Source organism: Scleropages formosus, chromosome 2 (genome assembly GCF_900964775.1).
Source record: "Scleropages formosus chromosome 2, fSclFor1.1, whole genome shotgun sequence".
In the NCBI taxonomy this organism is placed as follows: domain Eukaryota; kingdom Metazoa; phylum Chordata; class Actinopteri; order Osteoglossiformes; family Osteoglossidae; genus Scleropages; species Scleropages formosus.
Genome location: NC_041807.1, coordinates 1,634,220 through 1,755,106, shown reverse-complemented (window position 1 = coordinate 1,755,106; position 120,887 = coordinate 1,634,220). Strand labels below are relative to the sequence as shown.

The window sequence follows — 120,887 nt, the reverse complement described above, 5'->3', positions numbered from 1 at the left end:
ATGGCTGGTTACAGCCATATGGCTCAATACATGAGCGGGGCCCAGAAAGGAATTGGTAGAAACACCAGAGGAGCAAAACACCAGCTACTGGTAGACAGAACAGTCACTCGAGACTGCAAGACCAGACAGACCAACCTGTGCACCGCCTGGATTGACTACAAGAAAGCTTATGACTCGATGCCTCACTCATGGATCCTGGAATGCTTAGAACTATACAAGATCAACAGGACACTAAGAGCCTTCATCAGGAACTCAATGGGGCAGTGGAAAACAACCCTAGAGGCCAACTCCAAGCAAATTGCACAAGTCACCATCAAGTGCGGCATCTACCAAGGAGATACATTGTCCCCACTGCTGTTTTGCATAGGCCTGAACCCCCTCAGCGAGATCATCACCAAGACTGGCTACGGATACCGACTACGGAATGGAGTAAACATCAGTCACCTCCTCTACATGGATGACATCAAGCTGTATGCCAAGAGTGAACGAGACATTGATTCCCTGATCCACACCACCAGGATCTACAGCAGTGACATCGGAATGTCATTCGGATTGGATAAGTGTAGCCGGATGGTAACAAAGAGAGGGAAGGTAGTCAGAACTGAGGGGATTGTACTACCAGAAGGCAACATAGCAGATGTTGAGGACAGCTACAAGTACCTTGGAATCCCGCAGGCGCATGGGAATCGTGAAGAGGCCGCAAGGAAAGCAGCAACCGCCAAATACCTGCAGAGAGTAAGGCAAGTCCTGAGAAGTCAGCTGAATGGGAAGAACAAGGTCCGGGCTATCAACACCTACGACCTGCCGGTCATCAGATACCCCGCTGGCATAATAAGCTGGCCAAAAGAGGAGATAGAAGCCACTGACATCAAGACAAGGAAGCTCCTGACAATGCATGGAGGGTTTCACCCCAAATCCAGCACCCTGAGGCTGTACACTAAGCGGAAAGAAGGAGGCCGAGGACTAGTGAGCGTCAGAGCCACTATCCAGGATGAAACAACAAAGATCCTTGACTACATCAGGAAGACGGCCCCGACTGATGAGATACTTAGTGAATACCTCAGGCAGCAGAAACCCGAGAAGGAGGACGAGGAAGAACAGGAACCATCATGGAAGGACAAACCCCTACACGGTATGCACCACCGGCAGATTGAAGAAGTGGCTGATATTGAAAAATCATACCAGTGGCTGGACAAAGCTGGGCTGAAAGACAGCACAGAGGCACTAATCATAGCAGCACAGGAACAAACTCTAAGTACAAGATCAATAGAGGCCGGGGTCTACCACACCAGGCAGGACCCCAGGTGCAGGCTGTGCAAAGATGCCCCTGAGACAATCCAGCACATAACAGCAGGGTGTAAGATGCTAGCAGGTAAGGCATACATGGAACGCCATAACCAAGTGGCTGGCATAGTGTACAGGAACATCTGTGCCGAGTATGGGCTGGAAGTCCCAAGATCAAAGTGGGATACACCCTCAAGGGTGGTTGAGAATGACCAAACTAAGATCCTGTGGGACTTCCAGATCCAGACTGACAAACTGGTAATGGCTAACTAACCGGACATAGTAGTGGTGGACAAACAGAGGAAGAAAGCCGTAGTGATAGATGTCGCCATCCCAAGCGATGCCAACATCAGAAAGAAAGAACATGAGAAGCTTGAGAAATACCAAGGACTGAGAGAGGAGCTAGAAAAGATGTGGAAGATGAAGGCAACAGTGGTCCCCGTGGTAATCGGAACACTTGGGGCTGTGACCCATAAGCTGGGAGAGTGGCTCCAGCAGATCCCGGGAACAACATCCGAGATCTCTGTCCAGAAGAGCGCGGTCCTAGGAACAGCTAAGATACTGCGCAGAACCCTCAAGCTCCCAGGCCTCTGGTAGAGGACCCGAGCTTGAAGGAGTAAGACCGCCCGCAAAAGGGGGGCAAATGGGGAATATTTTTTTTTTTTTTTTTAGATTTTCTATATATATACACACACACACACACATTTTCAGAACCGCTTGTCCCATACAGGGTCACGGGGAACCAGAGCCTACCCGGTAACACAGGGCGTAAGGCCGGAGGGGGAGGGGACACACCCAGGACGGGACACCAGTCTGTCGCAAGGCACCCCAAGCAGGACTCGAACCGCAGACCCACTGAAGAGCAGGACCCAGTCCAACCCACTGCACCACCACACCTCCCTTTCCACACACACACACACACACACACACACACACACACACACACACACACACACACACACACACACACACACACACACACACACACACACACACACACACACACACACACACACACACACACACACACACACACACACACACACACACACACACACACTGATATTTTACATATATATCAGTAATTCTCGGATATTTATGCTCAGGTAACTCACCATTTTATTAAGTGTAAGAAGGAAAGAGAAAAATTGTGTGAGTCGTCCAATTCCTCAAGTAAAGGGAAATGAACAAGAAATGTCTGTGACAATGTTTTAAAATCTCATAAGTGAAATGATACCCTGTTGTGACAAATTGCACTGCAGGTTGCACCTTCTACACTGAGAGGCACATGCGGCCACTGTGCTTGCTGCCACAGTTCCAGAGGTGCGAAGCCACTCACACTGCCTTGTTGCCCACAGTTAGATTGAGTTGCTCACAGAGCTCCTGATCAGCTGTTATGTAATAAAGGTGGTATGAAAAATACACACCCCCCAGTACAACAGAGAGCAGTCTCTCTGTTGGCATTTGAGATGAGACGAGAGCATTGCACATGACAAATTCCTCAAACAGCAATCAATTTTAATTAAATTATACAAACGTTTGCCAAACCGCTCAGTTGCGTTTCACAAGACAAACTCAGAAAAACGCGAGGAGTAAATGCCCACATAATGTGTTACCGGTGAAGTGCATGTTATGCATACTCAAATGTGAGACGTGTTCTATATTTGTGTAAGTGCCACGTAACAGTAACTGAAGAAACGGTGTACAGTTACTGAATAACAATGCGCAGTTTGTGCGCACTGAGCTGAAGGCAAGGGAAAATATACTTCCCTGTGAATTCCCCATGTGCTCTTTCTAGATTGGGAAAGTTCCGTCTAAGCAGAGGTGCATTAATCTCCAAAACCCTCTGCATGTGACTTGTTTGTATCACATGCCCCACAGAGATGCTGTAAACACAGAGTATGAGCACAGACCGCAAGCACAGGCTATACAGGCATGGGCAGGGATCACACACAGGGACCACGGACTGTCTGCGTGGACTGTCAGCTTAGACACCATGCTGGGCCCATGATCACACTGAACACGAGGACACAGCAGGGAGGTCCTTATGTAATCCTCCAGACAGTTCCGTCGACAAGAGGGTTTTGAAGGTGCCATGAGTGTGGAGACACAGGAAACTCCATATGGCACACAGGGCTTTCCCTGTTACATAACAGATTAGAGAGGCGTGCAGGCTTTCCGTCTGTCCCTGAGGCTGCCGTTTCAATAGCTTCTGTTCTCTGTCCTCAGAGCAGAGGAGAGCCAAAGAAGGCCACAAGCCTGGGTGGTGTGGGTGGTACGAGAGGATGCGGGTTCGATCCCTGGTGAGACTTTGTGGAGTCTGTATGTCTTCCCGGTGTCTGTGTGGGGTTCTGGGTGCCCCCCCAAAGACATGCAGTTCACATAGATTGGTGAGTTTAAATTGCCCTTAGTGTGTGACTGGGGGTGTGTGCGTGTGGCTACTGTGCGATGGACTGGTGTCCTGTCCGGAGTGTACCCTCCACCCAGCCTTGCGCCTAATGATCCCAGGATAGGCTCTTGCTCACCGTGACCCTGCTCAGGATAAGCGGTTATTGAAATTGGATGGATGGATTGATTGGAATAATAATTTTTAAAAAAGACTCTACTCCTGACCAATTATGTACGCAGCTACTCGTGTGATGCATGCTGGTTAAACGGTGGTATTGTTCAAATTGACTGGACTGCAAGAATCGCATGTCTGCATCTAGACCTCTCTGTCTGTTGGTTTAGTACACTAGTATTGCCTTCTGAGATGTACATCACTTTACAGAAAAGCATCTGCTAAATGAATAAATGTAAATGTAAGTCTAAAATCTTTGAAAATCAGCTACAGGACTCAATTCCAGAGCCAGACATGAAATGTTACCCCAGTTCTTATTTTGATTACTGGGGTGTCATTGCATCTTGGGTTTACAGATTACCGTACCTGACTGTGTGACTAACTATGCAGCCTTTGCTAAACTTTGGACCTGCAGATGTCCCCTCACACTCCCAAATACAAAGTGAACTCAATCTCAATCACAATCTTGCATCAAGAAGCTTCACTTCAATGGATCATACAGCTGATGCACATGCAGGTGCAGGTGGCCCATGTAGTCTGTTAGATCACTGTCCTGAAGTGAAAATTGCTGCTTTAAACCAAGTGCAGGAAAGAGTCTTGGCTCCGGCTGCCACGCCTGTGTGTGGCACCATGTATATGCATTAACGATAAAGCGATTCACAGATTGATGACCCCCCAGGGCAAGCAGGAGAACAGAGAGCTGAGACACCATAGCAATGTAGGCGCACCATGTACATGCAAGACATTATGTCCCTCTTGGGGTTGTCTCACTATCCCAGTTGCGCATATACGCACACACACACACACACACACATACACCAGTGCTATTTTACACTTCCTACTGTATGCATACAGACAGATATCAATTCTTACTGTCCTTACTACACACACACAAAACATTACTATCTCGTCCTCCTTACTGTACAAAAGCCAACGCAATCTCACTCTCTTTACTGCACATACACACCAATGCCATCTCACACTACTGTATACACCAGCACAATCAACACTGCTGTCTCACTCTCGCTACTGCACTCGCATATTCTCCTTGCACGTAGACACACACCAGTACTACTGGATCTTCTTGCGGATCCATGAGCCATATTACGCAATGCCATTTGCAGCATTACCCCTGATAAATACACAAATCTGTATCAGCAAAGTAATTATTTAAGAAATGTGTATACCTGCATAGCTGTAGCCATGAACAGGTGTTGATGTGTCACTTTTGTCCCCAACTCCTGGCCTCGAGGATTCCCCAAGACTTCTATTTGAGTGGCCCAGTTTAACTCTAAAAAAATGGCAAATTCCATTCTAAATACTGCAACCAAAGTGGACTGCGTAGGGGAAAATGTTTTTCCATATCTGAGTCTTGATGGATAATTTAATAAATAGTGAATTATTTCAAGGGCCTCTAATTTGAGTGGAACTCCCACATGCAGTGAGCTGAAGTTGTACTGTAAGCTTTTTAATTATTCATATTTAACTTCTTGGCAGACACCTTTCATCAAAGCTTTACATCGCATTTTATTAAATTATGCAGCTTAATACTTTCTTAAGGAGTTTTAGCTGAGTCTTTGACTCAAAGGCACAACAAGGCACCTGCAAATTTCTCGTCTCAACGTGTTCAAATGAGCTCCCTTGAGGGTTGATTTAACACATATCCTGCTTGTCAGTGCAGAGCGGCCCCATGACTACATGAACTGCCCATTTGGAAGCCTCGTATTTTGCTTCTATTGAACATTACGGTAAAATGTGTTTTTATTGTTTTCTTAAACGTCAGCAAAACAAGGATTTTTAAAAGCCATTTCCAGAAATGTTTTCCCCAAGGGAAACATGCTCCCAGACATACCTGGCAAGATGTATCTCTCCATTCTGAACACACTCCCTGTACATTTGTCTCCCAGTTCTCTATCAAAGTGCCAGGTTCACCTGTGTGTCAGCTCTGGAATCCTCCTCCAAACCTTTGTGTGTCTGTGAAACCTCTCTGGCTGCCCACTGCACCCCCTCAATCCATATGGCAGCATTCTGCAAGCTCACCTGACCTACGTCAGGGACAAGACTTTGGCCAGCAAGGCACATCTGCTAGATCACTGTCACCTGGTTTGCTTCACATGAGGAGGGCTTCCTCTACAGGCAGACCAAAGAGGGAAACAAGCTGCAGCCAAAGCTTTTCTGTGCTTGACCTTGACCCTGAACCTGACCCAAGCTTCATTCCAGCCAAGCCCTGGATGTTTGAACTCCAACATAGCACCTTGATTCCTCTAACTTATCTGCTGGTGAGACTGCAGTCTGTTGCTTGAAATAGTCCCCTCTGCATATATAGAACATAAACCTCCAACTCCATCTCCCATACAATGATCAGGGTGCAAACTCAAGCCTTCGTACATCCACTGTAGAAAACAAAAGACATGGAATAAGAAGAGGCCCAACGGGACACTCTTCAGCAGCAATGTATGACTAATTAAAATAAAACATCACCTCACCACAACACGTAATAAAATGGGCAGGCACCATTTTCATGCAAATAATACTGTATGGGAAACGATAATAAAACTGGCTTAAAGCGTTACTCTTCAAACACCTGTCAGCATTTCATACTTACAGTGCAGGAATCCACACCCAGCACCTCAACAGGTATATTCACAGCCAAGGATTTATTTGGACATTAACTACGACAAACTGTCACTAATGGTCCCAATCCTGCAGCAGCTCTGAAGTGGTATTCTTGCCTGTCCTTGCACCTGGGTGTTGCTTTGACTGTAAGAATGAACTAGGATGTACTATATTTAAGGGGACACTGAATCTGGAGGTAATGCGTGACTCAATTTTGATTCAACTCTGGAAGGTTACACCGGTGTCCGAATAACACCCTAAAATACACGTCCAGCACTGAGGTCACAGGCCGAGTCTAGCAGACTGTGCTGCTTCTTCGATGAAAGAATGCAAGGAGGATATCACTCGCTGAAATTCTCCACTGAAGCTTATCAAGGTTCTGACTGTAAACCAAGCAGTCATTCTTAAGTGAGATCTACGACGTCGGGGTGTGGGAGGAATTGCCGGGAAAGTGCTGGCATCCAGTGAGACCAAGGAACCCGCAGGTCCCAGACGTCCAACAGCAGATCAGAAGTGGCGGTTTCCTTAGAAACTGCTTTATGTGATATTTAGCAGACAACCCTGACATGAACACACTTTGCTTGAGGAGGACAGAGTGGCAGGTCCACACACACAATACCCACAAAAATGTCAGAAGATTTGCATCCAAGTGCAGCCAAATTGCTTCTCCTGACCTGCATGCATACGTAAGCAGACTGCACACACAACCGTTTCCCCACCTCACAAACAATTACACACTTACACAGACCTTTACCACAAACACACACAATGAATGACTAACAGCCCCTCCCCCCATCACAGATAGAAAACAAAAGTTAAGGTCAGACAAAAACATTTTTGCATAACTACGTAAAAAAACTTGAAAAACATTTTAATTTATGGGGATTTCTCCACAAAATCTGTTTTCAGGGTTCACCATCACCATGGGGACCGACCTCAAGAAAGTCACCACACGGTCAGCAAAAACATTTACAAACCCATATTCTAAAAGGGGGAATGTTGGATCAGGAGACCCTTTGCACACCTGCCATGACAACCATGCTGGGAGACCCATCCATGTTATACTGACTGGTGACTCTCAGTGTGCTGTGATGTATTATAATTATTACATTCGTACATCTGTTGGCAGAGTTTTATCAGACTATAATTACAAGCAGAAATACATTAGAAATACAAATAAATGTACAAACTGAAATCAAAGCCAGCTGCGTGATGATTATTCGCATCTGTTAGGACTCTCATGGATCACTTCTGTGTCAGGAAAGCAAAGTCCCAGAAACAATTATTACCCAACTTCTCCACTGGTTGAGCTGAAACCAGTCTCTATAAAACACATTATAGAGGAAACTAGGCGATGCAAGTGATACAGGAAGCAAAGACATGGGTTATTCCCAAATTACAGAGGCTGAGACACAAGCAATACAATAATACACATGAAATCATTGGACACAATACACAGTGGGGAAAAACAGAAGGAAGCAGCCAGTCAGCCATTGGGCCATGCTGTGGAACCTATTTCCATTTTAAAAGCTCTTAAACAGAAGGTTCAGCCTTTATTTCACCTTGGCTTCTTGGAACACATACTTTCGATCAGTTACGTTTTGAAACATTTTGGTATCCATCCATTCTCAATAACTGCCTCTCCCAAGGGGGGTCATGGCAAACCGGAGCCTAACCCAGCAACACAGGGCACAAGACCGAGGGGAGAGGGGACGCACCCAAGGCGGGACACCATTCCGGCGCAAGGCACCCCAAGCAGGGCTCGAACCCCAGACCCACCCCCACAGGTGGCACCTGCAGACCCCGCTGTGCCGCCACACCCCCCATAACGGTATTTTTCCATTAAAAATATCAGTTTCCAGAATTACCTAATTGCAATAAAAACAACATATTTTCGGAGCAATTTCGATTAAAGTTTGTAACTGCACGGGGTTGCAGTCAACAGGTAGACTGTTTATGTGCAGTTTCGCTCTTTCAGGTCTGGCTGGGGGGAGGCACGGTGGCGTAGTGGGTTTGGTCTGTGCCTGCTCTCTGGTGGCTCTGGGGTTCGAGTCCTGCTTGGGGTGCCTTGCCATGAACTGGTGTCCCGTCCTGGGTGTGCCCCCTACTCCCTTGTCCCCTACGCCCTGTGTTGCCGGGTTGAGCTCCAGCTTGTCATGACACTGCTTAGGACAAGCGGTTGTAGACTATGTGTGTGTGTGTGTGTGTGTGTGTGTATGTATGTGAGACTTCTGGATGGAGGGTTGTGTGAGACATCAGTGCGCATTCACACAATGTCACCTGGAGATTAAAAAAGCAACAAAGTGACTGCTTATTGAAATATTGCAGTAACGCATCAAAGTATCTATTTAGCCAACTCCTTTGTTCGACATGATTTGCAAGGCTAGATGTACCATGCGGCATTAATCCACTTACCATTATTTATCCATCCACACAGCAGACCAATGTAACACACTTACTCTCACAGTCACCTGAAACACGTTTTTGGACTGAGGGAGGAAACCCATGTAAGACGAGAACATGCAAGCATGGCAGAGTTTCAAATTCACGTCCAAACCCAGAGCGTACGAGCAGGAGCTGTGAGGCATCGGTGCTACCTGCTGCACCGCTGTGCCCAGACTTTCATTCGGGCATGGAAAGTGACAGGCCGTGAACTTCCAGGTTAAACATTCCAATTAATAACATCTGGAATGACTTGGAATCACAGGGTTTGTGGAATCAGTTACAGTTATTATGAGTAACATAAGATCACAGGTTGTAGAAGATCCAAAGGGGATATTTTGGGCAGAAATACGTGCAGTCCAACTGGAGGACGTGATTCAGAAACTCCAGCTAAACTGACATTGTTCTTGGAGACACGATACTCTGGGACTTCACAAACAGATAACTTCAACGCGAGGCACACGAGGTCAGCTGACCATAGAGGCCCTTTTCTTAGCACTGGGACTGGCCAAGTCCTGAAAAACAAACCACAGGAAGCTTGTACTCCTACAGCAGGGCCATCGCTAGTGGGGTGAAAGATAATAACGGTGATGCTGAAGATGATTCTAGTGGCTCACATCTGGAGAGGGCATACAAAAATTCCAGTAGTAGGTAATTTTATTAGGAAGGAAAGCAAAAAAATATGTAATATGTACAGCAATAACTCCTAGCCACACCCCTGTCCTATAGGACAAATGAATTTGCAACATGCAAGTAACACAGAACATAGACCAAGCATTTCCAATCTTCTAGTCACCTAGTCTACCCGTGTCTTGTTACTATACTGATTATATTCCAATCTACATTTATATCACATTTATTTATTTAACAGATGCTTTTCTACAAAGCGACTTACAATAGATACTGTGTAGTGTTACCAGCCCACACACCTTATTCACCACAGTGACTTACACTGCTAGATACACTACATACAGTGAGTTACTCATCCATACATCAGTGGAACACACGCACACTCTCTCTGTTACTCACTGTCACTCACACACTAGGGGTGGACCTGAATAGCATGTCTTTGGACTGTGGGAGGAAACCAGAGCACCTGGAGGAAAGCCACGCAGACACGGGGAGAACATCCAAACTCCACACAGACTGAGTGGGGATTGAACCCATGTCTTCGCACCACCCAGGTGAGAGCCAATCTACCATGATTCCACCCAACCGACAGTATATTATACTGCTGAGGAAAAAAGAGACCAGTCACTGAGGAGGATTGACAGACAGTCATTCAAGCACTGAAAAGAGTCAAAGAGGTATGATTAGAAAGGTACCGTCACAAACGCTACAAGTGCAGGTGGGAGTCAGGGCACACAGGGAGGCAGACGTGGAGAAAGAACCAGGCTGGGGGTACAGAAGGAGGCCGTGTGGGAGAAAGATTGGCTGCGAACTGTTTTAAAACAACAAAGAAAATTCCCTTGAAGGAGATACTGACTGATAGACACACGTGCGCACAGTTACATACCGAGTCACCAGCGTTCACTCTTTGACACAACCCCAGCGAACTAGAAGAAACTCCAAACCCCTTGGAAACCTGCACCGGTTAAACGACACCGTTCTGCTGATAGGGCAGTTTCCAGACAGTGGTGAGAGAAGAGGGGGAGAGAGGAGTGAGACAGCGAGAGGGAGGGAGGGAGGGAGGGAGGGAGGGAGGGAAGGAGGGAGGGAGATGGAAGGACTGAAAAGGAAGGGGTGAACATGGCAGGCCTCGTGATGGTGGCTCAGGCTGCGCCGGCTGTTGCGTAACCACAGGCTGTTCGCGGCTCCCGAGTCACTCAGCAGACGCGGCCTGCTCCAATCCTGCCAGCCTGCCACTCACATGGCCTGTCACATGCTCCGCCTCCAGCCCCGCCCCTCAGGGGGAGCCTCACGCACTCGCCAGGGCAGTGAGTCAGCCTGGAGCTCCAAACTCAGGGCAACGAGGACACGCGCACACTGCAGACAGCAGCGAGCGCGCACACAGACACACACACACACGTGAAATACGCACAGATACACTGCTGCAGCACTACAATACAGACAGCGGTCTGGACGAAAATCAGTACCAACGCACGCGTGCTGTCGTCCAACAGTTTCTCTTATGAGAAACCCCTTATCACCCCTAAAGCTAAAGGTGGACGACGGAGACACACGTACATTACACAGACAGGCCCGCATATATATATATATATATATATATATATATATATATATATATATATATATATATATATATAAATACACACACACACACACACACACTTCTGACCTCTGTATAGGTATATTATAGTGATGTAGGTATATTCTCTACAGTCTATGTAGGTATATTCTCCTTGCAATGGTCTTGTCATAACCCGAGAAGGCTCTCCTCATGATGAACCCCGCTGTCCGTTTCTATTGACTGAGCACATAAGGTGGGCCGGTCTACTGATTGCTTCCTATACCCCCCGCGGCTGCAATGTGGACGAGGGTGATCGCAACGGTAGCAGAGGGAGGAGTACACGTGATTCCTAATGCAACACACCGAAGAGTGCGCAACAGCGCAAGCGCTCCTCCTCCACCGAACGCAAAACTGCGGGTCAGGGGTCCCGCGCAGACGTCCCCGTCATTCGAGCAGGAATGTCACCAGCGTCTTACTCACTACCATATGACCAGAAGAAAACAACATCGGTGAAAAGGCCTTTTCAGCTTTGAGCTGTAAGAGTCACGAGAAACCGAAATGAAGTAAGGTATTCACACAAAAACCATGGGACAGGGCGGTCGAGCCTGCGATTATTTAAGATCATGTGCAGTCACGCACTTCTGCTGGACAGAATAGGAGCCTCCAGCCACAGGGAGACACTCTGCAAAGTAGGGCTCAGAGGTCAGCATCTACCCTGTGTGAAGTGCTGGTAAAAAAGCTGGTAAACAGCAGTGATTATTAAAGAAAAATGTTGCGGCAGCATGAAGGATTTTACCAAGGTGGACAAAAATACGAAGCTCATGGAAAACAGACTTCAGTTTCCACGCAGTGTCCGCGAGTCAGACAAGCGTCGGTGCAGAAATTATGGTCTTTTGCTCATTTTTAGGCCCCTGGTTTGGTCTCCTTTCCTTCATGCCCTGCAACAGCTGGTCTGCCTTAATGGCCACCTTCACTTATATGACATTTACAACCCCACCCCTCTCACACCAACAGCATCCTTTGCACCATGCGCTTGACATTTTCTCTAATATTTCATGTGGAATCTCAAAGGCTATGGTTTTACCGGGTCGCCACTGGCGCGGAGGTATCGGTTAGACCCACTCAAGGTGACGGCGATTGGCCCTCGGCCCCAACCCTTCAGCTGCTCTAACACTGACAACTGGTGGCAGGAGGAATCATTACAAGGATTTCATTTACTGGAAAGGAGAAGGGAACTTCCCAATGAAAGTTCTTCTGCTTTGGTTTGTGCCCACAATCCTCACCCCCACAGTCTCCAATAGGGGATCTTCTCTGCCTGCTGACCTTGCTGCGTTTGACCTGCTTTGCGCAACACACCAAACATGTGATCGTGAGAGTGCTCCACCAGAAGTGGCTGCTCTGGGAGGATCTCCACGGTCCTAATGACAGAGACGATACAAATCACCATGACGGCTATTGCAGCTGCTTAAAAGCACTTGACTGTGATCGCTCTGGTTTCCATGTGGTTTTCCTGTCCATCACTGAAATGGCATCATGTGCCGAGAAGCACCATCTATATGTGCATCTCTGTGGAAATACAGACAGTAGATCTAAACTTGCTTCTCACCTTTAGAGAGAGTAGTGCACTCATACTGGCAGCTTTTGACTGCTGTTGTAAACTGCAGCATGAACCCCCCCCCGCCCCGGTAGTCATATCGCATCTACACACTCTGCACTCTCAAGCATTTGCAGAGAACCGGCACGTGTACATTTAGTCATTTGCATAATGCTGCAGGCAGTTCGCAGGGCCCTAAAAATGTGCAAAAAAAACAAGTGTGAGTTGGAAAGCCAACAGCAGCAAGACTAGTGTGGTGAACAAGCAGCATCAGTGTGAGTGGAGGTCAGGGTCTGGTGGGGACTGTGTGTCTGGAGTGCGATTTGCGGAGAGCGTTTCTCCAGGCTAGACTGCTCAGGAACTCATGTCAGTAATTACTTTGCTTTTAGTTTCACGGTGGTGTGGGGTGGTGTATGGTGTGGTGTACGGTGTGGTGGGTTCAGCTGGTGCCCACTGTTTGGCATGTCTGAGGTTCAAACCTTGCTTGGGGTCCCTTGCAACGGACTGGCATCCCGTCCTGGGTGCGTCCCCTTCGGTCTTGCGACCTAGGTTGCTGGATAAGACTCCGGCTTGCCGCACCCCAGCTCGGGACAAGCGGTTGTTGACAGTGCGTATGTTTTTTGTTTAATCAACATGCAGAAAACACATTTGCTCAAAAGCTATTTTTTTTAAATAAACACTTTTTATGCAATAATGTACAATTAATTGTCTAGGCCATCAACGCACATACTGACAGCAAGAGGCTGAGAGTGAATTATTAAAATGTAATTTTGAATTTCAGCTGGCAGATGGGTGTCTTTTACATCATCTCCCTGCTTCACTTTGTGTGTGCGTGTGTGTGTGTGTGTGTGCATTACAGGAAGCTCCAGAGACCGGCAATCTGGCCGGCTGTTAGCCAGTGGCTCATTGAGATGCTGCTGCCGAAGCTGCAGTGTGCCCCGCTCTGACTGCAGATGCGGATGCAGGCCTGCGCATGCGTCCGCATATGTGCCATTAGCTGGGGGATCTCTGCTGCCATCACTTCCTCCTGGCACTCTAACAGCTTGCCTACGTGGCAAGCGGTTGCCACGCTACAAAGCAACACATCAGAAGGTGAAATCTACACAAATCATAACACATATGGCACATCCAGGACTCTGCTGTGTGTCATCGTGCAGGACTCGGGCTCCCCGCGGTCTCAGTGAGACACGGAGAATGCTCAGTGTTAGCTGGCGAACGCAGCTGGAGCGTCTCAGATCACTCTGGATCCACTGGATCCGAGGAACCTGGACTGCACCTAGACGAAGAAACTCGGCGGACACCCGATGCACTTCAGCGAGGGCCAACGTGCAAAAGCGTTACTGAGCCAAGTTGCGAGCGCACCTGTTCACCTGGGACTGCGGCACTGCCCGACTGTTGCAGAGAGGAGGCCGCGGCACGTAAACGGTTAATTCCTGCAGCAAGTCACGATCCCCATCACATGCACATCTCTTCTCGCCCCCCCAACCCCCCCGTTCCCCCCCCCGTTCCCCCCGCCCCCCACGGTCAGTGACTCATCCCCATCGCAGTGCAGACAGCACGTTCCTCACCCACTCCCACTGCGGACGAGACACAGACATTATGTAAGCTCTGTCTGCTCCGGCTGCAGCCTCTCAGAAAGCCAACGCCACACAGAGGTCTGTGTGTTTCATGTGCACAGGTACACAGAGGTACACACCGGCAGGGATGCGAAAGGAGAATGTGTGCGCAAACACAGCCGGTCATGCACACATACACACAAAGACCCACCTGATAAGCCTTGGAAATTTCGCACTGTGCTGTCAGCGACTGCAGCTACTCTGAAGTTCAAGGGATACGAGAGTCACCTGTGGCGGATCCAACCATTCAATTATCCTTCACGGCTCGCAAAACTCTTCCTGATGCGAGACCCTAGAAACCTGCCAATCTTTCACACTTCAAAGAAGGAACAGTATTACATAATGAACCGCATGTGATTTCGGTAAACTGGCCATGGTAAAAAGAAGGAAACATAGCCTCATACAGATTTAAGGCTTGCTTTGGCAGCAAAACATCTTGTGACTTGCACTGAACGGTTTTGCTGACCTGCAGTGAACCCAAAACCACCTGGCAGAAGAACGAGCAGCATGGTCCTTTACCAAGGGCAGGGACTCGGGGATGTGAGTGAAAACACTGCCATCCACTGTTGGCTCCCTGTTGGTGCACAGAGAGTCGTGACCCCACTTCTGCTGAGCGGAAGACCGTAGAGCTCAGCACTGGGGCTTTGACCTCATCGCACACCGGGACCAGTACTCCAGTGCTGAAACCGGGTCTCGGAGGGTGAAGGGCAACAAGATCAGATTAGGAGGCTCCTATGTTTTAACACCATCCTCACTCAACCCACGACAGGCGTTTGAAAACTTTTACACTAAATCAAATCACTGGCTATTTGCTCCAGGCTATTTTACAAACAATGTTGCAAGCTATAGAATTCCAGTTGCTCTTGGGAACACCACAGAAAATGACACCTGCTGCCATTAAACTCTCAAACGAGAAGTTAACAGTAACCCCAGCAGGGTGTTTACATGGCCCTCACCACCTTTGGTGAAGAGCTCCATGGGGAGATACAGTGCATGTCGCACGGTATCCCAACCTGATCCTTGTATACAAGCCGTGACACTTCTTAACTTTTTTTTTGAAAAGCAGTAAAAGTTGTTGGAAACAAATTTCCCACAAGTTTGGAGTTGCACAGAAAGCCTCAGGAGACCCTAGCATTTCTGGTTTCCAAGCAACAGAAAAATGAAAGATGGTAGGATAACAAAGGAAATGCAACCAAAAAGTAGGGGACTTCTAAAGGAATAGATTTCACAAACAGAAGTTGTATACCTGCTTGTAACGTGATTTTTTTTTTCTTTGTAAGGAGTTAGACTGACAATGCAGAGGGAAATGTTGTGCTGAGTTTGTTAAATTGGAGCCCATGACAAATTCCAGACATGCTGGTCAGTGGTGGCCATCCGGGGATCAGTACAGTGTTACCATGTGAGATTTTTCTTCAGACATTTCCCCCAGATATCCTATTGCCTTGTAAATTATACAAAAAATTGCTATGGATGATAGTTTTGCTTGACCCCTTATTGAACCAAATGTCTGTCATGAGAAATCACATCAGAGGAAGACATTGTGCTATGGAAATAAAGAATATGTTGTTAAAAAGGATGAGAAATGTGTATGTTTATCACCTGTGGTTTTTCCCTACATCTAATTTTTTACTAATTTGAATGACGTGTCATGGGCATCCTTAGCCCAAAGGTCTATATTGTGGGACTTGAGATAATATTTACATCAGAGACAACACCTCCTAAGTGGTGTTACACACTAGGTCCTCAAGTTACACAAATGGGACCAGACATCTGTTTGTAACTTGATTTGTTCATAACTCACAAATCACTTTAACCCCTAAGTTTTAACCCCTAGTCAATAAAGGGCTGAATTCCTTTTGAGTGTGTTTTGCTCAAAACTAACAGTAGGATGCAGACATTCATGTACATTTTACTCCAGAAAAGAGAGAAACCTCAGAAAACACAGCAGTTAACAAAACACTATTAAGCATAAATAAATAAACTAGAAAATGCTGGTATTTTTGAAAATTCATAGCACAAATGTTCATGACACAAGGAACCAGAGGACATTTGTAGGTACAAGGACAGCATCTGCATCACAAATGAGGCCAGAAGCACATATATTTATAAGCACACAGAGAATACGTTCAACACAGACATTTAGGGACCCATACTATGTTCTACATAGTACACACACACACACACACACACACACTATCTGAACCGCTTGTCCCATACGCGGTCGCAGGGAACCGGAGCCTAACCCGGCAACACAGGGCGAAAGGCTGGATGGGGAGGGGCCATACCCAGGACAGGACGCCAGTCCGCCGCAAGGCACCCCAAGCGGGACTCGAACCCCAGACCCACCAGAGAGCACGACCCGGTCCAATCCACTGCACCACCACGCCTGTTCTACATAGTATTTACATGTAATTTACCCTCATATACTGCAGTTGTCAGCTGGATGGCAGGAACTAATATATCAATTCAGCGGGAACTCGCTCTTACCACTAGGGGGCAGTAACAGTAAACTATTACAAGGCTGCCCACAGAGGATTACTGTGCCACAAAGCCCCCCTACCCACCCACCTACCCACCTTCCCTCCCTCCCATCCGCCCACAACAGCTACCCAGAATTTATCACCACACCTGTGACAGATCTGTTCTTTATGGCCAGACATCTTGCATCCCACAGTCCCAATTGGCTGAATGCCACCCCTTGTAGTAATTTACCATGTTGAATTTACACCAAGGACTCAGAGAATAGAACACAAACATCCAGATTTCTCCACTTTCCTTCGAATAAAGATACACTTCCAAAGATATCATATTAAAGAAATAAAATTATGTCACATAGCACATGCTGTTAACAGGTAAGGTAACAGTTTTTGTCAGGGTAGCGCTGCTCCAGTAATTGGCAGTGCCCCACAGAGCACCTGGAAGACACACAAACACACTGTCTGAAACCACTTGTCCCATGGGGGGAGGGCAGGGAGCCGGAGCCTAACCCGGCAACACAGGGCATAAGGCTGGAGGGGGAGGGGACACACCCAGGATGGGACGCCACACAGGACTCGAACCCCAGACCCACCGGAGAGCAGGACCCAGTCCAACCCACTGTGCCACCGCGCCCCCTTGCACCTAGAGGATCTAAACAAAATTACATTAACTAAAAGCTGCCATTGACAGCTGCAAACAGTTTCTTTGTGAGGAGCAGCATCATCAAAACCTCTTACCTTATTATTATTCCTATTATTGGAACTGCTGATAAAGCTATTTGCATACAATGCAACATACATCGAAATAGAGAAATACTAAATTTTAACTATAACATCAGAACATTATAATAACATCAATCGGGTTCAGAGTTCTAGAACATGCTTGCAAACGAGTTAATAATGCCACTGTACACATTATTCTATATACACCTTTTATGCAGTATTTAGACGAAAACAACATGTACAAGCAAAGACAACTGTGCGAAAGTCAGGTTTTTCTCGTTGTGGCAATGACTACATGTATGGTTAAAGGAGAACACCCAGCATGTGAACCCTGCAGCAGGTGGCTTTTGTCCTCCGTCATAATGGATGAGTGTAAAATGATCGTGCGGCAGGAACGGGCTTGGCTCCGCAGATTAACTGTCAAAAATACCTCATAAGATCAATGGAGAGGAAGTGGCCTTACGCTGGAATACCGTGTTTCACACACTCCTACAGATACTGAACTGTGCAAAAACAGAATCGCCTGTTATTCCTTTAATGTGAATATAAAAGAAAAACAGAATGGCGTGTTCAGTATACACATTTATACACGCACCACACACAGGAACACAGTACGTGTCAACAGACTCTTTGAAGTGTACATTTCTTAATAGAATTCAGTGATCATAAGACATGGACCGCAGTCCTGCTCTCCGGTGGGTCTGGGGTTCGAGTCCCGCTTGGGGTGCCTTGTGACGGACTGGCGTCCCGTCCTGGGTGTGTCCCCTTCCCCCTCCGGCCTTACGCCCTGTGTTGCCGGGTAGGCTCCGGTTCCCCGTGACCCTGTACGGGACAAGCGGTTCTGAAAATGTGTGTGTGTGTGTGTGTGTGTGATCATAAGACAACCCTTGAGCTGAAATTTCGATTTTTGTTTTTTTTTTATAACTGCTGGGAGTCCAGAGAAAAAAGACCCTTCAAACTTTCAAACTCAGTTATGAGACAGTTGGATTACAGGAACAGAAGTTTTTACTTCTCTGCCAAAGCAAGTTTCATATCTATAACGTCAGAGTAACAATCCCTCGTCGCACAGGAACTTATTTTCGACTTGTAAATTGTTATGGTTCAGCTTTCTCTCTACATATAAGCTCTGCAAATGTGGGTATTTCACAAATCTCTACAGCCACACCCAGCAATGCGGATATCACTGAATGTCTGTTGTTGACTTATACTGAAAATGTCATACGTTTGCCCAATACTTATTGCCAGTCGTTTTGTTTTCGGCACTGCTAGATATTTATTTTAACAAGAGGGTTTCACCACCCAGTTCAAAACTGAACACAGCAACACTTAGATGTTACTAATGCTTTTCTCCAAGGCCACTTACAATGTTAAGGTTGCAATTATTTACCCATTTATATAGCTGCGTAATTTTACTAGAGCATTTTAGGGTAAGTATGTTGCTCAAAGATACTACAGCCAGAGGTAAAGATTGATCCTGTGACCTTGAGATCTAAAGGCAGCAACTCTAACCACTATGCCACCAGTTATACCAAATGGTACTTATCAGCACAGCTTAGTGCAGGACACCTAACACCTCTAAATGGACCCCAAGCAATTTGTCCTTTACATTAAGAGAAAAAGACATGGCTGCAGAAACATGATTCTTAAGTAAACCTAGTTTGTTACTTTCCACTTGATGTACCGATGTTCATCAATCGAGTAGATGCATAAAATGCAGGACAGGTGAATCTTGATAACCTCCTACCAAAATGTTTTTATTTTTTAAAGAATAAGGTACACAAACAAAGAATCACATACAATGCCAGAGTAGCAGCTGTGTAAAGGCCTATCTGGGGAAGATTGCAAAGTTATGGTGCATAAACTTTTAGACCACACGTGAGCTGGAGAGATCTTGGGCGAAATGGGTCCGGAAAAGGTGAGTTTTCAGACTCATCTTGAATGTAGACAGAGTTTCAGGAGTTCTGAGTGAGAGCGCAAGGTCATTCCACCACAGCGGAGCCAGAACCGAGAACCTCTGTGCTTTACTTTTCGTATATCTGTCATTTGCATTTACATTTATTTACTTAGCAGACACTTTTCTCCAAAGTGACTTCCAATGAACTCTATGTAGTGTTATCAGCCCACACACCTTATTCACCGCGGTGACTTACACTGTTAGATACACTACTTACACTGGGTCACTCATCCATACATCAGTGGAACACACACACTCTCTCTGTCACTCACTCACACACTATGGGTGAACCTGAACAACATGTCTTTGGACTGTGGGAGGAAACCAGAGCACCCGGAGGAAACCCACATAGACACGGGGAGAACATGCAAATTCCACATTTCTCCATTTTTTTTTTCAATGAGCAGGCAGCACACTGGCACAGCAGTGCAGCGAACAGCTCTGTTGTCTCCCACTGCTTGAATAGTGTGAGAGGATGTGGGTTCAATCCCTGCTCAGCCTGTATGGTATTTACTGTGTGGGTTTACTCTCCCAGTCCAAAGACCTGTGTTTCAGGTCACCTGGTGACTCTCAATTGCCCATAGAATATGAGACAATGTGTTACATGACCCTGTTGAGTAGATGAGTGAGTGAGTGAGTGATGACTGTAGGTAGTGTATCTATCACTGTAAGGTGCCTTGAAAAGGCATCTGTTAAACACCAACATGTTTTATTGTAAGTTGCTCTGGAGAAAAGTGTCTGCCAAATGAATAAATGTAGCTGCTGCTTTTCTGCAAAACAACACATAACGTTCAGCTACCTACAGTTAGTCACCCATTTACACAGCTCAGCTTTTTTTTTTTTACCAGAGCAATTAAGGTACGTGGGGGGCGCGGTGGTGCGGTGGGTTTGACGGGGTCCTGCTCTCCAGTGGGTCTGGAGTTCGAGCCCTGCTTGCGGTGCCTTGCAATGGACTGGCGTCCTGTCCTGGGTGTGTCCCCTCCCCCCTCCAGCCTTATCCCGTGTTGCCGGGTTAGGCTCCGGCTCCCCGCGACCCCGTACGGGATGAGCGGTTCAGACAATTGAGGTACCTTTCTCAAGGGTACAGCAGCAGGAAGTGGAACCCAGGAAGCCCCACTAACCAATATACTACCATATTCAGAAAAAAATCTTGCAATTTATTTAGTTCTCCATTCCCCTAGAGTTACATTTTCTTCCCATTGTGTACTGATACCATATCTCCAAGTGAAGATAACGTGTGTTCGCAGTACATTCCGCCACTGCCTTATCGCTGCTCTCAACGGGCCCCAATTAAACCGTTGGCCATATTGGCGGGAACGGTGAGGGTGAGGCGCGTCGCGCTGCGTCCACGGCGGCTCTTCGCTTCCGCCGCCAGTTCTCCCAGGCTCTTTGACAGGGTCGTGTACGAACTGGCCTGAGAAGGTGTAAGGTTCCAAAAAGGCCAAAAAAGACATGAGCAAATAGGACGCAAGGGAATTACGCGCAAAAATACTGGGGGCCCCGCTCTATTAGGCTTCAGCGAATACCGCTAAGCACGAATTTCCGCACGTTTCACGGCAAACGCAACCCGAACCTCAAAATTACTGAAAATTATTATCGCAGATTTCACCGTTTAGACAGTTGACTTCACCGCCTTCGATCCCTTTGACGTACAGTTGTGAAAAAGAATTGTAATATACGCGGTATCTATCATTTTTAGTAGAAATAACTGTTCACAAAAAGCAGAATAATAAACTCTGCTTCATAACACGTATGATACATGTCGACTGGGGCACATGATCATGTCGTGAAAAAATCTAGTATCACAACCTCCATATTATATTATACAACTTTTTTTTTTTTCCAAAATCGAGCGTGTGTCACGGTGAAGAAATGTCGCATCGGTTCGCTGTGCCGAAGGCGGAGTTCTGTGTCCCGCCGCTGCGTGTCACACGGTGTTTGTAGCAACGAACTCGGCGCTGAAACTTAGCTGTTAACGGCCGTTAAAGTTAAAGAGGTGCTCGCGTGGCATCGGCCGCCAGTATCTCGCGACCTTTGCCTCGAGACGGGAGCTGCAGCGGCGCGAGGAACGCGGACGCCGCCGGGAGCAGGCGCGCGCCCTCATTTCCGCGGGCGAGCGCACCTGGAGGTGACCGAGCGCGAAGGACGCGAAGCGCGCGCGGACCTTCCTCGAGCCGCTCGTCGCGTCTCGGCACGCGCAGCTCTCGCGATCGACAGACCGCGGCTCGACGTTCGCGGGGAAGCTGGAGACGGACGCTCTTACTGTAAGTTATTAAACATTTGGCAACTTTAGGATAAGAAGACAACGTATCTTTACACAGTAACTGTTTCTGAGTGTAAAGCGCCGCTATCACCGAACGAATTATTTACGAGTTACTTACTCAATGCCAGAGCCGCGTCGATAAAAAAAATATTCCTTGTTGTTGTAGCTACGCCTGCGTTAAGAACGGGAAATATTATATTATTAGCCATAGACTAATAGACAGGGCTGGGACTTGTCTTCTTGTCCCCCAGTATTTGCGTGTAACTTTATTCATTACTGTTGCCAACATCATGTTATGTTTGACTCCCCAGCCCCGTGACAAGTTGTTAGGCGACTAAAGACCTCAAACTGTATTCCTGACCGCAAATAGTGTGTAACAGTATCTTATGTGTTTTACGCCGAAATTGGCGAGTGAAGAAGGTGTGTGTGTGTGTGTGTGTGTGTGTGTGTGTGTGTGTGATGAGGAGCGCAGCCTCCGCCGCAGTGCCACGGGCTGCTCTGCTCCTCTTGTTTTCCCCATAAAATCCCTGTCAGATTATATGCATCTGTGCCAAAAGAATACACGGCAATGTTAGAAATCATGTGCTCTACACACTCGCTGTGCAACATTATTATTGCCCTTCTTCCTTTGGAAATTGTTTTCCATTTCACTTGTTTGCAGGAGAAGCTCTGGATTAATAGGACAAAGAAGGAGGAAATAAAATTTCACGAATCGCCATCTGCTGACTTCAAATACGATGCCCTCTTGCATAAAATGTCATCTGTGAAAGAGGCGGCAACACTTTGCGAAAATGGAGCGACCTTTGAGGGTGCCCCAAATGGGCAGTGTGCTGGATGGCGGAGGGATGGCCGCTTGGGCCGTGCGAGCATACACACGCAGACGGCCTTGCTACCCAAGGCGGACAAGGAAACGCAAACCAGCAGCCCCGTCATATTGCGGATGGATTTAGAAAGGACGCCGTCGAAACCGAAGCATGGATCTCTTGTGGAAACCGATGGAACGGTCGCTCCGTTTTTCCACTTCGACAGGCAGGCGCCCGCTCGGATTTCCACTTCTCCGACCCTGAGGAGGATGAGGACAAGCATTCGAATTCCTAGAACTGATGGACAAGAGCCCTCTAAAGTGAACAGTACAAGGGAGGACTCGGCCACGTGTGGGGTGACTTTGTCAGGGAGTTCATTTTCACCTGCTGAAAGGCAAAGATCTCCACTAGCTGAACCTCAGCATTTCCCTCCCCACAAACACGATCGTGATGCCCAGCCTGATCTGTCGCCAGTTGAAGTGAGAAATCGATCCAGTAGAGCCAACACTCTTGACAACAGTGAAATTCGCAGAAGACAGGAGTCCTTCAACATAAAAGAATCTAATAGTTCTGAAGGAACAGATGACTCTGATCAGGTACCTTTAAAATGTATTTCAAAATGTATTAAAAGGTCTGTCTAGTTTAAGGTACTATTACTCAAAAAATACATAATTTGTCTGTAATTTGTCATTCCTTCCAGTGTTAACGTACATAGTAAGGGCAGTATGTACAACTGGTGGATCTTTTGTTGCGTCTGAAAGGTGTAGTTACTTGCTCCCATTGCTTTCTTTCATAGACTTGCACTTATTATGCTTGACCTCCTAAAGTAGCCACCCAGAAGGAGATCTTTTGACAGCCAGTGGATCAGCAGTTACAAGCAGTGACAGCTCATCCAGGCAGCTGTTCACCGTAGTGCTCCACTTCACTGCAGTGTGAGACATGGGCCTGGGGGACAGGCATCGCGTTCAGAGAGCTCAAGTTCTGTGCCTGATCCAAAGCTTTACAAATTTTTTGGTTTAATTGTTCAATTTGACAGGTTAAAAAGTATACGTTCAAACAATTATCACTGCAATTTATAATTATGAAACATATTGAAAATATAAGTGGTCGTTCGGGTTTCTCACAAAGTCCCTTTCGCTTTGAGACAAGTACAGTGCGGCACTCTTTCTTTGATGAAATTTTTTTTTCCCCCCTAATGACATTTATGTTATCATTTATTTATTGTGTGATGTGATGCCACGGCTGCCAACAGACTTTGTGGTGTTGAAAATTGGCCAGGTCTGAAAGATTAATATTTTGTCTACAAAACAATGCTATTTTAGCATTTGAGATGGTTTGAATTTCCTGTAGAAGCAGCAGAAATTACATGTTACTGTGTTCATCATATCAGTGCCAAAGTAGTCTCTATGAGTCTGTCTACCAGCTGAACTACATCCACTAATGAATTCATGTCTTCTTACTTTTATAGGCAAAGGAATCATCCCACAAATGGTAGGTGAGCCCAGTATCTAAAAGAATAATTTGAATATTTTGTATATATAGAAAACAAAGGTCTGGTTAGATTGAGAGCAGTCTCCCTGGTTGCTCTAGTGACACTCCTTTGCATGTCAGAGCTGAGAGTAGACAAATATGAAGCCTTCAAGAAGATAAATATAATGTAAATGCTAGAATTAAGAAAATGATTGCCATTCTCCACTTGTATTGGTGATAGTGCCTCTCAGAGTGTGTTCTTATGCTTCCCAGATAAGCACTCAACTAATCGCATCGCTCTGTTGTGTGGATGGATAGTAATGCATGTACCATTTTGCATTACACCTCATTAGTGCACCTCCTACTCATGACTGTAGTTTGCCTAAGGGCCCCCCAGGAATATTTATTTGGCCACCCTGCCCATTAATGAGGTCTGGTCCTGCCCAGCCCTACTCCAGGATAAAGCATGCTTCAGGCGCTGCCTCACACAGCAGCGTGTCAGAGCCATCAAGAGGAGCTTGTGCTGGAGCCCAGTGAGGTAGAGGCGTCAGCGGTACACATCAGACAGAAGCCATGCTGGGGCCGATGTAAGGAGTGGCGTTTTCTGATCCCGTTAGCCTGAGGATGCCACTGTGAAAGGGTGTGTAGGAGATTGTTACTGTTGACCCAGTTACAGCACATTACGCAATTTTAGCTGTCTTCGCCGATGTGCCAGTAAACTATGTGTGTGTGTTTGTGTAGCAGTTCCCATCACATCAAGCCTAAATAAGTCCATAGCAGACCAACCACCGTATTGAGCCGAAAGGTCAATGGAAGATATAGTGGATGTGGTGGAAATGGTGACTAGGGTGGAAGTTGAGGATTGTGTGGGGAGGGAAGGCATTGCCTCTGTACATCTGCCAGATTTGAACTACGGGAACTGCTGCTGTGGAGGCAGCATAATCTGATGTCCTGCAGAAAACATCTAATACAGAAGTATGCTCAGATAATAGCTGATACAAATATACAACAAATAGCATAGATTCAGTATAAACATACTGCAGAGTATAGATCAGTATAACTGTACTGCACATATTATATAAATCCATATCAACTGCTTGACATTCATCAATACACTGTATATATACTACATGTGCTGATGATTTTCATGTGTACATTATTATATAAAGATGTGTAGTCAGTCCATAATTGCAACAGTGTGAGGTACAGGTACTTTTCCAGACGAAGCACTATGTTTACATGAGCGGTCCAGAGAGGAGCCCGAGCAAATTGAAGCGTTGGCACGAGAACTGTTATGACCCCTCCCACACACACACACACACACACACACACACACACACACGCAAGGCACCCCAAGCGGGACTCGAACCCCAGACCCACCCGAGAGCAGGACCCAGTCCAACCCACTGCGCCACCATGCCCCCCCTGACCCCTCCCATTGTAATGAAATTGATTTTAATTGCTTTTAATTTTAAATTTGACTTTACTCTGAGAGAATCAAAGTGCTCCACCTTCCTGTATTGTTTTAGACTCAGTGTGTTACTGTATGTCTTTCCCTGTACAGTACCCTATTCATCTGGTTTCCTCTCAAATTCCAGGATATAATGCCTGATGAATTAAATCTGTTATACAAGATGCAGGTCTGACAGCTGAAGAAAATCTGCAGTGCCACTCTTTCCAAGAAACTTGAGTTGTTTGCAGCCACAAAATGCATTTAATCAGATGAGATCAAACCGTCGTTATGCATGTGTAACCTGTGACAAGTTCATTTAGAAGAACAATCTTCTATCTTATTTAAACGACTATAATCCCACCATGAGTCAAGACTGATTCAGCTAAATGTCTGTCCTGCCCTTTGAAATTGAACTGTCTGTAAAAATTGAGTTTAAGGATATACAGTAAAGATTTTGCAATACGTACGGACAAGTTTACTCTAACGTTTTAGATGTGCAGGGTGGGACATGTGGCCTGAGATCATATAGGCCATTCCACAGCTCCCACAAATTAAGTCCTAAAAAAATAATAAGTAACTCGGAGCATCCCAAGTGGAAAAAAAACATTGGATATCAGACTCTCTGACAGCATAATATGCCATTTATAATGGTCATCAAACAGAAAAGCATTGAGCAAAGAACAAAGCGTTCCAAAATAGCTGATCTGAGAGTGTAACAAACATCCTTGCTGTTTCATTGTCTTGGGAGCTGGAGAAAGAGTTATTTTTAGAGCTAGGGTGTTTACGTATGTTTGTGTGATTCAGCAGTGTGTTTTTTGTAGCCCACAGGTCAGGATAAAGAAGAGTTTGTGCATTTTTAGGCCCTTGACTTTCCCATACCATTCAAAGATCTTCCGATGCTATAAAATATTAAGCTCCTGCTATCAAGCGCTTCGAACCCAGGCCTGAGAACGGTTAGTGGAGCCTCTGGTACTATGTGCTCAACCTCGAAACAACCATCCGGAGGGGAGTGGAATATGGGAGGAGGGCAGCTGTGGGGGTTACCAAGCATGTGTGCTGCTTCCCAGGAGAATCAGGTGCAGGGGCGGCGCTAACCTGTTCACCTGCCACAGGCGGGGTGATGTGGCTTTTGTTAGAAAGGGTTGCATTCCTTTGAACACACCTGCCTGTGCTATATGGCAGTTGAGCAGAGCCACACCAGAAAAGTCTCAGCTGTCATGTTTGTCCTCGCTGTTTCATGAAGAAAAAAAGTATAATACTGTAGAGGAAATGAAACAAGTAGACGGTAAGCAGGGGAATGAGTAAGAATGCTTGCGTATCTGTGTCTGCGAGAGCTGGGACCGTGATGAGCAGGTTCGACACAACAGAGAGATCTATCGCCACGCATTGCTGTCAGTACTTCTCAAAGGGCCGGATCAGCCTGACATCTCTCCCGCTGTTTACGTAAAGTACTTGTGTTGTTTTCTGAGACGTACATCACTTTGGAGAAAGGTGCTCACAGATTGAATAAATGTAAATCGCCCTGCCAGGGGTGTCTAATGCGTGCTGAGGCCAAAAGGCCGGAACATGTTTTTCCTCTCTTTGGACTTGTGTGGTTGATTTCCCCCCCCCCCCCCCGTTTGTGCCAGTGAAAGGCTAGGACAGAATAAACAAAAACAGCAGAAATCTCTAAATACATACTCGGTCAGATCTGGGACTGCAGGTCTACGCATGCCAGTGCTGCAGGTGAAATCAACATTGTTATATTTACGTCAGCACTCCAGGGAATGTCAAAAACGTTATGCAACTCCTAGCACCGCAAGTAGAGTTTGCCCGGTGCCCTTGGATTCTCATTTCTGCACGGCGCAGTGGTATTTTAAACATGTGCAAATGTTGGAAAGAATTTGGTGATTTCCTGCTGAAACAGTCTGTTGGCAGTAATGTCTCATATTGTAATATTTTGCTCTTCATGGGTGACCCGTTCAGACATACTGCTGTGTGAAATAGGATAGGTAGAAACCATACTAGACGTGACTCCTGGGACACTGCAGGTCACATTGTCATTTTGATGGAAGATCTACATCCGGTATTAATGAAAGAGAAGTTCGAACTGATTCTAACTCACAAACTGACTTGATAGAAGAAAACAAATCCGTCATGGCTGGAATACCCCCCAATTAAAAGGCAAATCAGAGCAGCCTTTACAGTGAGCATCTGTCTTTTGGTACTGCACTTGTACTGACTGACTGTGCGCTTTGGTTCTCACTTGCCTTAAATAGCCTGTGTTGATACCTGGCCATAATGCTTCTGATTATTAACACTAATCATCTGCTGATAAACTATCGCTGCTGAGAAGTATGGCAATTGGTAGATAAACCACACCCAGGACTTATGTCTCATCGCCTTTAGCCAGATAGAAAGGGCAGATCAGAAAGAGACCAAGTCATGCTGAGGAATAGCCACTGGATGAGTTCACAGCTTGATTCTAAATGGACATGGAATTACAATCAATATTTTGCTTTTCATCACAAAAAAGTATATGTAGATGCAAGTGAAGATTATGGAGCATTTTAAGCAGACCTTGATCAGTTTTTTCCACCCCATCCCTCAGATGGGAGCATGTAAGGCACAACAAACTTAAGTGGGATACCACAAGGGATATGGCAGTGACTGAACTCCAGTACTCCCCCCCACCCCGTGTCCTCTTCATTCTCCATCCTTTTCTTGTTCTTTTTTCCTCTTACTCTCTTCCCATTTCACTCTCTGCACCACTCGCTTTTCCCTTTCTCTGTCCAGGCTGCAGGAGAGAAGACGCAGCTCAGTGGTGATCAGCCTCCCGGGGTTGGATGTGTCACCTGGAGACCTGTTTGTGTCCAATGGGGCAGGTATCCTAAATTCCCCCAACATTTCAGGTAAAATATTCTTCTTTCTGTTCATGACTGCTACAGGAACAGATACAGCACCATACAAACAATCATCAGACAAAAGTATATTGGAGAATAAACAGAGAAAACCGTGTATGACATACCAAGTCAGACTTTTCCTTTCTGCAAAGCTACTGGTGCATAGTGTGTTCAGGATTTTGATTATGAAAAAACTCAGCCTCTATCCTCAGCCTTTACCTTTGCCTCTGTATCACTGACACAGCTGTAGTAAAAGCTGGCTTTCCCATACACTGCTTCCTTCACACTGTACACTCAGCACCTGCCGTTGTTTCTTTTACTGCAGATACCAAGAAATCAAAGTGGCCTTTCTCAAGACGTAGCACGGTAGGCCCTTGATTTCCTCGTAGTTGCAGACCTGTTTGCTGTTTATACAGGTGGTCCTTGGTTTTTAACTTGCTTTTTGTTCAAAATGGTTAGCAAGCAAAACAGTGAGTGCGCTAGTGGTGCTGGGGAAAAAAGCAGAAAATGGATGTAGAGATGAAAGTGAAAATAATAGTATGTGATGAAAATATTATTATATAATACTCTATATTATTATATATTGGTATTATTTTAACCTGAATAATGTGTTAACAGGTTAAATTAGTGAAGTGTGACACAAACCTTTGATAAAATATTGCATTAATGCATTTTAATATCTTATGTAACCTTATGATTTATATAATGAAGTAGAAGGGGATTGGCAATTTTACAAAGTTGACTGAATGGAACCCCTTTGTAAGTTGGGGACCACCTGTACTGTACCTTTATCATAAGGATATACAAACGATTAACATGCACAAATACGATGTTGTATAATAGGCCTTTGTTGCATTTTTTTTCCACTCATTTTCCACATTATTTGTGTTAAACTAATACCAATATAGAGTAATAATATTCTCAAGTCAATGACCACCTTTACTGGCAATTCACTGGACATCCTGGTCTTGTCAGGCAGGACACGCTAGGCAGTGTTGTCTCCATAAGTCTAAGTTGATTCAGTGTCCCACAACTAGCAGCTTAGTCTCACTGTCATTTACGGAGATAGATAAAACGATATTTGGTTAAAATATGTAATCATCCAGTTGCCCAAATCTGACCGAATTCCAAGAAATGCCAAAAATACTCTAAAAGTGCTTTTATTCCTTATATTCTAGTTCATTAAATGTGGCCTAACTCAAAGACATGTATTCTTCATATATAAAATCAAACTTTCCCTTTACAGCAGGCCAAAGGGAAGTCAAGCTCTCTGTCAGATATGGAGAAGCACCTGTCCAACATGCAGGTGCAGGACTGGAGGGAAACAGATTTTCAGAGGTACAAGGTGAGAGGCTGCTGAGCACAGCTACCACAGTGAATTTGGTACAACTGATTCTACAGGAGGTGAACCACAGTTTTGTAGGCAGTTTATGTGGGAGATGAAGCAGATAGGTTGTGTTTCTCCAACCCAGGACTGCCCACTGGAAATCTTCCTGAAGATCCATGGCTGTGAGGACAGAGGTGTGGACAGTACCAAGGATTACAGGAGAGAGGAGGCAGTGTGGGAGCTCTTCACAAGCGAGTGTGTGTACTTCTTGGACCAGCTGATGGTCCTGAAAGAGGTAACATATCCCAATTCTGTAGCTTCCTAGTTCTAACATTACTGAAGCTAGATAAAGGGATGGTGTATATTTACCGCTTTGTTAACTGAATTTAAAGCACACAGGAAGTGCTAATTTAGCCAGCTCCCCCCTCTATCCTTCACCAGGTGTTCCTCAACACATTGATCAGCCTACAGATGAGCGACTGCCTGCAGGACATCGACCCCTGGAGGCTGTTTGCAAACCTGAATGAGCTCTGCTTGGTGAGAACTTGTCGAGAGGTTCTGCACACAAACGGTCCGGCCGCATTAGAGGAAAACACCTAAAATGCCCAGATCAGCGTAGATGGAAAATCTTTAAAAATCTCAAACTCAGAGAAGCAATTAAATGAAGCCGTGCTACTTAGAAGTTGTGCCTCAGGTTACTGTTTCTTCTCACGTGCATTTCATCCTTTAACTAGAGGTTGAGAGGCCTGTTGATGACATGAGAGACAATTATCAAATTAAATCTCTGTAACTATCTACGCTGATAATCAGTTGGCAAGAATAAACCACAGAATAAGACTGATAGTTGTGCTTTCATACTGTCCAGTCTTGCATTCATCGTGGCTGTTAGAATCACAGAGATGAAAATAGCATATTTCTGCATTGGGGTGTCTGTACACTAAGCCAATAGCTGCTTAATGAAAGATTTCCCTTGATTTATTAACAGGTAAAATTCTGTTAAAAAAATCTTCAGTACAGTTATAGTAAATATAAATACCTTTTAAGTCTTTTAATTTTTTTAACATCAACATTTAAAAGAAAAATAATTTCAAATGACTTAAAAACGCATTCTTTCCCAAATGCTGCTCTTCAAGCAGCAGAAATGTAGAAAATAGAACAAATAGGAAAAAATGCAGTTGCAAACCAGACCAAAAAAAATGTTTGTATCTTTGAAAATTCCTAACTCGGATTTTCAAATTAAGTGATGAACTGTACGCCGCTCTTCCACAGGTAAGCTTTGACTTCCTCACCAGCCTTCTGCGAGTCATCAAGCAGTCATGGGCTATCCCTGTCGCAGGGACCCCCCTCCCACTGCCCAGCCTGCTCAGTAAGGCAAGCAAACACTGCAGGATGCTGCGCGTGTGTGCGTTTGTGTGTGCAGGGCATACGACCGCTCTCGTGTGAGCACTGGCCATGCCTGCTGGGTGTGTGTGGGCCACAACCTGATTTTGCTGTCAGAGTTAAGTGTTTGAGTTGAAATGGCACTGAAGTCCAAGGATATGATGTCAGCTAACTTAACGTGTAATGTCGTCGTTGAAGAGGAGTCACGTGCCACACATTTAAAAGGTGTACTGAACATTGATCTGTACTTTGTTTTTTCCTGTAATGGTGACAAACTGGCATTTGGTGACAAGGTGAAAGGTCACCGATTCTGCATGTCGTGGTTGCTGTACAGGGCTTCCGAGAGAGCATTTGCCACTGCCAGCAGAAATACTGCCTCAATTACTCCACGGCAACCTTTTACATTGAGAGCCTGAAGCAGAGGGACGACTTTGTGGCCTATATGAAGGTAACGTCCTGATAAACGCCATTGCTGTGACTCGATGTAGCATCAAAACGTCAACTGCGTTCTGCTCTGTACCCAGAAGCTCACTTTCTCCCTCCATGCTCAGTGGTGCGAAAGCCATCCGGAGTGTCGACGGCTGCAGCTCCGGGACCTGCTGGTGGCCCCGATGCAGCGTTTGACACGCTACCCCTTGCTGCTGCGGAACATCTGTAAGCGCAGCAGCAGCGAGCAGGAGCAGCAGGCCGTAGAGACGGTGGCAGAGATGGTGGACAGGAGCATACGTGAGCGAGCTCTCTGCGTTACCCTTCGATTCTAGCTATTTCCTTCCCACTGCACAGATTCTCTGAAGGAAATGGCTCTGTGGAGACTTGGAATGAAGGATAAAGACCATTCTGGGTCTTTCGCTGCAGAGTTATCATGGGCCTGTTAGTGCTGATTAGTGCAGGTTCACGTCCCATTGTTGTGACCTGCAACACATGAAATCCAGATCACAGCATAACTGCAATAACAAACACCTGGGCTTTCATCCAAGATCTTTAATGCTACAAACAATCCAGGTAATTGGCCTTTGAGCTGTCAGCTATCAGTGAACCGGAGTGATTCAAGACTTCTGAGCATGACCGTACTGGTTGGACTGGTTTGTGTGTTGAGCTGCTGAGATCTGGGTGTGGTCGACGAAATTCCGTTCTGTGGTAAAGTGCAGGGTGGGAAGTTGGTACCTTGGGTGACAGGCAACTGGGAGGCACTGAGAAATGGCCAAGGGGCATCTCTGCTCTGGGCATCACCACCATTTCCCACAGCGCAACTGTCTTGTCTGTCTCCATCCCAGCTCTCAGCTGTGCTCTCATTATCTCAGTGAAAATAATCCAGCAGATGAGATTCCCAGCAGCACATATGAGAAAAGTACTTTGAAATGTGTTGCACAACCCTATCTTGTTAAAAAGTTTTTTTCCCTCCCTTTTCCTTCCCTCCATCCTGTGCCATCTGAAGTAAGCAGAACCAGGACCGGAGCTGGCAACCGCAATATGAAACATAGTGAAATAAAACAAAGCACGAGTGCAGTTGTCACTGCTGTAAGGGATGATGATGATGATGATGATGATGATGTGGCCTTACTGTGTACAGAGGACCTCGAGGGGAAGGTGAAATGGCTGGAGAACTATCAGAACATCAGGCAGCTGAAAGAGTGCCTGATTTGGCCACAGGTGTGGGAGCAGAACAAGAGAGGCTTCATCCCTGAGGTACACCATCCACATCTACACCGGCACTGGAACCCCAAATAAAGGCCTGTATAACAATAAAAACACAAACACTGCAGCTCTAGCAAATTTCCTCTTTCCTTGCTTTGACTTCTTACAGAATCTGAAACATCTTCTGAAGGCTGTAAGCCTCGACAACCTGGTGACGCAGCGGAGCCTGCTGTACGAAGGGAAGCTGTCTCTCGTAGGTAGGAGCAAAGGTCATCTCCGTAGCAACCTGGCAGACTTTCCGTGCAGGCCAGAGCGTCCCTGCGCTGCGCATGAGAGCAACGCCGTGTCTCTTTTGGCAGAGAACTCAAAGTTGCGTGAGGTCTGCCTGTTCCTCTTCGAGGAGTTCCTTCTCATCACCAAGGTCAAGAGGGGTAAAAAGGTAAGGACCAACTCAGTTTATTAAATGGTACACCGCATGACATCGACATGCTAACCACCAATAAGCAGTCAAAGCCAATTTTCTTTTACAGCAGCAGAAAGTTCTGCAGCAGGCCGTATCAAGAAAGCATTTCAAGTAACATCATGAGGTAGAAAAATGAAAACCATATGGTGAATGATACAGAATAATCAAATTAGTAAATCATAACATAAAAAGTTAATATAGAAAGTGAGTACACTCCAACAATCTTCTCACAGGGTTAGCTTCCCTGTCCCCTGGTGAAACCGAGTCCTGACGCTTGTCCCCTCGTAAAATTGACTGGAACGGCAGAAGCCTTTGAACAGCCCAGCAACTCAGCACTGAGCCATGAACTGGGGCAGTAGGTGGCGCAGGGGTTAGAGCTGCCACCTTTGGAGTTAGAGGTCACAGGCCTGAATCGCAGCTCCTGCGCTAGCACCCCTCGAGAAAGATATTTACCCCAAATTGCTCCAGTAAAAACTATCTGGATTTACAAGTTGGGTAAATGAGTAAGTAGCTTTGGAGAAAAGCAGCAGCTAAATGAATAAATGTAAACGTAGAGCAATACTTCTGCTCACGCCTGTGAGAGAGCCCCCCTACTTCCGGAATGTGGCTTTAGTCTTCGTGGACACGGGTGGCAGTTGTTGCTGTACCGATACTTGACGGTTCGTGTGCAGCAGATCATTTTCATAAGATTTGCATTGGTGAGTTTTTCAGTCCCATTGTTTCCAGGTGAAGACACTGCATTTAAACAGAACGTCCGGCGTTTTTCAACCTTTAACATGTCTTGCTAAGATCTCCAAGATGGAAACGCAGATGGAGATCATGTGCTGACGCAGCCATATGTAGGGTGTGTGTGAGAGACACACAGGTATACAAGTACATGTGAAAGTGATTAATTGCAAAATCACTGAAAAGAGGCTTGACGTATCTCCGCCAGCGGACTCTAGGATCAGAGCAAAGTGGCATGCGACCACCGCATGTGCAGGAGCTACACACACTGCTGCAGGAGGGCTGCACTTTCACGGTGCTGGACCAGCCCATCTCCTTGGACCGGCTACAGCTGAGGAATGTGGACCAGCTCAATGCCGCAGGTGGATACCCCCTGTACTGATGCATGAACCATCAGGGTCACATACGATAAAGAACCTAGCTACTACTTAATCATCACCTTTACCTGAATATGACCGGTGTAACAGCTGCAATATATGTTCCCAAGATAATGTTAAAAGGCAGACATCCATTATGTACAAAAATATTTAATTCCATGGTAACAGACAGCAGATCAGACCCACAGAATATAAGAATTTACTCTCCTGTACTGTTGGTGCTGTTGTATAGATTGTGGAAATACAATTTAAGATACAGTATATCGTTGGGTTCAACAGCCACTGAATATGTACGCGTCGGTCACGCGCAATCAAGGGGGAGACTTGACGTGAGGCTTGTACTGGGACAGAATGGAAGAACAAACGTATATGCATGTCCTACTGGTGCCTCCGCAGCCAGATCCAATTGTCCCACTAACCAGCCGTTACCGTTCCAGCATCCGGGATTCCCAACTCCTTTGTGATTATGCACCAGAACCGGTATCAGCAGGTCATTGCGGTCTTCATCCTGCAAGCGCCATCTGAGGCCATTAAGGTAATTTGTCTCCCGCCTTCTGAAGGAGCCTGCAGCGCTCCACGGCCGCAAAGAATTATTGTAAAACACAGTCCCAACCCATTCTGAACGTCATGAGTATTTTCCTTTCCTTTCTCTGTCACACACAAACCCCTTTAAGAAGCTGGTCAAAGGACTAAAATGTAAAAATGTCCATAGGTAGAGAAAATACTGCTCAATTTATTGCTCTCATAATGGATTACTGTAGAATTTTCAGACCACAATAGAATGGTAAGATATTTTAGTTATGAGATTGTCAAAAAAATGTTTACTAAAGATACTCCCCCCCCCCCCCCCCTCACTTAAGTAACCACAGTGCTCCAGCTGCCGGAAATTTAAGATTCGCCCCACACCCCCCCCCTTTCACTTGTATGTGGGTAAAGTGCCAGCATTACAAGGTTTGGGTGTTTCTTTTAGAAATCCTGGATGTCAGCCATAGAACGTGCCATCGTGGCTCTGCAGGCGCAAGATTCTCAGAAGCCCAGGGTTAAGAGTACCAAGTTCTGGCTGGAGTCCTCTCAGATCTAGTCAGCACCATGTCCCTAAGAATCCTTTGCAAGAGGAAGTGGGTTCGATTCCCACTCAGTCCGTGTGGGGTTTGTATGTTCTCCCCCATCTGTGTGGCTTTCCTAAAGGTGCTCTGGTTTCCTCCCACAGTCCAAATACATGCTGTTCAGTTTCACCCATAGTGTGTAAATGACAGAGTGTGTGTTACACTGCTTACAAGGGGTCACTCATCCATACATCAGTGGATCTAGCAGTGTAAAGCACCTTCGTGAATAAGGTGTGGGGGCTGATAACACTACATAGAGTTCACTGGAAGTTGCTTTCAAGAGAAGTGTCTGCTAAATAAATGTAAGAACTACTCATAACACTGCACCTATGTAGTATATACATTCAGCATATTACGTGTTTGATGGTTTGTGCCCTTGTTTATGGTTAAAAAATAAAATTAGTCCTTGTAGACTCCCTGCAAATGCACTGTGGGTGGGCAGAGAGTGGGGTTCAAAGTGTAAAGTCCCTCATCCCCTCTTACACTATTTGGAATCCTTCAGTGTTGTACGCACCATGCGAGCTCACCTGCAACCTGCACACATTGCTGTGTACGACACACTTTGGGCCTGGGAGCCGAACGCAAGAGGCCAGAGCTGCTGCAAGACACTAGAAGAAAGTACTGATGTCCAGGGAGATAGAAACACATACATTTTATTCAGTATTAAACCACAATGGCAAATTAGAAAACAAATGGTGTCCCAGGACATTAATTAAATTTCCCGATGTAACACTAGTGGATCCATTCAGAACAAAAAGAGGAAATGAAAGAGACGTAAGGCACACCTACATAATCACAAACGGCTAACGTGGCCAAAGAGCACTTCCTCACCAAGGCCCACATCAAGATGAAACCATCCACAGTTGAGTGTAGTGTCATTTTAAATAAACACAACTGTCTTACCTCTGCAGTTTTTTTTTTTTTTTTTTTAAATTAATGTACATGAGTTGCTGTCCTCCTTTTGTACAGAAATTTCAATCTGACATTTTTTCCACAATATTAACATCATCTGCAAGTGACAAAAGTCAGAAAAGGCAAGACTACGTGTCGAGTATGGAAATGTGACGCTGTCTTCCTGAAATTACCTCTAGCGCTAAGTAAAGAAAAATAAGTGAGAAACAGATCTTGGCACTGAGGAGTCTATTGGACTGTCCTGTGTTCCAGAAGGTTGCAAGGACAAAAGTGTTTAAGAAGCAGAACCCAGAGCATGCAACTTCCCCTTGTTACAATGAGGAAGTGAAACAGGGTTCGACAAACACAGACACTACTTCCCTGGAGATTCCCCAGCCAAACAACTATCTCACATGGGCGTTGAACCAGGCCTAAAGCACGGGAACCTTTGTGAGCACAACCAGTGCCAGACTGCAACTGACCTGGAAGCAGAAGCAACAAACTGCTGAACTTCCTGGAGCCTCAGTGACTTGTCACTGCCAGCTGGACTGCAGATGTCCTATAAAAGAATACAACACAAACACAACCCAAAGTCCAATTCTGCATATTTACAGTGCTCTGTTTAAAGGGTTTAGCAGGAATGACAGGAAAGCAAAGGCTGAAGTTAGCGGGATGCCAGCTTTGGGGTTCTGCGAGAGCCAATTACGTGCGTGCAAAGAGAAACGGCATCAATCGCGCCTGTTCCAGCAGCCTCGGGAATCTCCATCATTATTGCCTTAACGCAGAAACTAAAGCAAGTGGGGGCTGGGGTCTCGTACGAATGCAAGCATCTTGCTTTAAATGAGTGAGAGTTTCTCCGTGAGACACCATAGACACACAAACATACTTTGTATGAGTCTTGAGCAGCTTTGCTGAATGAGCCACACCTACACATAATTGTAGACAACATTCTCGTACATTCCCAAAAATGTACATTCCAAGAAAATGCTGGTTATAAAACATCTGAGACTGAAAGTGCCACAGTTTTAGTGTAAATTGGCAAATACGACCAAACGCAGTTAAAATAAAAAGTGAGAAAACTTGTCACAGACCTCCTGGCAGATGGGAACCTAGAGTGTGCAACTGGAGAGAGACACCCATCTTTGGTCATCACACCGTCAGCAAATCTTTGCTATAGAACACCTGATCAAACTGTTTTAATTCAACCAAATTAACTTTTTCAGTATTGTACCCACCTTAAATTAAAAACTTACATAATACCTATTCTAACATCTTATTTTGTTTACACTGTTTGACATAACCCACATGTTGCTGCTAGTGCTGCAAGAAAAAATGACTATTAAAGGACAAATCGCTGTGGTGGGTGGCAAGTCCCGGCAGCGCACGCTGACTGGGCCGCTTCGGCAGTAAAGGCACGGTACAATTCCGATGAGCTACGCTCCGCTGCTCTCTTGCTGAACGTCCTGCCCCACCTGCTGCACAAAGACCTCCCAGTAAGACGCGCGCTAATGCTACCCTTCGTCCACCTTCCTAACCCGTGGGTTCACACAAACTCTGTGCCGATGACAATGCGAAAAACAGATGAGTAGGGACCTGTGAGAGTAAAAGTGAATTAACACAAAGTAATGTACAGCGCACTGTGCGATGGGGGGATGCAGCTGCGTGGGGTTTCGGCGTGACGTCAGCCCTGCAGCTCCTCATAGCAGGTGTTGCACACTCGAACCGCTTTTTTGGACGACGGCGTCAGGGCGTTCCTGGAGGAGCACTCGGCGCAGAAGATGTTCCCGCAGTGTCGGCAGTGATGCTGCAGGGGGGGAGACGGCACAGAATCAGGCAGCGTCTAGTCTGACCCACATGGTTGTTTTACAAATTCCGGTACGCTGCCGACAGACGCCAAAGGAATGGAAATGACACGCTGCGACGAGTACCATGTGTACAGAATAGAAAACAAAGTACTGACTGAGTGCTGCCCAATCAGCCCCACTGTCATCGCACCAGTCAAACGTGGTACTTCCCAGAGCGAAGGGATCCACCCGCCTACGAGGAGCATTTCCACAAGCAGCTCGTTTTGACTGCTAACCATAATGCGGGAGCTGCTTGGGGTGTCACCCACCTTCCTGATAGTGACAGAGAAGCCCTTTCCACACGCCATGCAGTTCTGCACCTCATGGTCTTCGGCCCATTTCCGAGTCAGAGACTGGGACTGTTTTATCTGTATTCAGGGAGAAGAATCAATCCATCGGACCTCCACATACGTTTTGGGGGCACACCATGCGCAGATGGACCTGCATTGGCCAGTTCTTCCTGTAATGACGCATATAGTCACCTGAAGTGACTGGTTCTCCCTGCCCAGCTCCTGCATTGCAGCCGTCGTGTCGTCCAGCTTGCGGCGCAATTCCACCAGTTTGGCCTGCAGCTTCTCTATCTCCCCCTCACCCTTCACACACCTGTGGCAGAATCAAGAGACATTTAGAGATCCATAACGAAATGCACACCGTAAACAAACATGCTGCTTTCACACAGATCACTTCTGAACGGTTCACAGATTAACCGACGTGCAGCGACCTCCAGTTCTGCAGAGTTTGTGTTTTTGAGTCCCAGATCTCCAGTTTGACGGGGGAAAGTTTGCAGAATTAGCCAAAAAAAATATGCGACATGTCTCATTTTGTCTTAATACTAAGGCATTAAGCTGCAGCTGCCCAGGAGAACACATCTCATTATATTCTACCGTCAGTGATCAGCCGTGGAGTTTCTGAAGTGTCAGGAATACTCCACAGGGGCAGAAAGCAACTTTCACAGCTAATTCACAATTCTCTACTGCCCACCGGGACCCCGGTCTGAACAGAAGGCACATCATTATTGCCCAGGCTCACACACAACATAAAGGAACTCATTTGCAGTTGCACAGACACATGGCCAACTATACTATTTTGTCTTTTGAAAGCAATCATTTTCAACACAACTTCCCCCACCCAAAAAAAAAAAAAGGTATGGTTTTGTGTGCTGATCAAAACACTCCACCGCTGTCACCCCGATTTCCCGTGTTTCACAGTGACGTGGTCACGGAACTTCACCTCTCCAGCAGGGCACGCCGCTCGTCCTGGTTGTTCTGCACCGTTGCTTCCAGTACAGCGATCTCACCCCGCAGCTCGTCTGTCTGCTTCTCCAGCTCTCCCACGCGGCGCTGGCTGCTCTGCCACTCGCGCTTCAGCGTCGACATGTTCTCGTTCAGCGCCGTGATCTGCATGGCCTGCTTGGACTCTGCCTCCTCGTGGCCCTTTATAAGCTCCGCCTTTGCCTTCTGTTCCACTGCCTGGACAGGAAGTCGTCATTAACCCACGTACACATGCCTTCCAACACACAGCCGAAGAGCTGCCTCCCAACATCCACTGGATGGAGGATGAGAACCGGTACCAGCTGAGCCTCCATCTTGGCCTTCTCTGCCTTCAGCGTCTCGTCCCGCTGCCGGATGCTCTCCCGCGTAACCTGGTGCTCCTGCTTCTCTTGCTCCAGGGCAGCTTGAACGTTCTCCACCCGCCCCTGCATCTCCAGCTTCTGCTGGATCAGTAATTGCTTGGCCTCCCGCAGCTCCTTCACCTCCTGGTCAGCAGAACAACACGATGACCTTACTTCCGTTTGGCTCGGGACCCTTTATTTATGCAATCAGAGCCTCAATCGATCGGCAACAATCTGCACGTCAGTAATCCGCGATACACATTGCGCAACATTTCCTTTAGTCAATCAAAATGCATGTTAGTGGGATGAGGCCAGCAGTTTGGAAACACTGACCTTCTCCCAGCGCTCTGCACTGCTTTTCATGTCTGCAGTGAGCTGGTTCACCTCCTTCTCCAGCCTGCTCTTGGTGTCCATCAGCTCCTCAGCCCTGGCCCTCTCCCTGTTCAGCTCCTGCCTTGTGAGCCCCTACACATGCACTCAGACGTTAGAGAGTGAGTGAGTGAGTGTCTCTCACTCACTCACACACACACACACACACACACACACACACACACACACACACACACAGAGAAGGCGACATAGAATGTCAACGGCTCGCTGACCTCCTGCCGCTGTAGCTCCTTCAGGGCCTCCTGCTGCTGGTCAAGCCGCTCCTGCTTCCTCGCTCCCTCCTGCTCCAGCGCTGCTCGGGCGGAAGTCAGCTCGTGAATGTGCGTCTCATGGCGGCTCAGCTGGTTCCGACCGGCCACCAGTTCCTCCTGAGCCAGAGCCAGCTTTTCCTGAGAGGCCTGCACGATGAACAGGGTCAGTGTTAACAGTGACAATTACAGGATCCTACTGGTATAGCTGCCTAGAGTGTGGTCAACAGTACAACCTCTTCTATACGGTCACTGGTGTGGCATCACACACACTCTGATCCTGCAGCTGCCTCGCCACCGTAACAGTTAAGAGCTTGGGAGTACTGATAATGTGATTTCCTCTCAAGGACTGTAGTCTCAGACCTCCACACATCACGATGGTGCAGAACTGGCCCGCTCTCCTGAGCCCACCTTAAGGTCCTGTTGCACAGCCAGAAGCTCGGACTCCTTGCCGTAGTAGTCAGATTGCAGCTGAGCCTGGCTCTCTTTAATTCGGTCACAATTCTTCTGCAGCTCGGCATACTGAGTCTTTCCGGCACTAAGTTCCTGGGACAGAGCTGCCAGCTGCTGCTTCAGTTTCGCATCCTGCCCCACCTGCCCGATAGAGAGAAATTCTGATTTATGAGAGTACGTGCACGTGCTACAGTGGGCATCTGTCTATGGAACAGCACGTGCGTACTGTGCATGTACCTGCTTACGTGCACTCGTGTGTAGATGTATACAAGAGGGTGAGAAAGAATTCGTTCACGGGTGAAATGACCTGCTCCGCGTGGCTTGTTTGCAGCTCGGCCAGACTTTTCTCCAGCTTCTGCACTGCCTGCTGGGAGGAGGACCGAGTGCTCTTCAGCTCCTCCCCAAGTTTCTGCGCAGCCGTTTCCTTTTCCTTCACTGTTGCCTGCATCTGCACCAACTTTTCATTGAGGGCAGACAGCTGCGACTTCAGCCCCTTTTCTGTCTAAAAACAAAACCGTGCAAAGCTAGAGTGTTAATTCAACCCACAAGACGCTGAGGTTTGCATCTGAAAATAACTTTGACATGGTACAGTATACACTGGTTTGTCGTGTTACCAGTGGGTGAATTAGTTTGACAGTACATACATTTTTGCCCTCTCTACTCAAATTACAAATTTCCACAGTTTCCCTTATCCATATTCTGAAATGTCAGAGTCCCGGGGGGGACCTGCGTTTACCTGCTCAGCCAACAGATGGCAGTATAGGACAATGGAACAGAAAAAGTGCTGTTGCCATGACGACCAAAACTGAGTTAAACAAAATTGGAAGTGACGAAAAGATGAAGAACGTTGCACATGGATCACATGCACGTGAGTCAGCCAAGACTGAACAGGAGTTTCCAGAAAATATGCATTATCATCTTCCGTATTTTTCAACTAGTTTTAGTTTAGCTCATTTTAAAAGATGATACCAAAATAAAAGCTGAGTGCTGTAGCTCAACTTAGAAGCACGACTGGAACTGGAGGGCAGTTAACACGTTTTATTCGTAACTCCAAAGTTACTTTTACACCTATATCAAAATAAAAGAAACGTTAATATTCCATACCTCTCAGTTTTTTCACTGGTTAGGCTCTGTGAAAACGTTGGATGGAGTGTTAATGTGATGAATCAGTTGAATTTATACCCCATGTCAGGTGTTCCTGAGCGTTGCTGATCAGTAACATGATGAAGAACATTTTTCGTGATAAATTTAAACTCTCCTCCCCAGAGTTAAGGTCCTATAGTCCTACTATCTTTGTGCAAACTTTACTGTCATCTGTTGGCTTAGCAAGTAAACGCAGTCCAAGTTTACATCTCGGGCTCCGTCTCCACCTCCATCCTCCCTGTGGCCACGAGCTTTGATTAGTGAAAGAACACGACAGTAGATGTGAGCTCCAGAAATGAGATTCCTCTGCAGGGTGATGGATCGCACACTCCGTGGAGTGTGATCAGGACAGTTGAGTTGCTACTCCTTGAGAGGCGCCAGTTAAGGTGGATGCCTCACACAGCAGGTCTCCCAGGCATGTTCAGCTGGGAGGAGATCCCAGAGGAGAGCCAAGCTACACTGGAAAGATTACCTCTGGGCTGACATCATTCAGCAGGAGCTGGAGACTTGCTACAGAAAAGGAAGTGTGGTCTGTTGTGCTCAGCCTGTTCCCACTGCCACCTTTACCATATAAATGGTTGTGTGCTTGTGTCTTCAGCACCTGGAATGACTCCGTAACTACAATGGCAAGGTACTAACCTCTTCCCTCTGTTGCAGTTGCCCTTTGACCTCAGTTACTTCTTTTGCCGCAGCCTCTACTTTCTTCTGTAGCTCCATTCTGGACTGCTGGAAGGACTTCTCCTGCAGACAGACAGACAGACAGACAGACAGACAGACAGACAGACAATGGGCCCAGTCAGACGGATCACTGTGATCACCGAGAAGGCAGTAGATTGACAAGTGATGGGTATGCGGCCCAACACCTAGACCCACAAACACAAGTTGTGGCCTTACAACCATCACAAAACAGCTCAGCCAATATTGCAAGCCCACCTGCTTCTCCAAAGACACCGTGGCCTTCTTCCGTTCCGTGTCCAGCTCTGCCTGGGCCTTGCTCAAGTTCTCCTTGGCAGCCGAGAGCTCCTTGTCCAGGGCTTCCTTCTCCTGCTGGGCCTTCTGCTGACTTCTTGCCAGGTTCTGAAGCTTCTGGTCCAGTTCAGCTTGTCTCGTTTGTGCCTCTCGGGAAAGCTGGTCAAGGCTCTGCTGCAGGCCACTCTTCTCCTTCTTGCGCTGCTCCAGCTCCTGCCGTGTGGTCTCCAGGGCAGCATTCTTCTTCTTTAGGTCATCCTGGAGTGCAACCACACTGTGGAGCAGTGACAAGGCGTAAAGAAACGATAAGCTACACAGGACCACAAGGGCACACCAGGGTAAGGGATGGTGTGCACAACATCAGAGTGACTAGGCAGCGTTTACTCTGTACCTCTCTTTTTCCGTGGCCAACTGGCAGCTGAGGTCTTTTATCTTGTTACCGGCCTCGGTGCTTTGCTGGCGGAGCTGCTGCAAGTCTGAATGGGCCTGGTCCCGACTCGTCTTGAGCTTCTGTGCCTCTGCATCCAGTTTCTGTGACAAGTCACACGGCGCACAATGGTTTGGGTTTCACTGTCAGCTTCTAGAGCTCTTTGGTGCAGAGCCCAGACCTGCTGGGAAGCTGACCTTGAGCTGGGTTTCCAGTCGCTCAGTCTCCTGCTCCGATGTCAGCAGCTTGTCTCGACACTCCTTCAGGCTGGCTTCCAGCTGGCCGTATAGCTCCTGCTTCTCCTGCAACTTGCGGCTCAGCTCCTCCATTTGGCTATGGGTCTTCACCAGCTCCTGCAGACAGGCAGTGCCTTAACCACCCAAAAACACCACATGCCACAGTGATTTGCCCACAAAAGCACCGCTAAATGTTCTCGTCAGTCGAGCTAATCAGGAAGTTTAAAGGAGAACAGAAAACGCACCTGTTGCTTATCCTGCAGCGCATGCTGGGCTGTCTCCAAGTGATTCTGCAGGTCTGCTCTCTGAGCAGTCTTTGCAGCCTCTGCAGACAGAAGCATCTCCGTTTTGGCCTTGAGCTGGAAACCAGAAGCCCAGAGCCTTGTTTAGCACAACCTTTGCGTGCAGCAACAGCCATGTTGAGCACCGAGAAATGAGCAGTCAGCCACATTTCTTTACACTGTCGCAGACCTGAACAGAAACCCAGACTTGAGCTGCTGAGGAACCTGTGCAGGAACCTGCATCTGACCACTGAAAGACCTGAAAAGGAACACATACCTGGGCATCCAGCTGTGCCAGTCGCTCTTTACTTTCACTGAGTTGGTTAGAAAGCTCTGCATTAGAACTCTCAAGTGCCAGACAGCGATCCTGCGCTGTCCGAAGGTGTGTCTTCTGCTCCTGAACCTGCTCGTGGAGGTTCTCCTGGGCCTGCTTGTGACTCTCAGACTGGTTCTTCAGCTGCTCTGTCAGTTTTGTGACCTGAATCATTCAGACAAATGACGGTTTACAATCCGCCACTTTGACAATGACAGAAGAATTAACAGACGCATGCCGTACCTGCTCCTGTAGGAGGTGGTTCTTCTCCTGCAGCTGGCTCAGCACCGCTGCCTCGCCCTCACCAGCCTGGATCTTAGCACAAAGGTCCTCGCGCTCTGCCTCCAGCTGGCCCACACTGTCCTTGCTCTTCTGCAGCAGCGCTTCCAGGTTCTGGATCTTTTGGTCCTTGTCTCCAATCTGACGCAGAACCTGCTCCAAGTCATTCTGGAAGGCAGTCAACAGCAGGGCTGAATCTGAGTGAGCAAAGACCATAGCCGCAATGAGCTCGACTCTACAGGCAGTTATGAGGCAGGGGAAGCCTTATGATGTAACTGATGAGGTCAGAGGAGGACTGGAAGCTGCATTCAGCATTTGACAGTAAACTGGTAAATGTTCTGACGGAAATTCTGTCCCATGGAGCGCTTGTGTTATCCAGGATAGCAGTGTGGGGATCATGCCTGTACCTGCGCTTCTCTCAGCTTGCCCGTCGTGGTCTGTTGCAGCGACTGGATCTCCTGGTGTTGCTGCCGAGCCTTCTCCAGCTGGTGCTGCAGGTCCGTAGCCTTGCTCTCTCGTTCTTTCACCTGAGAGAAGGCAGACCCAAGTACACCCCCACAATCATCAAGACAGAGTTGCAAGACTTCTGTGCCCTTCACATCTTCTTCTTCATCGTGACGTTGTCTGGCCTTACCTGTTCCTCAGCTCGAGAAAGTTTGAGCTGCAGTTCAGCAACCTGCTGCTCACGATCCTTCAGCTTGTCCGCAGACAGCTGCCTCTGCTCCTTCAAACGGCCCTGCACCTCCCCTAACTGCCGCTCTGCCTCTAGTAGTTTGCAGTGTAACTGTAGGCGAAAGCAAATGTCAGGCATCGCCGATACGCAAACAGCACTCATACAGCTGAGCACAGTAACCGGACGCACGGCTCGTTCCCACACAAAAGAAGAAATAGATAGATGATGGAAGTGAGATTTACCTGCTTGATCTCACTCTGCTGCTGGAGGCTTTGCTGTTCCCGTTCCTCCTTCTGCTGCTGCAGCTGTTTGAACTCAGCCTTCAGCTGCTGGTGCTGCAGCTCCAGCTCGGCCAGCTCCTGCCTCAGCCGACCGCCTGCCTCTCCCCGCTCCTCCAGCTCAGTCTGGGCCCTTTGCAGAGACGCTTGCGTGGCAGAAGACTGGACCTGAAGTTGCTGTAGCTCCAGTTCTCGCTGCTGCAAGCTGGTCTGTGCAGCCTTCCTGCTGGCCTGCTCACTGTGCAGGTGCTCCTCCAGCTCCTGGTACTCCTTCTCCTTGCGACCCAGCTTCTCAGACAGGCTCTGTAGACAAGTGCCACACAACAGCAGCGGTGAAGCAAGGATGTAAAACCACTTTCAAACTACAGTCCATCCAACAAACTACCACCTATATGAGAAGAGGCAGTGGTCATTGTTCCAAAGATCTGTTATTCCCAACATTTCATATACTATATGTACATATACAAATACAGTGCTATGCAAAAGACAGACAAGTGATGGGTAAATGTTTTGCAAAAATATTTGTTTTAGACAGTTATTTAATACCTTCTGCATTAGTGTCAGTGGGAAAGAGCATATTTTAGATTTCCAAGCATTCCTTTTGTAAAAAGTTACTATTACAGTAAGGGTTTTGTATGTCCTTAAAGAGATAAAGTACGTACACACACACACACGTGTACACACACACACACACGTGTACACACACACACACACGTGTACACACACACACACACACACACACACAGAAGCCCCTTGTCCCGAGTGGGGTTGCGGCAAACCGGAGCCTAACCCAGCAACACAGGGCGCAAGGCTGGAGGGGGAGGGGACACACCCAGGACGGGACACCACTCCATTGCAAGGCACCCCAAGCGGGACTCAAACCCCAGACCTGCGAGAGAGCAGGACCCAGCCAAACCCGCTGTGCCAAGCAGTTGTTGACGATGGATGGTTAGTAAGGAAGTTTGTAGGAAGTTTATTAATAAAGAGCATCATTTTTGGAAGCATTCTCACTTTACAGCCCCCCCACTGCCTAAAACTTTTGCACAGTACTGTACACATATACTATATATTACACACACACACTGCTGCTTGAAGCTATGTGAACTCCTTGTGCAATTACAGGTTCCTACACCTTTACCATTACATGGTTATTTAATGAGAATGAGTGTTTCTCATGTGACAAAACAGGTGTGTAATGACCAATTCCATATGTTGCTTTAGAATAAATCATGTGTGTAGTAGAAACATATAAGTAGTGGAGGTGCAAAAATAAGTCAGTCCCAAGCTGCACTGGTTAAACCAAGCAGGTAAGTCAAATCAGGTTGTGTAAATCAATCATTTATTCTTTTTAAGTTTATTTGAATATTCTAAACAAGAATGACCATCCCATTGCGGTTCACATACTTTGAAGCAGCCCTGTATATATTTTAATCAAATGGAAATGTAAATCTGCATATATGCACATTCCTGAAAAAAATGATAATTTAAAAAAATTAAACATGAAAAAAGATTTCCTTATCCATCAAAATGTCTGCTGACAGTTTGCAGATGTTCTGCTTGGCTGGTATACAATGTAAGCTGTGATGGGTCTACATGCCGGGGGCACTTCCGAAGGCATGTTTTACGCACAGGTATGTGCATGAGCATGTATATGTTATACGTATTTAAATCATTTTTCATCATTATCTGTGCGTGAGGAGAGCGTGGTGGTGCAATGGGTTTGGCCGGGTCCCGCTCTCTGGTGGGTCTGGGGTTCGACTCCTGCTTGGGGTGCCATCCTTTTATCACAGAAATCTGAAGGTTAAAATTTAGCGTGCATCTGCGCAGTTTCTTCAATACCTGACTTTGCTGCTGGAGCTGGTGGATCTGCTGGGTGTACACCGCTGCTTCCTGGGGACCCCTCTGCAACTCGGCACGTAACTGGGAGATAGTCGCCTGTACAGACACAAAGACACAAAAAAGACTCAGTCCGAATCCTATCCCTACACAGCGACCAGGTGCTGTGTCCACATGCAAACATTTACCCACTACATGCCCTCTCGCATGACTAGTCCACAGACGCCACCATGACACGACACACACACACCTCACAGAGCCATACATATACACAAACAATGGAGGGATGCCATAGGTACAACATATGTACACATTCAGGAGTTTTAAGACATGCAATATTTCACAATTGCTTCTAGCTGTACTGTAATGTAAACAGAGAATTACTCATTAAAGTCTGCTTAAAGTCCAAGAATGGAGAATAAAATAACATATTTTGGCCTTTACTAAAACATCTGGAGAATAATGTAGTACTAAAGAGGTGACTGCCCATAACCCCAATTCCAAAAAAGTTGGGACAGTATAGAAAATGCTAATAAAAACAAAAAGGAGTGATTTGTATATTTACTTCGCCTTGTATTCAAACAAAAACAGTATAAAGACTAGGTATCTCACGTTTTACCTAATCACCCGCATTGTTTTTTTTGAAGATGTACGTTTATTCTCAAACCGATGCCTGGAATACGTTCCAAAAAAGTTGAGACAGGTAGTTCAGGACTCAAAACGAAGTGACAAGTGGAAATAACAAGGTGACGTGAAACAGGTGAGAGAGCCGTGTTACAGTATATAAGGAGCCTCCAAAAATGCCAAGTCCTTCAAGAACAAGGATGGGTCAAGGGTTGCCAATATGTGCCAACAGATGTTCCCCAAAGACAAATGGGTAGTATTCTGGGCATTTCACCTTCTACAGTGCACAATGTAATGAAGCAATTCAAGGAATCCGGTCAAATCTACAAGAGAAAGGAAATTTAGAAATCACTTTTTGTTTTTAATCACCATTTTCCATACCGTACCAACTTTTTTGGAATTGGGGTTGTACATCCTCTATCCTAAAACGGGCTGTTAACCCATACCCAGTGTGTCCTCTGTGCTCTTACACCAGGAGGAGCGCAGGGGTGAGACAAGAACAGGGATTAAAACATTTACCTCTAGTTCACGGATCTCCGAGAGAAAGCAGAGTTGGAGAGGAGTGGTGAGTAATGGGACAAAGAGACAGACACATGAGTGACAGCAGCTAACCACCTGTTAGTTAAGCAAAGCACAGGAAACGGAGGAAAGGCCACTTCTTGTTTGGAAATCCTCCCTACGCTCTTACACATTTCCACAGAAAAGCAGCAATGCAGTTGCACCGAAAACTGTTGGTCACGAACACCTAATGACACAAAATGTTACCTACCAAATCTCCATCACCAGTGTGGAAATGGGAAGAGCACCTTTGAAATTTCACCACAGTTGTGTGTTAACGGGCACACGGTAATACCCAGACAGAACCAGAGAGTAAGGTGACCAGGAATGTACCTCAGCGGCATTGTGGTCAGCCTTCAACCGCTCAAACTGTCCCTTGAGCCGCTCCGATTCCTCCTCTCTCTCCCGTGTCATATTATCCATCAGCGTCTGCACCTGGATCAGCTCCTTCTTCAGCACTGCCACATCCTCCACACCTGGACGCTGCATCTGAGTATGAAACCAAAGGTCGTCCTGGAGATGCACCACCCCACTTCATCCAACACGCTCCTGACACCGTGGCAGACATGTCATTTCCCCCCGGTTTTCTACCAACATCTCAACCCAGGATCACCAGCTGAATCCAGACACTGTCCAACGTGCCGCCAAGGAGGTGTTCCTCACCAGCTCTGTGTGGAGGTCCTCCTTGTGCTTCCGCTCCTTCTGCACTTCTTGGGTCAGCCTGGACACCTGCTGCTCCGCGGCTTCCCGCAGGCTCCGCTCCTCATCGTAGCGGGACTTTATGTCTGTGGGGTCCACAGCAAGTTCACATTCCTCACCGTGTCAGTACCACTTTGCCAAAGCAGTCCACAAGTACACAGTTGTAATCACAGAAGTGCATGCACACACAGACCCCCCACTGTGGGATCAACACTTGCCTACAATCTCAGTGGCCAACTGGGCAGCCTTCTGCTCAAACAGGTCCTTCATCTGCTTGATATTGAACTTCTCCGTCTCAGCCTCATGGAGTTTCAACTCCAGCTCTGAATACAGCAGAGGGATGTTACTGTCCCAGCCCACATCCTTAGGCTACACACTCAGTCTCTTTAGTGCCACGTGCGTACTGTACCACACCCTACGTTAGCAGGATGTGCACGAGAGTCAAGCGCACAGACCTACGGTTGGAAATGGAGATGTACCTGATTCGTTGGTGCTCACTTGGCCGTCATTCTGGGTGCTCTAGGGGAAGAGAAATACTGCGATAGAATAAAAGAATTCCAGACCGCCCTCTGAACTGACACATCCAAGGAAGCTAGAACTGAATACCAAAAATATACCCTCTGTGCTGCACCTCAATCGTATTTCTTTGCGGCCTCTGTGCTCTCTATTCATTGTGTACACAAAGTATGACTAGACCATCAGCTGCATTTAAGTGTCAGGGGGAACAAACACCAAAATACACTTTATTAACTTTAGTGATTAAATTTCCACTATGAAAAAACCCCAAACATTACAAGTTTGTAGCCCCAACATTAACCCCCCGCCCCCCGAAAAAAACCCAAGTGATTATTTACACCAAGCAGAATCAGAGTAATTAAAAGGAATTACTTGCTTCAGTTGTCCTTGAACTTTGTCCAGTTCCTTCTTCAGCTCTCCAGAAAACCATCTTTCCTCCTGGGGCAACAAAAAAAGCATAACTAATGAACTCGTACAAAAAGACTGTGATTTCACTCAACTTCAAGCCAAGGACCACTAGTTTAGCCAAAGTGTGTAGAGCTGAGCATCCAGGAGGAACCCTGGTGTGTCAGGAGCCAAACTGTTTCTCTCTTTAAACACAGAGCTTTTGGATGCTACTACATGAGCACAAGAAGGCAGGGGGTCCAACTGCACCTTGAGCGAGGTATGCAGGTCCTGCACTTCCTGCCGCAACAGAACCAGATCCTCCCTGTTAGAAGATGTCAGAGGTCAGAAGACCATAGATACAAGAACAAATAATTTTATGGTCTACTTTACCCGCAACAGTATAATAAACGTTTTCTTAGTGTGGGAGTTTCGTTTTTGACGGACAGAAACCCACACCGTCTGCTCCGCAGAGGATCAGTGTATGAAGCCGTGTGGAGCACAGTTGACGTGTGCTGCATGAAGAAAGGGCTTCCTGCACTTCCCATTCACTGCCGGTACACGGTTTGCACGGAGAGCCCCATCTCCGCCTCCGCCTGCGGCTCACCTGGATGGCGCATGGTCCCCTGCCTCGTGAAACACTTCGTAGTGCTTGAAGAGCTCCTCGGCCGAGTTGTGGGACTTCATGCACTGGGGACAGATGAAGCCCTGCGGACACAAAAAACACAGCTTGGCCAACGAGAAAAATCAAGCCCTGTTGGGAAGGCGCTGCTTTTACAAGTCAAGCAAGGCTTGTGAATTTCTACTACATTTAACTGACACTTTTCTCCAAAACGACTTATGTTACCCTACTTACAATTATTTACTCGTTTACACAGCTCAGTGATTTTACTGGAGCAATTTTGGGTAAAGTACCTTGGTCAACAGTAATACAGCCAGAGGTGAGATTCGAACCGGCAACCACTGAGTTCAAAGGCGGCGGCAGCAGCTCTAACCGCTATGCTACCGTATGCTGTCCTCACTACCTTAACACAACTGCCATACAGTGCAGTTGCTCCAGTAAAACAAGGATTAATTTGATCATTTCTGAAAATTAAAGGAAAACTAAATTAGTACTGAAGCTCATCTGGACTAACCTTCAAAGTATGAATGAGTACGGTATTAGTTACTTTAAGAAGATCACGAACAACTTCTGCTCATCTTTTCACAGTTCCTTGACCATCAAAGACTGGACTTAGTAAAATGAGTTGCGGTCCTGAGCTAATAACAAGCCGAGAGGCAGCCGGTGAGGGTGGAAAAGGAAGCTGGGGGTTTCAACAGGGAAAGAGGAATCCAAACCACGGGGCCTCTTTGGAAGTGTAATGTACACCGATGACAGAGTGGCATTTCATTACAGCAAGTAATACACACACGACACTACCTCGGAAGTCTCGTTGTTGATGTCGGCAGCCTGCTGGTCAGAGTCCGAACCCTGCGAACCACCTTTTCCAGGAGTCTGCAAGAAGAAGACAACAAGGGGTCACATGCGAAAGGAGCTTTCCACCACGACAAGTCTGCAATGCCCCGGCGCCGCGACAGCCTGTGGACGTAGCCTTCGAGGAACTACTTTACCTGATGATCGCGGGCACAAATGAGTAAAGTACCGAGCCGAGAGAAACGCACATTATGGTTACATGCTATGATGCATGTTCTCTCTGATAGATCCACACCTCGGGGGAATGTACCGCGGTCTTCCCTAATACGCAGCATGCTACTTTCAGGTACGGCAAAACCGGAGGAATAATTCTAAAGACTCTGGAGTAACCCTCACAAGACGTGGCATCAAAAACAAAAAAATATACGCGACTTGGCTGCTCGCTAGGTGGTATGTAGGCTGCTGATGCTACAGCTCTTCCCAGGGACACATCTTCCAGGCACGCTGTAGCATGCTGACTCGAAACAGGAAACCCCTCCTCCTGTTCATTTAGGGCTGGGGTTTTTTTTTTTTTTTTTTTTTTTTTTAATTAAAAAAAAAAAAATCAGGCCTTGGGCTAATTATTCACCACAGTGGCCCAAATGGAGCAATCAGCCCACTTACCGCAGCTGATAAGTCACAGTTTCAAACAGTGGTCTGAAGACAGACAACGGAAAGCTCCAGCACAACATCACTTGCTACCGCAACGGCGATGTGTCCTAATGCCGGCTGTTACCCTATTAAAGATAACCCCCAGAAACAACGGTGATGTATCCACAAGAGCAAATCCCAGAGTGTCCAGTTACATTTATTTAGCAGACACTTTTCTCCAAAGCAACTTTCAATGAACACTCTGTAGTGTTATCAGCCCATACACCTTGGTGACTTACACACTAGATACACTACTGACACTGGGTCACTCATCCATAGACCAGTGGAACACACTCTCTCTGTCACTCACACACTATGGGGGGAACCTGAACAGCACGTCTTTGGACCGTGGGAGGAAACCAACACGGACACAGGGAGAACATGCAAACTCCACGCAGACCGAGCGGGGATCGAACCCACATTCTCTCACACCACCCAGGCGCTGAGACAGCAGCGCTACTCGCTGTGCCACCCACTTGAAACAAGTTCATGAAAGACTACCTAATGCAGCATCTTTTCCCCACCCATGACCCTAGGTACTAAGATATGGATGTGCACTGTACAATAGCAGGGTGCTGGTAGCGTGGTGGTTACAGCTGCTGTCCTTGAACCCAAAGGTCGCAGGTTCGAGTCTCTCCTCCAGCTGTAATACCTTAGGAAGTTACCCTAAAAAAATTGCTCCAATAAAAATTATCCAGCTGTAAAAATGGGTAAATAATTAATTGTAAGTATCTTAACACTAAGCAGCTTTGGAGAAAAGCTGCAGCTAAATTAAGTAATGTAAAATATAAATGAGTGTGGCTCTGCAACAACAGGGTGGAGCTACCCTTTGCATGACAGAAGGAACCCCGGGGGTAACCTCAAAACACGTGGAAATGGAAAGAGCGCGACACCGGTCCCTACAGAGTTCATTACTTTACCGTATTTATTACTATGTTAAAAACTTGCTATATACTGCTGAAGTAAGAACAACAGATTACGATTAAGCACAAAATGCTTTAATCTGCATGCAACAGGATGCAGCACTGGGAGAAAATGCAAGATGCATCCGACAAGCATCATTTCACCAATATAGCCGGTAAACGGGTATCCGGAGGCTATTTGCTTCCCGGTTCCACAACCCAGGGTCGTTCGCTCCACCGCAATCCCAAAACACGGCATGCTGAGTCACTGCGCACAACGTGGCCTCATTTACAAGTATCTTTCTGTGTGTTTAATAGGACACAGGAGCCATCCTGGATGGACTGGGGAGAACATGACGGAACCAGCGATGCCAAGCCAGCCGCGCAAGTCACTGCGATACACCTTGTTTAACGATGCTCAACCTTTCAAAGGCGCTAAATTAACCAGACGCGGCCCATCAGGAAACCGCTTCAGTTCACACAGAAGACAGAGTTTCAGGTGCAAACGCAGACACGCTACCTGCCCCCCTCGCCCAGTTATGCCCGGACAGTTGGGTAGACAGCGAGACATATGCCTCTACTGCAGTGCGCTTGTCCCGCAAACTGAATTTCATAGCAAATTATTCCATGCGGCTCTTGTCCTGAATGTACACGAGTTCCAGGATTTACATTTAGTTATTTAACTGACGCTTTCTTCCGAAGCACCTTAGATCGTTAGTCTTCGGGCAATAACTTAACCATTTATATAGCTGGGAACTTTTACTAGGCCAGTTCAGGCCAAGTACCTCGCTCAAGGGCACTACGGAAGTAGGCGGAATTCGAACCTGTAACCTCTGAAGACGGCAGCTCCAACTACAACTCTGGGGGGAAAAAAATAAGTAAAATACTTTAACGACCCCGCGTTACTGTTTTAGGAGGGAGTGTGTGTTTAAATGTAAATAGTTGCATTATGGGAGATAATGTTAAATGTGTGTGTAACCACTGGGGGTACTTAAGGGGAAAATGGTAGGGTGACCGTGTCTCCCAGTGTGAGGGAAGAGCCTAGGGGCGCTAAGGCAGGCAGGCTGGCTGTAAGCGCAGGTCCTGGAGGAAAAGGGGTCCTCGGACCGAGAGCATTATTTCCCTTGTGCTGGTGTTCGAATAAATCGTTCGTTATGAACGCTGCCTCCGCGTCCTTCTTCACCCCATCCAAACCCACGGTGCTGCACGCCACAATACCTCTGAAAACGGGAAGTGAGCAAGTTTAGGGGACAGCCGGTAGCATAGTGGTTAGAGCTACTGCTTCTTTAGAGCTACTGCTTCTGGAACCAAAAGTTGCAAATTTTAGTCTCACCTCTGGGTGTAGAACCCTTGAGCACGGTTCTTACCCTAAATTGCTCCGGTAACATTCCCCAGCTGTATAAATGGGAAAATAATTGTAAAGTAGTTCAACACTGTAGTCACTTTGGAGAAAAGTATCAGCTAAATTAATAAATAAAGGCATACAGTTCAAAATTTTGGGACAGCCAGTAGCATAGTGGTTACAGCTACTGCCTTTTTACCTAAAAGGTTGTAGGTTCGAATCCCACCTCCGGCTGTAGTCGCTTTGGAGGAAAGCGTCAGCAAAATTAATAAATGTAAATGCAAGTATAGCTGGCAACGCACACCCACGGTACGCTGTTAAGGATGCTCCCGCTCCCAAGTCCTAAGGCCACCGCAGACCCCCCACAAAGACCCTGGTCCAGTGTGTGTGCAGGTCTCGGCGTAATCCCTTGACTTGGTCTATACCGTGCGTTCGCTTGGGTTCAGGGCGAGAAGCCCATCCATCCGAGGTGCCCGCCATCACAGCACCTACTGGCCCGGTCGCTGCTCTTGAAGTTGAACCTACAACGCCGTGGCCCCCATTCAGGGGAACTTCCGGTTGCAGCGTTTGACCAAGCACCTCCATGGCTGCTGCTGCTCCTCCTTGCACTACCCAGCCGCACATTCCACACAAGATGAGCAGCAAAAATCACCAGTTCGTGCACCGGACCGGCGGTTATCAAGAGCTGCCGGTTAATAAACATCATGGAAACCTGCTGTGTGTGTGTCTGTCTGTCTGTCGCCACTAGTAACTTACACACTGACTGACTAGACGTGGTGCCAAGCAATCCGCGCAGGAGCCTGAGGAGGACTAGTTGCACGATACGAAACTAAATAGTAAGAGCTAGTAGCTCCTTCCGACGCCGACCTAATTAATAATTACGTGCTGCACAACTGGAACTAAGCCGCGTCTGGCCCGACGACACTCACTGCGTGCGCGGTAACGAGAGAAACGCCCACATCACGCTAGCCGAGCGAGTTAGCTAACACAGACACAGAGAGCGTGTTTCCAGCCAGGCGCCGTCCGCCGGCGTCCCGACCCGACCAGCAGCTCGCCGCGCCGCGCCGTGCCGTGCCGCGCAGCCCGAATCGCGGCCGCGAGGGCAGCGCGTGCGCACAGAACACACTGACTGTTTTCCAAGCGTTCGGGGAGTAATATCGGGCGCTACAAGGCACACAGCTCGCGGCCCTCAGGAGGCGCACGCAGGCCCACGCGCCCAACACAGCACAGCACAGCACCGTACGGCGCGGCGCGGCGGCAAGCGCTAGGCTAGTCACGCGCGCACACAGCAGTGTGTCATCGCGAGCCAAGGCTGCCGCTCCGGAACACTAGCCTTACCCGCTGCAGTATCCGTCTGAGCATGGCGTCGCGTTGCGTTGCGTTGCCTCTGTGTGTTACCAAAACACAAGCTAAAAGCTTACGCCGCTACACCTCACCAAGCCCGCTTGGTTCTGTTCTGACAGTCTCTACCACGGCGAACAAAATCTAGGGCGGGGCTACCGTGACGGTGGGCGGGGTTTCACGGGAAATACCCTGGCACATGCTGCCGATGAACAGACGGTCAAAGGACGCCACAGGGCTGAACGACAGCGCGTTCAGCTCTCTGATTGGATTGAGTTGGATGACGGGCAGCTTGTTTTGTGCGCTGATTGGGTATAACTTGATGACTGGCAGCGTGTTCTGTGCTCTGATTGGGTTGAATTGCATGAAGAGCAGCTTGGTTTCTGCCGCGATTGGATTCAGTTTGGACGAATACCAATTTGTTCTAGGCTCCGATTGGATGCAAGTGGAAAAATAGCAGCTCGTGCTGGGCTCTCAATGCCGAATGGTGTGACGGCATTGCCGGGGGCGGATGTGAGCAGCCTGCTCATTGGTTGAAAAAACGAGAAGACGGAAGTAGCTTTCTGATTTCAGAGAGAGCTCCCGTCCAGCAAGATGTGTTAGCTATTAATACAGTACAGTGACACAGTACTCACAGCAAATAGTTGCCCATCATGATCACACCTAAAACTGCCGAAATGCTGTGGAGTTACTCAAATAATCACGATTAACCCGGATAAAATACTGTAAATACATTTATTTGATTAGGCCCGGTCTACAGCGTTTTATGTTTCTCCGAGCCTCATTCATTTGTAGATTATAGAAAGGCTTTTCACGACCAACATGAAAGCTGGTAAAAAACAACATATGACAATAATAATAATAAAATGAAATAAAGCCATTTCGGTTTCGACTACTTTGCTTATAAAAACAGAATGTTAGACAAGTTTGCGTACTTCAAATAATTATTTTTAAATTATTATTAGAACTTATAGTAGTTACAGTAATAACGGACGTGGTGCACTTCTCGGCGCGAGACACGTAAAACAGTGTGCGGTACCTTTCCCTCGTTGACATTGACTGGCGACGCCACTAGGAGGGGCGAATTCCTCACAGTCGAAAGTCCGTCTTGAGAAAGCTACGTACCAAAAATCAAGGGTGTGGTAGTATTAAAAAAAAAAAAAAAAAAATCTTAGAAAAAAGCTTTTGGAAATCTCTTTTGGACAAGATGAGGTGTAAATTTATACAAACCTAGAGCAGCACACCTCAGGGGTGTTTTGGTTACATAAAACAAATCTTTTCCCGTGTGGGGCCCATCATATTTTCAGGCATTAAGGTAACCATATATGAAATTAAAACATCATCACAATGATTGCCATGTATAACATAATCATGTGTATTATCAACAGGATAAAAACAATTACTATGCATCAGCTTTAGTACCTGAAGCTACTGCATTTACATTTACGCATTGGGAAGAATTTATTCTAAAGCGACGTACAACCTGGAGTAAATAAAAGTATTTCCCAGCAGGCTAGGCTTAAAAACATTGCTGAAGCACAGCTTTGTTTGATACCTCTATTGTCGCAGCGCACAATATTTCAGTAGCTACTAGTAGAGGTGACACACACACACACACACACACACATATAGGAAAACAGGTAGCTAGAAAGCAGCAGGTGCTGAAGGTTTCTTTTATGAAATTGCCACAAGCTCCAGAAAGAAATGGGTCTAAAAGATGCGTTTGGAGGCTCTTATTGAATGCTGGAAGGAACTGAGCAGTTCCAAGGGACAGCAGGAGCTCATTCGAACACGTTAGGCCAAGGATGAGAACTGACAGGCTTTACGCGTTGGGCTCCTCATAAGGAGGATGAGCAGATGGCCCAAGGTAGAGGAATGTCGCATTTTTGCTGTAGGCACCAGGGCGGTATTCCTTTGGCTCCGTTGTTGACCACAACTAGAGGTTTGAACTCGAATCGGGCAGCTACAGGAAGACGACGGAGAGAGACGAGGAGGGGACACATTTTTCCAAAGCAGCGATTTCCCCATGGGCAATACAGTAGTAGGAGTGATTTGAACCTGGGATTCAAGTCCAGATGCGGCAGCTCTAGCTATATCTCTACATACTTCTCTCAGGAAACACAGGAGAACCTTTCTGCAGGTTGAGAAGAACTTGTGCTACAAAATTCAGGATCAACAGGCTTGATGGCAGAGGGTGGCACATCAGACAGAAGGGAATTGCAGTAATCCAGGTGCGATATCACCGCGTCATGGAACAGGAGCCCTGTAGGATGTGCTGTGAGGTACTGAAGTATGCAGCAGACATTGAAGAGGCTCATATGTCTTTGCTACAGTCATCAACTTTTTTGTTTAGTGTTTAACCAATATATTATGGAAATTATGCAATTGATATAGGACTTTTAGATCAGTGACCAACATGGGCTTGTTGCCTTAGGTTTGCCAGTTCGACTTGTTCCTTTAATCAAGGTTCTTAACCCTGAACAGAAACAGTAAAAATATACTGTTGTAAATGAATTCATAAGTTCAGTATTACAAACCGTTTATTTTAAAGTATGTAATACAGGCTCTGATGCAAGGGCCACCTTAATACACAACAGCAAGTAGAGCAATGATTTCCCTCTGGAGAACACTTTGACCTAACATACAAAAAGGACAATAATTAACTACATATGGTAGGACAGAAATGGTAATGTCTTGGACAAACGCACTGAAGCCAGAGCAAAAGTACAAACCCACATGAAAGAGTTAAGCTTTATTTTTGTCACAAGTAGTAATGCTTCTCCTGTATTTCATATACATACCTCAGACTTGAACCCAACATTAAATTCAATTGGTTTAGCTTTGCTATATATAAAGCATGAGGCAAATATGTCAGTAATAGTAAACAGCAAAAACAATACCTTAAAAAAAAAAAAAATTGCATTAAAAAAAAAAAAAAAAAAATGTTCAAAATATTTCTGGGCATCATGTACTCAAAGATGTACGTCTGCATGACACAATGTCCCAGACTGGTGCCCAAATCTGCCCGTGGAGGAGCTCCTTCAATTCCCCAGCACAAACTGCAGTGAGAATTAGCCAGAGGCAGAGCAGCTCTACACTTCAGGGAAGAGGGATGAGCTACCTTCAGACTTAAAAAGTTTAACACCAGACTCATTTAAACCCCATGTGGACTTGACCAGTTTGCCTTTTCACCTGAAAAACTCCAACTGGGAGGCAGGAAACATCCCTTCCTTTCTCAAAGGAGTACCATTCCACTCTTTACGTGGGCCCGGTGCCCTGTAGTCCATAACACAAACCATCTAAACATTCTCCCGCAACACCCAATTCACACATACAGCGGGCGGATGTTTGTTTTATCCCCAGTGTTCAACGCTCCGTTGCAGCCTGTGTTCCCCCAGCAATCCTTTGGCATCAGGCACTTTGTCCACAGCACATAATGAAGCCCACTGTAGATGTAAAACACTTTTACAGCAGTTTTCCTTTTTTATTTTTACATCATTAGAGAAAAGGAAATATTACATTTGCATTTTGGTAAAAACTACAAAGTCTCCCCCCCTCAAAATATGTACAGACCATTCTGTTCTTGTATAATGCAGCCAGTGACACAGGGTATCAGAACCACAAGACTTCTGTCCCAGCTTACATCACTGAGTGCTCCCCAGTAGGAAGCACTACCGTTGCCTACATTCTCTCATCCACAGGGCCAGGGCAGATGCATACTGATGCAATACATAGCTCTAGGTTGGAAGCAGGTAGGTAGTATCAGTCATCAAGGGAGATTTAGCCACCAAATAGAACAGTCATCTTTTCAGAGGAGCAAGAACACTGTGATCCATGATCTAGTAAGTTCCGATCTACAGTGGTGACTCTTGGATTGAGTCAAACCCTTCTTTACATAATCAGGAAAGGGACTAGATAATGAAATGGTACCATATGGTCTGGGTATGAGTCTGAGTTGGTGGATGCTTTGCAAAGAACCTTAAACAGGAGGCAAGAGTAAGGAGAGCCGAGAAGACAGACATTGAAAAACCATTTGCTTGGCTGTAGAACCAAAAGGTAATTGTACAGTGAGTTTCAAGTGGTTGTCAAACTGAGGTAGTGTTTTTTTTTTTTCCCCTCTTCTTCAGCACAGGTCAACTGGGAGCTGCAACTCCAGTGAGAACCAGGCCCCATGTGCAGGATTCCTCTCTACAGCCACGTGACCATGCAATCCAGAGGTCTCTCGGCCACAGCTTGTCACACAACTCTGCCAATCAGTGTCCCCTTTACAGATGTAAAGTTTGGCATGGCAGATTGTTCTCAAAAGCCTCAGTCTGACCACTTTTAAAGGCTGGTCAACTGCACACACACGCCATTTTCATTAGTGTGAGCTATAGGACTGACCTATTTTAAGGAGTGAAAATATGTAGCAGCATTCAAAGAAATTCCAAAGGACATCATTCCACGGTGGCAACTAATTATCCAGTTCTTGTTTGTGCAGTGACACTAAAGAGTCCAAAACAGACAGTTCTGTCCACAAACATGGCACATCAAGTAGGCATTCTCAGTTCTCATTTAAACTACACATCCTGCACTTATCCAGTGAGTTGTTCAAAGTACTTCCAAGTACAATAAATAAAACCACATAATCCCAAAGCACTCCAGCAAAAAAGGCCATTTAAGGCATTCTTTAACCGAATATCAAGTTGAAACTATGGCTTTGGTTTCTTACAAAGTTGTAGAATATAAAATTTCATATTTGTGTCAACACTGCAAGAACTCAGTGAGTTTGTTCATTTGATTCTTTAAAGATGCATTGTACATGACTCCTTGCAGCTGTGTTGGTGGCAGGGGTGTGAGCGTGTGTCCTATCTGCGAGTGGGAGGCATTCCAGATGCTGCGGTGGAAGTGACGTAGTGAGGACAGTTATCTTGCAGCGAGGGCACAACAGAGTTGCCATTGGAGGGGGAACAGCTGAGCTGCAGTTTGCGCAGGTACTCGGCATGGACAGGCTTGTGGCACTGCAGTACCTCGATGGCCTCTTCGATTTTAAACCACTCCCGCTTCCGGCCTATAAGGGGAGAGACAGGTGAAGATCAGTCATTCAGCCCCTGCCAACTGTGCAAACTAAGGGGACACTTCTCTCTCTCTCACTCACCCACCAACCAACCAACCATCATTAACTGCTTGTCAAAGACAGCACTGCAGCACTGCACGGAATCTATCCCAGTTATATGGAACCAATAAAACAGAGGAGCTAAGATGTGCGACTCAGGACTTGGACCACCAGAGCTATATTTTTCTGCCAGTTCCTTGGCCTGGAGTTCTTTTGTTTTCCTTTACTCAGTTGCCACATGGCTTATCTCTGTGCAATTCATTAGCAACTACCATCACGGTTTTCTTGACCTTTCTTTTCTTTATTTCTTGTATTAACTGTATATGCTGTGTTTCTTTGATGAGAACAACAAGTAGAATATTCTCAATTGTTAAATGATGAGGCTGATTTGCTGATAGCAACACTATGTTATCGTAGAATATCATCTAATTATTATCTTTGAACTTTGTCATCACTGTTTTGTCTTATATTAACCATCTTGCTAAGGTGCCTTGAACAAAGGAATCAACTAAAGAGCAATAATACAATCTTCCCCATGATACACACATTCAAGTTATGAAAATGTAACTTGGCATTTCATTTAATACACCTGCTTTGGCCTGCAACGCATAAGGACCAAATTTAGATTTCACTTGCCTCCTAACAGCTGAGCAGCACATTTATATATTTTTTCATTATTAAGCTCCTACAAAAACAAGTGCAGTCAGACAGCCATACAGTACTACAGAGTAATAAATGAAGGGAAACTGTCTTGGAATACAACATAACAACAACTAACACTGACTATTGAAGTAGGGAACTCCATTTCAATGGGATTTGGCAATTGTGTTCATTTTGGAGCCCAGGAATGCATACAAATTGTAATTGTAAAGGTTTTTCCCCCTCCCCCCAGGAACACATTACCTTAGTAAGCCAGAGGAAGGCTAATGTGAAACATGAAATATCCTTCACAGACCAGGGGAAACTACCTCACAGGTAACTAGAGGACTGTTAACCAACCACAATACAAACTGAGCGAACGATCCAGTTAGCCAGACAAAACACTAACAGGTCTCGATAATAAATTGTTTATGTGAAGTTTAGGGGATCACTATGGGCTAATGACTCACCAATGTTGATGGAGTCCTCCCAGTCCTCTAGCGTTTCCGTCACCGTGAGCACATACACATACGTCCGGTGCTTCCGGTCCTGATTCTGCTACAGGGCATAAAACCCAAAGAGGAGGTCCAAACGTCATGCAAGCAAAATACTAAATATACCTGCAGTGCTCTGGACTGCCGTCTCAAAGGCGAATGAACAGACCTACCTCAAATACTCCCAGCAGCCTTCCCAGTTTGCCCCTGACACCAGCCTGGTGTTGAAAGAAATCATGGTCAGGGTACAGCTAACCCCGATGCAGCCCAGCAACTGACGGGAGACACTGAAAGGCATACCTATCCATGTGGCAGTGCTCTGATACATAAGGCAGCAGAGTGCTGTCCCAGCCTTTAGTTGCCAATGTGAGAAAATTTCTGGTTGTTTTTGTAAACATATAAACAAATGGGCCTGGAAGCAGATGTGCTTTGTTCTGCTGATCAGTAATATTGATAATCCAACCCTTTCATGGTATACAACATCCTACCTAATGGGCAGAAGACTACCATCTACAATCTCTCTCTCTCTCTCACACACACACACACACACACACACACACACACACACACACACACACACACACACACAATAATATAATATATATGGTAATCAGAAAATCATTTTTCATGCCTGCTAAAGCTATGGATGTTAAGACAATTGATTTTTTTGTAGTTTAACAACCTTGAAATGAATTACACATCAGAGATCAAATTTCACTTTCTCCTCAGTAACTAGGCAACAATTGTTATAAAAGCTGAATGAGCTGCAATACATGACGAGAGTTACAGATGACTAATACTGATGGGGGAAATAGTGAAAATGACATTTACCTCCTCATAAACCTCTCGCACTGCTGCGCCACATGGCTCTTCCTCTGGTTCCATCCCTCCTCCTGGTACAATCCACTGGTCCGGATGCCGACTACTACTCACCAGCAATACCTGTTGGGGCACACCAATAGGTTATTCCCACTACTAGAAATACACAGGATCAAGCAAAGCTTCAATAGGGAGCCCAAACACATTGTCAGCCTAAACCGAACTGTGCCGCACCTGCGCCATAAACACCTCTCCATTTGGGCACCCAAACATCTCAATTACACCCCAGCTGATCTAATCTCCTCCACACCAGGGGTTTCAAAGCCACTTTCAACATGAATCCCAACACTTGTGGTCTCAGTTGGGTGCTGTGTTCAATACTGTCCCTGCAGCACCTCACTACCCCAAAATTTCATTTATACATAGTAGTTCAGAAGCAAATGTTCTTACTCAAAAGCACCTCTTAACAGTGTGGCCATGCTATGTAATGAACTTTTAGACATCTTGTAGTGTTCACCAGCACACCGAGGACAGATGATGGGAAAAGGAGCAGCATCTGAGCTCGTGTCAATCTTTTTAAAGTGATTAATCCCCCGCTGGCTAGTCCACTCTTAACACAGATGTTCTGTTAAACCTCTATGAAAACACCACAGACCTTTACATTTTAATCCAAATGTGACACTTTGCAAGGCATGCCTCTGCATCTGTGTGGAATGTCAACTGCTGCCCTGGAACACGTCACATTCGCTGAGCTCCTGGATGGAAAGACAGATGGCAGATGGCCTTCAGGCCACAGGCCACCTTTTCATACCCTTAGAGAAATCTCCATCTGGTCATACATCGCCTTGACAGTTATCTGCGATCAACCAAATCCTACCTCAACAGGTACTACGGACGTACCCAACAGTGAAGGTACTACAAGAAGCTGAACGATAAGGCCAAAACACAATACCACGAATCCAATTTAAAAGTAATCCCATCAACGGATTCACTGTGTCCAGATCAAAGAGCTGTGGCCACAGCGCAGTGGAGGCATTTCACTGTCTCAGAGTCTTCAGAAGAAGTCTGGTGTTCCATCCAGGAAAGCCTACTGGATCAACGGTCATGCAGTACAAGTCCAAAGTTTGAGTACATGTGCTGGATACTAGACCCCCCCCCCCACCACAAAGTATCTGGTTAATGTTTAAATCAGAAAAAAAAACCAAAACTTGTCTTCACAGCTTCTCTGCATCACTTCTCAGAGATGTAGGACACTTGTGGGTTATTTTGCCTCACTCTGTCCATTTCGTCCCCAGAAACACAGCCCAAGTTGCCCAGGCGTACTCACACTTTTGACTGATACTGTATATATGTCCAGTAGCAGAACTATCCCCCATATCCCAGCCTATGCAAGGCAGAGGAACAAATTATGTGGATGAGATCAGAAGGAATGGCAAACGATGAGTGGCCAACAGCGTCGGCATGTAGTAACCCACACAATCTCCACCACGTCATGCCGGTGCTGTCCGTAAGTCCAACCCTTTGGAGACACTGCAGCCAAAGTAGTTGAGAGCTGATGAAAGACCTACATATGAGACATCCCAGGTGTTGCTCTGGCAAAGGAGACTGGGAGGGAGAGGATCTATAATCTGACGCGAAAAACCCAATGAGCTCCACCAGCCTGTCCAAAGCAGCACCCATCCAAGGCCCTGGAAGTCATACATGTTATTGTGAGTTTTTTTTTTTTTTTTTAAATTATCAGAAAAACATACAACACTGACCTTGTAACCCATGACAGCACAGTGCAGGATTCAAAATTCAATGTGCAACTGAGTAATGCTAGTTATCTTATCAGATCAAGTTCACGATGGCGCATTTCTAGGTTCCTTCTAGAGAAGACCTCTCCAGCCTGAGGACTGAAACTAGCTTTTAAGCACAACTCCTCGCAGTAATTAACTAAAGACCACTCAAGTCTCTTGGGGCAGGGGGGGTCCAGAGGCACAAGAAAATCAGCGAGAGAGGAGTACTGCTGTTGGGTAGTAAATGCTTCATGTGTTGAGAATGGGCTACTAGAGCATAATCTGACTCATGGGGTGAAACTGTGGCGAGTCCCAAAGGGTCACACTGGGCCTCCTACATGCAGAGAGCACATGGTGGGGCTCAGGGCCCTGAGCAGGCGCCTCCATACAAACACTCAGCTCCCGCAGTCTCCATAGCTGGAGGGGAATTTGCGTAAGGATGTGAACACCTGCTCCCTCCAACAGACGGCACAACAGGCTGTCAAATAAACCCATGAAAATACCAGTGCGTCAGCACGGAGACGCTGAGCCGCAAAGCCTGGCAGTTGGATTCTCCGCTCACTTGAACACCGGTTCCTGGATACGTCAGCCTGCTCCGGGATAGAGCTGCTGTCCCATCCGTGACCATGGTTACACCTGTGAACAGCTGTGCAACGAGGATGAGCCCAGCGTCAGCGCTGGCAGCGTTTTCAGTTCGAAACTTTGAAGTAACACAGCAAAAGACTGAAATAACACAGCCTCCAGTAGCGGTCCATCTTACAGTAACACCACAATGCAAAAAAAAAAAAAAAAAAGGCAAGACTTTTCTAATGCTGTTTGATGCTCCATGATGACACTATCATTTCTATAAACATTTCATAAACTAAAGACGACCAGCCAGCTGGGCTATTTCAGCTGGAGCCGGGAAGGAGCCGCTGAATCGAGGCGTTTCCGAGGGCAGGTGGAGGGAGCCGTTTACCGTCTGTCCCCACAGGTAAAGCAGGTGGCACACCACCTACGATGCAAGAGCAGTTAAGGACGCCACCTGAGGTACATCAAAGCCAGCCTGTTCCGCAAACAAACACGCAACCGTGTCCCGATTAGCAACGGGCCGCCTGCTCAAGTGCTCACATGCCCTCAAGCGACCCTATGGAGGCCCCAGAAGGTGCCTCTTTTCTGGCTTTTTTCCACTGCGTCAATGTGCACTTGTTGCCAAATTCCAGAGCTGCCCCGCTGCTGCACTTCCCATTCGGAGTGACCATGGTAACTATCCATCACGCGGTACCTCTGCCAGAGGAGGACACACAGTAGTCGGGGTAGAGAAGCGGGCGGACTGACGGACGGACGGACGGGAGGGCAACAAGCAGTTTTTCGGCTGATTATCGCCACAATAAAAACGTCAAACCACATTTACGTGATTAAACAAACAAATACAGCACCGATTCCATAAAGGATTCCAACGCCTAGAGGAACGCACCACACTCAGAGAGGAGCACGAGCGCTGTCCACCGGCCTAACTCACAGCTGCCTCCTTTTGCGTCGAAAGACAAGTGCCGAGAGCAATTTCATCACGGCAAAATACAGATGTACGTCAGGGCCGGAGAACAGCAGCAGAAACCGTGCTTATTACCTTCGAATTAAACTGCAATTACATCTGCGCAAAGCAGACGCTGCTACCCATCACTTCTCACACTGGAGCCACATGATATTTCTAGACGCTGCTGTCACTCTCATCCTTATAGCTCATGCAGGGTTTAGCCCCAACAACCAGTCATGACACTCGGACAAATGACTCAAAGGCAGGTGACACCAAACCCAAACTGGGCTCGGGTTCTACAGAGACATTTCAGCACAGGCTGAGGACAAAGGAGGTGGTTTCTGCATCCAGCCTGTGAGCTGGTCACATCCAAGGGAACAACTCCACCCTGGAATGGCTACACTATATTTATTTAACAGACACTTTTTCTCTAAAGCAACTTCCAATGGACTCTATGTAGTGTTACCAGCCCACACACCTTATTCACCAGGGTAATTTACACTTCTAGATACACTACCTACAATGGGTCACTCATCCATACATCAGTGGAACACTCTCTCTCTGTCTGTCTCTTACACACTATGGGGGAACCTGAATAGCATGTCTTTGGACTGTGGGAGGAAACCAGAGCACCAGCAGGAAACCCACACAGACTGAGCAGGGATCGAACCCGCGTCCTCTCGCACCACCCATGCGCTGAGAGACAGCAGCGCTACTTGCTGTGCCATCATTCTGCCCTACACTACAAGGTTTAGTTAGGTGCAGAGATGGTCTTAGATGGTTTAAGGTACATCTCATTCTTTATTAAGACTAATTTTGCTTCAATAAGCTACTAATTTCAGCAAGAGGGTAAAACTTACTGCTCCCACTTGATTGAAATGGTTAGCCAGCTAGATGACTAAATGAACCTAACGAATGACTTGTTGACCTGAACAAAGTATTCATTTCACCCAGCTGCAAATACATACTTTACTTACACACATCACATTAACATTCATTGTAATGCTACACAACGCTGAACCATCCTTCATGTACAGACATCACAAAAATTCATAACTGATTCTGATTTTATGCATTTCACGTGTTACTTTTGGTAGAAATGTTCTGTCACCGATCGAGGCGTGGACTCATGCAATATGGCATTATGTCACAGCCTATATAAACACACTCCTCTTTTCACTTTTGCCTCACTCACTCATTCACTCACTCACACAATGTTGCGACAGTGGGTAGTTAAATGCTTGCAAAAGAAGAGCCAAGCTAAGCATTCGCCTAATAATCAAAGGCTCACTTCGGTGGACATTTCGCTGTGATGAAAGTCCACTTAAAAACAGAGTTGATTAACCTAAAAATTAAAATTAAAAAACACAGCTGGACCTGGATCAGCCAGCATATAGTCATTTATGCACTGACAACTCCTCCAGAGCTTTCAAAAATGACCACCAACAATATTGAGCCACAATCAATGGCTGTACAGCAAATACCAAGAACTCACCATGTATTTTTTAAGTTACTTCTACCAAGTGATCAGTGCAGAAGGATGTAAAGCACGTTAAATCCTTCTGCAGTGATAACTTAGTGGAAGCAATATTAAAAACCACACACACACACACAGGTCCCAATGTGCTTCACTGGTGGTGCAGTCAATCTCAGAACATTACTACTGACTTCTCAGCCTCAATCCTCACAGCCTCAGCCCCATACCCTGAACTCACAAGCATATCAAAACCTTAATATAAAAAATTAAAGACAGGTAATCATCGACTACATCACAGGAGTCCACGGGTCATTTTGATGACACTGCCATCCTGCCAGCGCAGCATCCACTGAGGACTGAAGGGCCCACTGGAGATGGACAATGCAGTGTGGCTCCGTGAGCCTACTCTCTTCCAGCAGGCAAAAGAATTGACCAGTGTGACAATCCTAGAAATTCTTGTTACAATACCTGCCAAGTCCCATGCTGGCACTGTGACTAAAAATTAAAAACAAAAAACTCTTGCAAATACGAGTTTCCGCCGTTCAATGTGTAAGCCTACAGTCCGATATGAACACACGTCACCGGAAGACTATTATAAAAGCAACAGGCTCGAGGGCTGGGCCTCCCACGACAGAACCACGGTTCGAGCCGCAGCGGTGAGGGGGCACTCATCACCGAGCTCCAAAATAACATCTGCACACACGGAGTCCAGCGTCGGCCGGAAGGGGGACGTCAAGATCCCTCGTTATTTTCCGGACCTTACTAGGCCTTGTAGCCAACAGTGGAAACAGCAGTGGCCTTTTTGCAGCGTTTTGACAGTTCGAGTTTGCCAGGTATGCAACGGCACATAAACCGAGAGAGCAGCAGCTTCGAGGCAGCAATGCAACAGTTGCCAATGCAGCAGGCGAGCGACACGCTGCGTATTCACGATGTACAAGTCAAAAGATGCTTTCGATATGCATACGGAAGATCACGAGGAGCCAAACCACATGGTATGTACATAGAGCTAACCGGCTGATACCAGTGTCACCAACTTTCCTCAGACAACATCGTTTCAAAGACTTGAGCATGTTCTCACACGGCACGCCAAGCCCGGACCTTTTATTTACACCAGTAGAATTGCACGCATTCTTCTGCTACCAACTTATTCAAGTCAGAAGAAATCTTTAAAGCCGCCTGACATTTCAAAAGTCAGGCTAAATGTTGGTCAGTGCTGTACGAGTGGCAAGGCACAATGTTCACATGAAAGGTGCTGCATATGTGCATCCATAATTACAAGAAAATATTTACTCTACCTTGTTTGTCTATACACGAGACATTCATGTCGAAGTGTAAAATAAAATGAGAAAAGTTAAAATGAGTAGCGTTAAGTGAACCAGACCAGGAGCATGAGGTGTACACATAAGGAAAGCATCCTTTAAAAATTTGCATAGTTTGTGGGCTTCAAATGAGACTAAGTGGAGATTAACCTTTACATGGAGCACAAGCAGGAGACGTCTGGAGCATAAATATTGCACAAGAGGAGCCTGGAGGGGGAGGAAGCTGTATTCTGTGGGTTAGCACTGTCACAAATTTTCTCTCTCTCTGTCTCACACACACACACAGAACTGGAGCTTTTACAGTCATGTAAATCAGAGAAAAATCACTGTCAAACACATACACACAGCTCAGATGCGGGAGTCTTATCTGCAAGTTAAGATGACCCTACACAAACCAGCATCCTCTTACAGATTACATGATTTTGGGTTAAACCTCATTCACAAAGCCACTGGTAAATCTTTAACATGCAGTCATTTATACATAAACACATTTTCACAGTTTTGTTAATGTTTTACTGCTGCGTAGTACTTTGCGGACTACAGGAAGTGAACAAAATAAGAGATAACAGCTAACAAAGACCTAATGAGGAGTAGGGATACCTCTTGTCTTCAGATCAGCTTCAGTCCTTCTTGGAATGCTGCTATACAAGTTCCCAGGCTCTGTGTGCTGGGATATTGCACCATTGTTCAAGAAAAGCCTCCAGTTCATTGAGGGATGAAGGTGGTAGAAAAATACTTTGCACTCTGCTCCACAATTTCCCATAAAGGTTCAACAATATTTAGATCTGGTTATTGGGAACACCAGAGAAGGTGTTCATCCCGGTGTCCACGGGTGCATTATCATCCTAGAATGTGAGAACATCATAAGGTAGGGTGTTTGCACTACAGGTTGCTGTCGCCCTATAGAATGGTCTGAAGTTCCTTGGTCATTATATGACCATACAGAGCAATCACCAAAAAGAATGACACCCACAAGATGGGGACTCAAACCATTATAGACCTACCACCATATTTAACATTTGGCAACAGACACTCTGGGGTGAAGGCATGTTTTGGTTTTCTCCAAAGGTAAGCCCATCTGGATGTATAAACAAGACGAAAGATGACTCATCAGACCACATTGCCTTTTTTCAAATTGCTCCAGGTCTAGTGCTCCTTACGAAGGTTATACATCTTCGATAAAAGCAGTTTGCAAATGGCAGTCGTACTACAAATTCCAGTTTTGCAACCTTCATAATGGACAGTTTTTGTTAAGACTGGGTCATAGAGGCGCCAATTCAATTCGGTGGTCATTTCTGATACTAAACATGCTGTGTAGTCTGTCCATCCCTGTTGGCGAGCTTGACTTGCAACCAATGTTCCCCTTTGCTGATATGCTTTGTCCCCGTTTGACACATGCTGTCATTTGTAAGACTGTTGCCCTCAACATAATTCAGTAGTTTTGCAGTCTGGCCATTAATACACCTGAAATTCAGGCACTTGCCCTTTGAGTTCTTTAACTCTTTGGAAATAGTTCCTTCAAGTTGAATTAGTTCCCAAACTTTGGGTCAGAAGTGCTCAAAAGGGAAATGGCCATCATTTGGGGGGGGGAAATGAGAATTTAAGGTACAGATGCTGCATATAGGAAGAAAGAACATCCTACAGAGTCTCTCCAAACAAGTATCTCCCCGCCACCCAACCATAAATTCATCATACACAACCTATACATTTTAATCAGAGCCGAAAAGGAGCGGTACACTAAATTATCCTCCGAGACTCAACGCAAATCAACGGCAAAACAGCACAGAGGCGCACGCTGATTTCCTGTACTTTTTCCAGCACCCACATATTTTTCCGATGTCGGCGAGGGACGTTCATCGCCATCGCGGAGACTCCGAACGTGCAGCCAACAGCACTTTTGAGTAGGTGATGTTCCAGCACTAAACGTGACATCAGACCGAAGCTGGTCACACCTCCACTATTGTTACCCATCATCCACTGCCTGATTGGCGCTGGAGGCCGATCACATGGCACGGTCAACTGTACCCACTGTATAGCATAGTGAACTGGACGGTAAACCCTAACATCTGGCAGGAAGTAGAGCCCAGCAGGTACTGGGGATTAGGGGTGTTGTGACCAGAAGGTTCCAGGTTCAAACTGCAATCCAGCTGCAGTCTCCTTTGATCAAGCCCTGCTTACTCTGAACTGAAACAGTAAAAAAAAAAAAAAAAAAAAAAAAAGATTACCCTGCTGTGAAATAGTTCATTCATTGCAAAGCTGATTTTCTCTTGGTGTTGGTCACCTTGGACAAATCTGTCAGCTAAATGAAGGTTTACCTGAGAGAATATTTACATGTCAAACTGTGTCCAATTCTCACGTTTAATATTCACCAACTACACACACACACACACACACACACACACACACACAGTCTCTACACGACGACTACATACGCATCAGAGGACACGATGTAGTATTAATGTAAAATAGAAATACGAAAAGGGAACGCGCGGTTCGGCCACGGTGGGCCGGTTCGGTCCGGTCCTTCCCGGTCACAGTGCGGGAGAAGAGCGCGCCGATCGGTCGCGAGGACACGAGATCGCGCCATCTCAGCTGTCTGCATATCTGTGTGTGTCCCGTGTCTTTTTCTTTTTACTACTCAAAGACCAAGCCCTTCTTCAAATCATGATTTTCCTGGACGCCCCTCATCATAATTCCTATTCTTCTATCTAATACCTCCAATCTTCCCAAACGTGTAAAATAATAATTCTGCACACTCTGACTTAACAAAATCGCCCCACCATCACGCCAATAAAATAAAATTCCCCGATCTTCCTCCGTGGCGCTAAGATCATTAATCACGTAAAAGGGTCTTTGAACGGTCTGCGGGGCTGCGGCGCGCGGTTTACGATCCAGCCCAAACTGGATGGCCGCGAGCGCCCGACACGTACTCAGAGAGAGAGCGCGCGCCCGCGCAGCGCCGCTTCCATGGAGAAGAGAGAGCGGTCCGCGTAGGAATTTAAACACGAATTAACTGATTTTACAACCGGTCTTTTTTTTTTTTTTCTCATTTATTTAAGAACACGCACACGGCCGATGCAGAAGGTAAATGTTACGAGCGCGCACATGATTTCTCACGTTCAATTCTTCCACTGACTGACTCGATTATGCCACTCGCTCGCTGCCTATTTCACGCGTCGACGCACGCGCTTCGCCTCGCCTCGCCTCGCCTCACCTCGTCCTCGCGCTCGTTCCTGAAGCACAGGCATGCCGCGCGCTTCTTGAAGCCCTCGCAGTCGTACGTCCGCGTCTGGTTCGGCTTGAACTTCATCGTCGTGCGCGTTCTTGTCCCGCGACCGCCGAACCACGCAGAGAAGCGATGAGACGAAGAAGAGCCACACGTGACGTGACGAGCGCCCGGGCCGCTGCTGGACGGAGGGACACCGCCGGCATCAACGGTCGGATGGATGGCCGCGAGGGGCGGGTGTCACTCACAGCCGGGCTCGGTGCGCTGCGCGTCCGTCCACACGCCCCATTCACGCAGGAGGAGGCTTCGCCGCCGTGGTGTCGATGTCTCCAGCAAGACCGCTCGACTCAGAACAGAAGCGCTGCCTGTCACATGCTCGGCCGAACGAACACACACACATTCGCGCTGCCCTCCGTCTGCCACGACGCCTCCTCGGCGCTGTATTTAAAGTGAACTCGGAGCGCAGTCCGCCCACCGAGCTCCGGCGCTACTGCGCAGCCGCCGCAGATCCGCTGCGTTCGCACTCCGGGCTCAGAGCTCTAGCTCTAGATCTCGCTCTAGCTCCCATTCTGGATCTAGATCTCACTCTAGATCCCACTCTAGCTCTAGCTCTGGATCTCACTGTAGCTGCATGTGTGCGGGTGCCACTAAAGCCAAGGCAACAGAAAAGACCCTCTTCGGCTGCCATAGTCAGAAATTCTCAGCGTCCGTCCATTGGACACGAGCCACAACGCAGAGGTGACACGTGCAAAATAACTGACCTTCCTCAAAAGCTTCATATGGGAGAGGAAGGAAGGAAGGCACTGCAAAGCAAGGAGGATGCTGATCTAAGGCCTCTGGCAGTGCGGCAGGTAGCGCCAGTGCATCACAGCTCCTGGACTCTGGGTTCAAATCCAGCTCAGTCTCTGCGGAGTTTGCATGGTCTCCCCATGTTTGTGTGGATTCCTTCCAGGTGCTCTGGTTACTTCCCACAGTCCAAAAATGTGTTTCAGGTGAACTGCTAACTCTGAACTGCCCTTAGCAAGTTACTGAGTGTGATTTGCCTGCAACAGCCTGGTACGCTGTACAGGGTGTACCCAGTCTCACGCCCTGTGTATGCTTCTGAGATAAGCTCCAGACCACCAACGCCAGACAAGCCGCGAAGAAATACATGAATTAAAGCTCTTTTAGCCACCGGGGGAACTTCAACTTGGTTGCAGCAGCATACAGTATACATTACAGTAGAGTGAAATGGGGTGAGATACAACGCGAGCTTATTGATGATGCACGGAGAGAGGACTCGGCGTCTTCCGTCACAGATGACGCAACTTCCGCAGTACAGTAACTGCATTGTTTCAAGAAACCAAAAATATTTACGCTACGAGTTAATCTAATGCTGCTGCTTTAGCCAAAACAGTGTTTTGCCCTCACTTACTTGAATTGTTCAGGAACAACCTGTCGTTGTTCTTGCGGGTGAATACCTCACATGAGGTGTTCTGACAATCTCATCTGAAAGTAGTAAGATAATAGAAGGCTCTGCTAAAGACTTTGAGTCAGTAGACAACACTACAATGACCATTTATGCCCTAGTATGATCATTTCCTGCATAACTGTCAATGGTAACAAGCATTGACTCATCAATTATTGATAGATTCCATATAAGATGTTTTTTTACTCAGAAGAAGCATCTATATTGGGAATTTTAATGGGTTTTGGCAGCATAATCATCCGTGTTTTTCTGCGTCTGCAGCTAAGAATACACTGTAATCAAAACGTGATACATATAAAGAAATTTAATGTTGACTAGGATGTGAGGACAGACTGACTCGGGGTCAGTTATCACTGCTCAGTCGACGGTCCGCAAGGCCCTTTCAGATGGCTGCGGCTAAAGCTGCCGAGCCCCACACGTGTAACGTGTCACTAACAGAGCGGGGGTATTTCAAATATTCCATCGCTTTACATATAGAATTGTCTCTCTGTCACTAACCCTAACCCCTTCCAAGGTCGAGATCTGAATAGCCGTGAATGCTGTCAGACTCTGCACGGGTGGCCCACACAGTTAGCCCACATGTTTTCATCCCCTAATTATGGGCATTGGATGAAATCAGACAGACCACAAATAAAGCCCACCATTACTGGCGAGGTGATCCAAACAATGGTGATCACATCTCACCTGTCACAGTCCAACAATCCCTTCCCACTGCGCACTCAGACAGCCCTCCAATTAGAGCACAAAGCACTACTTCAGTCACTGACATTAAGTGCACATAGCGGAGAAGTAATACACCACACATTATGAGTAGTCGGCGGTGCAACAGGAGCAAATGTGTATCGAGGCTATTAAAATGTTAAAAATCAGAGGCAAGTACGCAAGACAGCATTTCATTTCCAATAACTCTTTCCCGGTGTGAAAAAACCTAGAGTACAAGAGTACAATGTACAAGCATATGTTCTAATAAGTGCGGCCTGCTGCAGCGCTGGGTGTCACCCCTTCTTTTCTCAAGGGCAACAGCTGGTGCAACTGATACTCATGGGGTCATGTGACTGCCACCATGCCCATCCTGGGGGGTTAGGTCTCAAGTTCCACAGGCATTTTTTTTTCTCGGACAGTCCTGGGTTGTGTAGTTGTATCCCGGAGATTCTCTTACAGATTCATAGTCCAAGTTCAGGCACCCAAGACTGGAGCAGACGGATGAGCCAAGAGTCTCCTGTGCAGGAATTATTCTGGAACTTAAAACTGTAGCGGCAAAAATATGAACTCGGAGACTGCGGGGCTTATTTGTAACTTGTGCTGATGATCCAGGTTTTCACCAAACTGGACACCAAAACAGCACTGATTCAAAAGTGGCATGGAAACAAAAAACAGTACGCCAGCAATATGTCAATGTATCTCAAATCCCAATTTTCGGACTTGTCAAATCCCAAAACGTTCACCTGCGAGGCTTTTTGGTTTCAAGAGTGATTCGAGATTAATACAGTGGATTAGAGAGTGTCACGCTTTTGGCCGGAGCAAGTAGTCCTTTCCTCCGGCACAGATACAGATAGTCTGCTTTTCTTCGTTCGGAGCTTAAGACTGTCATTCAACAATATACACTCAAGAGGAGCTCTCCCATTACAACTCTAATACACGGTAAAAGAACACCAGCACAGGCTCGCGTGGAATTAGGTTACTGAAAGAGGGAGGTGCACATCATCTTCGAGTCAGATGGAGTGAGGAGCCACAACATCTGCAACGCTGTGATGAGAAGCCGTGGTTTCGGCTCATTACTGTAAAGCACAGACAGGCCACATATGCTCAGAGTTCATGGTGTGGTCAGGGCAGAAAAAAGAGGCTGGAGCCTGAAACCCTGTCCATAGGGATCAGAGAGGGGATCTATATATATCCCGAGCTCCTCGTTGTTGATGAGGCGAAGAGACACATTCTGCTCAGAAGAACATGCAAAATATGTGACTCGAAGGAAATAAGACCCCTCCACAGCTCTCGAAATGAGACATACTACCTGAAGGAAGTGTTCTTCGGTGCATGAAATCCAAAACAAAATCTAACCTCATCAAATTAAATTCGAATCAATTTCTTTTTACGGAGCGTTCTTCTCATCGAGAAGACACAGCACTGATTTAAGTTCAGGATGTACAGAATGCAATACAAATATCGAATACGGAGCAGCAGCAGTTATAGCTGAAAACTAGGATACGTCAGCTGGCAACTGAGGAGAGGAAAACAAAAAAACTCCAAGCTTTGATGAAGGGGAGAAAAAGAAACCTCTAGGGGTCAAAGTACCAGTGGCTGGTCATCCCTCCTGGGCATTCCAAAGTGGAATGAGGAGATGGGGTGGAGTTGTCATTAAGATTTGGACTGAAACTTATTGGTAATTTAGGAGTTTTACCAATCAAAGGGAGAATTCAAGTCAAGATCAATTACAGTGATCCAATATTTCACCTCTGTTTGTTTTTACATATTCCTAACAGAAATTGTAATAGAAAGAATGCATAATGGAGAGGCTTTGGTCGAAGGCTCTTACATGGTTGCTGTCCATGGTCCATGTCATCAGGTTTATTGGAGAGGATTCAGTCTTAATAAACTGCAGGGTCCGTCATCGGGGCAGGTCATATTTTTTCTAGACATACATGACCACTCTACGCTATGAGCTCTGCTGGGGACAGTGACAGGGTGAGAAATGAATGGACTTTGCTTGTGCAGTTTATAGCCGCATGACAGATGGGTCCCACCGTTGTTACTGTTGAATATAGCAGCCCGTTTGGAGCTGCCACTAACTGTAATCTTCTCCGCAATGGCACCAAAATAGACACCCGGACTGCCGAATGAGAAATTACACCTTTTCGTTTCCATTGTCCATCTACCCCGGACTTACACGCACAGCGCCAAGGGGCAGAGAGAGCAATTAACTGGCCTATACAGCGGTGTTGGAGGGTGGGGGGAGGTGATCATATTGCCAAATGGCACCAAATTTCATTGTAAAGAATGCAGGGTACAGTGCAGCAATGTCTGTATAATCATACTTCTACTTCACTAATTTTCTGCAAAGCACCTTACAAATATTTTGCTGTTTCTACAGCTGCATCATTTTTACTGGAGCAATTTAGGGTCAGTACCTTGCTCAAGGCTACTACACCTGGGACCTTCAAGTCTACAGGCAGCAGCCCTACCCACTACGCTACCAGCAACCCCTCGGACGACGACATCAAAATGGTACGGTAAAAATTATTTTAGTATGGTATCAGCTGCAAAACCGGACACCCCGGTCTCGCTCTGTGGCAGACTATGCCGAAGAGATCACATGACACCTCGGGTTGCTCACTGGCAACTTTCTGTGTATAAAGTCATTAAAACAAAATGTGGAGGGGCCGCACGTGGCTCCGTCGGGAACTGATTTACAGGAGTCCTGTACAGTCATGCACGTATTTGTGTGGAAGTTCCGCACTGCTGAATGACTTCTTCTCCTTCTTCTTCTCTGGCAGCACTGCTCACTGGTTCGCTACGCTGTTAAGGAGGAACTAACAAGAAAATAACAGGAAGATTGTATGTTGGGGGGGGGCATGGTGGCACAGTGGCACAGCAGGTTTGGCCTGTCCCTGCTCTCCGGTGGGTCTGGGGTTTGAGTCCCGCTTGGGGTACCTTGTGATGGACCGATGTCCCATCCTGGCTGTGACCCTCCCCCTCCAACCCCATGCCCTGTGCTGCCAGGCTAGGCTCTGGCTTGCAGTGACCCTGCTCAGGACAAACTGTGTGTGTGTGTGTGTTGCTTTATTCTATATTCAATTTGTGCGTTAGAAGAGAGGGCACAGCAACCAACCTTTTTCCCCAAAAACAGCTACAACTAGACAGTATGCTGAGACTACCGCCACCGTCTTCATGCACAAAGTAGACTGCACACTGGACAGCTGCTAGCGTAGTGGTTTGAGTCTCTGCCTTTGGATCCAAAGGTTGCAGGTTTGATTGCCCACCTCTGGCTGTAGTACCCTTGAGCAAGGTACTTACCCTAAATTGCTCCAGTAACACTACCCAGCTGTGTAAATGGGTAAATAATTGTAAGCTGCATCAGCTAAATGAATAAATGTAATGTAAATGTACCAAATCTAGTTTAGCTCGCTCTATAAGACCGCAGGTCTTTGCATAGCTGTCATTCACGGGTACGTTGTGGTGGGGAGTGCAGTGCTCTCGACACATTCTTCAGCTGTACATTCTCTGTTTGGGGGGGCAGTGGGAAGGAGCACTTTGCCAGAGGTGGTACTGACGTCTCTCGGCCCGATGACTGATTAAAGCCAGGCTATTTGGCCATCTGTACCACTCTCACCCTGTTTCCCGGAACCTCTTCTGCTTCTGGATAGGAAAATCTGAATTTCTCCATGGAGCAGCGTGGTGAGATAGAGCAGCTTACGATGAGGATCACGCGTTCGACGGGCAGCTGTGCGGCTGCGGTGGTTATCGGTAGCGAGGTACCGCTGGAACTGAGTCGGCGCCACACGGATGACTTAAGCAGGATGAGCCCTTCTGTCTCGTGTCGACAGATCGCATCCAGAAGATGATTGGTTCGCATCCCTATTGTGCGTTATGCATTAATCTCTAAATGGTTGTTTTTACGGCGTAATTTATAGTAATTTCCTTAAGAGGCGTGACGTAATAGTGTGGGAACAGAAGACAGGTACGCGACAAGAATTTACGACGATTAAGTCTGCCCCGCGACTCTGGTTTCGTTACTCTGCCGCCGCGCCTAGGTACCGATTCGAGCAGTTCGCCGAGGACGTGGATCGCAAGATCCATCTCGAGCAAAAGGGACGTCCTGACGAGAGGTTTCGTCAACGAATGTATTGAGCAACGTTGGCGGCGCTCAGCAAACTGTCAACAGGCCTCTTTTTCGAGCGCCTGTGGGCTGTGATAAGAAAACCATCTCTTAGCCAACACTTGAGTCAAAGACATAATGTTCCAATAATTATCGTTGGCAAAGCGACATCGTAGTAGACACTGCAATTTCTTTATGCACAACAGCCCTGTTTTCCTACACAGGCTGCGTGAGATATAAACAACAAAGTATTATTTGTCCTACCTTTTTGTCTTCTGGTTCCACACAAATGAATGGAGGCGGTCACTTTGTACCCTTGGGACAGAAATAAGGGAAACATGTAATCTGGCCCATAATGCACCGAAAAGGCGTAAACAGAAGGGAGTCTATAATTTGCACGCTGTTGCAACGTGAAACAAAGTTCACGGTGCTGGTTAGAGCCGGAGACTCAGTTATCCCAGCGGACGATCGGGTGACCAGGTACGGTATGAATACGAAGAGCGAGCGCATTTTTACACTTTTCTGTTTCGGCTTTAAACTTCTCATTTCACGCAGTGAGACTCGTGGTCAGAGATAATTTATATTCAAAGTGTATTTTCAAAGTAGTTTTTTTCTTTAAACAATACACCGGAAATGGCTAAGGACTAATAAAAGACTGTTACTTGTATGTGGGGGGGGGTGCGGTGGCGCGGTAGGTCGGACTGGGTCCTGCTCTCAGGGGGGTCTGGGGTTTGAGTCCCACTTGGGGTGCCCTGTGATGGACTGGCATCCCGTCCTGGGTGTCTCCCCTCCCCCTCCAGCCCTACGCCCTGTGTTGCCGGGTTCGGCTCCGGCTCCCCGTGACCACGAATGGGACAAGTGGTTCCAGCTGGTGTGCGTGTGTGCGTACTTGCATGTGCTGACTTTGTTCAAGGCACCTAATTCACAGTTTTAGGTTCTGTGTGCTATCCTACTTAACTATTTATACACCTTGGTAGGTTTTACTATAGCAGCTTAGGGTAAGTATTGTGCTCAAGGGTGCTAGAACAGGAGTGGCGGTTAGGGTTAAGGTTAGGGTTCGATACTGTACTACAGTACCTGATGCATCCCGTGCATTAAACACAGCTGAGGAGGTTTCCACCTTCGCGTGGGATCGATGACATAAACTCTCCTGACCGTCACTGTTCAGTAGCATCCTGCCATTCTTGAGGTCTCCACCTGAGCTTCTGTAGCTGTTGAGGCCTCCAGCCTGAGTTCAAGGACAGCTGGGTGGTGACATTGTGTGTAAGTCCAGGCTGCATAAAACTGTCCATATTTAACTTTTTTTTTTTATAGAAATCATTGCCATCATCCTAAAACCAATGAGAGGTCAGCACACTGGAATGTAGCGGGATCCGCGGAAACTGTAGGGTCCTGCTAGACAGACACGCCTCTTTCGGGCGTAAAGATTTACTCGCTTTATTCACCCGAGCACACGCAGCGCGTGCATGTTCAGTACACTTAGCTGGAGATCCAGATCATAGACCTCATGATTTAATGATGAGTCAGTGGTGAGACAGGCCATCATATTTCTAGCCCTTATTTCATCACTGAAATCACCCTTCCCTTCTCCCGCCCATGACGGACACTTCATTCTGGCTACGTTTCATTCTATCCACGTACAGATACTCCACACTGTCCTGCTGATCCATACATTGGAGACCTCTGAAGACCCCTTAGGGTGAATACGTGACTCAATATGGAGAATTACTACATAATCACCACTTTTGTAGAAGTATTCCCCACCCCCTTAGTCCCCAGCTTTATCTTCATTTATTGACAGCTCAGCAGCCACCTGGTCTGGTAACCTTATCTCAGTTCTTATGGTGAAATGCCCTCTTTCTATCAGTCTTTGTTTTCACGTTGATTGGCGATCAGTTAGTGTGGAATGAATCACACCTTGAACACAACAGATCATCGGTGTGTCTCCCAGTCAATTTCACGAGGGCAAGGCTGAACGCTTTCCGCTGATACGGCAACACGAGATCTTGGCGAACATATTTTCTCGGGCAAAACTAATGCCGTGTCCGAGTACACAAAACAACGGGTGTAGAGGGATGATATTTCTACGGGTGGGTCTGGGGATCGCAATGGCCGGTTGCGAAATTTCTAAATACTCTCACACAAGATGTACATTGCACTGGAGAAAAGCCTGATTAAAATGGAAATGAAAATAAAGATGTGAGTTACACCAAATGGATACAGTGACAACATAAGAAGAATCTGACACTGGAAAACAGCTTTACTGAAAGCACAAGGCAAAAACGAATTCGGTTCCCAACGACGCTTGTCCATCGGGAAACGCTGACTTGCGTACGAATAAAAAAAATCTCTGCAAATGTCTCGAAACGTTGGTGAAAAAGCCCACCCGGAAACGGACGGACACTATTAGGTTGGTTTTACCGTTTTTCCCGGGTGAATGCAAAGGCAGCGTTACCGTCGTTGTCATTTATCCGTACATAGGAACTATAATTGTTCCTTAATACTTTCACTTGACTTTAAATGCTCTGTTTCTTCACACTGCCATATAAAGACATATTTCCACACACTGAAAGTGGGAGGGTGTTGCAACCCTGAGCTCCACAAACCTGCACTGGGCTCATTCACGGTACAAGTTCGACTAAACCCTGGTAAATAACCCCTGTAGCCAAAACCTTGTCCTTCTCACTGCGTTCAGTCCACACTGAATTTCTGAGATGTTTTCACTGTCTGAGGTTGCAGGTGAGAACCCTGGGTAGATCAGCTCCAAACCGCTTCCTACCAGATGGAGCTGCGGTTAACAAAGGTCAAGAATGCGGACAAACAGTTTATTTATAAAGTCGACTGAAACAAAAGGAGCAGAATTTTTGCCTTGAGCGCCACGGAATCCCGCAGAATGTCTTCTCGACTTTTCCGCGCCCTTCTGCACGTTCTTTGGTGGCACGAAGTGGAAAAAGCGTGGACGGAACAGTCTTCTTCGTAGAAAATTGTCTGAGATTATCTGGGTGACGACTGCACCGTAGGTCTGTAGCCGGAGGAAGAGCGACAGAGGAGCCGTCCGGTGCCAGAACACCCATAAAGCACGGCCGTTGCCGCGAAGCATTCTGCGACCGCGCCTCTTCCACACCCCACGGCCGATTACGGTTATTCATCCGGAACGAACCAGACCCGATCAGACCGAGTCCTTCAGGACATCTCGCCGAGGACCATAAATCTTTACGCGCCCCGTTTGCACAAGACGCCTAGATATCGGCTGCGAAGGTTTTAGTTTGCGGACAGCCCTGCAGCTATGACTCATTGTTGACACGCAAACATATTTATGCACAAAAAAAATATTGCAACATCACAGCTGGGAAATATGCTGGGGAATTCGCTTTTCGAGCAGAGAAGGGCCCCCGCACCTCTCCGAGTAAATACAGCGGTGGACCCGTCTTAATAACATCACCGTGCCCTGGTGCACGCGTGGGCAGACTTCCACACACGCACACACGCGATGAGCATATGAGACAGTTACTCTACGTTTGTTCGCTGCAAAATGGCTCTGCAAAACACAGGGTTGCTTATGCTGTCAGACATTTGCTCACAGGCCTTCCAGTCATGGAAGAGCAATAATTATTTTTCATTTTGCAGCTTACAGAGTGCAGTCGGCAACCGAACTATACTACGTGACAGGTTAGGAATCTGACAGATGGAGTGACGGAGGAAGGGGAAACCAGAGGTCGGAGGCTAAACGCTGCAGTGACGTAGTGCAGGTGTTGCCAACGGCTACGGGGCTGGAGGACGGACGGACACACACACGAGCAGCTCTCCGCCGGGGCTTTCTACTCGCAGCTCCTGGCGTGGTTCGGGGTCCGAGGAATCGAGGTACCAACGCAGACCCTACGCGCACGGCCTGCGGAAAGGTCTAGATCTAGAGGAAGCGCATCAAATGTTGGCTCGACACCCCGCACAGGAGCACGGAAAATGGTCTACCTTTCCGTCACTTTTCCAAAACAACAGGAGCATCAGGGTTCGGTCGTTCTTGGGGATGTACCAGTTGAGCAGCCGGGCTCCACTGCTCCATTCTACAGCTTGAGCGCCACCGTATGGCCGTGCAGGGTTCAGCAAATGGGATCCAAGGTCTCCGTGGTCCACCTACCATGTCCGCAAATGCCAAGAAAGCAGACATCCAAGATGAAAGGGGCTGTAAAAATGATCGCATCAAATCTGCATCTCAGATAAGCGTATTTCCGTACGTGTGGAGACGTGCTTCAAACAAACTGCGCAAGGGCCACTTGTACTAATCAACAGAGTAGTTTATTTACAGAAAGAACAAAGAATGCAGATGGACTTCTCATATTTTAACAGTAGGAAACCGTTTTGCTCCTCTTTTATATAAAGAATGAATTTACAATCAGTTTATTTTAATACAGCTTTTTAACCAAGAACCAATGATGAACTTGAGTGATAAAGCCACCTGTCGGATCACTGGAGCTCAGCAAAGGTAGCAACCTTCCGGCCAAGGAAACGAAAAGGTGGAAAGCCAGCAGTCAAACCCGAGGCAGAGCCCAGCAAAGCAACCAGAACCCACTTTGTGTGGGAAAAGGCAAGAAGGAAAACATAACATGAAAACCAAAACAGAACAAAATATCACTAAAACACAAAAGATTTACACATTTTTTTTTCCTTTTCCCAGACAAGCCATACAAAAAAGTCACAAGCCTATATTAGACTACATTGAGAGCAATCACAACTGTATAAATGGTGATGATGGTGGTGGAGGCCTCATTTTCATTTAGATGTTGTTACCTTCTCTCGGTCCAAGTTGGACAAACTCTTTACAAGCCTAGCGCCGCTGTTTCTACAGGACCTAAAAGAATAGGCTGAAGTGGCATGATCAGGTAGACCTAGTTAGCTGTGTTTCATTAAACCAGGAGCATCACAAACCAAAACAAACATTAAAAAAAGAAAAAAAAAAAAAAAAGAAAAAAAGTTAAAAGCACTCCGTGCTGACAGCACTCTGGCACCCCCACCACCCTGCGTCAGGCCAGAGTTGCCAATGAGATGCCGTGTGCAGCCAAAGTCACCAGGCCCCCCAAACAAAGTTAAAAAGCATGTGGCAAGTCACAGGCCTCTGCCCACGCTTACAGTGAACCAGGACATAGACAGCTGTTACTGTGCATTTAAATCAAACAAATGGTCTTTTGCTTTGTTTTTTCCCCCATTTAATATATTCTTTGTTTCATTTCTTCTAAGACTGTGTCCTTTAAATGCAAACAGAAAAGGATAGGGTCTTGGCGGAACAGAAGAGCGGTGTTCACACTTGGGACTTCTATTTTTAAACTTCAATGTTATTTCCTGCGTAAAGCCTGGTCCATGTGCGGGCTGAAAGACACAAAGCGGACAGAGGTCGTTACGGAAAGATGCTTCAATCCAACATACTTGAGCTCCAGGTTCAGAAATATGACGATAAATGACTTCTTAAAGTGCTAGGCACCGATTTCTCTTTTCTTACAGAACCTAAAATCATAGGAAATAAACACACACAAAAATGATTAAAATACCAAATACAGCATGTGCTTCGTCTCCCGCTTACCTGTCTCTATGGCTTGAGCTTCGTTGGTTTTCCATTGCTCTGCAACATCATTAGCTAGTGGATCATCTGGGTTGGGTGCACTTAATAATGCCTGGATGGATAAGAGCACCGTGCGGATCTGCAGAGCGGGAGACCACTTGTCTGCAAGGAAAAAGAGGAGATTTTACTGAAGTGGGTAAAATACGTGTCACCCTCTAGACACAAAGCTCGAGGACCTGAATTAATGTGTCCGAGACCCTAGAAATGTATGATTTTACTTAACGGGGTCCTGGCTAGCAAACTAATTCAATTTATGAACCAATCACAAAATCTAACAGCACTTAGTTATACAAACAAATGACTAGGTTGGCAGCACTCACTCTGTGTGGTTAATATGAGTCATGGCCTCTAACAAAAGTAGAGTTGGCACCATTAATGATAATTTACCTTTGAGAATGTCTAGGCATATTCTCCCCAACTTGTCTACGTTGGGGTGGTATATTTTGGTCATGAAGCGTACTTTAGGAGCTGCCATTGGATATTCTTCCGGTAGAAAAAGTTCAAGTTTAAAAGTCCCTCCTTCGAAGGGAGAATCCTGGGGTCCAGCGATGACCACGTGGAAATAGCGGGCATTTCCCTCGTCCGGTTCCGCCTTGATCCCAGGTACGGGCTCTGCGAGCAAACGCTGTGTCTCCTGGAAGGGAGGCAAGCACAAAAACATGCGCGTATATGGAAGGTGTCAAAATGGAGCAAAACATCAGGTTCTTGAAACATATTTTCACAAGAGGAGAGAGGAAAAAGAAAAACTAGACCTCACATTCTTCCTGCCACTAGTGTTCAACACGCTTGTTCAAAAACAGCGCAAGCGTGGAGATGTCTGCTGTAAAACCCACAGTAATACAATATATATATATATATACACTCAGTACAATGCATATTCAATCCATCAAAGTGAATTAAAATTTAAACCTAAATACACTTTGGCAAAGAGGAAATGCAACAAATTCATTTTTCACTCAGCTGATGCCTCTGCACAAGAGAACTTATAAAGGCAGGATTGTTAGTGTTTTTAAGAGTAGAGGGTAGCGGTCATATAAAAATATAAGCTATACTTCAGTTAATTCCGTTGTCTATGGTCAATTAAACTGTTAGGTTTGGACACTAAGCTACTTATTTGCCCATTTATACAAATGGATGCTTTTTACTGAAACAATTCAGGTAAAGTACATTAACAGAGGGTACTATAGCGGGAGTGCTGTAGATAACAGAAGATCCAATATCAATCAATAAATTATCAGTTTTACAAATAACCTGCTTTTTAACCATTAAAAACTAAAAGATCCAGACCAAAGACATGTTTGTTCCAGGCAACAATGATGGATTGGGCCATTGGCTAAAGGCACAGCTGGTAGTGTAGCGGTTAGAGCTGCCGCCTTTAGAGCCAAAGGTTTGCAGGTTCGAATCTCATGTCTGAGATCCAGCTCTAAGAACTATTTACCCGTTCCCCAGCTGTAAAAATCACGAACAAACGTAAAGACCACGGAACAGCACAGAGTCTAGAGATCGGTCACCGAATTCACCGTGAAATTTACACGACCGACCAAGTGATAAACGTTCATCATTCCGACTCGAAAGAGAAACTCGCCGCGAAAAGGGAAGTTCCAACAACTCGTCAGGAACATTGCAAAGAACAACCACTCATCTTCCCCAGAACATAAGCAAAAAGTGAGTATTTGGCCTCTCCTGAAAAAAATAGTTTCCATCAAACGAAATTCCTCCACGGAGCGAAGGAGAGACTGATTTCCGGCACCGTGGACAAGACAGGCCTTGCGTTCGCCGGTCACTCTGTCAAACACCTCTGGAAAGAAGCGAACATTTGTCTGGACCTTTCCATTAAATACTACTGGCCACATGATCACACACAATGAATGAAACATTGTAACCATGTGAGCCTTTGATCTCTGCACATGGGCCCCGGCTCCAAAAAAACCCATCAAAAACATTGATAAAGGGGTGGAAAGACACATACTGACAAACAGCTGTTGTAGGTGACGCAGCGGGCTGTAGCACATCGCACATCTCTCTCTCTCTCTCTCTCACACACACACACACACACATGCACACTACAGCTCGCGCTCCTTCTCCACCTCACTCGTGTTCTTCTCAACTACTTTACGAATCATCTCCTTGGCGTCGCGTCGGTCAGTCATTTTCCCGAGTGTGTACATGACCGCAAGTGTGCGATGCACTGAGTGTGTGTGTGTGTGTGTGTCATGTGCTGCTCACCGACCCTCCCGCGGCTTCTCGGCACCTCCAGGACACGAAGACAAAAAGAAGAGGCGCTTCGCTCCATCCCCTCACGCAGACAAAAGAGCAGCAGTGTGTGTTCCACACATTCTTCTCCACGTCCCGCCGACACACACACACACGGGGTGGATACAGATCCGTGCGGCTCGTGCCGAGACCCCTGTGCGACCGCAGAACTGCGTGAGGCCCGAGTTCCTCTATTCACTTCACCCAGATACATGACTTAAGTCATGAAGCCGCAAACACAAACGCTCATTTGAGCCACAGTTTTTTTTTTTTTTTTCCACGTCCGGCCGGTTCCGGACCCGTATTACTCCACCGCCGCCGGGTGGTGGTGCGAGCGGCGGGCGGCGGGTGGCGGGTGGCGGTCGAGGCCCCGGCGGCTCAACTGCGCGCCGCTCTTACGTTTCTTTTCACAATTTCAATTCATTTGAAGCTCCGGCGACGCGTCGCAGCACGAAACTCCTCCTCCCGCCGCTCTCCTGCCTGCCCTGCCTGCCCTGCCTGGTCCAGCGGCCCGAGCAGTAGCTGCTCCTCCTGCGAGAGGAACAGCATCTACCGGTCGCACGCGCGAGCCGCGAGCGGCCCGCCCGTCGCCATCTTTATTCGGCAGTGAGTCGTGTTTTGAAGGCCGCGGCGTGCGGGTTCGCGGTACAGAATAAACGGAAGTGAGAGGCTCCGGGGCACACGGACGACCGACGGGACGGGCAGGCAGGCAAGTCTCTGCAGCCTGCACTTGCACTCCCACCGCACGGATTTTTTTTTTTTTCCAGCTTTTGTGACATCCTGGAACACTGACTGCCCGTACTGCAAGCTTCATAAAATGAAATACAATTACCTTAATGATCCTGCGGGGCAGTCCTGCCATCTTGTCTTTAATGCGGTTTAAACCGTGACTTGATCAGTGCGTCTCCTCTCGCTGGCGCAGAACGCGCATGCGCCGCTGTCGATACGTCTCCTCTAGTGGGAGCGAACTGCGCATGCGGTAACGACCCTGCGTCACATTTCCTTTGCGCTGACGGAGCAGGGGCGGGTGTCTCCCGCTGATACCCGAGAGGACGATGGGAAATACCTTCGCTCAGCGAATTAGTATCAAATTAACTCCTGAATAATTCCTTGAAATACACACACACATTTTCCGAACCGCTTGTCCCATACGGGGTCGCGGGGAATCGGAGCCAACCCGGTAACACAGGGCGTAAGGCTGGAGGGGGAGGGGACACACCCAGGACGGGACGCCAGTCCATCGCAAGGCACCCCAAGCGGGACTCGAACCCCAGACCCACTGGAGAGCAGGACCCGGTCCAACCGACTGCAACACCACACCCCCTCCTTGAAATATTATTTCTAATATTTTTGGACCCCTTTACCCAACAGGTTTTTTCACCCCTGTATGTAGTGATTAAAAATATCCACCATAACCAGCAGCTAGAGAAGTCAGCAGGCTAGTAGAAAGGCATTTAAAGTGTTCTATTCAGCGTACACACACACACACAGAGGCTGAAACTGCCCATCCCGAGCAGGGTCACCACGAGCTGGAGCCTAACCCAGCAACGTAGGGCACAGGGCTGGAGGGGACACACCCAGGACAGGATGCCAGCCTGTCACAAGGCACCCCAAGCGGGACTCGAACTCCAGACCCGCCAGTGAGCAGGACCCGGCCAAACCCACTGCGCCACCGCACCCCCCCAAAAGCAAAAACTGAGACTTATTACTTGAATTGGCTGGGCTGAAAACATGTAGGGAGTGGGAACTTCTAGGCTTAGAACAGAAAGTTTCTGCCCTGCAACATGGTTACAATGAAATTCCAGTGCAGTATTATATTCTGTGTACAACATTCTGTTTCAAACTCATAAATGTGAAATATTTCCCCCAACTCTAAGAGTTCAGACAACCTTCAACACACCTGTAATTAGAAATATCTCCTAAATGATTATTTTGGATTACCCTTGTTTATTTTTAGTACATCTGCACAATCAACTGGATTTGGAAATAGTTCACATTACATACATAGTAACAAAGCTGAACTTATTACACCGGCCTTGGACTATCTGTCTTTCGGGGGATTCATCTTCTTGCGTCTTCTGTGGTACCTGAGAAACAACAGCACACTCAGTTTTAGCAGAACTATTATAGAAGGTTAAAGATCCACCCAGTTACTGAAAAAAAAAAAAACAAACTACTTTGAGTTTCTGTTCTCCAGTTGTTGGTAGGGTGGTTTGCCCTGCATCAGACTGCACTCTATCCCAATGATGAAGAACCAATGAGAAAGTAAACGAAAAACTTACTGGCCATAGGGATACCATCGGTGCTTCGTGGTGAAGAACATCTTACTGAGTTCTTCAATGGTGGGGCCTTCCCGGTTCTGCAGGACCTCTTTACTCAGGTGGGCCTTCAACACTTGGTCGTGCGTCTCTGCAGGGTTTGTCAGCGGGTCCGGTCGAGGAATGGGCTGCATTGAAACATATTCAAAAGAGCAATGAAAAGAACATTAAAAACTCAAAGATGGCCATTTTATGTCTACTAACTTATTAGTTGCTGCATTTACCATATTATGTATTTGATCCGACTGTTTACCAGAGAAAATATTCTGCAGAACATAAAAAAGGACATTTTCCTTTTTCGTGTCAGTATCCATCACGAAAGATTTGATGGAGGCTATATTTAGGAATAATTCTATTGCAACATTCATGCCAACAGGCTGACTCCTCAGCTTACAAACACAATTGGAACGAGAAGACTGTCTGCGAATTCAAAATCACTTTTACCACTAAGTCAAAATCAATAAATATTTGGTAATATGACATCCTTCAGTTTATCGAAGGGTCAGATCTGTAATAGTATTTATTTACTTTGAGACACCTTAAAAGTAAAGCCAATTTTTAAAAATAAAAAACACTAAAAGGACAACAAAATAAAAATGTTGTCTTCACAATACTCCTACTCAATGTCAACAGTGGACCAGTTAACCCTGTAAACACATGCAACATTTGCCATCTTATTGATCACCACCACATACAAACATCACATTACAGCCGTGAACACTCTGGAAACGAGTTCAAATAAGATGGTTCTAAACTCCTTTTGTTTCTGTGAGCATTTTACTGCCAGGTAAAGTTCTGATTACAGCTGTCCCTGTCTGCTCGAAGGTCCTGGGTTTGCTGCTGTAACAACCTTGAGCAAGACATTAACCCTAAACTTGCTCCAGTGAAAATTGCCCAGCTGTATAAATGGGTATATAATTAAAAGAAGCTTATCACTGTAAACTGCTCTGGAGAAGGGGTCAGGGCCCATTAAATGTTTATGAAAAATAAACTGACAACAAAATGAATAAAAAGCTAAATACACCATACAGTTCTATCACTATTACTTTTCCATTTTCAAGGTTTATGTCAAGGTTGCTGCTTTATGACAATGTTGCAGCAGTCCTGAAAAAAAGAACTTAAATAGTATTGTTCCAGTAAAATACCTACATCAGTAAATGCGAGAAAATGTGTTATCCAAATGTTGTATCGCGCCACAGTACTCATATCTTTGTTTTGAAATAAAAATTTCTCACATTACACAAAAACACACACAAAGTTACATATTTGTAACAGTAAGACAGGAAAAACACATACACACATTGTCTTACGCCCTGTGTTGCTGGGTTAGGCTCCAGCTCCCCGGCGACCTCATATGGGGGAAAAAAAACTTGGCCAAATTTTCCTCACTCACCTGAGAAAGGTCATATGGAAAATCCACAGAAGGGTGGTAACACACCACAGTTTTACCATCAGATGTCAACCCAATCTCTACTTTGCTGTGGAAAAAAAGGAGAAACCATTCTGAACAACAATGGATTGTCAAATCAGTAGGAGTTATCAAGCAAGTTACAAACAAGACTTTATCACTGAGAAGTCAAGGCTAAAACTGACTCAATGTCACTAAAAGCTGACCAAACAACCCTAAATAATATGTACAGTTTTGCTGTACTCCAATACAATATACCCTCTTTACCATAAAGTCACCACACTTTATACATTGTAAAGCTAATTGCCTAGCTGATGCTGGTATCCAAAGCCACTTCATGGCAAGTGCCTTTACCAAGGGTACTACAGCAGGAGCGGGATTTCAATGAGGAACGTTTATATTACAAGTCCATGACCTTAATCACTACGCTATTTGGCTCTGCAAAACAGTTTACTCTTACTATACAATCTACACAGTCATAAAAGACCCAAAGTGTGTCCCTCTTTTAACAGGGGTTTCTTCCTTTCAGAAAGGAACATCCTCAGCTTGTGCTTATTTACCAGCTCGGGCTGTCGGATGGCAGCCCATGGTCTGTGGACTGCTGGCGAACGCACACAAAGCTCCCACCTGTGGACAAAGCACACCCGGGGACATTTTAATCCGTACGGACAGTTTCCTTAAAACACTATTTGCAGTATTCAGTAGCACACAGTCAGAAAGATCTGCAAGCCAACAGAACATGCAGAATCACAGCGCTACACAGTGGCCAATCTTAGAACTTATTGATCGTGCCAGTATTTCCTTAGGGATGCCTAAGAAGTTCAGTACAATCTGAAGCACACTAACTCAACATTTCTGGTTCTCCAAGTTAGTGACAATAATCTGAATACGTCAGCCACTGGGGGGGGCATGGTGGCGCAGTGGGTTTAGCCACGTCCTGCTCTCTGGTGGGTCTGGGGTTCGACTCCTGCTTGGGGTGCCTCGCGACGGAGTGGCGTCCCATCCTGGGTGCGTCCAATCCCCCCTCCAGCCCTGTGTTGCCGGGTCAGGCGCTGGTTCGCCGTGACCCCGCTTGTGTGTGTGTAAGCCACTGTGTTGTTATGACCTAGAAATAAACCTCGTAGTTCTATTAAATAGCAAGCATTGCTCTGTAGATTAAGAAAAAGATGAGTGTAGAATAAAAGTGGGCTGTATGAAGGTTAAACAGGGCCACAACTGTTTGGCTGTGTTAAACAGGACTGATCTACACTCATTTAGGTGATGCTTTTCTCCAAAGAAACTTGCAATGTTAAGGTACTTACAATTATTTATCCATTTATATAGCTGGGCAATTTAACCAGAGCAATTTAGGGTAAGTATCAGGCCCTAGGGTACTACAGCTGGGGATGGGATTCGAACCTATGACCTTGGGTCCAAAATGTGTATATCTATAAGTTCTAGTTCTAGAAGCTGTAGCGTAAGCGTGGAAGGAACAAAAAAAAAAACTCCCAATCGAAAGGGGAGGAAAAAAAACTTCTGGGTCCAAGTGCCAATGGCTGTCCCCCCCTCCGACACATTCTACATTATTTATCAAGTCCATGATTTACAGTTGCTGTCAGTAACTGTGTGTGTGTTAAAGCTAGTAGCTAAGCTAACTTACTAAGTGCCAAACGTGATGTCCCAGTTCACGTAAACACTATTTTCACAGATATTAACCTTTCAAATGTTCTATTGAAACGTGTTTAAAATAGACACTTACTCGCTGAATGCCTCTGTCTGGCAAAATTTAAGAGCCTTAGGAAGACGCCGGTCAACCTGGTTGTTTGACCTGCGGCCATACTGCTAGCTACCGGAAGTGCTAGGGTGCGACGGTGAAAACAGTCCGTGGTGAAACATAGTCACAAAGAAGCGTTCCGGGCTCGGGGGTGAGAGGTGGACGTTATTCTATGGATTTCATTCGCTAATCTGGAGCAGTTCTAGTTCTAACCTTTCGGACAGCACTAGTCTCTATGAATTACTCAGATGCTTAAGGGATATAAAGATAAACACATTGTGAAATAGTTCATTTTCAAACAGTACAGTTTTAACTGACATCAGCAGCACATATGCTTCCAGCTCAATACAGTAACTGCTTAAGAGATTCATTTGTTTAATGTTTCAGATGAATTGAGCATACAGAAATGGCAGATGGACCAAATGAAGTTTCCTGACGTGTCTAAATGCCAGAATCTTTATTCTGGGGAACATAGAGAGCATCCATGACTGCAAGATATCCATAGATTAGGATGTTTGCATGCCTCTTCCTTGGTCAGAGCTTGCTAAAAGTATGCCTTTCGCAGGTTCTGTAAATCTCAGAATTTATGGGAGAGTTGAGGCAACGATGTCAAAACAATGTGTTCCAATCATCTGAATATATGAAAACTTGAAGCGCTGATGAGCTCTCAAAATTCAGTATGAGACCTGAGTTAACAGTGCACTGATCTCCCCAGTGTGTTAAATTAGAATCCCACTCCACACTGCCCACTAGGCTGATGTCTTAGGACAAACCAAGTTTTTCCATGTTCACTCTCAAGGTTCTCACTTGAGTGGGCAGGGCAGCTGGATGAGCCCACTGCAGGAAGCAGGAATGAAGCGCCCTTCGATTGGGTCAATGCCTCACCCCGGTTTGCTGCCCTTGCTGTTGAGGAGGGCCCTCAGGGGCACTTGACATGTGGAGATGAGAGGCTGAAATCCTGCAGCAGTAGCATGGTTTCAAAAAAGCCTTGGTACAAACAATCCCTCTGCAGCAGTTACCACCACCAATAACTGTCCAGTGTCAGTGTGGTGCATGTGCTGATCGTGGTATTCTGCACAGCGGCACCAGAGAGTGGGTCAAATCTGTCTTCGCCGCGTCACAAAGTAGAACACAGGGCGGTCTGAGCATCTCACAACCAAGCAGTTGTAGACATTGCCCATTACTCAAGTCCAGTGGAGAACAGATGTAGGTGCACAGCTGGCTGGTTTTACCTTTACAGATCCACTAGTGCAGCCTACTGCACCACCCGCCGCTTAACTGAGCTCTGCTGTTCATGCAACATTCAAGTAGACTGGCTCCTCTAACCTCTATCGTTAATTGAAAATATTCTAATACAAAACAGAAACCAGGACTTTAACCAGAATTGCCCAAGAGATGCTCTAAAAACCCTGTTTTTAATATTTTTCCAAGATATAAACATGACAAGGATATTGTGACAGAGTTTTCTAGAGTAGTGAATAACAGTTTGGTTGTGAGACCCTAAACAGTCAGGATCTGATCAATTTCAGCAAGGTAGCGGAAAGTAAGGCCAAATACGTAATTGTCCTTATTTACCGCATTAAGTTTTGCGGAAGAAAAAAGTAAAAACTTAAAATATTTTTTGTTTTAATTGATCTGATGTAGACATTTACAATCACAAGTATGTGACAAAACCAACACTGCAGTCTGTTTCCTCATTCTGAGAGGTGGCCCTCTTGGTGGAATTGTAGATCCTATAGACCTTTTAAGAGAAAAATCGCAACACAGTTGCTTTCTGAAGCTCCATCACGGTTCAGACAGGCGTCCCGTCTCCTGTGTCACGCCCCACATGGTGGGAGGGAGTGAACCCTGGATTCAAGGTTTGCTGGGAAGGGATGGGGTTCTATGACAGCTCCATGTCTGCCAAGCTGCTGGATCCTGCCGCATCGTCGCTCTGTGCTCTCGCCACAAGCCGCTCCCGACTGTTGAAGGTTGCAGACACTGCAGGCACAACACAGGTACACTCCAGTCAGGCTAATGAGGATATCCCACTACTGCCCGCCATTCTACGAGCTTACAGATCTGCACCCAGCCCACATTTGCAGATATAACCCACAATGTGTCCTACAAACCAGTGGATGTTTCTCCATCTCCTGACCAGACTTACCTACTGCTGTATCACTGATGTCCCAAACGCGAAGGCCACCTTTTTGTCCCCCGAAAGCATACACGAAGGGCAGGTCTGGGCAGCATGACGCACAGAACATCACCCCCTGCACAGATAATAAGTGGCTGGGTTCAGAGGATCTCTCACCAACCTCACTGTCACATCTTCACCATTGTTTTTAACATATGGATGAACTAAGAACAGAACTCTCAATCTCTTCTGTCTCAACAGCATATATACTGAGTGCAACTGGAGGACCACTGACCATCTTCATGTCTCGTGAGTGAACCAGGGTAGGCTTGTTACCCAGGATGTCCCAGATCTTCACATGTTTGTCAGCTGAAGATGTCACTAAGCAACCCTTCACCTGGCTACTCAGATCTAGACCTACGGGAGAAGGGGGCACTGTTTAGTGTTCAAAACCACGCCTTTCACCCTGCCTACCTAGGCAAAAGAACTGATCACTACCACAAAAAGTTTAATTTAAAACAAGAGTGCACAGTAAATCACACAGCAATGATACACAATGTGCCAAGATGCAAATATATGCCAATAAAAACGAAAAGTGTTATTTAAGATGTTCATCAGTAAGAAACATCAGCAGTGTTCTGGGTTGTAGTAGTGTAGTGAAGGTCCCATGGTGCCGCAGCAGGTAGTGCTCATGTCTCACAGCACATGAGCTGTGCAGATGGATATAGGTTCCATCTCTGTTCAGTTTGCGGTGCCATGTTGTCCTTGTGCTGGAGGAGGTTTTCATTCATGTTCCAAAGACACGTTTCAGGCCAAATGACTGGTGGCTGTGCGAATGGAGGTCTGAAATTGCCTGTAGTGTGTTAGTAAACTAGTGTATGTAGCGAGTTTAGTATTGTTTATCCAGCACCGTAGGTCTGCTTGGTCAAATGCGTCAGCTAAATAAATACTTATCAATCAACGATTACTGACGACAGGGTAGAAATGATCAGCAGAAAGAGATGCATGTCCACACGTCACTTTCCCACCTGACACCTCGCCGTCGTGAGCTCTGAGCGTAAAGACCGGCTTGTCAGAACGTGCATCAAGACAGTATACAAAGCCATCTTCTGTGCTGGCCTGCAACACATTTCCACAAATAGTCTGGTTACTCATCAATCGAGCGGGATGTAGCTCAACAGCGGGATGCCAAATGAGCAGTTACCAGGAAGTTGCAAGGTGAGAAGTGGTTCCACACGACCCTCTCCACCTGACCGCTGAACCTCCAAGTGCGATGACTGCTTTCAGGGCTGCGGCAGTCGTACAGGATGACTGACCTACAACGGCACGGGGGAAAATAATCCTTTTCGGCAAACAGAAGGAACCCACTGCTAGAAGGACATGCTGCCACGATCTGCTCGCACTTCAGACGTGTGCCTTTGTTTTCAAACTTAGTTTTTCTGTGTGCAATTTATGGCTGACAGCCCACAGAGGATCCATGAATTTCCATTCCTTGGTAAATATTCTAAATGCTAAACTTTCAGTCTGTCCTGGTAGTGAAAGTGCTTTAACAGCAAAGGAGGAGCTCCAGCTCACTTATCATAAGACCCAGAAATCAGTGTCTGTGCCTCAAAAGGATGGAACTTCAGGGTCTGAACCTGAAATGAAACACAAGCCGTGAGCCCAAGCTTTCAATTCCACATTTTCAACTTTACAGACTGAATCGGGTGATGTTAAAAACAGCCACGCTGGCTGTTTTGTATATGTACCTTGTCCGTGTGCCGAGTTAGGGTGGTGGCCGGTTTGCCCTGCATCAAGTCCCAGAGGATCGCGGTGTTGTCTGCAGAGCCACTGGCCAGAACATTCCTGTAGACAACAGAAGGTCATGTCATCAGAGCCACCTTCCAGCTTGAAACACAACACTCGCATGTTTCTCTCAGCTTTTTTAAGTGACAGTGTTTTCAATGGCTCAGCTGTGCGGCGGTTCTGTTTCTGCTGGACAGTGATCAGTCAGAGGCAGGACCCACCGGACCAGCTTGTTCCAGGACAGGTCCAGCACTGCATCGGTATGACCCTCCACTGGCTCAGCTGCAGCACCCTACAAGGAAAACTTTCCATGACACACCGATTGAACCAGAACACGCAAAAAAAATCTTCAGCTTCACAGGCTTTTCTTCTGCTTAAAAAGCTGTTATTTCTCTTGAATTACAAACGTAATTATTTTCATCCCATTGAAGAAACTAAAGGTAAATGTACAAAAGTTAGATATGGCAATCAGACACAACATGTGCGATTGCAGTCAACAAAATGAGCTGAAAGGTGTGTCTACAGACAAACCTTTTTGCTTTTCTTCTTCTTTTTGCTTGCTTTCTTGCTCCCGAGAGAGAAGATGGGTTCGAGGCAGTCCACTACATCAAGGTCCCAAACATCAATCTGGGGTGTCATATTTCCAACAGCAACATAATTCCCTGCCAATTTGGAAACAAACAAATGATTAATTAAAGATTTGTTTTAGAAAGTAAAGAGATTTTTGCGGGAATACGGTACATTTATTTGCCATTCTGGTTTTGGGCACTATAAACAGGATGCAAGAGGAGAGAACCATGTGAACCAAAATGCCCTGGAAAACTTAACACAGTGCTGGAAAAATACAGAATCATACATGAAGAGAAAAAAATTTTAAAAAAAAATCACTTTTACATGGATTTGCTGCTTGCACACCTCTTTTAATGAAAATTTCCCTTCAGAATTGCCAAAAAAAGTCTACTAAATATCAGTTCCTACTGAAGACTCACCAGATTTCTCTCCTGGGTTGGGGTCGAAGTCCAACCACTCCACACATAACGGATAGGCAGGTAGCAGGATGTCATGGTGGACATATAGAGAGTCTTCATCCGCATTGTACACTGTGGGGAAGCAGAACCAACATCATAAGAGCATGCGAGCAACTTCTACCATTTCACATTCAACTGAATCCAGCTTCTAAACACATAGAAGACAAATATGTCACTTGCCAAACTAGAAGTCAGTACAGCAGTTACTGTAAAACAAAGACCATCTAATCCTTGTGTAGAGTTCATATTTGGAATAATGCTGAAAAAGGAAGCAGAGCTTAAGGCATGTGTAGAAACTACTCCGAGTTGGATCTAACACTGCCAAAGCTGCTTTTGTTGGCACAAACCCAGCAGTTACTGCATGTGACAGCTCTGGACAGGACTGTTTTCAGCACTGCACTGTGACCCTGCACACAGCTGAGGTAGATTAAGGCTCACCATAGATTTCCAGGTTACAACAGTCTTTCTCAGCCCTGCCTGCAACAATTAGATTGTCACTGGGCTTAACTTGGAAATCTTCCCGCTCATATTGTTCCTGGAAAGAAAAAAAAAAAAAAAACTATTCAGTAAATTCAGAGTAGCTGTCTCCTTTGTTGACAGCGCCAGTAAGAAAGCGACAAATCATCAGCTTTTCAACAGACTCTATGACATGTAACTGAACTGATGGATGACAACCATCATTTAAAAGTTGCTTTCATTAAGAAAAGTCACCAGGCACATCAATGTGAACAGATCCATAGATCATAGATCCAGTATGAAAAATTAAACTAAAAGCTCTAGCCAAAGCTGTAACAAAGAAAGCTCTCGATATATAAGTATTACAAAATAAATTCAACTGAACAGGACTAATTTACAACAAGTTGTTAAGGAATCACGAGGTATTTCAGCACTAACCGTGTCTTTGATTGTGACGTAGGGATCCTCTTCATTGGTACCAAACACCGTGAGGCCAGCCAGACTGTTGCCAAGGCTTGCTGTGGCTAATTTTTTTCCCCAAAGACAGAGGATTTGAAACATACAACTAGTCACAGAGATAAGATTAAGTATAAAAACATCCTGACTGTATTCTGAATACTAAATTATTTATTACCTGTCGTCTCTGTGATGTCATATGTAAACAGCACAACATAAAGAAGTCTTTTCCTACCTGTGTCTTCCTCATCGTATCTATCCAAGCCATACTCTGCCAGTTCGTTGTCTTCGTCATCATCCCGTCCTGCCTTTCTTTCTTCTAGTTCCTCCGATTGAACGTCTGCCTCGTCATTCATCTCCTGTCCGCTAACCATTCCCTCATCCTCTTCACCATCTTTATCCTGCTCTCTGCGTAGCAGATGAGTGCTTACTGTACAACCGTGGAGATCTTCAAACTTGGACATCAACATGCATACTATACTACTATGCAATACTAACTTAATTTGTGTACACTGGCTCCTCAAGCTACGAAACGTTTTCAAAAAAACTGTTGTAGAGGGACCTTCATCTGTGTTTTTGCATCCAGCCATTAGTAAGCAGTAAAACACACCCAAACAGAGTAGGAATGTGGGGATGGATTAATTAAATTCACTTTCAGTGTTTACAGCTCACATCTGGCAATGGGGAATGTTAGTAAGGAATAACAAGATGAGGAACATTGCAAATGTTTATATGATAAATCAGTCAACAGCTGACACTAGAGAGGAGCTTTTGGAGACCCGTTTTCTGGTAATTTAAAAATAGCTTTAATAGGACTAAATTAAAAATGATAAAAGTACAGTGTATTTTCTATTATTTAGACTTATATCCAAGGCTTTTACACAGCTTACCCAGGAAACAAACTAAGATACATCTCTATTATGTTTTCATTGAGAAAGAAGTGAATTAAAAGGGACCAGATGGTGTTAAATGTGCATGTTACAGGTTAATAGAAATAATAAAAGTCCTGTAATGTACCAGTGCCCCATCCAGGGTCTACCCTGCCTCAGAACGTGAGTTTGTGGGATACGCTCTGGAAGACTTCATCTTCCTAAGACGAGCAGTTGGAAGAAATTCAGTCTCACAGCTCTTTATTTGATGGTTCCACTGATCGCAGCCCATGAATAAACTGAGGAGCATCTGTGCTATATAACTTTTATTTATTCTGATACAGTGGTTGGATTTGAGAACAAATCTTGTTGTAGACAGACTTCCAGTCCCAACTGTATTTGTAATTTGAGGGCCCCAGCGAATATTCAGTTAAGGGCGCCAATAAATCTATGCAGCTAAGCGAGGGGCACAGTAATATTCTATCCCTAATCCACAAGGTGAAGGTACTTTTGAGGCACTTTTTATGCTAGCTGCCAAGCGCTGAGGCTTCTCCCACAGTTCCTAGCAATGCCGGCTTTAAAAATCTGGCTACTTATCAACTTATCGCACCAAGACAAGTATTCTGTTTTTACTGAAGATAGATTCTGTTGAACACAGTTACCACAAACTGAGTGAGTCCTTAGTGGGTAATAATATTCACAAAAGCTCTCTTACTCTAACTGGTCTTTTGCCTCAGATATAATGCGTTGTAATTCATCTCTGCTCAACTCCACCTGGAAAAAAGTAAATAAGTTCTCAGTCAAGCCTGGTGAGTTCTGGTAATCACTCCAGTTACCTCGTCAACCACCACGATCAAAAGCAAATTACTGAAGACATTGTTCCACCACTTTTATGAGTATTTAAAGACTATTTCAATGAGTTGGTAGTGTACCTGCCTGGCTTGCACTGAGTTAGTTCGATCCAAGAAGGATTTTACCTACCTTTTCTGGTGTTTCCTTAGAAACTCCTCGCTTAACCCAACCAACACATGTTATCTGAGAGCTCATGCCTACGAAATGTGTGGGAGAAATGCACAAATTCTTCAGGGGAAAATGCTCAAATTGGATTTTACCAGTAAAGTAACCTACTGCTGGTTTGTAGAACTGACTGCCAAGTAAAGCGCATGTGAGGCGCGGGGCTTTCCACGGTACCGTCGCGACTTGATGACGTAAAGAGGTTAACCAGAGTGTAGCCTGAAACCGTGTTTTCAAATATTGTACTGTAGTACTGGAACAACGGGCATGTCGAAACGTATTCGGATAGAAATTTCTTTGAATTAAATCCTTCAATTTTGACAAAATAGGATTCATTTAGAACAATAGTCTTCCAAGAAATCGGTATGACAGCCGCATTACATGTAAATCGCATGTATGAAGTATATCTTTTTCTTCCCTTCACGTCTGTTCAAAGTTTCTCAAAGTTAAAAGTGTCCCAAAGTGCATTGGTGTCTTTCCAACGATGCTGATCTGCGAGCCAAGTCGATAATAAACCCCTGCTCACCCGTGACAGTACCCGGGCCGATGGCCTTGTTCAAACCCTCAGAGCACGTCATCCTGTAATATTTTATTTCTCAGCTTTGCTCCCCGAGTGAAGAGGCAACAACACAGAGGAGTGCATTTTATTTTATTATTTTTTTTTAATTTACACTTGAGTTTTTGTAGAGCTACTGTAACGTTGCATGGCTTTCACTTTCACTCTTTGTTTCCCGGCTCATTCCCTGCGATATGCGGTGATGAACAGGTCATACACCGACCAGCCACAACATTAAAACCACTTGCCTAATATTGTGTAGGTCCCCCCTCGTGCCACCAAAACAGCTCTAACCCGTCGAGGCACGGACTCCACAAGACCTCTGAAGGTGTCCTGTGGTATCTGGCACCAAGACGTTAGCAGCAGATCCTTCGAGTCCTGTAAGTTGCGAGGTGGGGCCTCAATAGATCGGAAATGTTTTTCCAGAACATCCCACAGATGCTCGATCGGATTGAGATCTGGGGAATTTGGAGGCCAAGTCAACACCTTGAACTCTTTGTCATGTTCCTCAAACCATTCCTGAACAATTTTTGTAGTGTGGCAGGACCACTGCCATCAGGGAATACCGTAGCCATGAAGGGGTGTACGTGGTGTGCACAAATCTTTAGGTAGGTGGTACGTGTCAAAGTAACATCCGCATGAATGGTAGGACCCAAGGTTTCCCAGCAGAACATTGTTCAGGGCCTTCACCTGTCAGTGATTTTAATGTTGTGACTGATCAGTGTATTTGCATTATTGCAAATAAATACTAGAATTGTAGGAGGGCGCAGTGGGTTTAGCCACGTTCCGCTCTCTGGTGGATCTGGGGTTCGAGTCCTGCTTGGGGTGCCTTGCGATGGACTGGTGTCCCGTCCTGGGTGTGTCCCCTCCCTCTTCATCCTTGCGCCCTGTGTTGCTGTGTAAAGTTCTGGCTTACCACGACCTCGCTCAGGACGAGTGGTTGTTGAGGATGGATGAACATTAGAATTTGTACTCATGATAAGTTGACACCCATGAATATTTTGCCTGTGAGTGTCCAGGTGCTTGGATCTGACAACCTAAGGTTCCTAACAGCTGGTAGCATAGTGGTTAGAGCTGCTGTCTTTGAACCCCAAGGTCACAGGTTTAAGTCTCTCCTCCAGCTGTTGTACCCTTGAACAAGGTACTTACTCTAAATTGCTCTAGTAAAATTACCCAGCTGTATAAATTTTTGTAACTGTAATAATAGTTTAACCTTAAAACTGTAAGTCGCTTTGGAGAAAAGTGTCAGCTAAATGAATGAATGTAAACGTAACAGTCAAATTACTTAATGACAAAGACAATAACAATTCAAAACATTTCACATTATGTATCTTTGTATATTTTTTATTATATAAATGGGTGCATGGACATTTAAAAGTGCACAATTCATGACACAAGACTAGGGACAGCTGGTAGGTACTGGTTAGCACTACTGCCTTTGGACCTGAAGGTTGCAGGTTTGATCTCCAGCTGTAGTACCCTTGAGCAAGGTACTTACCCTAAAATTGCCCCGCTGTATAAATAGGTAAATGATTGTAAGCATGTAATAATTGTTACCTTAACATTGTAAGTTGCTTTGGAGAAAGGCATCAGCTAGATGAATAAATAGAGTGGTTGAGTGATTATAATTTATATTAGAGTTATAAAATGAATTAAAAGTGAGTCTTTCAAAATTTTGCTGAACAATATACAACACATACTAAGATGACACAGGTGCTGTTTTTGGGGGAGTGACAATGCAATAGGCCTTTAAAAAAAATGCCATTTAGTTGTATGTTCCCTCCTTTAACACATTAACTCTCAGTCTGGCTTCAGAGTTGGGACATGAGAAGCAAGACTAGTGTGACAGTTTGACAGAAACAAAACAATGTTTTAAGAGTCAAATTGCAAATCGTATGACATTTGTTCTACCAGCTGTAGGGCTCTGTCTGCACACAAGGGCGTTGTCAATAAAATTATTTCGTTGATCGTTATTATCTGCTTTTCCGCATAACGCTCCTTCCTACAAAACGCCTACACAGGATTCTTTTAAAAATTTCATGGTTCATTTGTACATCACGAAATTGTTTAAAACGTGAGAACACGCTTTATGCCTCCACAAAGTGAACACCTGCTATTTACGATTCCTACATTGTAGGCAGGTGAAGACGGGTTGCAGGTCATGCATTGTCTGGCTTAGTAATTTTCTTGAAATGACAGCAAAAGCAACAACAATCGGGCTTCTCTCAGAAATGCTGCCAAGAGATTACAGAAGAGTAACACACCATGTCCAGGAGAACGATTCATGAGCATTTTACTCAGAACATTCACATGGATTTCAGCGTAGTGCCAGCTTATGATAAGATCTGAGAAAAGTCAATTCTTTTTTTTTACTGAGGACTAGATTTATCATTCGTTCAGCAGGTTTCCTTAATATTTTTCCGCACAGTGGTGTTAAAATCAAAATAAAATATTGATAGTAGAACTCAGTAACCATTGTAAACAAGCTGAATTATGGATCCCACAGGAACGGTTTCTTACGTGGTGTTGCAATCTTATCTTTGCATAGCAGCAGACCAGGTGCAGTTATTAGTGTGTCCTTGTAGCCTCAACACTGGGTGTATTACATATTCTTGCAAGCAATTATTACAGACAATCCCCAATTCATAGTTTAAGGCAAATAAAGAGCCCTACAAGAAGCGGAATGAACAACTCATGAAATTTTCTCTCCCATGACACTGAATGTGTACCTGTCCCACAGAACAGTAATGAAAAAACAGGGACATGAGGAGTACAAAACTCGGGAACCGCTTTGCCAGTTCGGTATCAGCCACATAAAATTTGTGTGCATTGGGTGGTGCGTTCGGTTATGGCAGCATTACCAAGCGCGCCACATGCCACCCACAGCATTATTTACACTGATGTCAGGCACAGTAATGGCATTATAAGGCAGTTAGACTCTTTTGGAGCTGCATTCCAAAGGCAAAATATCTGAGCTATGAACCAAACTGTCACACTATATTTTATCAATTATTACAATTTATGGAGAGAGGCACTTTCCCAAAGCATTACAACACTCTGGTCCGAACGTGGCACGACATGTATCCAAGACACAATATAAAAAGCACATTATTCTCCTTGTCATAACCTGTTTGTCTATAGAGGTTCCTCCCACAGGACACACACGCACACACTGTGTATAACCCTATCACACACTGAATGTAAAAACTTCCAGTCATATAAAATGCATAGACGAACAGAGAAACACACATACACGAGGAATGTAAACATCTCCAGTAGCATACAAACTCTGACAATAATGGCACACTGGCTATAGGACGCCCTCAGCCATCACCTGTTCTTCCTCGTTCAAAATATCCTAAAGCGTTCCGAACACAAAAAAACACACATACTGGCTGCAACCAGCAGATGCACGTTCATCCTGGATCTTTCCTGAAATGGAATTCTTCACGGAGACCCTTGGAATGGGAAATATTAAAAGGGAAGGTCTATCTCTGAGTCCTTGTCTTCATGCTCCTTCAGTATGTTGACTATAGGTTTCAAGTGCTTGGACACCAGCTTCAAGTTGGCCTCATGCAGGATCACCTGTGTCAGGTATTTCTCCCTCTTAATCTTCTCCTTCACTGCCAGGGGGACATCTGGGATCATGTAGCACAAAATGAACTTGGTCAGGTAGACAACGTGCTGAAAAGCAGAAGACACAAAGGCAAGCATGATGTCATAAAAGGAGCTGATGTGCTTTAGGACATTTTCCATAGTTTAACAAGTCCCACACGATGGTGCTGCTTCGCCATTAGCCACGTAATGAAGAACGTTTCCCCTGAAATCCATCTACACCGATATCGCAATGTAGACTTTGACCAACAAGTTAGGGATGTTATTAAAGACCGTTTCCTCACCTCTAACACTATAATAAATGCCAGTTTGGCTGCTATCACGTGCCAGTAGTAAATGTTGTGCTGATACTCCCATGGGTGTCCAGGTGGGTACCTGAAATCTCGATACCTGTATCCAAAAATGCAGAAGCTGGTTACTGCACAGACCTTCAAATAGGGTTGTGTCAACCTATATTTTGCATCGTGTTCTTCCTGCATTTGCCAGAGTGAAGACGTGGGGAAAGACCGACTTCACATTTCCGTAACCCTTTGCCTGAACACGCACCTGCAGGTTGTAATGTTCTGAAACCAGTAGGGCTTAGTCAGGGGCTCGCTCTCCGTAGAGAAGTTGCGGATGTCAAACACGGAGAGGGAGCCGTTTATGTAACCCTCCATCGTATGGTTGGGGTGGTCTCCATACGGAAACACGGAAAAGGACCAGTAGTACACAAGTCGTGGGATCATGTCTGATGTGAAGGCAGTTATCATGGCCTGCACACATAAGACCACCATGTTAGTCCTGTATCTACATTCTACTGGAATTTTCTCCCAGAACACATTTGGAACCTACGTTTGTTGCCACAGCAAGGATGGCCACAGCCTGTAAGATGGGCTGCCAGGCACCGATGTCCTGAGCCTTCTCGGGTACCATGCGGCGGAACTGCGTGGTGATCTTCCAAGCATCCACGCGTATCTCCACCACATTGTTGAGGAATGCCAAGAGAGGAGCCAGAGGGAAGGAAGCTACGAAGAGGGTCACAAACCCAAACTGGATCACTGCAAACAGGAACACAAACCCAAAGTGGATCACTGGGAAGCACATCACAAACTCAAACGGGTTCACTACGAAATGAATGACAAACCCAGATACATAGACGGGAATTGAACGAAGATCTCAAACCGCATCGCTGGGAACTAAGTGCCAACCAGAACGGGATCGGTGGGAACTGAATGACAATCGCAAACTGAATCACTTGGAATAGTAACAGAAGGGGGTGCGGTGGCGCAGCGGGCTTGGCTGGGTCCTGCTCGCTGGTGGGTCTGGGGTTCGAGTCCCGCTTGGGGTGCCTTGTGAGGGCCTGGTGCCCCGTCCTGGGCGTGTCCCCTTCCAGCCCCACGCCCTGTGTTGCCGGGTTAGGCTCCGGCTCCTCGCAACCTCGCTCGGGACCAACGGGTTTAGCTAATATGTGTGCAGTAACAGAAACTATTAGAAACAGGGACAGCTGGTAGTGTAGTGGTTAGAGCTACCGCTTTTGGATCCAAAGGTGGCAGGTCTGATCCCCACCTCTGGCTGCAGTACCCTTGAACAAGGTACTTGCCCTAAGTTGTTCCAGTAAAACTACCCAGCTGGGCAAGTGGGTAAATAATTGTAAGTGGAATAACAATGTAAGTCACTTTGGAGAAAAGCGTCATCTGACATACAGAAGGCTTGGTACCTGTGCTGCTTGCTTTTTCCTTACCCATCTCAAGGTACTCGTAGAACAGCCCAAGTGCACCATACGCCTGCAACTGGAAGTCCTGCTCCCAGCGTGGGATCACCTTCTCTGACCGTACTCTCTTGCAGCAGCGAGAAATCAGATTCTTCACCCACCTGACCATCACAAATATTTATAAGAGAGCAGTCCTATGCAGAGCAAAGCAAATGACAGCTCACCTAAAAAAAAAATTATCACAATTTTTACTGTGTTCCTATTAGGGTCTGTTATAAAATAAAAACTATTCTTACCCAATTGTAACTCACAGAGAAAATGCTAGAATTTCTACTAAGCGATTTGTCCTTGTCCAACGCTTCCAAATCCACTCGAGGAAGATACTTACGGAAAAAGGACTTCCTGGATGTTGTTCCAGATGGCCTTCCCACCCATAATAACCGTCAACTGAGTGGTCAGCTCAATGAGGCAGCCTCCAGGATCACACTAGGTTACAATGAGCAGCGTCCCACATTGTGATTTTAAACTTCCACATATGCATGACCATTATTTCAAAAAATATTTTAATGGAGGCACGCATAATATACACTGTGAATCCATTACCAGCAATGTACTGATTGTGACCGCAGCTGAGATTTCCTCCTTTACCCTCAATCCTGCCTAATGCAGGGTTGTGCTGCTCTGGAGCCTATCCCAGAAGCACAGGGTGTGAGGCAGGGTACATCCTTGTCTGTATGCCAGGTCATCAAAGGGCAATCGCTTAAACATATACGAATCTAAGGCGATTCGGAGTCATCAATTCACCTGAAACACAACGTCTTTGGGAGGAAATGCGTGTGAACGCAGGGAAACATGCGAACTGCGCATAGACCGAGCGGGATTAGAACCGTAGCTCGATCCCAGAGCTCAAGACCTGTGAGGCACCAAGGCTACCTGCTACACCTCAACAGCAGTCTAATCCAGAAAAGTTCTCCACAATGAAGATTAACATGAGACCTAAATTTGGAAATTATAGCAGAAATACGAGAACTGGCAAACTAAAAGCTCAATTTACAGTATATGACACTTTAAGTTCCACTTTTCAGTTACCTAAGTGAGTCGTCAGTCAGAAAAACAAGACTTTAACCCTTGATTATTAGCTGAAAGTCGAGCTCGCATATTTTATGCGAATTTTTGGTTACCAATCCATCAATCAGAGCAGTGGAAGTTGAGAAATAGGGGCGGGGGGTGGAGGAGGAGCAGCATGTTAATATCTGCTGCCAGGTGACCCCGAGAGGTGAATTTGAAACCTTTCCGACACGACACACGAAAACTGGAAAAATACGCGATGCACTGCAAGTACTTCACGAGATGCTTTTCTTTGCCGTTTGGTTCGACTCACCTCCTCGTTGCGGTACGTGCCCAGCCAGTATACCGGTTTCCCAGGAAAGCCCACCAGTTTGCCCTTGAAAAAGGCGATGTAGAAGCAAGAGGAGTAATAATTGACAAACTGGAAGAGGAACATCTTTAGGGTCAGGCTGTTCTCATACTCAGTCCTAGTTCGTGGAAGTTCTTGGAGTATGATCCATGAGAAGAGAAAAGAGATGTGTTATAAGTTCCATCTTTATGTGGCACACAAAGCACACAGTACTTTAAGTGGTTGATCAGACTGCAAAAATCGTTACAGGCGGCAAAAACACGGAAACCTTACATTTGCCCTAAAAAGCAACAAAGTCTGAATAGTACTCATTATCATCACCATGAACATTTGGATGGCATTAAACGAATACCGTCATTCGCAGGTTCTCACCAAAGTCTGTGATCCAGATGGCCACCCTCTCATAGAGGATGTTGAGGACCATGATAACCACAAAGCTGATGACAGAAGCAGTGACAGATGTGGCCATCTGAGGTGTCACATACTCCTTAATTGGTTGAAGCTCCTTCAGCTCCTTCAGCTCCTTCCTCAGGTTGGAGGAGAAGGTGAAGAACGCTGCAAGCCGGTAGACTATGATGCCAACTATAGATGCAATGATCAGGGCGACCTGCGTAAGGTACAAAGAATGAGCCACTGAGTCCTTTGCGAGATTGAATGTAGACTGAAACACGAAGAGTTCTCTCTCACCCAGAACAAAACTGTTCCTGCTCCACAGGAGACACGCAAGCACTTCTCGCATGAAGTGTACGGCACTTTCTCCTTCTCCTACGCCGAAGAGAAAAGGGCACCACGATGTCCAAGTTTAGTACAGAAGAAAAAAAATCAAGGACTGAACTCCATAAAACAATTTACAATCGTCTACACCCTCTTGAACATTTCCATCGCAGTTCTCAAATAACAAGTGTGATAAACCTCATCCTTTGCCATGTCATAACCTACGGATAACAGGGTGTGGAGGTCTGACCAGGGGTGTCAGACCTCAAACGCTGGACCTTTAGTGTCCGACTCCAGGTGTGGAGACCGATAACGTGGGATGTCGTGCCCACCTTGGTGATTGGGTTGATCCGCTCGTGGCAGCACTTGGCCTCGTATTCCGGCCGGGGTTGCTCCTCCTGCTCTAGGAACTGAACCGTGTCCCACTCGTACTCCAGCTCTGCCTGGTAACGCTTCCAGAACTCCAGGAACAACGTGACTGGACAGGAGAACAACTAGCATGTCAGAAGCACCCTTCAAAATACGACACGGGCAGAATAAGTCTTGAAGTGAATCTCTGTCGCAGTCACAATCGGTGCATTAAAATTTATTTCGCGCTTTTTTTACAGAAACGTTGTGAGGATTGCTTCAGAGCACACTGTGCAAAGAGAACAAAAGCAAGAAAACGATATTTCCCAGTATGGGAGAAAGTGAAAAAATATCTCCTGACCCCTATATGCAAGATATTCATGTCTAAGCAATGTGCAATACAGTCATTGGATGTGGGATCAGTTTGCTTCTGCGGTTATTTACTTCATATGAGATGAATGAGCCTCCTTATGGATTGTAAAGACTCCCCTAAAATAAAATTAAAGCCAACAGCAAGAACACATGGTACGTGTAGTAGAAAGATTTAACTCACCCCAGATTGACATAAAAACTGCAAACACCAAAGTCCCAAAATTGTCGAATATGCACAATTTCTGTGGAATAAAATGCAAAAGTTAAAACTACAATAACAATGTACAATGTATAATAATCAGATGAATTTTTCAAAAATCGATAAAAAAACACCATCGAAATGTCCCAAAAAAAGCAGGTATTATTACATGCATGCTATGTTCATTTGACATATTTATTATCACACACACACACACACACACATCATCTAAAACCACTCCCCCCACAGGGATTGTGGGGAGCCAGAGCCTAACCTGGCAGGCAACACAGGGTGTAAGGCTGGAGGAGGAGGGGACACACCCAGGATGGGATGCCGGTCTCTCGCAAGGCACCCCAAGTAGGACTCGAACCCCAGACCCACCGGACAGGAGGACCCGGGCAAACCCACTGCACCACTGCGCCCCCCGTATTTCTTATTATTTCATAAAAAAAACTTCTGTGTTCGATACCATTAACACACAATGTGCCTTTATGCCTGTATTGAAATTTACTATGAAGCCCTGTACCAGAGCTACACAGAGCACAAGCGACACCACTACAGTACTGGTGCGTGTAACCAGTGCTGTCGGGTTTGAGTCGGAAGCAATTATTGGGTTACTGAAGTTGGAGTCGGTAAAACGTACCGACTCCGACTAAATGTACCGTATGTGCCGGCTATAAGACGATCTAGCGTATAAATCGACCCCCCAAAAATTTGAGGTCTGATAGAGGTTTAGGCCGGGGGGCGCAGCGGGTTTGGCCTGTGCCTGCTCTCCGGTGGGTCTGTGGTTCGAGTTCCGCTTGAAGTGCCTTGCAATAGAGTAGCGTCCCGCCCTGGGTGCGTCCCCTCCCCCTCCAGCCCTGCGCCCTGTCTTGCCGGGTTAGGCTCTGGCTCACTGCGACCCTGCTTGGGACAAGCGGTTTCAGTCTATGTGTGTGTGTGCCTAGGTTTAGGCCTATATTTGCTGGAAAAGTCAACCCCCAAAACAACGTGCAACTTTTGGGCAGCGCCATGGAGTCGGTAGCAATTATCGGGTTACTGGAGTTGAAGTCGGAGGTTTCGCGTGGCGACTCCACAGCCCTGTGTTTAACACGGGCAACACCACGGGCCGGGACTGCGATGCCCACCTTGGACGAATCGCAGGTGCTGTTGAGCATCCAGTAGGTACACTCTTTGTCACATTGTGGGCACATCACAATTCTTCCACCAATCAAAGGGTCGCACACTTCTTTGCTGTTCGGAGAAACAATAGCCAGATGTTTAATTTGCCACATTCGAGGACCCATCACCTTGCCGCCAACCCTTCGTACCTCCAGGTGCTGGTGTGCTGGGTCTGGTATCCATAGATGAAACATCCTAGTCCTACGATGGCGGCCCCCGCCAGCATGTACGTGTAGAAGCCCAGCCATGCAAAGTAGATGCCGATCTTTTCTCCGTAATACTTTCTATGGGACACAGACACAGAAGGCATTGTTCCCAGTGGCGACACGCTGTCACACAACACGGCTCTACGTTTGCTATGATACACGGTAGATACGATTTTTAACGTTAAAGCTCTTTTCACTCACTGGAACTGAGCAGCAGTTCAACAGCACAGCTGCAGAAACAATATTGTTTCAGTCGTGCAACATCGCAGCCCTACCACGCGAAACCCAAAGCTATGCAGGACCACGGCAGGGATTGAGACCTGAAGAGTGACTAATTCATGTAGAAAGATATGCAGAATTTCACGCTGTGAACATATTGCCTGAGACACGTGCACTGTTTTAATCTTTCAAAATGTGCTAACAATACAAACGCTCTCTTCCAACCGGGCTTCGCTAAAACATGTGCTGAGAAGAGTGAGCTTCTGTACCTAATGAGGTCCAAAGGCTGCGTCTTGTAGAAGTTTTTGGGGTGCGCCCACTCTTGGTATAACCGGTATCGCTCGTTCGCACACTGAACATCCGTCGACTTCACGTTGAACCTGGACTGTGGACGACACGAAGAACATTGCACCCGTTCGGCCCAAAGGCATCCGCCGCGAAGCCATGCATTCGGAACAGAAACGACCAGGACAACGGCACGTGCGGAATCTCGGAAGAAAATGCACGCGGACGGAATTTCGGGTGTGTTAGCGCTTGTCGTCTCATAACAGATCACCTTGGTGTTTGAGTTCTCGGAAGGAGATCAGCACACGCTAATCTGTGCGGGCGGCACAGCAACGCCGGGCACGTGACGGAGCGGAACGTAACAGGGGTATAACCAGGGCGCCAGGGCAGCGTGTAGATGCCGCTCTCTCAGGCTCTTCTCCATACGTAGAGATGGAGGCCAGAATGATGGTAGGATCACGTAAGTGATGCTCTTGAGACGGGGCCATCCCGCACATAATGCTGTCATAAGAGGATGCTCGCGCACGTGGCACGTCTCCAACGGGACGCGTAGGAGAGCTCGTGTATGCAGTGACGGAGCGCTTTCGAACCCCCGGATGAGGAGATAACGCAGTATACGGTAATGACGGGCGCCGCGAGGTGCTCACATCATGCAGCGGGAAGGCAGCTTTGTAGACTCCGCCGTCCAGCAGCTTGTTAATGCCGAACTTCTTCACGTCGCCTCTCACTTCATAGTAGGCCCGACTGAGTACGTAGTAGGCCTGACAAAAATACAACTCGGGTTGGAATTTGCTGCGTCTTCGCAGAGCCGCAATGCATATCAATAAAGAAAAGAGACCTTGTACACCATATTTAGCGAGAGAACGCTAGAGATCAGTACGAAGCATAAATTCTGGGATTTCAACATGCTACTGCAGTGCGGGCCGGACCTCGTGCCCTTCGCCGAACTGCAGGTAAAGGAATCGGTGGGAAATTGTCTCACCATTCTGCTTCTCATGTCAGGCGCGAAAAACTGGGCCCGGTCTTTAACGCAGAAGCTGTCTATCCTGTCCTTTTCAAACGGCGCAGTGAAGTAGTCCACCTCGGGCTGGATCACATCCTTGCTGGGTTCGCACAACTTGGTGAGCCAGCTGAAAGGTGAGGAGCTCTGGCTGAGGTCGTTGGGCTGGATGGGGAGCTTTATGTGAAGAACCTCGGCGTACGTGCACAACACCTCCCAGGGCATGTGCACCTTCACGAACACGACCTTGTCATCCAGCACCTGAGCGTGAGGTACAAGGGAGACACGAGATGCCTCCCGTCTCCTGCGACTTCGGCTTCGGCTTGGGGGCGAACGAGTATAAACGAAAGGGAAAACACTCACGGATCTAGACGCTTCCAATTCGAGTCCTCTCACCATCAGGTCTGCCTCAAAAAACTCTCTGCGCCTCTGTGCAAAGAGAGCGGGACACAGGAGCACACAGCTTGACAAGGGAAGGGAAGAATAACTGTCGAATGTCGTAGAACAAGCAGTCAAGACAAATGTGTCTGATGGGAGTAAACGTACAGCATGTGTCCCCCACACACCTCTGGAGTGCTGCACTGACTCCTGTGTTCCATACATTAGTCAGAATAAGTGGTGGACTTATTAAGCCTGGGTGGTGCGAGAGGACGTGGGTTCGAGCCCCGCTCGGCCTGTGTGGAGTTTGCACGTTCTCCCCGTGTCTGCGTGGGTTTCCTCCGGGTGCTCTGGTTTCCTCCCACCCTCCAAAGACATGCTGTGCAGGTTCCCCCATAGTGTGTGATTGAGTGACAGAGAGAGTGTGTGTGTGTGTGTTCCACTGATGTGTGGATGAGTGACCCAGTGTAAGGAGTGTATCTAGCAGTGTAAGTCACCGCGGTGAATAAGGTGTGTGGGCTCATAACACTGGAAATTGCTTTGGAGAAAAGTGTCTGCTGAATAAATAAAACGTAAGGCTTCAGCGCCAGCTTGGCTTTCTGTAGACCTGTTTTCACCGACAGGTGTACTGTAATACACGGCTCTGTTTACTCTGTCTTTTCGCCGGCTCCCTACCCTTATTATTAGTTGGCTTCTTTCCACCAGCACGCCGCTGCTAAATTTACTCTATTTCTAACCCAGCTGGTTTATTTGTGGTTTTCATGCCAGGGAGAGCATTCCAAGCTGTGCGTGCCCAAGCATGTGGCAAGTTATTCGGTTAGGGTTAGGGCTATTTTTCCTTTTATTTTAACATCATGTCAATTGTAATGGGGGGGTGCGGTGGCGCAGCAGGTTTGGCCGGTACCCGCCGTGGGGCGGGTGTGGGGCTCGGGTGCCCTGCCATGGACTGGCGCCCCACCCAGGGTGTTTCCCCTCCCCCCAGCCATGCGCCCTGTGCCTCTGGGATAGGCTGTGGGACACGTGGTTGTTGACGTTGGTTGGTTAACTCTGTATAAATGCCATTGTCGTTTCAGGAGCTGCTGTTCTTCCTCAGAGAGTTTCTGCCTTTAAATTGTGCAAGCAATGAAATTAAAGCCTGGATTTCACAACGGAATACCTTCGGCAGCGAACAAGAGGTCGGTGTCGGCGGAGCGCTCACGCCTATACCTCGTTTTTTCTGCCATATACACACGTATGCTTGCGAGTAAAACTAATTTACAACGACGGACATGTTAGCGTCTGTAGAAGACATGGTAAATATCTTGAGCGTATGCTGAAAAGCCTTTGAGCAAACACCCACCCAGGTGCACAACCGGATTCGGGTTCTCTAAGCGACTGCAACTGGCAGCCGCATACTGCACGCTGGGTCCTGTGCCACATGTCAAATAATGTCACTTCGTTCACTCTGAGAGGTCATTTGCATGTTACAAAAACACTTTTAACCAGAGCAAAGGCAGTGGGGCCACTGGCGCAAAACACTGTACGTACCACGGTACTTAAAGACGCTCTCATTACCTTCGGATAAAGTGCGGTGAGCAAAACGCGCTTACCTTCCGCCTCTGAAACGTGTACCTTTTCTCAAACTCCTTCTTGTCCTCGTCCTCATACACCAACACAAAGTCAATCCGTCGTTGTCCGTCGTTAAAAAACAAGGAATCGGGCTGATTGTTGAACTCTGTCTGCGGAGAGAAATGGGAGATGGGTGACGAGCTCACATCATCTCCATCGTGTTCTTCCCGCATAATACTATACATGCGGAACATGATTTCGATTTCTCCGCCCGTCACGGCACAACCGGCACGGACGGCTTTGGGAGTCGACTGGGAAAGACCTCACGGGAAGTTCGATCCATAATCCCTGGACAAGAGAGCTCCTCCTACTTCTGCTTTCAGTGGGAACTGAATCTTCTGGTGTCTGTGCTGCTGTCCCTCCTTACTGTAACATGTCTTGAATAAAAAAAAAATACTGCTAGTACTCCAAACCCAGCTGATTTAATTCTGCACCTAAATTTAAATGAAAACCTCTGTGACAATAGCAGAATAGCAGGTAGCTGCACAGGACATGAAGGAAACGCTTTGCAAGTTGGTGGGGCAACTGGCAGAGGGGCTGCCCTGTGCTCAATGGACCAAGTTTCTATGTATTACCTACATAGAAACCTAGTTTTACTCTGGTACTGGGACAGCTGGTAGCTGAGTGGTTAGTGCTACAGCCTTTGGATCCAAAGGTCCCAGGTTTAATTCCTACCTCTAGTGGTAGTACCTTTGAGCAAGGTACTTACCCAAAAATACCCAGCTGCACAAATTGGGAAATGCTTGTAATAACTGTAAGTTGCTTTCGAGCAAAGCATCAGCTAAATGAGTAAATGTGACAGTACCCTGAATTAACACAATGAAAACTTACCCTGCCTTGGAAATAAATACAGGTGACCTTGTACACAAACCTAATATTGCAACTATCTTTGGAGACGTGTATACGAGTAAATAATAATAAAAAGGTTGCTGTCATATTGCTGAGATAGGCAACCGACCAGTAAAACTGCGATCCGCTTCAGGGAATAAATGAAAAGCGCTGGCCAAGAACATCAAGCACACTTATAATAAACTGTATACTTCGGCATCTCTAAGAAGGTGTGGCTTGTATAAAAGCAGGTGCGACAACCTCACGATGACGCTTCCAGCTGAAGGCGTGAACGTCTGCATACGCTAACTCACCATCTCCACCGGAGGCATGGCGTCATGTTCCGCTGCCGAGAAAGTGGGCAGAAGCTCTCCGGAGACCCCTGCGGAACAGCCCGAATCCATTACAAATCCATTTACAACCAAATCACCTCTTATGTCTCAATCAACAGATGGGAAGGCACACGAATAAATTCATAAATGGTCAACATGTATTCGCCAGCTCGGACTGATCCTTCTGTTCTGTGATGCGTTTTAAGGTTTGGCCTCAGTTCCTCCCCCAAACTGTGAGGAAACTGAAAAAAAGGAGTCTAGGCTGTAGACTGCAGACTATAGGGCCACTAGATGTTGTGTAAGGCCATGTTTAGGGTGTTGCATTTGCTACCCGTGGTGATTCAGCGAGTGGGTGTTGGGTCTGTCACACACTGTATCTGTGTGTGTGTGTGTGTGTGTGTGTGAGAGAGAGAGAGACATACATTTACATTTATTCATTTAGCAGATGCTTTCCTCCAAAGTGACGTACATCTCAGGGAAACGAGTGTGTGAGAGAGAGAGAGAGGAGAGAGAAAGAGATGGAGAGAAAGAGATAGAAACGAAGAAGGAGTGAAAGACAGAGAGAAAAAGAGAGAGAGGAAAGAGAGAGAGGAGAAAGGGAAAGAGGGAGAGAGAAAGACAGAAAGAGAGCGAAAGAGGGGAAAAAGGAAGAGCAAAAGAGAGGAGAAAGGGAAAAAGGAGCGAGAGAGAGAGAGAGAGAGAAAGAGAGGACAGAGAAAGAGAGACAGAATCAAAGAAGGAGAGAAAGAGAGAAAAAGAGAGAGGAAAGAGAGAGGAAAAAAGAGAGAGGAGAGAGGGAAAGAGGGGAAAATGCAAGAGCAAAAGAGAGGAGAGAGGGAAAAAGAAGAGAGAGAGAGAAAGGGGAAAGAGGGAAAAGAGAAAGAGAGAGAGAGAGAAAAAGAGAGGACAGAGAAAGAGAGATAGAATCAAAGAAGGAGAGAAAGACAGAGAGAAAAAGAGAGAGAGGAAAGAGAAAGAGGAGAAAGGGAAAGAGGGAGAGAGAAAGACAGAAAGAGAGTGAAAGAGGAAAGAGGGGAAAAAGGGAAAAAGGAGCGAGAGAGAGAGGGAGAGAAAGAGAGATAGAATCAAAGAAGGAGAGAAAGACAGAGAGAAAAAGAGAGAGAGGAAAGAGAGAGAGGAGAAAGGGAAAGAGGGAGAGAGAAAGACAGAAAGAGAGCGAAAGAGGAAAGAGGGGAAAAAGGGAAAAAGGAGCGAGAGAGAGAGGGAGAGAAAGAGAGGACAGAGAAAGAGAGATAGAATCAAAGAAGGAGAGAAAGACAGAGAGAGGAAAGAGAGAAAAAAGAGGGGGAAAGAGAAAAGAGGGGAAAATGCAAGCGCAAAAGAGAGAGGGAAAAAGGAGAGAGAGAGGCGGAAAGAGGGAAAAGAGAAAAAGAGAGACAGGGAACACGATGGCTTTACCACACTCGCACTGGAAGATCCGCCAATTTGCACAAACAAATTAATTCAAGGCAGATGTAGGAAGCAGTCAGTGTTTTCAAAGTGTTTCCTAGTGACGCGGGGAAAGAAAAAGCTCCAGCAAAGACACACGAGACAGACGGGGCCGCGTTACGCGTCACTGAAGCGCAGCGCAAAGTCGGGAGAGGCGCGCTCTCGCTCTCGCTCTCACACACACACTCAGTCACTCTGATTTACCCCTTTGTCTCACTGGTAACTTTAAATGAGCACTAGGGCACAAGTGGGGTTCTAATCCCGGTCGCTGGGGTAAAGAGTAACGCCTCTAACCACTCGTCTCCCTTCCTCCACCGTAGTTGAATAAAAAAATCAACTTTTTTTTTTTTTTTTCCTGTAAGCAGGTTTCTCTTAAAAACAGTGTACGCTCCGCTCCGCTCCGGTCCAGCACCTGCACCTGAGGACCGTTTGCAGCACCGCGGTGAGGGTATAGGTTCGAGGCGCCCGGTCGGTACAAAAATCCGCGCTCGCGCCGCTTCCCACCCCACCTCTCGGGTATTTGTGACCCGCTTCGGCCCCACCCTCGAAACGAGCTCTCACCCACGAACGTCTCCATTGGCACCTGCTGGTCCTCGAACTCCACTTCGTCGCCTGCTGTGTCCTCCTCGTCCGCCAGCGACCCCATCATCACCTCCGCGTCCCCGTCCGCGCTCATCCGATCGATCGATCGCTCGCTCGCTCCGTCCCAAGTTCTTCACGCGAGCAGAGAGCGTCTCCAGCTCGTCGGGAGCGCGCTCGCGGCGGGCTGCGACACGCAACGCGAGTGTCCGACCGTGGGAGGAACTGTTACGTTTCCGGTGCCTCCGCTTGCTCGGATCGAAGCCCTGCGCGCGAGACGCTTTCCATCAGTTATACACGAGGCCGCCGCGTTTCCGGATTCTTCTGGGGAGTTGCCAGTTGTTGGCTGTGCGCGCGCGGGGGTTCCGACCCTATTTCGGAGCCCAGAACTCCAGTCCTTTCCCTGGACTCCCTCCTCCGCCCGGCCGTTTGCGCTCCTCGGCGTGACCTTCAGCTCGGCGCTACAGTTACTACACTTTGACTTTGACTTTCACTGTTTCTGCTGCACACTTCGCTGTATGATCATGTCATGTACGGCTGTTGTAACATGATTTTTGAGATTTTACGCGCAAAATCAACAAACACGAATAACATACAACAATAAATAATAATAATAATAATAAGAAGAAGAAGAAGAAGAAGAAGAAGAAGAAGAAGAAAATAATACAATAATATTAATCACTTTCTTCTTATTATTATTATCAATACATTATTGATATTTTCTATCGTATATTGGATATTTTATATCGTATATATTATTATAAACATTATAACTCCTTCTTCTTATCATTATTATTTTTTATTGTTATTATTATTAGCCATAAATAGTCATAATCATAACGTAGCAAGGGACATAGGGAAACTTGGCACGAGAACTCGGCGCGCGTGGAAGTGTCGCCGTACGACGATGGACTCGCGGTCCGTTCTGGCTCTTCGCTGCCTCGCGCCATATACTTCTCTGCGTTATTTTAAATGCGTGGATGGCTATCAATGACAATATTAATAACAATATTAATAATGGCAACAGCAGCAGCAGCAGCAAATGGCAGAGTGGAGGCGCTGACTGCCGGAGTCTCCTACATTCGCACTGCAGTGCAGGACTGTGATTTTGTTTCCCAGTCAAATGTGAGCGTCAGTCTGCGGATCATTGACTCGGTCACGTCGTGGAAGTGGGGAAAAACACCCAGAGACCACTGGAAGTTTTGTCTCTGCCGTGGATCGCAGACACTTTTCACGTTGTGTGTCATTTTATTACAGAAAGCGGGAATAATGAGGGCATTAAAAAAATGTAAATTTGATGAAAGAGGAACATCTTACATTTAATCCCACTTATGGGTCATTATCTTGACCTTTCTGCTAGCCAGTAAAAAAGTGAACTCTACAGGTCTGATGGAAGTGCTTGCTCACTCTTTCACTTGTATTAATTATTACAGCCTTGAATATTTACCTGCATGAGTAAGTGAAATGTTCAGTAAAACGCTGTAGTGGCTCCATGGGGACAGACACAGATATCATGTCCCTCTCTGAAGGAGCACTAGACCCACAGTTCCCTGGGCCTCATGGGGTTATAAAATGCCTTTTCAGTGGTACAACAAGCAGACCCCAAAGACCAGCAAGAGCATCTCCGCATCTCAGCATCTCCGCATCTCAGCATCTCGGCACCAGTGCATTAGCCAAGCGCTACACACACAAAGGCCCGTTGGTGACGTTTTGGGGATCGGCGCACAACACCGCTCAAAAAAGTCCCCGTGACATCAGCAAGAGGCGTCTGGCAAACCACCTAGCAGAACCAGCCCAGCTAGTGAGTGTAAATAACAACGCAAAAACAGTGTACTGGAGGCCATTATGGCTTCTGTAATTACAGGACACTGTGCAATAAATTCAAGAATGTACCGGAAACTCTCCATTTGACCGGTTAAACTGTGCACATGTCCACAGTAAACATACTTAAATTAGCGTACGCAACACCCTCTCCTAAATTTTACTGAAAAATACAACTGTGTATCTCTGCATCTTTCTCTTTAGCTCACCCCTCCGTCCCGTAAATATGTTCACTTTACTGAACAGCCCCACCGCAAAATGAACATTCACAAACATATCTGTGCCGTCTTTTGTGCGGATATGTATAGATGCTCTGATTTTCTAACCACAGGTTGTTCCCTGGAAGAGGATCTTTGCATCTCCACACCCCTTGCATGTTCTTGCTATAACCAGTAGGGGGCAGGATTATTATTTTTGTTACCACTTTGCAGGAGGGGGTTGGCTGCCTGAAGGATTTGGATTCTGTTGGACTGCTCTATGGATTCTGTATCACCCTTGGGCATTCTGTTTTTTTCCGGTTCCACTGCCTTCAGGCCTTTTCCTCTACTTCTTTAAACTGTGTTTTTAACTGATCCCATATCGAATTTGCGATTTGCTTCTGAAGTGAACTGAACAAAAAGCTGCGTGTTTATGAATGTCTATGTACATGTTTATGTAAAGTGAAAATAAATGTAATGGAAAATCCGTCTGGACTTATTTTCATGAATAAACTATTAAATGTAAGTGATGAACATTTTAAATGATTGCGATTATGTACAATTAGTCCATCTGCCTTCAGATGATATTTACAGGGCAAGAGAGTTTTCTCAGTTGTCATTTCAAATATCATCTTAGAGAGTTCCTTTAATTAAAAGCTCTTGCCAGTTACATTTGTATTAATTTTGTATGCATTTATTTACTTAGCAGATGCTGTTCTCCAAAGCAGCTTATAATGGATACTATGTAGTGTTATCAGCCCACACACCTTATTCACCGCGGTGACTTACACTGCTAGATACACTGCTTACACTGGGTCACTCACCCATACATCACTGGAACACACACACACTCTCTGTGTCACTCACACACTATGGATGAACCTGAACAGCATCTCTTTGGACTGTGGGAGGAAACCAGAGCACCCGCAGGAAACCCACACAGAGACAGGGAGAACATGCAAACTCCACACAGCCTGAGCGTGATCAAACCCACGTCCTCTCGCACCACCCAGGTGCTGAGACAGCAGCGCTACTCTCTGTGCCACCATGCCACCCACTCTTTTTTGTTAACCGCTTCTCCTGGTCAGGGACATGGTGGTCCAGAGGCTGTCCTGGAACCACTGGGTGGACCGGGAAATACAACCTGGACGGGACACCAATCCATTGCTGATCAGCCACGCACTCACTCACCTATTCATACACTACAGACAATTTAGTGTCACCAATAAACTTGAACTGAGCTGTCAATTCGACTGTGGGCGGAAACCAGAGCACCCGGAGGAAATCCATGCAGACGGGGGGAGAGCATGCAGACTTCACAACAAACTGGTTCGAAACCTACACACAAACAGGACAAGTACTGCGATGCAACAGTGGTACCTCTGCACCACTGTGCTGCTCCTGCATTTATCTTATTTAAAGTGGTTGATTGATAATGTCACAATAACCGCGTACACACAGTGATATACCATTACGCACTAAGTGCCAAAATAAAAGAAACACCAACGTAAAGTGTCATCATAGCTTTTGAGCCACTGAAAGGTGCCAGAACCGCTTCATTGGACAGATTCTATAAATTCGCAAAACTTTGTTAAAAATTATCTAGCGTTCTGGTTAGAGCTGCTGCCTTTAGATCCAAAGGTTGCTGGTTTCAATCTGACCTACTTCCGTAGTATCCTGGAGCAAGGCACTAAATTCGCTCCAGTTAAAATAAAACCTAGCTGTATAAATGGGTAAATCACCGTAAGCTGCTTTGGAGAAAAGCGTAAGCTAAATGCGTAACTGTATTTTGCAAGACATTCTGTCATCTGGTTTTGCATAATGAGGATGGAAAATATTGTCTCAGCTGCCACTCGAGAATCTCCCATAAGGAATGCTCAAATGGGCTGAGATCGAGTTACTGGGGTGGTTCTGCTATGTGGTTTACATTGTTGTCATTCTCTTCAAACAATTCACTGACCATTTGTACCCTGTGGATGAAGGAGGCACTGTCATCCTGGAAGATTCTGACATTAGGGAGGAAATGCTTCCTTGGAGAATGAAGACGGTAACTCTGAATTTCTTCATATTTACTGACATTTACCTTGCCCTCTGTGAGAATGAAGGGACAGAAACCATCCCATGAAAGTGCACATGAACCTTTCACTAGGGGATACAATTACCAGACCTGTGGATTTGTTTTCTTGTGCACCCCACATGTAGCAAACAGCACGTTCAGTGCAAGGTGAAGGATGACATCTGACCATATGACTTTTTTCCATGGCTCATTGGAAAAATACTAATGTTCTTTTCACCACTTTACGCACAAAAACTATTGCAACAACCCAAACTGCTGTGAGTTTGAGCAGAAAAAGGGGTCTATTGTAAATAGTTGTATTGTGGGAAAACTGGAATTGTGTCCAACCGTTGAGGGGACTTACGGGGAATATAAGGGGGTGATTGTTTGCCAGTGGGACATAGAGGAAGCATGAGGAGTGTGAAGCAGGCTAGCTTGGGGAAAAGGGGTCCTTGGACCGA

General features: G+C 46.3%; 7 protein-coding genes across 13 annotated transcripts; 1 reads left to right on the top strand and 6 right to left on the bottom strand.

Moving 5' to 3' along the window:
* The first annotated feature begins 28,656 nt into the window (after positions 1-28,656).
* Positions 28,657-35,376, top strand: LOC114909883 (pleckstrin homology domain-containing family G member 7-like). Its single transcript, XM_029249929.1, has 13 exons — positions 28,657-28,694; positions 29,575-29,673; positions 29,801-29,950; positions 30,097-30,192; positions 30,925-31,026; positions 31,370-31,483; positions 31,587-31,761; positions 32,606-32,721; positions 32,840-32,927; positions 33,030-33,109; positions 34,068-34,221; positions 34,674-34,771; positions 35,207-35,376. Exons 2-13 carry the CDS (start codon positions 29,608-29,610, stop codon positions 35,315-35,317), a joined length of 1,350 nt encoding a protein of 449 aa, XP_029105762.1. The 5' UTR covers positions 28,657-28,694; positions 29,575-29,607; the 3' UTR covers positions 35,318-35,376.
* Positions 35,377-36,253: 877 nt separating this feature from the next.
* LOC114909204 (early endosome antigen 1-like) lies at positions 36,254-55,852 on the bottom strand. 2 transcript variants are annotated; one of them, XM_029246901.1, is made up of 30 exons: positions 55,683-55,852; positions 51,417-51,491; positions 50,604-50,704; positions 50,267-50,321; positions 49,985-50,050; positions 49,576-49,615; positions 49,315-49,419; positions 49,061-49,182; positions 48,731-48,886; positions 48,359-48,373; positions 47,219-47,314; positions 45,344-45,682; positions 45,063-45,212; positions 44,836-44,955; positions 44,393-44,596; positions 44,114-44,314; positions 43,801-43,914; positions 43,517-43,672; positions 43,284-43,423; positions 42,857-43,166; positions 42,563-42,664; positions 41,088-41,282; positions 40,739-40,921; positions 40,292-40,477; positions 40,023-40,154; positions 39,648-39,833; positions 39,308-39,546; positions 38,560-38,680; positions 38,347-38,445; positions 36,254-38,037 (listed from the first exon to the last, which is right to left on the bottom strand). In XM_029246901.1, the coding sequence occupies exons 1-30, from the start codon at positions 55,704-55,706 to the stop codon at positions 37,915-37,917; spliced, it is 4,155 nt and encodes a 1,384-aa protein (XP_029102734.1). In that variant the 5' UTR covers positions 55,707-55,852; the 3' UTR covers positions 36,254-37,914. The 2 variants fall into 2 exon arrangements, with proteins under 2 accessions (XP_029102734.1, XP_029102736.1); XM_029246903.1 differs by lacking the exon at positions 48,359-48,373.
* A 2,774-nt stretch (positions 55,853-58,626) lies between these two features.
* nudt4b (nudix (nucleoside diphosphate linked moiety X)-type motif 4b) lies at positions 58,627-72,557 on the bottom strand. Of its 2 annotated transcripts, none has more exons than XM_018751309.2 (5): positions 72,037-72,557; positions 62,745-62,855; positions 62,087-62,131; positions 61,890-61,974; positions 58,627-60,735 (listed from the first exon to the last, which is right to left on the bottom strand). In XM_018751309.2, the coding sequence occupies exons 1-5, from the start codon at positions 72,130-72,132 to the stop codon at positions 60,533-60,535; spliced, it is 540 nt and encodes a 179-aa protein (XP_018606825.1). In that variant the 5' UTR covers positions 72,133-72,557; the 3' UTR covers positions 58,627-60,532. The 2 variants fall into 2 exon arrangements, with proteins under 2 accessions (XP_018606825.1, XP_018606824.1); XM_018751308.2 differs by having other exon boundaries at positions 61,890-61,977; positions 72,037-72,556.
* A 10,072-nt stretch (positions 72,558-82,629) lies between these two features.
* ube2nb (ubiquitin-conjugating enzyme E2Nb) lies at positions 82,630-87,160 on the bottom strand. The gene is made up of 4 exons (XM_018751250.2): positions 87,026-87,160; positions 84,328-84,574; positions 83,902-84,042; positions 82,630-83,690 (listed from the first exon to the last, which is right to left on the bottom strand). Exons 1-4 carry the CDS (start codon positions 87,053-87,055, stop codon positions 83,644-83,646), a joined length of 465 nt encoding a protein of 154 aa, XP_018606766.1. The 5' UTR covers positions 87,056-87,160; the 3' UTR covers positions 82,630-83,643.
* A 963-nt stretch (positions 87,161-88,123) lies between these two features.
* On the bottom strand, positions 88,124-91,755 carry mrpl42 (mitochondrial ribosomal protein L42). The gene is made up of 5 exons (XM_018751289.1): positions 91,658-91,755; positions 90,480-90,546; positions 89,905-89,989; positions 88,476-88,639; positions 88,124-88,280 (listed from the first exon to the last, which is right to left on the bottom strand). The coding sequence occupies exons 1-5, from the start codon at positions 91,734-91,736 to the stop codon at positions 88,235-88,237; spliced, it is 441 nt and encodes a 146-aa protein (XP_018606805.1). The 5' UTR covers positions 91,737-91,755; the 3' UTR covers positions 88,124-88,234.
* A 1,526-nt stretch (positions 91,756-93,281) lies between these two features.
* On the bottom strand, positions 93,282-99,504 carry pwp1 (PWP1 homolog, endonuclein). Its single transcript, XM_029247189.1, has 15 exons — positions 99,364-99,504; positions 99,098-99,156; positions 97,749-97,921; positions 97,496-97,581; positions 97,040-97,136; positions 96,563-96,673; positions 96,104-96,235; positions 95,795-95,864; positions 95,537-95,633; positions 95,364-95,425; positions 94,993-95,104; positions 94,817-94,907; positions 94,084-94,205; positions 93,819-93,924; positions 93,282-93,652 (listed from the first exon to the last, which is right to left on the bottom strand). The coding sequence occupies exons 1-15, from the start codon at positions 99,427-99,429 to the stop codon at positions 93,555-93,557; spliced, it is 1,482 nt and encodes a 493-aa protein (XP_029103022.1). The 5' UTR covers positions 99,430-99,504; the 3' UTR covers positions 93,282-93,554.
* Positions 99,505-101,552: 2,048 nt separating this feature from the next.
* ano6 (anoctamin 6) lies at positions 101,553-116,763 on the bottom strand. 5 transcript variants are annotated; one of them, XM_018751310.2, is made up of 20 exons: positions 116,335-116,763; positions 114,307-114,374; positions 113,146-113,274; positions 111,542-111,607; positions 111,161-111,439; positions 110,826-110,939; positions 110,163-110,278; positions 109,618-109,752; positions 109,435-109,540; positions 108,290-108,350; positions 107,721-107,866; positions 107,362-107,439; positions 107,047-107,281; positions 106,639-106,808; positions 105,646-105,743; positions 105,288-105,418; positions 104,399-104,604; positions 104,114-104,319; positions 103,852-103,957; positions 101,553-103,636 (listed from the first exon to the last, which is right to left on the bottom strand). In XM_018751310.2, exons 1-20 carry the CDS (start codon positions 116,447-116,449, stop codon positions 103,427-103,429), a joined length of 2,775 nt encoding a protein of 924 aa, XP_018606826.2. In that variant the 5' UTR covers positions 116,450-116,763; the 3' UTR covers positions 101,553-103,426. The 5 variants fall into 5 exon arrangements, with proteins under 5 accessions (XP_018606826.2, XP_018606828.2, XP_018606827.2 ...); XM_018751312.2 differs by lacking the exon at positions 116,335-116,763 and adding an exon at positions 114,753-114,787; XM_018751311.2 differs by lacking the exon at positions 116,335-116,763 and adding an exon at positions 114,747-114,780.
* Between the last annotated feature and the right edge of the window lie 4,124 nt (positions 116,764-120,887).

Bases quoted from the DNA above. Each gene is read 5' to 3' on its own strand.
- nudt4b (XM_018751308.2), bottom strand. From the start codon at position 72,132: ATGAAGTTCAAGCCGAACCAGACGCGGACGTACGACTGCGAGGGCTTC. The intron at 61,978-62,086 runs GTAGGTCTGTTC...TATGCCCTGTAG, and splicing joins GGCTGCTGGGAGTATTTGAG to CAGAATCAGGACCGGAAGCA. The intron at 60,736-61,889 runs GTGAGTCATTAG...CTCCCCTTATAG, and splicing joins GGAGGACTCCATCAACATTG to GCCGGAAGCGGGAGTGGTTT.
- pwp1 (XM_029247189.1), bottom strand. From the start codon at position 99,429: ATGAGCTCTCAGATAACATGTGTTGGTTGGGTTAAGCGAGGAGTTTCT. The intron at 97,137-97,495 runs GTTAGTGCTGAA...TTTTCTTTCCAG, and splicing joins ACGTCACAATCAAAGACACG to GAACAATATGAGCGGGAAGA. The intron at 95,426-95,536 runs GTACATATACAA...GTTTCATTTCAG, and splicing joins TAACTCGGCACACGGACAAG to GTTCAGACCCTGAAGTTCCA.
- LOC114909883 (XM_029249929.1), top strand. From the start codon at position 29,608: ATGGAGAAGCACCTGTCCAACATGCAGGTGCAGGACTGGAGGGAAACA. The intron at 31,484-31,586 runs GTAACGTCCTGA...CTCCATGCTCAG, and splicing joins ACTTTGTGGCCTATATGAAG to TGGTGCGAAAGCCATCCGGA. The intron at 32,722-32,839 runs GTACACCATCCA...GACTTCTTACAG, and splicing joins AGAGAGGCTTCATCCCTGAG to AATCTGAAACATCTTCTGAA.
- mrpl42 (XM_018751289.1), bottom strand. From the start codon at position 91,736: ATGGCCGCAGGTCAAACAACCAGGTTGACCGGCGTCTTCCTAAGGCTC. The intron at 90,547-91,657 runs GTAAGTGTCTAT...CTTTGTCCACAG, and splicing joins CAGACAGAGGCATTCAGCGA to GTGGGAGCTTTGTGTGCGTT. The intron at 89,990-90,479 runs GTAAATAAGCAC...TTTTTTCCACAG, and splicing joins CCATCCGACAGCCCGAGCTG to CAAAGTAGAGATTGGGTTGA.
- ano6 (XM_018751310.2), bottom strand. From the start codon at position 116,449: ATGAGCGCGGACGGGGACGCGGAGGTGATGATGGGGTCGCTGGCGGAC. The intron at 111,608-113,145 runs GTAAGCGCGTTT...CTCTTTGCACAG, and splicing joins ACACGTTTCAGAGGCGGAAG to AGGCGCAGAGAGTTTTTTGA. The intron at 107,282-107,361 runs GTGAGAGAGAAC...TACCTTACGCAG, and splicing joins CAGGAACAGTTTTGTTCTGG to GTCGCCCTGATCATTGCATC.
- LOC114909204 (XM_029246901.1), bottom strand. From the start codon at position 55,706: ATGCTCAGACGGATACTGCAGCGG. The intron at 51,492-55,682 runs GTAAGGCTAGTG...TTCTTCTTGCAG, and splicing joins TCAGACGGATACTGCAGCGG to ACTCCTGGAAAAGGTGGTTC. The intron at 44,315-44,392 runs GTACGGCATGCG...TGAATGATTCAG, and splicing joins ACCACCTCCTACAGGAGCAG to GTCACAAAACTGACAGAGCA.
- ube2nb (XM_018751250.2), bottom strand. From the start codon at position 87,055: ATGGCAGGACTGCCCCGCAGGATCATTAAG. The intron at 84,043-84,327 runs GTAAATTATCAT...TTTTCCTTGCAG, and splicing joins ATGCCTAGACATTCTCAAAG to ACAAGTGGTCTCCCGCTCTG. The intron at 83,691-83,901 runs GTAAGCGGGAGA...TGTGTCTTTCAG, and splicing joins AGCTCAAGCCATAGAGACAG to CCCGCACATGGACCAGGCTT.